The following is a 144,179-nucleotide window of genomic DNA, read 5'->3' on the forward strand; positions in this document are numbered from 1 at the left end:
CAGCTGCCAGCATTGCCCTCTCAGGCTCGGGTGGTTCTCCTAGTAACATGGCATTAACCCCTCCGGTCCCTGGGAGGCGCCAGTGCTGTGGGCAGTCCCGCTGACCCATCCGGGCAGAGCTCAGTGAGTGACGGGGAGACCGTGTTTACAGGACTCCGGCGGCTGCAGCGCTATAGTATCGGACACGGAGACGTCACGCAGATTGGCACCGAGAATCTGGAGCCTGCCATTGGTTATGGTGGATAAAGGTGCACGCCGATTGGCTGGAGGGAAAGCCTGGCTAGTAGATGATTTAGGAGCTGTATGGCGGGATAACTTAATTGACAGACACGTTGTTCTGTGCGCTGATTGGCTGGCTAAGGTAGGCTGCGCGCATCCATTGGCTGGCTGTGTTGCTCCCTGACAAGTAATTGGCTAGTGGACCAGCGGGGCGGGGAGAGTTGAAGAGGCCCCCGGGAGGTGTCTGCAGCTGTAGGGAGAGGAGAGCAGAGTGAGAGGTGCGGCGGGGGCCGGGGCGAGGTGATGGCTCCGTGCTGGTGAAGAGCTGGAGGGCGGCCGGGATGGCGCGGAGCCCCGGGGAGGGCAGCGTGTCGCCGTCTGCTAGTCTACGTGGAACCAGGGAGACCCTCAGTGACCCGGAACTGGAGTCTTTAGGATCGGACTCCGAAGTGAACGGCTTTACCGCGGAGAGGAAGACTGACAAGTACGGCTTCCTAATCAGCACCGAGGAGAACGGCGGCCGGTGAGTGTGGGGTACTTGCGCTGGAGTTCGTGCTGCTCCGGGACGTGTCGCTGCTGATCGCTCCAATCTGGCTGCAGAGTGCGATAATCGGCGATCGTTCTGCAGTGGTGATGCCGGCTCAGCCTCTGGGCAGATGGCAGACTTTCTCCTGGACAGGCCGAGCATAGACTGCTATGGTTTGTATGGCGGAGCCCATACAAGTCTATGAGCGATGTGCAGGCTGTGGGGTAGATGCTCAGCTGTTACTCAGACTCGCTGACGGCTGGGATTCATGGACGTTTTTAAGAAAAGTAGGTTTGTTTTTTTTTTTTTGTTTTTTTTTTCTTCCCTGAAAGTCTTGGAAATCTCTTCGGCGTCGTTGATCTTCTGAGACCGCCACGGTTTCCTCCTCGCACTGCCTGGAGGTGGCCGGACAGGACGCCCCCGCGGCCTCATACCAGTCATGTGTTGCCAAGTCATTCTCATTTTGTATACACTAATGCCAAGCCCCTTGTGCCCTTTCCAATATCTGGCAGATCAGAGGCGCTCCGTTTCTAGCTTCTTCCGTCCACGAGTGATTGACAGGCCTAATAATCTGACCTATGAAGTAACAGGCAGGTGGTTTAGCTGGAATTTAAAGGGACGGGCAGATTGTCGCTGACGCTCGGTTATAGCTGTGTTCAAACATGAGTAGATACAGATCGCTGGTCACATGAGTCCAATCTCCCACCTTGTGTTATGCCAAGAATATATCACGGTATACTCCTTTTCTGTGTCTGGCACAGAGCCCCCATCCTACATCCTGGCTCCATAGGGTGCTCAGAGGGCTTCTCCCCTAGGGCCAATGTTATACTGATCCTACATCCCGGCTCCATAGGGTGCTCAGCGGGCAGAGGGCTTCTCCCTAGGGCCAATGTTATACTGATCCTACATCCCGGCTCCATAGGGTGCTCAGGAGGCAGAGGCCTTCTCCCCTAGGGCCAATGTTATACTGATCCTACATCCCGGCTCCATAGGGTGCTCAGGAGGCAGAGGCCTTCTCCCCTAGGGCCAATGTTATACTGATCCTACATCCCGGCTCCATAGGGTGCTCAGGAGGCAGAGGCCTTCTCCCCTAGGGCCAATGTTATACTGATCCTACATCCCAGCTCCATAGGGTGCTCAGCGGGCAGAGGGCTTCTCCCTAGGGCAGATGTTATACTGATCCTACATCCTGGCTCCATAGGGTGCTCAGGAGGCAGAGGCCTTCTCCCCTAGGGCCAATGTTATACTGATCCTACATCCCGGCTCCATAGGGTGCTCAGGAGGCAGAGGCCTTCTCCCCTAGGGCCAATGTTATACTGATCCTACATCCCGGCTCCATAGGGTGCTCAGGAGGCAGAGGCCTTCTCCCCTAGGGCCAATGTTATACTGATCCTACATCCCAGCTCCATAGGGTGCTCAGCGGGCAGAGGGCTTCTCCCTAGGGCAGATGTTATACTGATCCTACATCCTGGCTCCATAGGGTGCTCAGGAGGCAGAGGCCTTCTCCCCTAGGGCCAATGTTATACTGATCCTACATCCCGGCTCCATAGGGTGCTCAGCGGGCAGAGGGCTTCTCCCCTAGGGCCGATGTTATACTGATCCTACATCCTGGCTCCATAAGGTGCTCAGCGGGCAGAGGGCTTCTCCCCTAGGGCCGATGTTATACTGATCCTACATCCTGGCTCCATAAGGTGCTCAGCGGGCAGAGGGCTTCTCCCCTAGGGCCAATGCTGTACTGATCCTACAGAATAGGTCTGATGGGAAGTGTAGAGCGCTAATTTCCCTCTATGGAAGGCCCATTATGCTTCTGTGCACAAAGCCCTAAACCTGGAGCAAGCTACTCTCTGGCGGTATATGGCCATGACAGGCGGCGGCCGTATACTGATCATATGACAGGCACACCTGGGATATCTTACCATGTATATGTACAACGTCTGATTTTCTGCACTTTGACTTGTGAGAATCAGCACTCCGATAGTTTTCCCCTGTACCACTTAATGAGGGGTTTATGCAGCTTTTTACCTCTCGGCAGTCAATGGGCGAGAAGCCATGAAAGGGTCTAGGCTGGTGGGTGCTGTCTCCGATCAGAGGCCGTTTTTCCATGGTATGAACGGGGTGTCCATTGGCCATGGATCAGATCCTGCTGATGAGTCTCTGTGCCATGTTGGCTTGCCGGCAGCGTTCCAGTAGAGCTTGTGCCCGAGCGCATTCATGAGCTCTGGTGAAGCTGAGTAAAGGGAAGGGTAACACCCAGATGTCCAATAGGTGTCTACCTAACCAGTCTGATACTGGACAGTAGGGACACCCTGAGCGGGGAACTGCCCAGTTGTCGATTTATTTATACATTTCTATGATTAATAACAGAGGAACGGCACATTACAGAAGATGATGCAGGCTTATTATGTATGGCGAGCGCAAACCTTTCTAACACGGACCTGTCTGGAGACCTGACTGGTCCTCTAAGTAGGCTGTGCGACTCACATACTTTACTAGGCGCATCATGCCATTTCGGGGTCATGTGACTGAGTGCAATACCAAACGTGTTATTTGCTACTGGCCTCAAGCCATTAACCCTGTTGGTGCTGTAAGGTCTGCTCTCGTCAGCCGGTCTCTTCATGTCTTCCTACAATACCAGTGACGCATGTGATACATGAAGTGACCGGTAACAAATAGATGGTGTTACATTTCATCCCCAGCTTCTTTGGTTTTAGTAAATAGGACAAAGTCTTAGTTGTCAGTAGTGAACATTAATGGACGATGGCCATACCTAAACAGATCTGAGCCAATTGATTGATTTCCTTACAAGTAATGTTGTGGAATGAGAGAGAAGTCAAACTCGAAGTCATAAATCCAAAGCACAAATTAGGTTACTTAAAATGAATCAAATCCTTCTTCTGAAAAATATATTTGAAAGTGACAAATTCAGTGATTCATCCTTGCGCGTGAATATTTAGTCATCCTGCTTTTTAGATGATGTGTGACAGAGCTTGGCATAAAAATGTCTGTCTATGACCTACAGCAATCTGAACACGGATGTGATACATTCACTTCTTCCCTTAGGTTTGAGTGGTATGAGTACAGGTAACCGGTCTGTCACCATGCAGACCAGGAGGTCAGGAACTCGCAGGCATCCTACCTCTCATCTGGGAACTGGACAGTTCTGTGTTCTGCAGATCACTGCTGGCCCCAGTGATCAGACCTTCGCCAGCAGACTGAAATGTCATGTCCGATTATCTCCGATAAATAATTTGGCTGGAATGGTCTGTACAAACTAATTCTAGAAAAGACTACACTACTATATTGCAGCTAATGATTGTGACGGCCTAGCCACCCGCACGCGGTAGAAATCAGACCATGCTGGGTTTGTGCACGCTCTTGACCTTTATGGCACTGATGTCGCTCATCCGCTGTACCGTTCCTTACAAACTTTAAAGAGAACCCGTCAGCTCAGTTTTTCCTGTTAAAGTAAAGGCATGGTCATAATGGTGCTGTTATGCAGCTTACATAGAGATCTTTAGTGAAGAAATCCGCATGGTGGTTCTTTATTTAGCATTTGAAATTTGGGTATAATAAGATTTCGGGGTATAGGTGTGAGACTGTGGGTAAGGTGTCTGATTCTGCTGCCTATTTTAAAGTATTTGCCTTTCCGCGAGCAGCCTTTCACAGACTAATCTACTGGCTGTCTTCAGTAACATTGGGGTGGCGCACTGGGCTGTGGAGTTGGTAAGACAAACCTCCGACGACTCAATTTTTCTGACTCCCCAGCACTGGTCATAAAGTGCAGCACAGATTCATCTCACCTAAACCTCCGACCCCACAGCACAGGTCACTACTGAGCATGTACATAAAGTGCAGCACAGATTCATCTCACCTAAACCTCCGACCCCACAGCACTGGTCACTACTGAGCATGTACATAAAGTGCAGCACAGATTCATCTCACCTAAACCTCCGACCCCACAGCACAGGTCACTACTGAGCATGTACATAAAGGGCAGCACAGATTCATCTCGCCTAAACCTCCGACCCCACAGCACTGGTCACTACTGAGCATGTACATAAAGTGCAGCACAGACTCATCTCATCTAAACCTCAGACCCCACAGCACTGGTCACTACTGAGCATGTACATAAAGTGCAGCACAGATTCATATGTCACCTAAACCTCCGACCCCACAGCACTGCCTCACTACTGAGCATGTACATAAAGGGCAGCGCAGATTCATCTCACCTAAACCTCCGATTCCACAGCACTGGTCACTACTGAGCATGTACATAAAGTGCAGCACAGATTCATCTCACCTAAACCTCCGACCCCACAGCACTGGTCACTACTGAGCATGTACATATAGTGCAGCACAGATTCATCTCACCTAAACCTCCAACCCCACAGCACTGGTCACTACTGAGCATGTACATAAAGTGCAGCACAGATTCATATGTCACCTAAACCTCCGACCCCACAGCACTGCCTCACTACTGAGCATGTACATAAAGGGCAGCGCAGATTCATCTCACCTAAACCTCCAACCCCACAGCACTGGTCACTACTGAGCATGTACATAAAGTGCAGCACAGATTCATCTCACCTAAACCTCCAACCCCACAGCACTGGTCACTACTGAGCATGTACATATAGTGCAGCACAGATTCATCTCACCTAAACCTCCAACCCCACAGCACTGGTCACTACTGAGCATGTACATAAAGTGCAGCACAGATTCATATGTCACCTAAACCTCCGACCCCACAGCACTGCCTCACTACTGAGCATGTACATAAAGGGCAGCGCAGATTCATCTCACCTAAACCTCCGATTCCACAGCACTGGTCACTACTGAGCATGTACATAAAGTGCAGCACAGATTCATCTCACCTAAACCTCCGACCCCACAGCACTGGTCACTACTGAGCATGTACATATAGTGCAGCACAGATTCATCTCACCTAAACCTCCAACCCCACAGCACTGGTCACTACTGAGCATGTACATATAGTGCAGCACAGATTCATCTCACCTAAACCTCCGAACCCACAGCACTGGTCACTACTGAGCATGTACATAAAGTGCAGCACAGATTCATCTCACCTAAACCTCCGACCCCACAGCACTGGTCACTACTGAGCATGTACATAAAGTGCAGCACAGACTCATCTCACCTAAACCTCCGACCTCACAGCACTGGTCACTACTGAGCATGTACATATAGTGCAGCACAGATTCATCTCACCTAAACCTCCAACCCCACAGCACTGGTCACTACTGAGCATGTACATATAGTGCAGCACAGACTCATCTCACCTAAACCTCCGACCCCACAGCACTGGTCACTACTGAGCATGTACATAAAGTGCAGCACAGACTCATCTCACCTAAACCTCCCGACCCCACAGCACTGGTCACTACTGAGCATGTACATAAAGTGCAGCACAGATTCATCTCACCTAAACCTCCGACTCCACAGCACTGGTCACTACTGAGCATGTACATAAAGTGTCGCACAGATTCATTTCACCTAAAAGCAGAAATCCTTAGGTCAGGAACAGAAGACATTTCATAACTTTCAGAAATTCTTATAAAAATGTAAAAAGAAAGGAAGCTTATTGGATATATAGATTAAATACACTCCAACCGATGGGTTTAAATTAAATTAGTGACCTTTTTTAGACCTATTCTGGTGAAATAATAAAATGAGTGGGGTATTTGTTAATTATATATGAGGATCTGAGGAGGTATGTGGATTTGGTGTGGTCTAGTGGGCTAAGACAGGTGAACTACATTTTTGAGTTGTTCTGAAGTGGTGGGTTCGAGTTTATATTTTTTTGCAGTTTTTTATAATATATATTTTTTGGTGTATAATATTTCCATGATATTGATAGAAATGTTATTGGATTTAATCACAATATTTAAGCATTTTATTTTTATACATGGTTTTATATGATATATGGGCGTGATGTCAAAGAAAAGTGTATTGAAACAGTTTGTGATTGTTTTTTATGCCCTGATGAAGTGGCTAGTTTTGCCATGAAACGCTTAGGCTATTAAAGAAGTTTTTTTTATTACATGGACTGCTGAAGGTGCGTTTTTTTTTTTTTTTTTCTGGTCAGCGCGGTTTATTCAGCCCGGCTCTTTTTTTCCATTTTGGATTTGTTTCATTCATTACCAGCGACGACCGGACTTTTGAGTGATTCCCAGTTTGTTGTGACTCACACAACTTCAGCAGGTGAGTCTAACTGATTGGGCTTGCTTGCTATTGTGGTTCGTCTAGACGATACACCCTATGTGCGCTTTCTATCTTTGTTTTTTCTATAAAAATGGAAAGCACAACCTGTATTGTACTACTGTACCCAGTTTATATATTTTAGGAGTCAGTCTATTTTATACTGACTCCACAGCCCTGGCGGCGCATGCACAGATTTACATCACAGCTCAGTGGTGACTAGAGATCGTCATGACCCGTTCTCTTTAACATAATTGTCTCTATAGAAAAAAACCTTTAATCATTGATGACATGTAACTTACTAGGGATGACCTTTGAGAAAATAGGGCAGGCAATCAACTGCTGAAGTGATTCCCTTCACTACAGAAGCTCTAGGTACGTTTTTTTTTTTTTTGTAGTTCAGGTTATTAGTTGTTCATCTGCTGTTTCCTGTTATGGGTTAATTGATCACTCGTAAGTCATGTACGTGATGTTCACCTCCTTGCTTGCTGTTGTGCATTGTGATATCAAAGGCCCTCATACCCACTAGACAAATATCAGCTAAACCTGCCAATATCAAAGGGTTCGGATGATGGTCTAATATGTATGGAGGTGCCAGCCGACTGAGTTTTCGGAAGAGATGATCGCATTGTTCTCTCTGAGACAATATGGCATGTTGCAAGGACATGCCACCATGTTGGTTGTCTCTGAATATTAAGATCGCCACCCAACCGTAGAGCGTGAGGTCTCTCCGGCAGTTGTCCTGCTCACCACTGCTCCCAAACATTTGACGTAGGGGAACTGTATCATGGCCCGATTGAAGTGAACTAGTTGTACGGTCTCTTCTCTCTTGGGATTAGTTGCCTTTCAGCTGGCGGACTTCAAGTTAGGAAGTGATGGCATATACTAGTAATACGTACACTATCGGGGACTTCTTTTCATGTTTCTTTAAACATATGCCGCTCTATTTTTTTATTTTATTTTTTTACCCTCTTATCTGAACTTTTGTACCATCCAAACACTGTTTGTACATAATAACTTTTCCCTTTAGTTCCTCTTTAGCAAACATCCTGTTTCCACTCTAAAATACAGAACAGCGAGTGGAAGAAAGCCCATCTTCAGCCCTATATGCTGTGGCTTTCTTCTGGAAAGTAACCTACGGAGACTATGTATTTGTGAGCACAATCGGCAAGGTCCCTACGTTATTGCGTACAGACTGGCACCGGCTCGGTGTACATTGGCAGCTTTCACATTCATAACAAGGGAACAGCATTTAGGGATTTTTGTAACTCTAGCTGTCTTCCAATTCTGCAAAATGGTATAAACAAAGGGAGAACTACAGGAAGCGAGACCTCCACAAAGGGTTTTACATATCCCTGCCCTTTGGAAACCACATTTTTAAGGCGTGTATCTGTGCTGGAAAGGGCATCTGCAGGGTTTCAGCCTGTTGGTGAAATGGGAATGTTTCCTTCTCTGACAGATCTGGCTAATAAGGAAGAATTCAAACACAAAGGGCCCATCACTTGATATGTAGACAGGGAGTGGGGCTTTAAGTCCCTTTTCATTTTTACCTTGTCCTGTTCGCTGTCGTTTTTTTGTTTTTTTTTTTTAATGCAGAATTTTTCAAAATGGCCCATGCAGCTTGAATTTTTGCACAACATCAAAAGTGGTCTTTTTATTTTTTTTTCTTACCCTTTTTTGTGATATTTTTAGGGCAAAAAGTCTCACATTTCGGAAACAAAATATGCCAAGCTTTCTGGTGTAAATAAAATAAATGTAGCAATTTTTAAAAAAAAAAGTTGCAAATATTTGGCAACTCTAATCTCCACACATAGTGACTAACTAAAAAACAAGAGACCGGACTAACACATTAAAAATTCATTTCTAAAAAAAAGTGCAAATGATAATATATGGCACAAATAAAGTAATGAGCCAGACCCAAAGTGTATAAGAAAGTAGCCTAATCTTGTTATATAATGGTAGAGCACCCATTTATATCACAGTACCATCTTTTCTTTGTGGTTGGATTCTTCCTGTTAGGGCCTGTGCACACACCAGTATTTTGCATCAGTGTTTCTGTGCCTAAACCAGAAATGGATCTGAGAGAGAAACTATAATTTAAGGAAGCACTCCCATCAAAGTGTTTGTCTTAAAATATTGCAGTCATCATATTATATAGCACTGTGTACTTATAATTTCTCATTTTCCCTTTCTACCCAGCTAATTCTTCTTATCTCTGCTCTATGTAGAAACGGGAAGTATGTCCCTGGAGAAATAATTCCCCTCCTGCCAGGGACTTTAGCAGTGATCTATGAGTCATACAGGGAAAAATGACCTCCTGATTCCACATAGAGCTTAGAAGAATTCAGCTAGTCACCTGGCATCATACACCTAATGGAAAAGAGAAGAATTAACTGGGTAGAAAGGAAAAATGAGCAATAGTAAGTACACAGTGCTATATAATATGATTGCAATACAGTATATTAAGAGGATAAACATTTTGATGGGAGTGCTTATTTAAATACTGACCTGTTTAATGTTCTGGAGACACTCCTGGTTTTGGTATAAAATTCTGATGTGTGAATAAATCCTAACTGGGATGTTGGGAGCAGCTTTTGTGGTGGTCTTGATCTCCTGCATCATACTAACAGCAGATGACGGATATCGTTGTTCATGGATTATTCCCTGAATTGAGGGAAGTTTTGCCATTTTAGTTCAGTCCTCGCGTGGCTCCTGTCTGACTATGAATTCTTTATGTAACCTTGATGTGTTGATTGTCGTTCTGAGGGTTGACCAGTGGCTGAGCACCCAATACCTGGTTATATATATATATATATATATATATATATATTACCCATCTCTAGCTCCTGTCCTTCCTACACGCACTGAGGACTCTTCTAAAGGGCCTGTCACACTAAGCGATATCGCTATCAATATCGCTATAACGTCACTGGTTTTGTGACGTTATAGCGATATTGCTAGCGATATCTGTGTCTGATACTTGCCTACGACCCGCTCCCCCACTGGTTATCGCTGATCGCACGAGAACATCCTTGGCCGTTTCTCTTTGTCAGCTTCCTGCTGTGGAGCGACGAGCATGGAGCCGGGCCGGAGGACGTTAGGATCGCCTCGTCTGACAAGTAGTGTCCCCCGACCGCTGCGATGTCGCTGGTGAGATCTGCCTGTGTGGCAGCTCACTAGCGACCACTTAGCGATGTACCAGCGATCCTGACCGCGTCATATCGCTGGTCGGGATCGCTGGTACATCACTAAGTGTGACAGTACCTTTAGAGTACTGTATGCAATGGCTGTGCTACGCCAAGTCCATCATCACTTTTTTACATCATGGTGAAAGATTTTCATTCTACGTAGTATTTTCCATTCTTGTCATTAGGGACGTCCAGACTGCGAACAAACATTTGGGTGGGTTCCTGGTATTTTCCAACTTATCTGCCTCAGTGATTTCTCCTTGCGCCAATCTATCAGTGTGTTTAGACTTTTCATCCTCTGCTTAGGTTTATTTTTCCAGAAATGTTGTAGTTCCTGGTGCCGTTGCCAATGTAGAGATAAAAATGCAAGTGAAGGTGTAAGATTGTCATGTTTAGGACGTGGCTTCTTAAAATTACAGTATTCTGTCTGAAATGTTGTCGCAGGTCTGGAAGATATTTGGCATGCAAGAGGTAGAAAGGCTTCTACAAAGTACTAAAACCTACAAAAATAACTACTCTTCTTACCAGATTTCTGCTGCTTCCCTTGTTCCTCACAAGTCCCATCTTCTTGCTGGAAGCCAGTAGGTAAAGAGTACATTGCATAAGTCCTCAGTACTATAATTTGATTTTTTACTTCCCTAATTGAAGTTTATGTGGAAAATCCTCAAGAAATCCTTACTTTTTCTGCAAAAAAAATAAAATAAAGACATTGCTGACTTAAAAATCCAGACTGTAAGGCCATGTTCACACATTGAGTATTTTTTTTTTTTTTTTTTTCCCTCACTCCCCAGGGATGGGTGATAAGTACAGAAGTGGTGACGTGTTTCTGTTATACTTTTCCTCTGATTGTTGCTCTCCTGGTTTTGGCTTACAAATACTGAGGTGAAAACTCGCCAAATACTCAGCGTGTGCACGTGACCTAAGTCCCTTTTTTTGTGGGTAAAAATCCCACAGCCTGTGGATGAGTTATTGAAATCTCAGCACTGCCATCCGCTGCATTTCCATCTCAGGTGATCTTTATGCAGTGAGCTCATGGTTCAACCTTTCAATACAAATTGTTTTAATCGGTGCAAAAGTGAAATTCTGAAGAGTAGACCGGTCACTTCTGTTAGCCACTTCATGGCTTTCAAGACTGTAGTGGTTAAGTTACCGTATATACTCGTGTATAAGCCGAAATTTCCAGCCTTTTTTTGGGCTGAAACTCCACCTCTCAGCTTATACACGAGTCATATACTGGGGGGGGGGGGCGGGTCGGCGGGGGAGGGGGATCGGGGGTGTCGGGGATCATGCTCACCCCCTCCTGGCTCTTCTCTGCAGCCCCCCTGCTTGTTCCATGTTCTCAGTGCCCTCTCTTCCTGCTTCTGTGGTCACGTGGTACTGCTCATTAAACTCATGAATATGCGCATATACATGAGTTTAATGAGCGGTACCACGTGACCGCTGAAGCAGGAAGAGCAGCGGCGCCGAGAAAATGGAACAAGCAGGGGCCGCGCTGCAGAGACGAGCGCCAGGAGGGGGTGAGTATGAACGAGGGAGCCATATTCACCTGTCTCCGTTCCAGAGCCAGCAATGCTGACGAGCAGTGGGCAGCAGGAGGTGAGTATACGTGTGTGTGTGTGTGTGTGTGTGTGTGTGTGTGTGTGTGTGTGTGTGTTTTTTTTTTTTTTTGGTCTTGTAACAGAGGCAGCATTCTGGGGCCACTCGCTGTGCACCCTAGGCTTATACGCGAGTCAAGTTTTCAGTTTTTTGTGACAAAATTAGGGGGGTCGGCTTATACACTAGTATATATCGTAGATATAGAAGTGACTGTTTGTGTCGGCGCGGTTTCAGGTGGAAGGAACCTGCTTGAAAAAGTTGCTGTGTGCACATGCCCTTATAAGCGTTAATTTACTGCATCTGTAGTGATGGCTTGATGGCAGAAGGAAATATTCCGACATCTGAATATGCATTGTAAGGGAAAAATAGGCTAATATTGCTTCTACAGCCCATCATACGTTGAAGGGGTTTTCAGAGCTTGCCACCTAAGTATTTGAGTGGAAACGAGTTCCCCAAGTCGCCTGTGTTAATTGAGCGCTAATGTGCATGTGTTACCTCTCTTACATTCACTGCTCGAGGGAGCGGATTGCAGCGCTCAGCAACTTTCATCAGACCTATAAATAATGAGGGCGGCCTGCATGACGTCCTCCATTAAAATGTAGGACACCGGTACTTGTGAACGGTGATAATCCAAGTTGTCAGGCACGTACCACCTATCCTGTGATTAGGATAAAGTTTTGAATATGGAACAATCCCTTTAATGTAATCCATTGCTGTTCTATATTGAGGAAGGTAAATGATTCTCCGCATAGACTTCGGTACGAGGAGTGTTCTACAACGCTGCCATGCTTTGTGATGCAGGTAGTAGTATGCCGTGGTTTGGTGACTACATGTATAGGTCTGAGAGCTGGGTCATCAAGAAGGAAGCACAGAGGAAACGTCTGGATGAAGAGCCTCATCCTTATGTACTGGTGTTGTCCAAATACCTGACATGTTTTGGATGTTTTCATTTTGGCAGAGAATTGCCGTAGTCTTTGTACGGTGAGTGCCAATAGTTCTAGAGTGCTGCTCTCCTAGGTGATAAAACATACTCTTCAAATTATTCATAGGAGGACGAGCATTGGTTAATATGAACGCAAATGTGATATCTGAAGGTATGGGCATGACACTGTAGATGTCTCAGACCTTCTCAGCAGGGCTGTGGAGTCAGTCGGTGTCCATTTTGATGGAGTCGAAGTTGGTGTAAAATGGACAGGCTCCTAAAATATATAATTGGGTTCAGTGCAGAATGTGTGGTGAATGTCCAATAAATGTCTGTTCTGTTCCTCATCGAATGATCTCGGCTTTTAGTGGAGTTAAATATGTGTTTCACTTTATGTACATGCTCAGTAGTGACCAATTCTGTGGGGTTGGAGGTTTAGGTGAGATGAATCTGTGCTGCACTTTATGTACATGCTCAGTAGTGACCAGTGCTGTGGAGTTGGAAGTGAGGGAAATTGTGCAGTCAGGGTCAGTGGTTTGGCTTGCGGACTCCACAGGCTAGATTCCCAGTAGACTTAGTGCTTCATTGACCCCGTAATATGAACATCTAGCGATCAGCAGATTAGATTTGTCCAACAATGTGTAGGAGTTTTGTTTTTTTGTTTTTTTTATTCTAATGCATTGCAATTTAAAAAAGCAACAATTATGCATTTTTTTTTTTTTTATATATATATAAGATCAGTTGTATGATGCGGAGACCTCTCTTGCACAGATGTTTAAGTATAGCACCCATTTATTCCATGGCGCTTTACCGGTGAGGTGGGGTATACATAATAAATACAAGTACAAAAATCTTAAACAATACAAGTCACGACTGGTACAGGTGGAGAGGACACTGCCCGCGAGGGCTCACAATCTACAAGGGATGGGTGAGGATACAGTATATGTGGGTAGAGCTGGTCATGCAGCGGTTTGGTGGATCGGTGGTTACTGCAGATTGTAGGCTCGTCGGAAGAGGTAGGTCTTCAGGTTCTTTTTGAAGGTTTCCATCGTAGGCGAGAGTCTGATATGTTGTGGTAGAGCGTTCCAGAGTAGGGGTGATGCGTGGGAGAAATCTTGTATGCGATTGTGGGAAGAGGAGATAAGAGGGGAGTAGAAAAGGAGATCTTGTGAGGAACGGAGGTTGCGTGCAGGTAAGTGCCGGGACACTAGGTCACAGATGTATGGAGGACACACAGGTTGTGGATGGCTTTTTATGTCATGGTTAGGGTTTGGGTAATGGGGAGCCAGTGCAGTGATTGACAAAGGGGAGAGGCCGGGGAATAGCTGGGGGACAGGTGGATTATTCGGGCAGCAGAGTTTAGTATAGATTGGAGAGATGCAAGAGTGTTAGAGGGGAGGCCACAGAGCAGGAGGTTGCAGTAGTCAAGGCGGGAGATGAGGGCATGGACTAGAGTTTTTGCAGATTTTTGGTTTTGAAGAATGTACGGGTCCGTGAAATATTTGAGTTGAAGTCGGCAGGAAGTGGAAAGGGCTTGTATATGTGGCTTGAAAGAGAGATCCGTGTCGAGGATAATCCTGAGGCAGTGAGCTTGTGGGACTAGGGAGAGTGGGCAGCCGTTTACTTTAATGGATAGGTCTGTTGGGGGGGGGGGGGGTCACGTGAGATGGGGGAAAGATGATGAATTCTGTTTTGTCCATATTAAGTTTTAGAAATCTAGCAGAGAAGAAGGATGAAATAGCGAACAGACATTGAGGGATTCTGGTTAGTAGGGAGGTGATATTTGGTCCAGAGATGTAGATCTGTGTCATCAGCATAGAGGTAATACTGAAAGCCATGAGATTCTATGAGCTGTCCGAGGCCGAAGGTGTAAATGGAGAAGCACAGGGGCCTTAGGAGTGAACCTTGCGGGACTCCGATCGGGGGGCGTGGTGGGGAGGTGGTGTGTGAGTGGGGGACGCTGTATGTCCAGTCTGTTAGGTATGATGCAATCCAAGATAGGGCCAAGTCTGTGATACCAAGAGATGAGGGGGTCTGTAGTAATAGGGAATTGTCCACTGTGTCAAAGGCAGAGGACAGGTCCAGGAGGAGGAGGACAGAGTAGTGTCGCTTGGCCTTGGCAGTTATTAGGTCATTGGTGACCTTATTTAGGGCAGTTTCAGGGGAGTGATGTGGCCGGAAGCCAGATTGTAAGCTGTCGAAGAGGGAGCAAGAAGAGGGGTGGGAGGACAGTTCAAGATGGACGTGGTGTTCCAGTAGTTTTGAGGCATAAGGGGGAAGTGATATAGGGTGATGGCTAGATACAGAGGATGGGTCAAGAGAGGGCTTTTTGAGGATAGGTGTGATTGAGGCATGTTTAAAGCTTGAGGGGAAAACGCCAGGTTTTAGTGATAGGTTGAAGAGATCGGTTGGGATGAAGACACTGGTGAGGTGTGGGATGGGATTGGGTCAAGTGCACAGGTGGTGCGATGTGATCTTGAGAGGAGAGTTGATCTTCTGTAATGGTTCTCTATTATTTCTCTATTTCAGTAGTCATGTACTATGTTGGTGTAAGTATATGGACTCTTGAGTATTAGGATTTTAAGTCCACTGTAAATGGTGCTGTCTTGTTCTTTTGAAAGATTGCTGCTGATTTTGTAGGATTCTCGTGTTTTTATTTTTACGTATATCGTATTTATTTTTTTTAATAATCAGCATCTGATTGTTTTTGTCTGTTTTAGGCGTCATGGTGGACTGCTCTTAGTCCTCCATGAGCTCAGAATCATTTGAGGAGATATGGGCCCCCAGTGAAATCTTGGCAGGTGGGGTTTCAATCGGCCTCTAGTATATGGAGACCTCAGCCCTAGGCCCAATCCGCTAGAATTGGATGAAGCGCAAGGGATACTTAAAGATCTTTTCACAAGTGTGTTGCTGACCTCATCCTCCCATTGTCCATTAGCCTCTCCCTGTTGCAACATACTTATGGGAAAGCTGTAGGGTTTTTTTGTGTTGGAAGAGGTTGAATGACTTTATTACTCCTCTTTGCTGTGTTTCTAGTAGGGCACAATGGTTAAGTCCTGGCTTGTCAGATCATAACCCGCCAAAATGGAAAATATCAGCATGTAATTAACTCCTGTGATCTCCAGAGGATTTCTGTAAGGCTGGGATCACACATGTGAGAAACACGGCAGAGGCTCGCATGTTAATACGCGGCACTGCCGCAGACTCTCGGATCGGAGCGTACGGCCGCATAGCAATACTTGAAGCCGCAGGCTCCACTCCTGAGTGCCAGCGGCAGTGCCAGGAATTAACGTGCGAGACTTGGCTGTGTTTGTCATGTGTGGTCCCGGCCTAAGACTAAGTAACATGCAGAAAATCTTTCAGAATATGGACCTGACTCATCAGTCTTTTACACACGTAAACTGGCGTAGAAAAATCCGAATTGTCTTAAAATATTTGCTCAAAAACGGAGTTTTGCAAAAATTGAGACTTTTGAAGTTTTTATACTAGTTTAGATCAGCTTCACTAAAAAGGCAAAAGTGCCTGAAGTGGTTACACCAGGAATGGTATTCCACTCCCTGACTGAAGTGGCATTTTTGGCGAGGAGGAGCGCAACACTCAAAATTTTCAAAATTCATTAAGTGGCATCCGGCACTTAATAAACTTTGCGCATTTTATTCCTGCATGTCCCTTGGTAAAATTGGTGTACGAAACTCAAGTTTTAATTATCAGGGCCTAAGCTTTTGTTGAATGCATAGTGGGTTTTGTTCTGTTTTTTTCTTTTCGTACCACCTTTTAGGTTGCTGCAGAGCCAGATCTGTACATACATGGTGATAAGTCTGGAAAGCTTCTACATAGCCAAGTGATTCTTTATTTTATTTTTTATTTTTTTTACTGGTAAATTTTAGATTTCACTTGGTGTGATGTGGTGTGGGGGGGCATGTCTTTCCTCCAGAGCTGTTGTGCTACCAGCAGGATGAGTTTAAGTTTTTCTGGGGGGGGGGTTTGTGGTGGTATTTTGGGGCATAGAACAAAACATAGTTTTTTAGATAAAGGCTTTTTTTTAGTATCAAAAGTTTTTCCCCCTTTTTTTTTTTTTTTTTTTCTTGGTTCACAGAGACACAAACTGTTTTATCACGCTTGGGAACTGTACCCCTAGGCCACTATTTAACCTCGTGGTGCCATGTCAATTTTTGACATCTGCAGTTTTGCTTGAGCGGTCCCCACAGGATTACAGGGGGAGACCTATCCCTCTGTTAACCATCAAGATGCTGCAGTCAAAGAAAGGGCGACATCCCCCTAAGGACTTATTGATCTGGTCGTTTACGTTTTCTATTACATCCGCAACTCCTGACCAGACCGTGAGTCTCTGGACCACTAGTTAGCAGTAACTGACAAATATCCCTGTATGCCCACAAACTTAGAAAGCTGCCAATCACTTATGGGAGCGCCCACTGGCCCATATATTCCAGAAAGAGCAGAGATTTGAATGATGAAATCACAAGTGATACTGTACTATATATCAATCTAATTGGCTCCCCTTTCTCTATCTTGATGACTGCAGACTGGACTGCATTTTCATGGTGACAGGTTCCCTTTAACCCCTTCACGGCCAATTACTTATATTTATGTCATCGCCCGTATTTGTGCCTTTGATGCGGACTCCGGCTTTGACCCCGCACATGATGGCTGATTTAATCCGTCATCAAGTGCCTCAAACAGCTGCAGGTGGATCTCTAGTAGGGTAGCGACATTTAAACAAACCACTCCCACCGGTGCCTCTGTCACGTGATCACAGGGTATCGATGGGTTGTTATGAGACCCCAGCACCTGCCATCATGATTCTCCTGTGAACGCAGGCTCCTGGCTGATGTTTATAGGAGATTGTGATTTTTGCTATACATAGCAGGGCTGAAGCACAGGTGATCGGATGATCTTCATGGCTCCTAAGGGAACTGTTAAATGAACCAGGAAAAAAAGTTCAAATCACCCCCCTTTTGCCCCATTGCAGTTAAAACAATAAAAAAAATGCACATTTAATATTGCTGTGTTCAGAAATGTCTGATCTATCAAAGTATAAAATTAATCTGATCTGTAAAAGGCATAAAGAGAAAAAAATTGAAATGCCAGAACTACCGTAAGTGTTTTTTTTTTTTTTGTTTTTTTTTTTTTTTGTCACCGTAAAAGGCAATCAATACCGTACATTGTATACTATCTACCACAAGATGGTATCCATAAAAATGTCAGCTCTGGGCGCAAAAATTAAGCAATCATCCAGGCCCAGATCTCAGAAAATGGGGACACATATACAAACTTTTTTTTTTTTTTTTTCATGCAAATGTAGTTAATTTTTTTTTTTTCACCACATAAATAAAAAATAACCTATACATGTTTGGTATCTGCGTGCTGACCTGGAGAATCATATTGCTAGTTTTACCATATAGTGTACATGCTAGATGAAGAAAAAAAAAAAAAAAAAAAAAAACACTGCAACTTCACTTTTTTTGCAATTTTATCACACGTGGAATTTTTTTTTTTTTCCCCGTTTTCCGATATACTATGTGGAAAAATCAAGTGTTCAAAAGTACAACTGGTCCCATGAAAAAAACAAGCCCTCATACGGCCATATTGACGGAAAAATACAAAAAAAAGTTCTGACTCGTGGAAGAATTAGAGGGAAAGCTGAAAATCTTGCCCCAGGGTGTTTGCGTTAAAGGGGTAATCCAGCCTAAAGGTTAGTGCACACAGTGCGGATTCAGCTGCAGATTTTTCTGCACGGATTTGCAGGTAAAGTGACCTGTGGATTTGCCAGCGGTTTTCCCCTGCGGTTTGACACCTGGATAATGGAACAGGGGTCAAACTGCTGCGGAATCCGCAGAAAGAATTGACATGCTGCGAATTTAAAACGGCAGCAAATCCGCAGCATGCGCTCTGCGGTTTTGAAATCCCATTGCTTTGCATTGTACTGTACAATGCCTGCGGAACTGCTGCGGATCCACAGCAGAATCCGCAACGTGTGCACATACACTAAGAACTTTGTTGCCTATTCATTGGATAGGTGATGGTATGGGTCCCATCGCTGGTGTCAGTACTGATTGCCAGACTTTAGTTCCCTGCCTGATAGGGTATGGCCAAGAGACTTGGTATTGTGCTCCTTTGAAATCTATGGCACTGACTAAGATGGCCAAGTAAGCATTTGGCTTTCATCAAGTATCTTCAGTGTCATGCTAGACCTTCTGCAATAATCAACACCTCCATTCTGGGCTCTTGTGTCCAATGGGCGAACATGGGATGACAGGAACCAAAAAGCCTTTTATTAAAGTACAAGTGCCGCAAAGCTGCTTATCAATGGAATATAATAGCGTCATAGACATGACAATAAGCACTACTTTATTGATTTGCCAACCGATGCAATCCTCTGATTGAGGATTTTATGTTCAGGTTTATTTAGTTTAGCCTTTTTCATTAATAGGGGTTATTTGGGGTTTTGCTGAAGTGTAGTAGCCCAGAAAAGAGCTTACCTGATCTTGTTTAAAGTGCCGGTCATCAGTTTTTGCTACCTTCTGTGAGATGTAGTGGCACAGACTCCCTCTTACTACAGTGTCCTACTCACTGAACTCCTTTCTGTAGTTTGATAATCTGCTGCTGATAACCCTACAACCAATAAACCTTAAGAAATATAATCCTGAACTCTGTGTAACCTTACCCCTCACGGACTAGCAGCTTTCTGCCTATACACTGTATATATCTCTACACCACTGTCCAAACTGTGGTGGGGGTTGGGTTGGAGAGCTCAGCGTTTAGAGAACCGTTAGATCTGCAGCAGATGAAAGTGATTTTTATAAACCTGCAGAACCCAGTAAGTGATACATTAGTAGAATCAGGGTCTCTGCACCTACATCATGCTTCTCCTAGATGGGGCAGCAAAAACCTGGTGACAGATTCTCTTTAAGTGCAACTCAACACATGACTAAATAGAGGCAAGCCTGTTGTGAATTCACTTTCTGGCCTACCTCTGGTTACTAGTGAAGGTAGTGGAGCTGGTTATATTGACAGAGGGGTCACGAGTTCTCTTTCCGGGCTCCCTCTGGTGGTTACAGGAGGTAATGGAGCTGATCTAATTAGCAGATGTCTGCCACCTGATAATGAGGACGATTGGGCATCTGGAGTTTGATTGGATTTAAGACAGCCGACTCCCTCTATCGCTGCTGATGATTTTTTTTTTTTCCTGCCTCCTGAGGTCTTAGTTTCCAGCTCAGTCCCTGCTTGCTCAAGCTAAGTGTTCTTTTGCTATTGTTCACATTTGATTTGGTTTTGTGTGCTCAGCCAGTCTCGGCTGGGGCTGTGCTGAATTTCCATCCTTATGTTACTGTTTGTGCCAGTTTGTTTTTGTCCCTTATTAGATTGGCCTCTCTTTGCTCTGTTTTCAGAATATACCAGAGTGCTGATATAGTGGGCGAAGTCTATTGACTTCAGTGTTTTTTCTATCACACGTGTTGGGTATTTTTTGCAGGGTTTTTTGCGTGATTGCAGACAGTGTCTTTCCTTTCCTGTCCTGTCTAGTTAGTTTGGGCCCCATCGTTTGCACAGCCTATTTTCCTATCTGCGTTTGTGTTTTCATCTTGTCTCACAGACAATATATGTTTAGGGGCTATCTATTCCTTTGGGGTCTGCTCTGGGGCAGTTTAGATTTCCCCTTTCTTGCTTTAGGCTTATTTAGTTCTCCAGCTGTGTCGAGGCATCTAGAATCATCGTAGGTACGCTCCACGGCTACTGCTAGTTGTGTGGATAGGATCAGGGGTCTGCAATCCGCTTAGTTACCAACCTCTCTGGTTTTCTATGGCTTAGCTTGGTCTTGCTTTCCTCCTCGGTGACCCAATCATAACACAAGCCTCTGTGCCGTGGAATTGTTAATAGTCAGCATGGGCTTAATGCAATGTCTGTTTTAGGGTTAAGACATTGTTGCAACATCTCAATCATGTGCTAGGGCGTTCATTTTGTTAGAGTATCACTGCTTCCACTTCCTCTGGATGAGTTTACTTTCCTTCCTAAGGTCAAGGCTGTAACAGAAGGGGCCGTCAGCCCCTATTTCATTCATTGCAAAACCAGAACAGGAAATCATTGATAAATATCCCTTCTCTGAACAATGTGATTATTATCTGATCCATAGTAGAGCTTGAGCTTGTCTGTATATATGCACAGCTTCGTACAGCCTCCTATACTTTATATATTCATAGTGTGTGTGTGTGTATGTATGTGTGTATATTATATTCTCACACACACACACACACACACACACACACACACACACACACACACACACACACACACACACACACGCGCTTCATTCTTCAAATGCATGGCTTTATTATACATGTACAACCTCAGAAATGACACAGGGAAAAAGTACTGAACACGCTTACTGAAAGTTATTTAATACTTCCTACAAAAGCTTTTGGTGATGACAGCTTCAAGATAATATCATCACTGTCCCCGAAGGGGCTCACAATCTAAATTCCCTATCAGTGTGTCTTTGGAATGTGGGAGGAAACCCACGCAAACACGGGGAGAACCTTCAAACGCCTTGCAGATGTTGTCCTTGGTGGGACTCCAGCGCTGCAGTGCTAACCACTGAGCCACCGCGCTGCCCCAGTGACTCAGCTGTATGGAGAAACTAGTCACGTGCATTGCTCAGATCAATTTTGTCCCATTCTTCCACACACTCTTCAAATCCTGAAGATTCTGTGGGCTCCTTCTATGAACTCTGAGCTTTAGTTCCTTCCATAAATTACTGATTCAGGTCAGGTAATTGGTTGGGCTATTCTAGCAGCTTTCTTTCTCTGCAACCAATTGAGTTTCCTTGGCTGTGAGTTTGGGAGCATTATTTTGCTGAAATGTCCACCCTTGTTTCAAGTTCATCATCCTGGTAGATGGCAGCAGATTTTTTATTTTTTTTTTTTCCAAGAATTTTTTGGGGGTGATATGCAGTGCCTTTTGGCATCCAAACATGGTGTCTATTATGGCATCCAAAGAGTTCAATTTTGGCCTCATCTGACCAGATTATATTTTCAAACACCGCAAATGAGATCCTGACAGTCAAATTTCCATTCTTGCTGCTCAATGAACCAGTGCACAATAATAAAATGAAACGTTCTTGTCCTTTAGATGTCCTGGATAAGCCGTCAAAAGTCAGAGAGAAATACTGGAGGGGGTGGGGGTGTTTCTTTTTTATAGAGGTATCCCTGTCATGCCCCGTGCATGTCTCACGTTCTAACAAGGAGAGTACCCAAGTGTGGTCCTGCCCTCACTGTGTTTTCTTGTTCCCTCGAACTTGTGTATATTACACATACTGCTCAAAAAGGGATCACTTAATGCAATGTAACTCCAAGTCAATCACTTCTGTGAAATCAACCTGTCCTGTTATGAAGCAACACTGATTGTGGAATAATTTCTCCTACTGTTATGCAAATTGAGCAGACAACAGGTAGAAATGATGTGTAATTAGCAAGACAACCTCTATGAAGGGGTGGTTCTGCAGGGGGTGACCACAGACCATTTCTCTGTTTTCATTCTTTTTGGCGGTTTTGGTCATGTTTGCATTTTGTCATTGCTCTTGCCTTTAGAGGTATAGTAGCATGAGGATACAACCCACAGACATTGCTCAAGAAGTGCAGCTCTTCCAGGATGGCACATCAATGTGAGCTGTGGCAAAAAAGGTAGCGGTGATACCAGGAGACGTGGAGGGGGCTGTAGGAGGGCAACAACTCAGCAACAGGACCACTACTTCCTCATTTGTGCAATGAGGAGCAATGTCAGGTCTCTGCAAAGTGACCTGCAGCAGGCCACTAACATCCATGTTTCTGCTCAAACTGTCAGAAACACTCCATGAGGCAGTTATGAGGGACCAATGTCCACAAGTGAATGTTGTGCTTACAGCCCAACACCATGCAGGGCGATTGGCATTTGCCAGAGAGCACAAAGATTGGCAGATTTGACATTTGCGCCCTGTGCTCTTCATGGATTCTCATGGGTCAGTAATGTTGTGGTGAGGAATTTCTTTGGAGGGCTGCACAGCCCTCCATCTGCTAGCCAGAGGTACCATGACTGCCACTGGGTACTGTGATGAGATCTTCAGACGCATTGTGAGACCATAATCGGGTGCACTGGGCCCTGTGTTCCTTCTGATGCATGACAATGCTAGGCCTCGTGGCTGAAGTGTCATCATGCAGGAACTGATGAAGGCATTGATGCTATGGACCGGCCTGCCTGTTCCCCAAACCTGAATCTAGTTGAGCACATCTGGGACATCATGTCTTGTTCCATCCACCAATGCTACATTACACCACAGACAGTCCAGGTGTTGACTGATGCTTTAATCCAGGTCTGGGAGAAGATCCCTCAGGAGAACATCCGCCACCTAATTGGGAGCATGCCCAAGCGTTGTAGGGAGGTCATACAGGCACGTGTAGGCCACACTTTACCGAGCATCATTTCCTCGTCTTGAGGCAGTTCCGCTGAAGCTGGATCAGCCTGTAGTTTGATTTTTCCATTTTAACTTTGAGTATCATTTCAAATTCAGACCTACATGGGATATTAGTTTTAATTTACATAGATCAGTTTTACTGTTCTCAATGCACTCCACTATGTAATGAATCAAGATCTGCAACTAAAATATTTCATTCAGTGATACCTAGAATGTGGTATTTTAATGTTCCCTCTAAGTTTTTTTTATTTGAGCAACATGTACATACAATTTTATATATGAAGGAAGAAGCCATGTATTTTAAGAAGTGTAATTTCCTCATCTTTCATATATACATGGCTTCATTCTTCATATACAGTGTGTATGTGCCACCTTGTATACATGCAGGGCTATATTTACCATTTTTATGCATAACTTCACACTCCCAAGACTTTAAATGGCAATGACAAACATCTTGCATGTAATTATGTGCTAAGTAGCCGGCAATAATGCTAAATACGGTAATTGGGATCACTTTAATTTAGCAAAACTTGTAACCTTTCTAGAACAAGGGCAGTCATTTCCTGTTCAGATTTTAGCCTTCTCCTGTGTTAGTTCTCTGTTCACTTACTGTATATAGTCATTGCCAAAAGTTTTCAGACTGCCACAAATGTTGGTTTTTCACAATTTTCTGCTGCATTGTTTTCAGATCTGTCAGATGTTTCTAGGGTTACTAAAGTAGTTATAAGCAAATTTTTACACTTGTGCTGACAAATATATCACGTTTATACAAGGAATCATTATCTTCAGTGTTGACCCTTATTTTTCATGATATCTGCAATTTGGCCTGGCATGCTAGATATCTGCTTCTGGGCCAAATCCTGACTGATGACAACCCATTATTGCCTAATAAGTGCTTTGGAGTCTATCAGGTGTTCATCACCAAATTGCTCCTGGATCATTGGGACAAGTTGCACTTGGAGGATGTTTAGGTACCATTCTTTAATCATGGCAGGGTTCTTGGGTAAAATTGTCAGTGAGTCCACTGTCTTGGCTGAAGATCTACTCCACCCATGAATGGTGTCAGGATGTTTTACTGTTGACATGACACTGGATGCTTTTCATCCAAGAGAGTAGGACCACTTACAACTTTACCTAAGAACACTGCCATGAATAAATAATGGTATCTAAACATCCTCCAAGAGCAGTTTCTCCCAGAGATCCAGGAGCAACTTGGTGATAGACATTGTGCTCAATCATGCTTAAATTTATAAAAAAAAAAAAAAAGTGGCTCGATAAAAAAATATTGAAATTTTGGGTCAATGACCATGAAAATCCCCAAATCTCAGTGCCTTTTAGAACCTGTAGTCAGTCCTCCAGAAAGTAGACAAAGGAAAAATGCATAAATTGTGATAAATTAGAACCACTTATTGGATGATAATGGGTTGCGATCAGTTAGGATTTGGCCCAGAAGTCGATGTCTAGCATGTCCGTGTGAATGAGGGCTGTGGAATCGGAAAGCCAAACCTCAGACTCCGCGATTTCCATGACTCCGGCTCCACCAAAATGGACTCCACCCTCATTTACACCAGGGCTGTGGAGAGTCGGTAAGCCAAACCTCCGACTACTCGATTTCCATGACTCCGACTCCATAAAAATGGACTCCACCCTCATTCACACCAGGGCTGTGGAGAGTCGGTAAGCCAAACCTCCGACTCCTCGATTTCTATGACTCCGGCTCCATCAAAATGGACTCCACCTTCATTCACACCAGGGCTGTGGAGTCAAAGTACAGTTATAAGTAGTTCATTCTACCATATGGCTAAAAATACTAAAGCAGCAAACTTTGTAAAAACCAACATTTGTGTCAATCTCAGTTTGTTTTTGTAGAGAACTGTACTGCTATTCAGAGGAAAAATAAAATTGTATTAAGTGGACCTCCAAGCACTGAAAAATAAAAGCTGCATTGAGAACAGACGCATAGGAATAAACTGGTACGACTGCAATCCGATTTTTAATTGCAAGTGGGAGTGAGCCCTAAGAGGCGCTTTCTCTGGTGGAATCCACATACTCTTAATGCACTTCAAAACCGACACAAAACACATTGCACTGCGTGTTACATATTGTTTATAGACTTTGACCCCTTAGGCTGGTTTCACATTTGCGTTTTTTTGCGCTGGAAAAAAACGCATACGTGCGCATGTGTTTTTTCCCCTATATTTAACATGGGTGCGCATACCTGCGCGCTGGTAAGCGCACGTATGCGATTTTCATGCGCTGCGTTTTTTTGGGGTGTGCGTTTGTATTTTCCAGACGCAGCATGTTGCATTTTTTGGCCCTGCAAAAAAGCGCATGCGCACGTATGCGCACGTTTTGCGCTAAAAATGGCCATTATAGCCTATGGATGCGCATACATGCGCACTGGCATGCTCATGTATGCGTCTTTTTGCACATGCGTTTTTTTTTGTTAACCATGGAATTTAGGGGTTTGGGTTAGAGTTAGGGTTAGTTAAGGGGGTTTAGGGTTAGGGTTAGGGTCAGGGTTAGGGTTGGGGTTAGGCTCAGGGTTAGGGTCAAGTATGGTTTGGTTAAGGGTTAGGGTCAGGGTTAGGGTTAGGGTCAGGGTTAGGGTTAAGTATGGTTTGGTTAAGGGTTAGGGTCAGGGTTAGGGTTAAGTATGGTTTGGTTAAGGGTTAGGGTCAGGGTTAGGGTTAGGGTTAAGGTTAGTTAGGGTTTGGGTTAGGGTTAAGTATGGTTGGTTTGGTTAAGGGTTAGGGTCAGGGTTAGGGTTAGGGTCAGGGTTAGGGTTAAGTATGGTTTGGTTAAGGGTTAGGGTTAGGGTTAAGGTTAGTTTGGGTTTGGGTTAGGGTTAAGTATGGTTTGGTTAAGGGTTAGGGTCAGGGTTAGGGTTAAGGTTAGTTAGGGTTTGGGTTAGGGTTAAGTATGGTTTGGTTAAGGGTTAGGGTTAGGGTTAGGGTTAGGGTCAGGGTTAGGGTTAGGGTTAAGTATGGTTTGGTTAAGGGTTAGGGTTAGGGTTAAGGTTAGTTAGGGTTTGGGTTAGGGTTAAGTATGGTTTGGGTTAGGGTCAGGGTTAGGGTCAGGGTTAGGGTCAGGGTTAGGGTCAGGGTTAGGGTCAGGGTTAGGGTCAGGGTTAGGGTCAGGGTTAGGGTCAGGGTTAGGGTTAAGGTTAGTTAGGGTTTGGGTTAGGGTTAAGTATGGTTTGGTTAAGGGTTAGGGTCAGGGTTAGGGTCAGGGTTAGGGTCAGGGTTAGGGTCAGGGTTAGGGTCAGGGTTAGGGTTAAGGTCAGGGTTAAGGTCAGGGTTAGGGTTTAGGGTTTGGGTTAGGGTTAAGTATGGTTTGGTTAAGGGTTAGGGTCAGGGTTAGGGTCAGGGTTAAGGTCAGGGTTAGGGTTAGTTAGGGTTTAGGGTTTGGGTTAGGGTTAAGTATGGTTTGGTTAAGGGTTAGGGTCAGGGTTAGGGTCAGGGTTAGGGTTAGTAAAGTCATGGTTTGGGTTAGTGTGAGGGGCCACCTAATGTTGGAAAAAACGCAAACGCGGTAAAAACGCATACAAACGCATAAAAACGCTGCGTTTTTTTCATGCATGCTCATAAAAATGCTTGAAAAAAACGCAGCAGTTGTATGCTTTTGTATGCGTTTTTTCAATGCGTTTTTTTGCGGGAAAAACGCGCTGCAAAAAAAAAGCAAGTGTGAAACTAGCCTTAGTGATGTCACTTTGTGATTTTGAGATTTGTTTTTTTGTGACACATTATATTTAAAAATAATTGTAAATTTAGGTCAGTATGTTTTGTGTTTTATTACTACCTGGAAAAATAGGTTTCAGGTGTAAAAAGAGATGTATGCTTAAGATATAATTAAAATATATACTTTTTATTGTACAGCTGACAGCTTCTGCATTTTCACCTATTAGGGGGATGCGGTTCACGTATATCTCAGGTCAGTTTTAAGTCACATCGGTGGACATTAAGGGCTTAATGTAATGGCGAAAAACCGAAAAAAAAGCTTTTAACCCCCTTTACATCCTACGATATATATATACACACACAGTACGTCATAGGTCGTGTCCCTGCATTCCACGGGAGTTCGTTTTCTAGCACATATCAGCTGATTTCATCAGCTGACATGTGCCCCTAACATCCACTGGTGGAATTGCGGTCTACCCGCAACTGTTAACTCCGACAGTTGCATTTAACATGGCTGCGCCGGAAACGTGTCACTAATCCTGCCCATCGGCGCACATGTCACATGACCGAGTGGCGCCGAAGGGATGGCTTGACAACCCATGGGGTCTGCAGGAGACCTCTGTGGTTGTCATTGCCGATCTGCTGTTAGCACCGCTGTGGCACTGATATGTATACTGCGGGCAGTCAGATGATTGTTGCTTCTATAGACTATAAAGCAAGTGAAAATTAAAAAAAAAAAAAAAATTTAAATATTTAAATTAAAATATAAAAGTTCAAATCACCCCCCTTTAGCCCCATTCAAATTAAAACAATTAAACACATATTTGGCATCACTGCTTTCAGAATCGCCTGATCTATCAAAATATAAAAATAATTCCTTCGTTAAACAGCGTAGCAAGAAAAAAATCAAATCCTCAGCATTAAGTGTTTTTTTTTTTGTGTTTTTTTTTTGTTGCGCTACCATTGCAATAACAGGCAATCAAAACATCGTATGTTCCCCAAAATGGTATTAATAAAAAATGTAATCTCAGCGAGCAATAAATAATCCCTCACCCAGCCCCAGATCCTGAAAAAAATGGAGACGCTACGGGTCTTGGAAAATGGCGCCTTTTTGTTTTTTATTTTACAAATTTAATTTTTTTTTTTTCACTATTTAAATAAAAAAGAACCTGTGCATGTTTGGTATCTTCAAACTCGTAATGACCTGGAGAATCAAAGTGGCAGGTCAGTTTTAGCATTTAGTTAAAAAAAAAAAAAAGAGGAATTGCACTTTTTTTGTTTGAATTTTTCCAGTACACCATAAGGTAAAACCAATGGTGTCTTTCAAAAGTACAACTCTCCTCGCAAAAAGCAAGCCCTCACATGGCCATGTTGACGGAAAAACTTTTTGAAAAAATTGGTTATGGCTCTGGGAAGATGGGGAACAAAAAAACGGAAACCCCAAGGTCGTGAAGGGGTTAGAAACAACTTTTTTTCAGACTAAGCTGTTTAAAACAGGACAGGTAGGTTTCAAGATGGTCACTTTAAAGGGTTATTCTGACTATGCTGCCTTCCATATCGGTTGATGAGCGGGCCATGATCTAATGATTCATGCTAGTACGTGTGCGTGATCAGTAGGTAACATGCCACTATCATTTATGGGAATAGGACAGAGGGTCAATCGCGCTCGTACGATCTCAGCAAGTGTTAATGGATGTGAGTTCAGCAGGCCGCTTACTTCCCTATAGAAAAGTGAGTGGAGCAGGTATGACCCGTTAAGTAAACGCACTGTCATTTAGGTTTATGGTGCCCAATTAGAGGCAGTATGAATCCGAGCGTGAGGCCAAGGTCACACTTGCGAGTGCAATGCGAGAAACTCGCGCATTAATACCTGGCACTGCCGCTGGCACTCTGGACCGGAGTGTGTGGCTGCATGTATTTCTATGCAGCTGAGCATTCCAGTCCGAACCGCCGGCGGAAGTGCCGGGTATTGAAGCGAGTGACTCCCATTGCATGCGAAAGTGTGACCGCGGCCTTTAAGAGAGAACCTAGTTTGACAGGACTCTCCCTATTGCTTTTCAATCACTTGGATTGGGGCGATGAGAGGTTGACCAAAGAGCGCCCCAGACCAGTCAGGTCTCCCTCTATTGTCCCTCATTAGGTTTTCAAACAGTTATCTCTGAAGCGACACAACGTTTCGGCTTACAACATATGTGGCTGATTATTTCTGTTTGGGATTCAGGTAGCGTGAATCTAATGACAGCAATTTTTCAATGTTCTTCCATTACTATAACCTATTATCCAATCTAGTCTTCAGCTGATGGCCATCTATGGTAAAGTCAGCTTTATGCCTGGGCCATACTAGCGCTGCTGGACTGACTTTAACCATTTAGCTGCTATACCTTAAGTTGTGTGCAATTGGGTCCACTGCAGCTGCCACTTTAATAGTTAAAATCAATCAGTAGCGCTACTATAATAGTCCAGTGTAGCCCAGGCTTTACCAGCTGCCGGCTGCTGTATTGTAATGAATTGTCATGGTATCTGGGTTTTCTCACCGCAGGGCCATCAGACATTCATGGCCACACTAGGACAGGCTGTAAATGTCTGGACTAGTAGCCCTGTAAGACTGAAAGGACTGATATGGAGGTACTTGTCATATCAAAGTCCAGCTAAGGCCTCACACTCGTCAACCTAAATAAAATGACTTTAATGATGTTCCTGAAAAGTAGAACAAGTGTTAAGGTACTGTCACACTTAGCGATGTACCAGCGATCCCGACCAGCGATATGACGCAGTCAGGATCGCTGGTACATCGCTAAGTGGTCGCTAGTGAGCTGCCACACAGGCAGATCTCACCAGCAACATAGCAGGGGTCGGTGGTTGCTACTTGCGTGTCAGACGAGGCGATGAAGATGTCCTCCCGCCCGCGTCCACTCGTCGGCGCCACAGGAAGCCCAGCAGGAAGCTGACGACTAGAAACTGCCCAGGACGTTCTCGCCCGATCAGCGATAACCAGTGGGGGAGCGGTCGTAGGTAAGTATCAGACATAACGATATCGCTATAACGTCACAAAAACCAGTGACGTTATAGCGATATTGATAGCGATATCGCTTAGTATGACAGGCCCTTTACTGTACATGTGTTTAGCTTAAATAAATGAAGAAATTTCTCACACTGCGAGTGGTGGTGTCAGTGATTGGAAATCATCGGCGTTTAACTAATCACTGATGATATGGATGAATGTGAACTCTGCCACTGTCGGTTTTATTCCATCTTAAACCTCAGTCTGGCATCATTTGATTCTGACACATTGTGTAATGGATATTAGTTTTTTGACTGTTTATTTAGGGGTAATCTTATGAAATGTGCGTGGGTTTTTTAATTTTTTTTTCCCTGAAATGTTTCAAAATAGTTTTATAGCTAGCACGAGCTACCGGAGACACATGACTTGAAAAATAACAGATACAATCTAATAACAGTTATGTTAACGATACTACAATCTCTCTAACTCAAGAAGTCTACTTCTTTAGTATCTATAATAATAAATGCCCTAAGCAACTTCCGGTTGTAACAACTTCCGTCCAGTTGTAACCGGTGACGTCACCGCACACCTCTTTCCATGTTAACCCTCAACACACACACTGAGGAGTGTGTGTGTTGAGGGTTAACATGGCAAGAGGTGTGATGCTATCGCATCCTCCCGATGCGATAGCATCGGGCCATAATCTAGTTTAATATAAACATGTAAACCAATGACAACCGGAGCACACCTCGAATAATAAAAATTCCCCTTCATGTGTGAATATAATCCATAAGTAGTGCCATCCTAAATAACTATATGGCCCACATCTGCCTCTAAGAACAAATATTATCCAATGAGGGCACGAGGTACCAACTATACAGCCTCTCCTAGGTAAGAGATGGCATACCATGTAGTAAGAGCACTAAACCATACATTTTGCTGTCAATGACCCAAGTAAACCCAATAAAAAGGAGGGAATTATTTACCTATGTAGCGGTGGTGGTAAGCGTGGTGTCCCCTCACCCCGATGCGCGTTTGCTCCTGCTTCTTCCTGGGGCGTGTCAGGGCGAGGGGTGGCTGTGTTCTTATAGGAGTGCTCTAATGATGACGCTGTGTCAGCTGGTATTCACTGGGCATAGCGCGTCACTCCGCCCCCTCTGTGACGTGCTTCCTTCCGATGCTCCATGGCACGCAAGCTCCAGATCCTGCTTGTCAGTGCTGGAGCGTCGTCGGAGTTTGGAGAACATAGGATTTCTTGTGGCTATTGTCTCCAAATCTTTCATTGCTTGTTTATGGTTCTATTCTTGTTTGAGGGGGTTTCAACCAAATATGCCAACTACACATTCCTGTGACTGCCACGTTCCGTTGTCACATTATATATTGTGGCCATGGCACTCGTACTAGTGTATCGCCTTTATAACTGTATACTATGCATGCTTTGCATACAAGTACTAGACTCTTAATCAGCCGGTGTTTGCGTTTTTTTTTTTTTTTTTTTGTTTTTTTTTATTATTATTATACATTGCTGTGGAAGGAAAGTGGGGACAAAAGAAAACAAGCTCATTAAAAGTAGTGACTGTATAATTATATGCATATGTATTAGTTTTTATAATCATAAATTTGTCCCCATGTTCTAAAAGCACCATATAGACTAAGCACCATTATATAGAGGTATTAATTGTTCCAAAAAAGTAGAGCAAATGTCCACCCAAGCAAAAGTAATTAAGCGCATATCACTTTATTTAGAAAAGTGACCAATTAAATTGGGGTCTTTGACATAATGGCTGTCTATGATCAGCTTGAAGATGTATTCCTACAATCAAAATGTACAGTTGGGTCCATATATATTTGGACAGAGACATTTTTCTAATTTTGGTTCTAGACATTACCACAATGAATTTTAAACAAAACAATTCAGATGCAGTTGAAGTTCAGACTTTCAGCTTTCATTTGTGGGTATCCACATTAATATTGGATGAAGGGTTTAGGAGTTTCAGCTCCTTAACATGTGCCACCCTTTTTTTTTAAGGGACCAAAAGTAATTGGACAATTGTCTCCCAAGGCTATTTGATGGACAGGTGTGGGCAATCCCTTTGTTATGTCATTCACAATTAAGCAGATAAAAGGCCTGGAGTTGATTTGAGGTGTGGTGCTTGCATTTGGAAGGTTTTGCTGTGAAGGAAACATGCAGTCAAAGGAGCTCTCCATGCAGGTGAAACAAGCCATCCTTAAGCTGCAAAAACAGAAAAAACCCATCCAAGAAATTGCTACAACATTAGGAGTGGCAAAATCTACAGTTTGGTACATCCTGAGAAAGAAAGAAAGCACTGGTGAACTCATCAATGCAAAAAGACCTGGGCGCCCACGGAAGACAACAGTGGTGGATGATCGCAGAATAATCTCCATGGTGAAGAGAAACCCCTTCACAACAGCCAACCAAGTGAACAACACTCTCCAGGAGGTAGGCGTATCAATATCCAAATCTACCATAAAGAGAAGACTGCATGAAAGTAAATAGAGGGTTCACTGCACGGTGCAAGCCACTCATAAACATCAAGAATAAAAAGGCTTGACTGGACTTTGCTAAAAAAAATCTAAAAAAGCCAGCACAGTTCTGGAAGAACATTCTTTGGACAGATGAAACAAAGATCAACCTCTACCAGAATGATGGAAAGAGAAAAGTATGGCAAAGGCGTGGTACAGCTCATGATCCAAAGCATACCACATCATCTGTAAAACACGGCGGAGGCAGTGTGATGGCTTGGGCATGCATGGCTGCCAGTGACACTGGGTCACTAGTGTTTATTGATGATGTGACACAGGACAGAAGCAGCCAAATGAATTCTGAGGTATTCAGAGCCATACTGTGTGCTCAGATCCAGACAAATGCAGCCAAACTGGTCGTCGTTTCATACTACAGGTGGACAATGACCCAAAACATAAAGCCAAAGCAACCCAGGAGTTTATTAAAGCAAAGAAGTGGAATATTCTTGAATGGCCAAGTCAGTCACCTGATCTCAACCCAATTGAGCATGGATTTCACTTGTTAAAGACTAAACTTCAGACAGGTCCACAAACAGCAACTGAAAACCACCGCAGTGATGGCCTGGCAGAGCATCAAAAAGGAGGAAGCACAGCGTCTGGTGATGTCCATGAGTTCAAGACTTCAGGCAGTCATTGCCAACAAAGGGTTTTCAACCAAGTACTAGAAATGAACATTTTATTTACAATTATTTAATCTGTCCAATTACTTTTGGTCTCTTTAAAAACAGGGTGGCACATGTTAAGGAGCTGAAACTCCTAAACCCTTCATCCAATTTTAATGTGGATACCCTCAAATGAAAGCTGAAAGTCTGAACTTCAACTGCATCTGAATTGTTTTGTTTAAAATTCATTGTGGTAATGTCTAGAACCAAAATTAGAAAAATGTCTGTCCGAATATATATGGACCTAACTGTATGGCCTATCGACAGAACAGATTGGCGTCCCCACACCTTCTGAAATAGGGCTCCAGTGTCTCCTTTCTTTGAAGGCAGTTGAGCATGCGCAACACAAAAAAAAGCACAATACAAAGCCTCTGGAGCTGACTAAGATGGTGATTGCTTTACCTGGTCAGTCCCATAGACTTTGGATGGTATGGCGGTGTGTGTGCTTGTAGTGCTTTATTCGGACTAAGGCTCCCTTTATCTGGATTGGTGTGGGTTCCAGTGGTGCCTCTATGTTTATCACCAATCCTGTGATCGGTGACGGCTGGTGACACAAGTTGTGTGGCCAAAGATCACTCTATGCCGCTGGTAAATAGGATCACATAGTAAAGTTGACAAGCAGGTCACAGTGGTTCAGGCTTTTTGCAACTTGTTTCTCACTGTTGCGATACCACGCAGGTCGTAATGTCGCTCCGTTCACCTGCTTGGTATAGGCAGCATAGAACGATCTTTGCCTGCGGACCAGAACTTGGTGCATTACAGCCTATTGACTCCATGTTTGCCCTGTGGTCATAGCTAATACAGTGAGTCCTAGGATTACCCTCTTGTCAGAGGACTTTTCTAACTTGGCGTTTGTCCCAAATGCACAATCTTCTTAGCCATTGTAAACAGTCATAAAGTTAGCTGCACTCGGGGCATTCACACCACCATATATTACTGTCCGTTTGTAATGGCTAAAATTCCTGGCCCGATCACGGGTCTCCGAACCTAAACTAACCTCCTCAGGGGCATAATTCTCTGTTTTCTGGTAAACTACAGAGCGCATCCCACCATGCCAACCACACGTGGCTTAAATGGCTAATGTGTTGTCATGTTTCCTTCACAGGGAAGCAGAATTGTCCGTTGAAGTGTTACGACAGAGGGAAGCAAAATGGCTGGACATGCTGTCAAATTGGGACAAATGGATGGCAAAGCGCCACAAGAAGGTATTTTGATGAGATGTGATTTGGGAGTAATTTATTTGTGCGTGTGCCCTGCTAATGTCATCATTCAGTAACACCACCACCCTGTCATCTGGGTGCAGCTAGCATGGGTGTGCTCAGAGCACCCTTGGGTGTTTTGGGCCATCGTTTGTTTAGCAGAAGTTTCCTGTCTGCTCCAGTAACCGGCTTCACGTGGACGGGTCTAATCTGAGGCACGTGCACGGTAGAAGGAGTTGTGCATTGTATACTAACTGGTTCAGCTATTTACAAGGCATACACCAACAAAATAAACTAGGTCATCCACTGCAGCTTTACAAAGGCTGTATGTAGCCTAGTAAACGCTGAGGTTTCTCGTGTAGGAGGTCATTAAAGACTATTCTAATAATCTATAGCAATTGCGCTCCACTGCTGAGTCTACATAAGCTAATGGTTCACGGTATGGCCTGCAGTCACGTACTGTGGTGGGCTGTGACACTTCTTGTTGGGGATGGGACGTTCTCTTGTAGACTTTGAACATGTTCATTCTTGCACCTTGTGACTCAGAAATGTACTTGGGATCTGACTTTGTCTAGACAGCACCTTCATGAAGCCATTATTGTGTCTCTGACCAGGTTCATTGGTTTTATAGCTGATATTAGGAAATGGTTTGGGGGGGGGGGGGTCACAATTTGTAGCCGATAAAAGCTTTGGGAATGTTGATCATTACTTGCCTATGGCACTGATTTATTTATTTCCCTCGTTCTTTTGATGACTAAGACAATGTAGAGTAACTATTGCCTTTTTCTGCTTTTGTCCCCAAAATCATGGGTACGTTAGAGCAATGAAGGACAAACTTTTTAAATGTTATATTTATATATTTAATTTACAAGATTTTGTATAATGCTTAAAATTAAACGATTACATAAGGAAACCTTACACAATTGGATTGCAATACCTTTTTTGCGGGGCAGACACCTCAAAAACTGTTGAACGACCACGTGGTTCTCCCGGCTCGAAGTCTGATATTCGGTAGATGAGATGTTATAAAGGGTCTCTCCAGACACCCTCTCTCCTCCCTCACCTGAGGTAGGAGGGGGTAGATGGAATAGATTAGATCCTAATCCAGTTTTAGCCCTCACTTTTGCTGTCATATTATCCCCCAAGGAACTTCCTAGACAAACTACATGGACTTCAACTTGCCAAATATCCACAACCCTTCTATACATACCACACATGAATAGAATATATCCATAATTTAGGTAGAGATTGCATTCCTGTGAGTTGCCCGCTAGCAAAACTTTTTCAGACTACCTGTCTGCTCTTCATCAGATAACCTGCTTCAGTTACCTGTCCACAGCGGGGAAATGTAGTTTAAGCACATAACGAAATATGGCAGTCCTATTCTTATGTGTTATGTGAAGCTGGATGCTCGGAGGGGCAGATAGAGCTCAAAGAAGACACAAAGGTACAAGAAAGAAACCTTATGTTAGGTTTAGTCTGTAAATTAATAAGTATGCATTTACTATGGTTAGTGAAAATAAAGCAATTGTAAGGACAGGCTATTTGTTTTTTACGCCTAGATAACAACTTTAAGGTTAAATGTTTCAATACAAACTTTACTGTGTAGGTTTCTTTTTGGAAACTGGAAAATGGCATAATAGTTCATATTCATTTATAATGAATGAGCTTTGTTCTGTAACTGTGAAACTGCCTGCGTTGCCCAGACCACCCGATTACTGAGCAGGTTTTTACTACTCTGGGAAAATGGAAGCTATGCTGAGATTTCTTGCTCTGGGGAACAAGGCTGGTTACATAGCCACTAGACATTTTACATAATTGCTGTCCTATTGCCCTTTATTTTTTAGATGGTTAATCTAAATAAAGTTTCGCGTTTTATTCATTCACTTTCCATGAGATGGCATACGTGTTTTTGACAAGTGCCTAATGTCAGCTGCACATACTGACACATGTTTGCTTGCAGGTGGCTTCTTGTAAGGCCAGGTTCATACTGCGTTAAGGCAGCCCGTCAACGCATAGCGTTGACGGGCTGCGTTAACGCTATATCATAACTCGATCGCGTTATGCTATACCGCTAGTGCTCATGCTTCATCTGCGCTAGCGGTGACAGAGCCTCAGACGCTGCAGCCCGCGTCCGAGGCTCCATCACTGAATGACGGCACATTGCTAACGCATGCCAGTTATGGCATGTGTTACAGATGCGCCCTATAATGGGGGTTAATGGCAGCGTTAATGTCTAACGGACTGCCGTAGCGCAGTGTGACCCCAGCCTAACAGTTCCCTAGTGCTCACAGCTAAGTAATATGACCAGTCAATAGAAGTATTGAGTAATGTTTCTTACTATGCTTAGAGTTTCCTAAAGGGAACTGGGCAGCATTCATCAAAGACTAGCTGCATAATGGCAATGAGGTATAATATAGTTAGATCTGGCCAGAGACTAGACTAGTCTGTTGCTGCCCCTGGCTCTCCCAGTGCTGTTGTAGGTGGTTGACAAGCCTCTCCTTATGTAGTATATAATAATGTACATATGAGGGAAAGACCTTTAAAATCACCTGCAGCAACCCCTGGACAGATCTTTTAATTGTGTTTTCTCTGAAACTGAGTGTTTCAAAGAGAGCTGTATCTGTCTGCAGTCGTGCAGCCAGGCTCTGTTTTATGTTTCCTATATTTCGAGCAGCATGAATCGGGTGATGCATTCCCTTTGTCAGTTTGGAATTTCTTCTTTTTGGCAGATAAAGCTGAGATGTCAGAAGGGCATACCACCTGCGCTTCGTGGTCGCGCCTGGCAGTACCTTTCAGGAAGCAGGGTAAAGATGGACCAGAACTCCAACAAATTTACTGTAAGTGTGACTGGAAACAATACTAAAGTGTTTCTTCAAGAATGTGATAAGTGTCTGCTGTCACATATTTCAAGCTGCATCCCATCTTTGACACATGTCCGGATCAGTTGCAGCCTGAAGTAACAGCACTTGAGACTTGTCCTGTCAGATCAGATGAAACATCGTGAACCAACATCTGCCCACTCAGAAGCAGAGCAGGGTTGAAGGACAAAAAAAAAAACAACTTCTCCTTTTCTGACTGAGATTTGTACAGTGCTTAGCCAGTCTCATTGCCCTGCTGTAAAGCTGTCACTGACCTGGCAGAGTGGGAATACAAAAATGAGAACGAAAACGTGGTGTTGTACCCCCTCCCCCCAAATTCACTCTGTCAGCCATGGTCCACTGCTGTGTGGTGCGGTCAGGTAAATTTGTTCACGATGCTGCTACTCTGACTATTGAGACATATCTCAAGCAGTGTTTCAGACTGCAACCCGTCATAGCATGTGACTAGGACAGGTTGCCGCTTGAAATAATGTAACTGTCATTTGTATAATATTTTTATAGAGCCATTTAGATTCAACATTAACACTTTAAAGTTCTTTCAGGAGCTGGACTCAATGGCAGGTGATCCTAAATGGCTGGACATCATAGAAAGAGACCTTCACAGGCAGTTTCCATTCCATGAAATGTTTGTTGCTCGAGGAGGTCATGGGTAAGTTATTTTTGGATCCTGTTTCCATTTGAAGGCGGGAAGTTTGCTGCAGATGAATGCCATTTACAGCACCTATCGATTCATTTTCAATGTCTTAAAATGCTGAAGTTTATAACGTGGCTTCCTATATTGTGTTATTGGCGGCTCTCTGTTGTGCATTATTCAGGCTTTTTCCTGGCTATGTAACCACATTTTGCTCAGGTTATTGATTTAGGTCTGAGAGCCTTAGGACATCAAATTTCTGAAATCATGTAATGGCCTGATGCCACACTTATTTTAGAACTGTGCTTTAAGTGCATAATTAAAATGCCTCTTTGCCAACTATGTAGAGTCCGGCACACTTTGAAAATGTAAGCCATTCATTGATGCTCTAGCCAGTTTGTTGATGTGGTTACTGAAATATTCAACTTCTGTTGCGGCTTTTTAGGATTTCCCTTGTGCAGGGGACAAATGTTCATAACTTTTCGTATTATTTCTATGATGCGTCTCCACTTTACTTTCTCCACTTTACTTCTTTGTCCTGTCGGAAGAAGGCAGAATATCATTTGACAGTCCTAAAAAGTGCTATCTCGGATCAGTTTATTAGCGAGATGATCGTGTGTCCCCCTGACTTCTCAGAAGAACATAACTTGTAAATGCCTTCCTATGACTTCATATTTCCGTATATTTTGTTATATTGACTTATTGTTTTAGGTTTTGTTTTTATTTTGTTTATAGCATAAAACATTTTGTTTATGCTGCCCATTGGTTCTAGTTGTATGGCGCAGTCAGTTTTTGTTGCCTTATTATAAAAAATATTTATCACTGGATATGCATGGGCTGGAACGAAGTAGTTTGCTGTAACTTTGTCTTCACAGTCAACAAGATCTTTTTAGGGTACTGAAAGCCTACACTCTGTACCGGCCAGATGAAGGCTACTGTCAAGCCCAGGCCCCTATTGCAGCTGTCCTGCTTATGCACATGCCAGCAGAGGCAAGTAGAGGAACATGGCCTGCAGCAATACTATTCATTACATTGGATTCCAGTCTTACAGATTTCCTTTCCTCCATAGCAAGCATTCTGGTGTTTGGTGCAAATCTGCGAGAAGTACCTGCCCGGTTACTACAGTGAGAAGCTGGTAAGAACAGAAGGAGCTTTTGAGCTGGTTTCTTTCACGGACTCAATTTACAGATTATGATTTTAAATAAGTACCATACATATAGTTCAGAGGTCACAAGCTTGATACAACATACAGTATGCTTCTTTGTGTAGCCCTTCGTGCTGAGCTTTTTTTCAGTGTATCAGATATATCTAAGAAGTCTCAAAGCAATTCTATGTTCCCCTTTATATCTAAATGGACTTTATGGAGGCTAATGTAGGACTGTGGTGGCCAACTAGTAGGCCATCTGCAGCACATATGTCCACCCTTGGGTCCTTTCTCCACGAATAGCAAATGCCAATATTTTGTAGGCTGCAGTAATCGTTCTTCAGACACAGAACCATGAATAGACCCATGGTAAGTAAGTGATCAGCTTGGAGAAAGTGAAGTAGTGTAGAAAAGTGCTATGGCTGGCACGAAGTCTCAAGCTTCTGTAGGTGAGGGGAGCATGCAGCTGTTTTTTGATATGGATTTTCTTCTCTTTGTGGCTGCACTATATGTTGCCCTGTTTGATAATACGTAGGCTACTCATGTAAATGGGCACCAGTATACCATACACTTTAGTCTACTATGCTCCTGTCCGTAGGCCAGGAGGGGTGCCGTTATACTTTACGTGGTATCTGAAACAGAAGCTTGTCTCTGGTTTTGTACCTGGAGTAAAGTTCTGCTGGTTAATCAAGACTTCTTCGTACTTTCCTGCCTGCGCACAGTGTAACTACTAATCCAGTGCAGGTCAGGAAGCAGAGCGAACAGCATAGTCATAAGTCATCGGGTTTCGTGAGGGCTCACTGGTCAGTCCTTGCTGAGAGGGATGAGTGGGGTACAGCAGAGACATTCAAATTGGTGGAGAAAAAAAAACAAAGCTTGGGGGGTTTATGGCTCGTCTTTAGTCCTGTATTCTGGTGCTATAGTAGAACAATTGTACTTGTTTAATGCTAGTTTAGCGAGCGTTAAGAATAAGAAGCCTCTGTAAGTAAGTACTCGCGATCTCCCAACAATTCTATAGCCCAGCATTGAGGAATGATTACTGTATTAAAGGGAACCTGTCACCTCTTTATTGGCCTACCAGCTAAAAATATTATTTGAGTGTCAGCTATGCGTTCCACAACTAGTTCTGAAACCTCCTGACTCCCCATGTATCACCCATAAAAACCTTTTTTATTTGTCCTGCGCTGTATGTTAATCAGTTCGGTCCAATGGGCATTGCCTCTGTTCCGTCACTCCACCCCTCCTCGGCTTGCTTGTACGCTTTCTTCGCTGTGAAGATTGCAGATCGGGTACATATTTCATGCTTGCGCATTGAAATGTGACCTCACACGTGCTCAGTTTGCATTGCCCAACTGAGGGCAAAGCCGAAAATCAGTAGTGGGCAGAATGGTGAGTGCACAATTTTTGCCAGCACCACAACTATGCTGCTGGTCCAAGTGGTCTATGAAGTGTCAAGCCAGGTGGCAGGGGAGCGCTGCGCTCCTGAACTGTGAAGATTCAAGGAACCCATTAATAACTAATATAGAACAGATTTTTTTTTATCATAGAATCAGTTTTAATTTATTAAAATATTGTCTATTCATGCAGACAAGCCTCAAGTGTCGTAAATTAAATTTTGATCTTTTTTGGGAAAAGATGGAATATTCTGAGGTTAATTGTTTACTACTGGAATGAATATTTAATATACTTTCATTTTATGTGACATGCTTTAGCATTTATTAACTTATGCAATGATTCTAGAAGACTCTGTCTATTAACTAGGCCCACCTGATAAGCTGAATACAGGCTGCCAAGAACTTCTTGCCTATTATTAAATTGTTTATCACAGAATCCTAAATGGGTATAGTGTAACCTCATACATGATAACAAGCAATATATCCCAAACCAACAAATCAGAGGGATAAAGAGGCATACACTTGAAAGCTTAAAATTTCAAACATTTTATTAAGATAATTTAAAATCACAAATTTAAGCAAAAGGGCATTCATTTTAAAAGTTCCAAAGGGTAAGCTAATAAGCTGGGGACTTAGCAGCACTAGAGTATCTCTAGAAGATAGTTCCTAAAAATGGCATATGTACATAGTCACTAAATCACTGTAAACATAAACTCAAGAAAGTGCAAAGTGCATTATGATGATACAGAAAAATTGTTAGGATCCAATTATAGATGAACCTATCCAATGCTAGTGCATATAATATTGAGGTCAAGTAACCAAGGAAAATTAAAATATAGTGAGAAATCCCTAAAGGAAAAGGTAGACTTGCCATATATGAAAGTGCCAAGAGCTAGAGATACAGGTGCTTCTCACAAATTTAGAATATCAAAGATTAATTTCAGTTCTTCAATACAAAAAGTGAAAATCCTATATTATATAGTCATTACAAACAGAGTGATCTATTTCAAGTGTTTTTCTGTTACTGTTGATGACTATGGCTTACAGCCAATGAAAACCCAAAGGTCATTATCTCGGTAAATTAGAATAATTAACAAACACCTGCAAAGGCTTCCTAAGCATTTAAAAAGGTCCCATAACCTGTTTCAGTAGGCTCCACAATCATGGGGAAGACTGCTTACTTGACAGATGTCCGGAAGGCAGTCATTGACACACTTCACAAGGAGGGTAAGCCACAAAAAGTCACTGCTAAAGAATCTGGCTGTTCAGTGTGCTGTATCCAAGGATATTAATGGAAAGTTTAGTGGAAGGAAAAAGTGTGGTAGAAAGTGAACAAGCAACGGGGATAACTGCAGCCTTGAAAGGAATTAATAAAAGGCCATTCAAAAATTTGAGGGAGATTCACAAGGAGTGGACTGCTGCAGGAGTCATTGCTTTGAGTCACCACACACCCGTACATAGAAATACAATTCATAAAGGACATAACCAAGACTCCATTCTTAAAGGAAAAGTCATTTTTGATTTTTAATGTTTTTATTTTTCACTCTTGATAACATTATTCAATTTTCCATATCCCAATATTAAAAAAAAAAAAAAAAAAAAATGGCATTTTCTGTGACCGCTAAGTATTAAATTGGGCTCTATCACTTCATGTTCTGTGCAGAAGACTACATAACAGGATCTTCCATTCCCAACAGATATCGCCTCTCACCTGCTCCCTCTTCCTTCACAATGACCTTTGCCCATATAGGAGCATGACAAGAAAATAATTATTCACAATGTATTAGAATCTGATCTAGTTTATTGCTGCTTATGTCCCTACAAATGCTGAAAAGAACTGGAATTATGAGGCTAATACTGGGCTTAGTTCCTCGTACATTTTTTTAATATCGTGTAGCAAAGCCAGGTAGACTAGGATTTAATCCTAGCAATGCTAGTCTTGAGTAGGCGCACCTGACTTGCTTTAACAAAGAACCAGGGGTGTCAGTCTTCTGGATGGAGTAGAGTTGAATGTGCTGCTGGTGAGTGACCAGCCAAAATTTGAGCTGTTGCTGGGAGAGAAACGTGATGGGGTGTCGCTCTGAATGGAGACTTCATGGGTCAGCGGGAACCTGCAATCTATTCGGTGTGAACTGTGCCTGGAGTCGAATGCTTCTGTTTGGCGCTGGAGGCTGCTTGACGTCAGGCTGAAGTGTATACAGCGACTGGTGGGATCAGGCCTCTAGTGTGTATGAAGCTTGCTCTGAGAGAATGGAGTGGGATTAGTGATGAGCGAACACGCTCAAATAACGTCTTGTCCCAAGCATGCTTAGGAGTTTTCCGATCATCTGTGCGTGCTCTTATATTATGAGTCCCTGCAGCAGCATGATTTGCGGCGGTTACAGCCTCAACACATGGGGGATTCCCTAACAAACAGGAAATCCCTGCACCTGTTGTGGCTATCTAACCGCCTCAAATCATGCAGCTGCAGGGACTCTAACATAATATACGAGCACGCACAGATGCTCAGAATATATCCGAGCACGTACACTCAGCCCAAACTGTAATCTGTTCAGGTGAGCCCGTACTGACACATGTGCCTGCTTCATGCACAGTTAGGCTGTGTGCACACGCTGCAGATTCCGCTGCGTTTCCGCAGCGGTTTTGGCCGCTGCGGACACGCAGCAGTTTTAGCTGCGGTGTACAGTACCATTCATTTGAATGGGAAAAAAAAACCGCTGTGCCGACGCTGCGGAAAAAACCGCGCGGATTTGCTGCGGTTTTGAATCTGCAGAAAGAATTGCATGTCAATTCTTTCTGCGGAAACCGCTGCGGGTTCCTATCTCCACCATTGTGGAGATAGTGAATCCGCAGGACCAAACCGCAGGCAAAACCGCAGATAATCCGCAGGTCTTTGGACCTGCGGATTATCTGCGGTTTTTGCAAAATCCGTGCGGATTAATCCGCAGCGGATTCCGCAGCGTGTGCACGTACCCTTAGACTTTTGTGTCCAGAACCCAGGAGGAGGATGATTTTTTTTTTTTTTTTTTTTTGGAGATTTATGAAAGCAATAAAACTGCACCTACAGTGGGGAATAGAAGTATTTTATACACTCACATTTTTGCAAGTTTTCCCACCTACAAAGAATGTAGAGGTCTGTAAATTGGCATACACTTCACCTGTGAGGCAGAATCTAAAAAAAACACACAATCTCATTGTATGATTTTTACATAATTACATTGTATTTTATTGCATGGAATAAGTATTTGATCACCTACCAACCAGCAAGAATTCTGGCTCTCACAGACCGGTTAGTTTTTGTTTAGGAAGCCCTCCTACTCTGCACTCTTTACCTGTATATTAATTGCACCTGTTTGATCTCATTACCTGTATAAAGGACACCTGTCCATACACTCACTCACACTCCAAGGAGTTGAAGTGTAACTATGATACAAATTATAGCCCTCTATTCTTTGCAGGTGGGAAAAATTGCAAAATCAGCAGTGTATCAAATGCTACTTTCTAAACTATACGCTACCTAATTCCTACATGAGTGTGTGCCTACAAATAGTGATATGGAAAATTGGAAAACATCAACATTCAAAAAAAAAAAGCACAACATAGAAAAACCTGATTTTTATACATAAATGTTCCCTTTAAAGTGCTTGTATACATACAGTAAAATTGGATGAACTTCAGTCATCTTATGTGTCCGGGAGCTGCTTACTGCCATCTCCTTGTGGGAAAAATGAGCATTTGGCTTATCGCTTGAGGGTGCATAGGTGTCTTCTGGGAGAAGTGATAATTGGATAGAAGTGCCATTGAGTGCAGAGTTCACCCAGATGAATGATCGCTGAAATGTTACTGATGTACTTTTAGGCTGTGTGCACACGATGCGTTGTTTTTGCATGTTTGCGGTGCTTTTCCTCTGTGGAATCACTGCGAAAACACAAAGAAAACGCATCCCATGCAATCCTATGGGATTCCGCAATGCTGTGCTAATGCTGTGGATTTTTCTGCTGCGAAATCGCATAGCGGAAAAGTCCGCAGCATGCTCATTCTTTTTGTGGAATCGTGGCGATTCCGCACCCATAGGATTGCGTTGAAACACTCACTTTACGCATGTGGCTATGCCCACCATATGTAAAGTGAGTGCTCCGTGTTTGGATGGTTCCCAGGGTCTGGAGGAGAGGAGACTCCTCCTCCAGTCCCTGGGTACCATATCCCTGTAAAAAATAGAATTAAAATAAAAAATAGTGATATTCTCACCTGCCGACGGAGCTTTCCCGCCTGTCCACCACGCTCCCGGCATCTTCCGGTCCCAGTAATGCTTTGCGCGAAGGACCGCTGATGACGTTATGGTCTTGCAAGCATGACGTCCTCTCAGGTCCTTCGCGCAAAGTATTACTGGGACCAGAAGATGCCTGGAGCGTGGCGGACAGGCGGGAAGGCTCCGGCGGCCATCAGAAGGTGAGAATATCACTATTTTTTATTTTTTATAATCTTTAACATCCTGTCTTTTACTATTGATGCTTGAAATCGCTTGGAATGCGCGAGCATTCCGCAAGCGAAAGACCCTTGCAAAATGCTGCTTTTTAGCGGGACAAACGCATGCGAATTCGCATGCATTTTACCTGCGGCGGGAGTTGCGGAAATTTCCGCAGCATTTCTGCAACTTGGGTACATAGCCTTAATGTCTTCAAGCCATAGGTGTTTGTCTAGGCTAAGTTCTCTATAGGTCAATTTGAAGAAAGGACCTACTAATCATAAGAGGCACGTCTGCAATGCTCTGGTTTGGTGATCCTGCAAATCTTTTTGCTCAACTCTATTAATACATAGCCAGGTTTAGTTGACATGTTTTGTACCTTGTTAAGTGACAGACTGGTATAATTGTGTATACGGTCCTTCCTGCAAGGGCTTACAATCTGCAGGGATTGGGAAGGAGACGGTACTGTACATGAGAGTGAAAACTGCGGATATGGCAGTATGGTGCCAGCAGGGTTATTGCACTTATAAACCCACCTCTTTAGGAAAACCTATATGTGGCGTTTACAACTCTGCCCTTACCCATCAGACTTTGCCCCACCTTTTGAAACCATCAGAGTATGAAAGAGTTAGCCCTTAACCTAACAATACTGCAGTGTACCAATCTGATGTCTGTTTTCACCTGAAAATAAAATGGTTTGTTGTATAGCATCTTGGATTTATTATTTGCAGGAAGCAATCCAGCTAGATGGACGGATCCTGTTCTCACTGCTCCGGAAGGTGTCCCCTGTGGCCTACAAGCATCTGAGTAAGCAGAAGATTGACCCGATTTTATACATGACAGAATGGTTCATGTGTGCGTTTTCACGGACTCTTCCCTGGAGCTCAGTTCTGCGTGTGTGGGACATGTTCTTTTGTGAAGGTAAATAGGTTTTATTACCCAAGAATTGTTTTCAGTTCTTCACGGGTTGCCCAGTCCATAACAGATTGGAGGGTGATGGTGATAATTTCTATAGTGCCATTGTATTCCACAGCACTTTACAGTTAATTAAGGACATGTACTTACAATAAAGACGTGAGCAACACATACCGTGACTGGCAAAAGGATCCCCCACCCCACTTTTTTTTTTTTTTTTTTTTTTTTTTTTTTTTTTTTAGGGTTTGCATCAGTTCATGTGAACATGCCTACGACTGTGAACATTGGTTTTTCTTTTTATTGTGAAGCAAACAACAAATGGGACAAAATAACTGAACTTCAGTGTGCATAATTAATCACCTACCTAAAGTCAGCACTTTGTAGAGCCTTTTGTGACATTTACAGCTGCAAGTCACTTTGGATAAGTCTTTGAGCTTTCCATATCTTGCCACTGGGATTTTTGCTCATTCCTCAAAGAATGGCTTAGATGGCTTCCTCTAGTGAACAGCAATCTTCAAGTCTAACCACAGATTCTCAATTGAATTAAGGTCTGCGCTTTGACTAGGCCACTCCAAAACATTTTACACGTTTCCCCTTTAAACCACTCGAGTGTTGCTTTAGCAGTATGCTTTGGGTCATTACATGGTTGGAATGTGAACACCTGTCCCAGTGTCAAATCACTGACCGTTTGAAACAGGTTTTGCTTAAGAGTATACCTGTATTTTGCACTATCCATCTTTCCCCTCAACTTGGACCATTTTCCCTGTCCTCGGTGTCGAAATACATCCCCACAGCATGATGCTGCCACCACAATGTTTCACTGTGGGGATGGTGTACTTGGGGTGATGGTGTGTTGGTTTGGCGCAGACATGGCGTTTACCTGGGTGGTCAAAAAAGTTCAATTTTGGACTCATTAGACCACTTCACCTTCCTCCATACATTTGGGAAGTCTCCCATAGGTCTCTTGGCAAACTCAAAACGAGTCTTCCAATTTTTCTGTAAGTAAAGTTGTTGTTTTTTTTTGCCCACTCTTGCATAAAGGACACCACTATGGAGTGTACATCGTCTTGTGGTTAAATGGACAGATACTCCAGTCTTTGCTTTGTGAACCCTGCAATTCCCTCCTAGTTCCCTTTTGGTCTCTGTGATGAATCTCTGGTGTCCTCCTTACCCGGGCTGAGAGTTTTGATGGGCTGCTCTCTTAGCAGGTTTGTTGTACAATGTTCTTTCCATTTGAGAATAGATTTGATTGTGCTCTGGGGATCATCAAAAATTGTTTTTTGTTTGTGGTTTGTTTTTTTTTGTTTTTTCAAATAACCCAACCCTGACTTGTACTTCTCAACAACTTTGTCCTTGACTTGTTTGGAGATCTCCTTGGTCTTCATGGTATTTGGTTAGTTGTGCCTCTTGGTTAATGGTGTTACAGCCTCTGTATACTTTCCGAAAAGGTGTATATACTGACAGACCATGTGACACTTAGATTGCACACAGGTGGACTTCCTTTCACGAAGCATGTGACTAATGAAGGTAATTGCTTACACCAGAAATATTTAAGTATTTATTTAAGGGTTTCATATCAAAGGTGTACAATAGATGCACATGCCAATTTTAGTTGCTTGTTCCCTTAAATTTAACGTTTGCCTATATTTTCTCGCTTCACTTCACCAACTTAGAATTTGTAGTGTTGGTGCATCACACAAACCGGACCACAAAAATATTTAAACACCGGTTATAATGTAACAAAATAAGTAGAAAGCCAGGGGGTGAAAACTTTCACAAGCCACTGTAGTTCCCCACTTACTGGAGTAGTGAGTGCCCTGCTCAAAAGCTTACAATCTATAAGGAAAGAGGGACACAAAAGGTAAAAAGCGCTTGTCATGTATGGTCTAGCCATTGTTATAATAAATGGGGTATATGATTTTAAGCTGTATGATCTGGTCATCAAGCCAGTATCTAAGCACAGTTACTGTTTGCTATTCGGTTCATGGAGGATGTGGACTCAGATTCTGAAGAAAACTTAGAATGAGGGAACAGGGAAGAGTTAGACTAGTTAAGTGGGGGGTGATAAGCCTGTCCAAAGAGATGTCTTTAATCCACACTTAAAAATGTTGGGTCTATTTATTAAATGGATCTTCTTGGGTAGTGATTTCTAGAAAATTGGCGAAGCACGAGAGAAGTCTTTGAAAAGGAAGTGGAAGGTTCGGATCATGGAGGGAGGATGGTGGTCTTGGGTCAGTTGCAGAAGGGAGGGCAATGGGTTGGGTGATGCATAACTGGAGAACTTTGGATTAGAGAGATGAATTTATATTGTACTCTGTAGTGGATGGGTAACCAGTGCAATGACTGGCACAAGGTGGAGGCGACAGATGCACCTACTCTATCCTGTATCTTAAAAAATCTGTTTGTAACATACATATTATGTATGTATATCTCATAGTAAATTACACTTAAGACCTTTTAACCCATCATGGTTGCTTATGTGCATCAGCATGGCAAGGAAGTCAACTTGTAAGACCGTCATGTTCCATCTGTGTGGAGCAAAGCTAATGGTTACTGAGCAGATGTCGTATGGTTTTCCTCAATTGTAATAATCATTCTGTCCTCCAGATTACAGAAAAGAATAAAGATTTGTGCTAATCTGTGGATTATAGTGGCTGGAATTGTTGCTGTGTTATACACGGTGACCTCAATAGGGATGAGTGGTTGAAGCATGCATTGCCGGTGCGTGGCTCCGATGGGAAGGGGACTTGATAGAACATTGGCTGTGTGGGAAATAATTGGTGTGAAAGTTATGGATGATAGCTTCTGTAATAAAGAGGTACAGTGTGTGCCATTACTCACAAGTGAGTAGGGGGATGATGCTATACATTTATGAGCGGTCCTAATAGTAGATGGTGGAGAGGATGGCATCAAAGGTAAGAGATTAATTAGATAGAAGAGTTGACATTTTATGAGCATTGCTGTTCTACAGATCGCTGAGCACGTATTGTAGCGAGGGCTGCGTTTCTGGCCTGTTAATATTTAACACAAACAAGCCTTGGATAATAGATGTGATGGTGGACCATGATGGAAGGTAATTTCACCCTGATGGTGGTCATGTTGTAGTGCTATGGAACACGAGTCTGATAATGGAGACTGGAATGCTATGTTGTGAATGGTGGTATCAATATATATCCATCACGGTGAAAAAAATCTGCAGTATTGCTTGGGGGGGGGCAGGGCAGACACTTAAAATTCTTCATGAAGGAAACAGATCTTTTTGTTTCCTTATAGCTAATGCTTGAATTGCTTTGTGGTGTGCTGATTTATTAGACTCCACCATCTTGTGTTTTTCCTTAATAATGTGCTTTATTTGGTTTGTTGTTTGTACCCCCCCCCCGTTTTCCTACATGCTTTTATATATTGGGTGGTGTCATTATATGATTGACAGGTCAAAAGCTGCAGAAACTTGAATGGATTGAGCTAAAGCAAGTGTAAACAGAGCCCTAGACTTCATACACATGTCATAGATCAGTCGTCAGATCTGTAATACAACAGCGGGGGATAGTTTGGCAGCACATAATCCAAATGCTGCTCTGTATGCCACCATACAGAGTGTGTAGAGATGGCCTTACCCCACGTCCCTAATCATCTGGCTTTAGTTGACTGTTGGTTTTAAAGATGTTGTCCACTACGTTTTTATTGATGACATATCCTTAGGAAAGGTAGTCAATGTCTGGTCGGAGTCCAACACCCGGCACTCCCACCGATCAACTGTTGTGTCTGTGGCAGCTGTCAGCCGTTAGTACTCACTTTCGGCGCTGGCCATCTTCTGATAGTGGCTGCATGGTACGACACATCTGTCTCCTGTTGCTTTGAATACGAGGTTGATTTGCAGCACCAAGCCTCTGCCGCTATCAGTAGATGCCCATCACCGCATCTAGCACTGCCGGATGCCACTGACAGAACAGCTGATCAGCGGGTGTGTCGGGTATCAAACCCTGGCCAATCAGACATTGATGACCTATTCCAAGGACAGGTAATCAACAAAAATGTAGTGGATAACATGTGCCCCTTAGTGACAGAGCCAATTTTTTAAATTCCGACCAATGTCATTTTATGGGGTAATAATTCTGGAACGCTTCCAACAAATCCCAGTGATTTTTGAGATTTTTTTTTTCGTGGCACATTATAATTTAGGATAATGTTAAATTTAAGTCGGTATGTTTTGTTTTATTTATAAAAAATATCAAACTTGACAAAAATGTAAAAAAAAGTGCAATTTTCAAATTTTGAATGATTATCCCTTTAATCCAGATAGTCATACCACACAAAAACATTAAGGCTGTGTTCACACACAGCGTTTTTTTTAGCGGTTTTTACCTCGGTTTTCACTATAAAACCGCTAAAAATAAGCTGCACAGTCATTTCTATGCATTTTGCACTTTTTGTGCACATTGAGTTTTTTTACCGCGAAAAAAACGCATCCTGTTAAAAAATGCAGCATGCACATTAATTTTGCGGATTTTTCCACGACTTAGGCTTCTCCCATGCTTTTAGAAACCGCTGCGGAAAAAAACGCATCAAAACCGCGCAAAAAACGCAGCGGAAAAATAGGTGCCGTTTCTGGGAAGGGATTCAGGTTTTTGAGCAGAAATTTTCTGCAACGTGTGCACTTAGCCTAATAAATAACATTTCCCACATGTCTGCCTTTCCTCAGCACCATTTTTAAAACGCTAATTTATTTTGTTAGCCTTTTAGGAGGTTTAAAAATGTAGCGGTAATTTTTCATTTTTTCAAGGAAAGTTACAAAATTTATTTTTTGAGGGACCTATCCGAATTTGAAGTGACTTTGGGGGTCCTGTATATTGGAAAACCCCCAAACATGGTACCATCTTAACCCCTTAACGACCAAGCCATTTTGTAGGTTAAAGGCCAGGCCTTAATTTTTAAATCGGACCACTGTCACTTTATGTGGTTATAACTCTGGAACGCTTCAACGGATCCCGCTGATTCTGACATTGTTTTTTCGTGACATATTGTACTTCATGTTAGTGAGACACAACAAGAAAACAGATTTGCAAAAATACTCTGAAGTAAAATATATGACAGTAATCGGCAAGTGCTGGATAACAAATACAGGGTATTTAGTCGATAAGTTTTTTTTTTTTTTGCAAAAAAAATGTACACCAAGCTGCTTCACCGCGTCAAGGCAACCCGTATTGAAGCAGTCCCTATCTAATGTATTTAAAACCTGAACATCAGAACAGTGTCTAAAATGAACAGGATTCGGACAGGCGCTTCTTAGTATGGGCTTGTGGTGCAAGACAGCTCTTTTGTGCATGCCACTCGAGAGGGGTGGGGTCTTTCAAACCATGCTAGGCAAGGAAAAAACGGATTAAAACACATGTGACATGCACAAGTGTGAACAAGTCGGTAAGACAACGTTCACACCACCCACTAACTGAGACACAAGAAGAAAACCACTTCATGTTAGTGGTAACATTTCTTTGATATGACTTGCGTTTATTTATGAAAAAAATGGAAATATGGCGAAAATTTTGCAATTTTCAAACTTTTAATTTTTATGCCCTTAAATCAGAGAGATGTCACAAAAAAGTTAATAAATAACATTTCCCACATGTCTACTTTACATCAGCACAATTTTGGAACCAAAATTTTTTTTTTTTTCTTAGGAAGTTATAAGGGTTAGAAGTTGACCAGCGGTCTCTTATTTTTTCCAACAAAATTTACAAAACTTTTTTTTTTTTTTTTTTTTTTTTTTTGGGACCACCTCACATTTAAATTGAGTTTGGGGGGTCAATATAACAGAAAATACCCAAAAGTGACAGCATTCTAAAAATTGCACCCCTCAAGGTGTTCAAAACCACATTCAAGAAGTTTATTAACCGTTTGGGTACTTCACAAGAATTGAAGCAATGTGGAAGGAAAAAATGAACATTTAACTTTTCCAAAAATTTTTATTTGGACACAATTTTTTTTTTTTTTTTTTTTTTTTTTTTTTATTTTGTCAAGGGTATCGGGAGAAAATGAATCACAATATTTGTTGTTCAATTTCTCCGGAGTACACCGATACCCCATGTGTGGAGGAAGACCAATCTTTAGGCGCACAGCAGTGCTCAGAAGGGAAGGCTGAAAAGATGGTAACACATTGCAAGCTTTCGAGACTACTACTTGAAAGCTTGCAATGTGTTACCATCTTTTCAGTTAGCCATTAAAAGGTATCAACCACTGAGGACTCTCAATTCTGAATATTTTTCTATTTACTGGCTAACACGTTACAAAGATATATATCTTTCCTGTATCAGAAGGGAAGGAGCATTATTTGAGATTTTGAATGTCAAATTGGCTGGAATCGAGAGCGGACGCCATGTCGCGTTTGGAGAGCCCCTGATGTACCTAAACAATGGAAACCCGCCATAAGTGACCCCATTTTGGAAACTAGACCCCCCCCCCCCCCCCCCAAGGAACTTATCTAAATGTGTGTTGAGCACTTTGAACCCCCAAGGGCTTCACAGAAGGTTATAACGTAGAGCTGTGAAAATAAAAAATCATATTTTTTCTACAAAAATGATCTTTTCACCCCCAATTTTTATTTTCTCAAGGGTAACAGGACCCCAAAACTTATTGTGCAATTTGTCCTGAGTACGCTGATACCCCATATGTGGGGGTAAATTACTATTTGGGTACATGGCAGAGCTCGGAAGGGAGCGAGTGCCATTTGACTTTTTGGCTGGAATTGAGATCGGACGCCATGTCACATTTGGAGAGCACCTGATGTGCCTAAACAGTGGAAACCCCCCACAAGTGACCCCATTTTGGAAACTAGACCCCCCCCCCCCCCAGGAGCTTATCTAGATGTGTGTTGAGCACTTTGAACCCCCAAGTGCTTCACAGAAGTTTAGAACGTAGAGCCATGAAAATAAAAAAATCTTTTTTTTCCCACAAAAATGATCTTTTTGCCCCCAAATTTTTATTTTCCCAAGGATAACAGGAGAAATAGGACCCCAACAGTTGTGGTGCAATTTGTCCTGAGTACGCTGATACCTCATATGTGGGGTGGATCCACTGTTTGCGAATGGCTAAGCTCAAAAGGGAAGGAGCGCCGTTTTGGAATGCAGACTTTGATGGAATGTTCTACGGGCGTCATGTTGCATTTCCAGAGCCCGTGATGTGCCAAAACAGTAGAAACCCCCCACAAATGACCCCTTTTTGGAAACTAGACCCCCCATGGAGCTTATCTAGTTGTGTGGTGAGCACTTTGAACCCCCAAGTGCTCCACAGAACTTTATAACGCAGAGCTGTGAAAATTAAAAAATAATTTTTTTTTTCCACAAAAATGATCTTTAATGAGCTATCATTTTTCCAGATTTTGGCCTGCAGAGTCATGTGTGGGCTTGATTTTTGCGGGAAGAGCTGACGTTTTTATTGGTACCATTTTCGTGCACATAACGTTTTTTGATCGCTTTCTATTCTGATTTTTCTGTTTAATTTTTTGAATGAACAAAACCCAGCAATTTAGGAATGCTTTTTTTTTTCCCCTCTGTTCCGCATGTGGTAAAATTAGTATGGCAGCTTTATTCTTCGGGTCACTACGATTACAGCGATGCCTCATTTATATCGTTTTATGTTTTAGTGTTTTTTATACAATATCATACCGCTTGGAAAAAGTACAATAACACACGATCAAAAAAAGGGATATAAATAAACATGGTACCGCTGACGTCATCTTGTCCCGCAAAAAACGAGCTGCCATACAGCAGCATCAGCGAAAAAATAAAAAAAGTTTATAGCTCGCAGAATAAGGTGATTCAAAAATATTTTTCTATAAAAGTTTTTGTGTAAAAAAACAACAAAACATAAAAAAAGTATAATTTGCTACTTTTTATTTTTTTTCACGGCGTTCACTGAAGGGGTTAACTAGGGTGACACTTTTATAGATGGGATTTTTATGGGCGTGGCGATACCAAACGTGTGTTTTTTTTGTTTTGTTTTTTTTTGTTTTTTTTTACATAATGTGTAATTTTTAGGGATTTTTTTTTTTTTTTCTCATTTTTTAATTTTTACATTTTTTAAAAAAATGTTGTTTTTTTTACCTTGTCCCTTTATGGGACTTTCACTTTCGCTTTGACTTTAGGTATAATTCATTGCAATGCTCCAGCATTGTAATGCATTATACCAATGCTGAAAGCTGGGGACACCTTGCTGTGAACATGGTCTCACCAGCTTTCCGTAGGTAAATGACCCGGAGGTTGTCATGACACCTCCGGGTCATCATGGCACAGGTCGGGCCCCGCGATTATATCGCGGGGATGCCGACCTGAGGCACAGAGAGCCCCCTACCCTCTGCCTCCCCCTCTGAACAATGCGATCACGCTCGATCGCAGCAGTGAAGGGGTTAACAGCCATGGGCGGTGGGGGCTCCGCTCCTAGCTGTCAGTGCAGGACGCTCAGCCACTGCAGCGCTGAGCTCCTACACTGATATAGGGCAGGAGAGGCTCAAATTTCAGCCTCTCCTGCTCATCACTGCTGTTTGGTCTTTCAGATTGATTGACTGACTAATCACAGCGCTGTGGGTGCAGGGACCGAGTGCAAGGGCCCCTGCCCCTTGCTGTGCCTCTCGGCTGTCAGACAGCTGTCGGCACTGAACTGAAACTGCGTGTTTACGTGCAGTGACGGTTCAAAGGCAGGACGTGCAGAGTCCGTCATGGTGTGGTAAGTTACCTCCTGCCATGACGGACTCTGCACGTCCATAGACATTAAGGGGTTAAAAACAGCACCACCTGACATCGACAACATCTGCCAGATAGTTTATTAACCCTTCAGGTGATTTTCAGGAACTAATGCAATGTTCTAGCAGGAATGAAAGTTTTTACCACCTAAATGTCGCTGACTTCTGAACTGACCACTATATCCGGGAGACTCTAAGGCTAGTTTCACACTAGCGTTTTTGAGCGCAGCGACGGCCTGCGCACGGCCGCCGCTAAGCCCTGCCGCGCCTCCGCCGATAGCTCCGCCTACCGGCGCATGACTCTGCATGCGCCCTGCGTCCCCTATCTTTATCACTGGGGGCGCAGGCCGTGTGCAGTATGCGTTTGGCGGCGCATGCGCCTTTTTGACGGTGCGCCGCCGCAACCAAACTGCAGCAGGTTGCGTTTGGCGCAGGTCGGCGCACCGTCAAAAGGACGCATGCGCCGCCAAACGCATACTGCGCACGGCCTGCGCCCCCAGTGATAAATATAGGGGATGCAGGGCGCATGCAGCGTCATGCACCGGTAGGCGGAGCTACCTGCGGAGGCGCGGCAGGGGGCGGGGCTTAGCGGCGGCCGTGCGCAGGCCGTCTCTGCGCTCAAAAACGCTAGGGTGAAACTAGCCTAAGGCCACTATTTGGCCATGAACTGCTATGGCAAACATCAGGACCACACAATCATGATCTGTGTGTCAATTAGATTAAAGCGGAAGCCCCAACAATCTATTAACCATTTATTTGATGTAGTCACTATTGACAGCAGCACCTAAGGGGTTAAACAGATATGGACGATGCCAACACTGACCGTGGCTGATGCAGCAAGTTGTCAGCTATAGTGTACAGTTTACAGCTGCTGGATTGTCACCTGTATGGGGATGCTATTCTCTTATATCTCAGGTCACTAAAAAGACGTATTGGCGGTCATTATGGGGTTAAAGTGGACATACACCCAAGTTTAAAGGATTACAAACATATAGGGCATAAGACCTTATTGGCAACTCCATAGTATCAGTGGGGATCCGACTGTATTCAAGCAATTGGTGGATTTCACTAAAGTGCTAGAATCAACAAGGAGACTCATACCAGTCTTTGCTTTTCTTTTCCGTAGAGTAGGAGACCTCTGAAGGTCGGGGTGTGTGTGGAGGTGGGAGGACATTCAAATGATCATCAGCATAACATGCGATTGTCTGGAAGAGTTGGTCTTCTACTCTGCTGAAGAATAATTTGATAAGTGATATGCAAACCATTTTTTTGTGTATGACGAGTTTGTTTACGTGTTGCTGGAGTTATGTCCGGAGTATAGTGCACTTCAGTGCTGCAGCCAATCACTGACCTCTGTGGTTCATGCAATCTACATTGGCAGCGCTGCCGAGCCCAGTGATTGGCAGCAGCAGTGATGGGCACTTTACACGTGTGTTTACCTCCGCAGCCTATGAATGAAGACCAAGGCATTGGTGGAGAGGTGTCACTGGAGCAGCAGAGGGCGAACTGCTTTTTTTTTTTTTTTTTTTTTTTTTTTTTTTTTCTTTACCCACCAGAAGCTGGTAGGCTGAAGAAATTTTGTGGGAATGGAAAAACCCTTTAAAGGGAATCTGTCACCCCATTTTAGCACTATAAGCTGCGGCCACTGCCATCAGGCGGTGGATATACAGCATTCTGTAATGCTGTAGATAAGCCCCCGATGTAACCTGAAAGAGAAGAAAAACACGTTAGATTATACTCACCAGGGGGTGGATGCGGTGGGTGTCACGGTCCGGTCCGGTCCGGCGCCTCCCATCTTCATGTGATGACGTCCCCCTTCTTACTTCTGCCGCGGCTCCTGCGCAGGCGTACTTTCTCTGCCCTGTTGAGGGCAGAGTAAAGTACTGCAGCGCGCAGGCAAAGGTCAGAGCGGTTCGGCGCCTGCGTACTGCAGTACTCTGCTCGCAACAGGGCAGAGTAAGTACGCCTGCGCAGGAGCCGAGGGAGACGCAAGGAGGAGGACATCATCGTATGAAGATGGGAGGCGCCGGACGGGACGGCGACACCCATCGGATCGGGGTGAGTATTTTAGTCTAACTTTTTCTTTTTCTTCTCTTTCAGGTTACATCGTGGGCTTATCTACAGCATTACAGAACTGTAGATAAGCCCCTGATGGCTCTGGCCGAAACTGATATTGGAAAAATGGGGTGACAGATTCCCTTTAAATGACACTGGTTTTGGTTAAAGGTGTACAGTTAGGGATTCAGTATTACAAGTCTTGGATGTACTTTAATAGAAAAAGATGGTCCAGCTAACAAAAGGCAAGGATTTATTGATTTAAAAGATTCCATCATGAGTGTACACACAGCTATGTATATATATAATTATATTTTATTCTTATCTTTTTTTTGCCTAATATAGTAAGTAAATATAATTACATCTTCAACTTTCTGGTAATTTTAACCAGGGGTGCCCAAAATTTTACATACCACTTTCTGATAAATGGTGACCTTGCTCTTATGACTCCTCAAGATTGAGGCTTGAACTCCTCTCACCTTAGGAGGGTTTCAGAGGGCATTCCCAGTCAGGTGCCAGCTCAGTGTGAGGTGTGCTGTGCCCTTATTAAATAGGCAGGTTATGCTGCAGGGAGCAGTTACTCATCGCAGGGTGTGAGCGCGGAGCTGCCTGCCTCTACATGTCCTGCGAGGACTTGTGACGAGCTGGCTGTCTGTTTTGGTTAGTCTGTCAGCATGTGTTGTCTCTGTCCACCACTCCCTTTTTGTGCCATTTGAAGTCTTTGATTTCATATACACAGATAACTTATTTTAGCTTTTCTCATTTCTCTTGATTCTCAAATACCTGTATTCGCACTGCCTTTGTTGTAGAGAAATGGTGGTGCTTTGTCTGTAAATGCCTTACTCGCTGAAGAGCAGGCCGCAAATGCCTAATTTGTAGAAAATATTGGGGCGTACCGGTCATCCACTGTGTGCTCGTCTTCTTTATCTCCATGCTGCTATAGCTGCTGTAAATTATTTTCCTTCAAATCCCAGCATGCAGTGCTCCTGCCATTGTCCAATGACTTATCTGCCCTAAATTGAAAGCCTGCACTTCTGTTGTCCCTGTATGCAGTCTCAAGTAGGAGCAGAAAGTTAGACCCTCCCCCACTTCCTGCAATCTGTCAGTCTCTGCGGCTGGTGACTGATTACACTTGACAACTGGCAGTGGACTGTAAGTTAGTCAAATGGTAGGCACTAATGGGCTCTTCTGTTAACTTTAGATTTCTATCTCCCCTGCAACAAAGTGGGTAACAAAGATTTGCCTCTGGGGACAGTTACTTTTTCCCGTGCAAGACACTGACCAATAATAAGCAGTAAATGCCTTGCAAGGGGGAAAAAAATAACCCAGAGATTGTCACTCTTTCATGTGTGAGACTTGTAATGACTCACAGCCCTGCTCTCCTCATTGGTCTTGCTGCTGACACCTACTAGTGGGAGCGGGGAATAGAGCAGAGCTGTTCATTACAAACACTTCTGCGTTTTCAGCTCTCATTGCACTGTCAGCATGCAGCATTTAAAGCAGTCAGTCCTGGTGGCATGGCCTTCCACGTGCCAACTGCTCCCAGTTATGTGATTGCGGGGTGTCGATGGTTTCAAAGCCCGTGTGCATGCCATGACTGTGCTCCTGTGAAAACCAGCCTGGCCTGTAGCTGGTCTACATAGCAGACAATGTTTTTCTCGGTTTACAGTAATACTGCAGTTTATAAAACAAGGAATTGGACAATTGCAGTTTCAAAGCCCTCAAAAGGAAAAAAGATATATAAAAGTTTTGCATAAGACTTTTTGCCCCTTAACCCTTTCATGCCAGAGCCTGTTTTTGCCATCGTGACCGGGTCAATTTTTTCAATTCTGACCACTGTCACTTTGAGGTCATAACTCTAGAACGCTTCAACGGATCCTGGTGATTCTGACAGTTTTCTCGTGACATATTGTACTTCATGATAGGGGTAAAAAAATTTTGATATAACTTGCGTTTATTTGTTAAAAAAAATGGAAATTTGACAAATTTTGAAAATTTCGCAATTTTCAAACTTTTAAATTTTATGCCCTTAAATCAGAGTGATACCGCACAAAATAGTTAATAAATAACATCTCCTACAGGTCTTCATTACATCAGCACAATTTTGGAAACAATTTTTTTTTCCGTTAGGAAGTTATAAGGGTTAAAAGTTGACCAGCGATTTCTCATTTTTACAACAAAATTTACAAAACCATTTTTTTTTTTTTTTTTTTTTTTTTTAGGGACCACCTCACATTTGAAGTGAGTTTGGGGGGTCAATATGATAGAAAATACCCAAAAGTGACACCATTCTAAAAACTGCAACCCTCAAGGTACTCAAAACCACATTTAAGAAGTTTATTAACCCTCCAGGGGCTTCACATGAATTAATGGAATGTGGAAGGAAAAAATAAACATTTACTTTTCTTTCACAAAAATTTTCCTGTAGGCCTATTTTTTTTTTTTTTTTTTTTTTCTTTTTTACCTTCGCAAGGGTAACAGGAGAAAATGGACCATACGTTTTGTTTTGCAATTTCTCCTGAGCACGCTGATACCCCATATGTGGGAGAGTACTACTGTTTGTGCGCACGGCAGGGCTTGAAAGAGAAGGAGCGCCATTTGACTTGGAATGCAAAGTTGGCTGGAATTGATAGAGGATGCCATGATGCGTTTGGAGTGCCCCTGATGTGCCTAAACAGTGGAAACCCCCAACAAGTGACCCCATTTTGGAAACTAGACCCCTTATGGAACTTATCTAGATGTGTATTGAGTACCTTGAACCCACAGGTGCTTCACAGAAGTTTATAATGTAGAGCCGTGGAAATAAAAAAAGCAACATTTTTCACAAATCGTTTTAGCTTCATATATTGCATTTTCATAAGGGTAACAGGAGAAATTGCTCCATACAATTTGTTGAGCAATTTCTCCTGAGCACGCTGATACCCCATATGTGGGACAATACTACTGTTTGGGTGCACGGCAGGGCTTGAAAGGGAAGGAGCGCCATTTGACTTTTGGAATGCAAAATTGGCTGGAATCGACAGCAGACGTCATGTTGCAATTGGAGAGCCCCTGATGTGCCTAATCACAGATTTACACAGAAACCCTGGTGTAAGCACTCAGTACAAGATAAATGTGCGCCAAGCCTTACTGCGATCTTTGGGAGGCAGAATGAAAAAACCAATAGCATTTGTAGAATTAGTCTATTTTTTATGCCGTTCCTTGTGCGGTATTAGTGATTAGGTGACTTTATTCTTCGAGTCGGTGCAATTACAGCGATACTAGACTTCTACCTGGTTTTTGTGTTTGGCAGCTGTCACACACTAAAAAAATGCTTTTTATTGCGAAAACTATTTTTTGCCTCACCACATTTTGAGAGCTCTAATTTTTCCATATTTTGGCCCACAGTCATGTGATGGCTTGTTTTTTGCGGAACGAGCTGACTTTTTTATTGGTACCATTTTCAGGCACATGAAAATTTTTGATCGCTTTCTATTCTGATTTTTGGGAGACAATGATCAAACGCCAGGAATTCTGGATTTATTTCTTTTTAATGACGTTCTTTGGGTAGTAAAATTAATAAGGCAGCTTTATTCTTCAGGTCCGTACGATTGCAGTGATAAAATATATATATATATAATTTTTTACGTTTCGCCGCTTTTTCACAAAAACTATTTTATAGAAAAAATAATTGTTTTTGCATCGCTTTATTCTGAAAGCTATAACTTTATTTTTCAGCTGTTGGAGCTGGATGGCGGCTTGTTTTTTGCGGGACAAGATGAAGTTTTCATTGCTACCATTTTTATTTTGACTTGACTTTTTTGATCGCGTTGTATTCTACTTTTTGCGTGGCGACATGATGAAAAAGCAAAGGCTTTTCCTACTTCTTTTTTTACCATATATGGTATCACTGGGTTCCAGAAAATTGCAACTTTTTTCAACACTACTTTTCAAATCTGATTTTACTGTAATTGTACTGTTCTGTAGAATCAGATTGGTAGGTCATTTTACTTCAGAGCGAACACAAATCCACAAAATAATGGAAAGAATGTGTTTTTTATTCCTAGAATTTTTCTCCTGTTTTCCAGTACATTGTATGAGTTTTGTTTTTATATGTTTTTTTTTTAAGTATCACAAGTTGTAGTATTGAATGACACCAAACCCTCATACGGTTATTTTTACAGTGGGGGTGCAGGGCAGCGTTATGGCTCTTGGATGAAGGGGAGGAAAAATCTAAAGCAACTCAATCAAGTGTTCTGCAAGGGGTTTTAACGATTAGTAATCTTGCAATTTTCACACTGGCAATTGGGGCTTTAAGACTCCTACTTTCTGTCCTTTCAGAGTGCATTTTCAGCAGACTCCTATCATCAGAGGCAGGATTAGTCACCGGTAACGCCTCTATGCGCAGTTGATAACACAGAATCCACCAATCTTAATAGGTGGTGTCACACAACTGACCCGGCTCTCCCCTCTCTTCACATTCACCTTTGTCTATGCCCATTAGATGCTTTAGTACAAAAGTGGGGGTCTGGGTCAGTCTGTTGCTACTGATTTCTATATGTGAATGTGGATTTCTTGAAACGGGAAGTTATTAAATAGCACTAGTAGGGGCTTAATACAAATTATGATGGTGAAATAAAAATGTGGCCAAAAACAAAGAGTAAAGTGTTTACCAATGGACTGTTGATAAGTGAGATAGATAGAGAGAGATATATATATATATATATATATATATATATATATATATATATATATATATATATATATATATATATATATATTTATTTATTTATTTTTTTCTTACAGGTGTCAAAATTGTATTCCGCGTGGCTCTTATTCTACTGAAGTATTCACTTGGCTCCTCTGAAAAGCTCAAGTCTTGTCAAGGTCAATATGAAACCATGGAGAAACTAAGAGCAATAGATCCAAAATATATGCAAGAAGGTTTTCTTATCCCAGAGGTGAGTGTAGAAAACGCAAGACATTGGTATATGTAGATAGAAATTTATACTCTTGTTACTCTGTACTCAAGTCTCCTTCATTTGTTAGGTATCTGACCACATGCAGCGCCATTCCCATTTTTTTCGTATACTGCTAAGGCTAGGTTCAGAATTGTGGATGTCTGAGTTGCGGAGGACTGCGTAGTTCCTCCGTGAAGCTCTTCACACTGCTTCACCTCCTCCGTTCAGCTCCGCCCTCGTCTGCATGCGGCCTGTATACCTATCTTTAACATTGGGTACGCAGAACATGCAGGTGCACCCGCATGCGTCGTTTTGACGATGCAGTGCCCGCAACAAAATGCCACATGTTGCATTTGACGCAGGTCGCCGCATTGTCAAAACGACGCATGCGGACACATCCGCATGGCCTGCGTACCCAATGTTAAAGATAGGTACACAGGCCGCATGCAGATGTAGGTGGAGCTGAACAGGAGGTGCGGCAGTGGGCGGAGCTTCACGGAGGAACTACGCAGCCCTCCTCAGCTCTGACATCTGCAAATGTGAACCCAGCCTTAGTATGACAACGTTGCAGATCTTGAAGGGGCAAGCCCGCTACACTCACTCCTGCATTGGGAAATGCTGGTAGTGTCACATCTACAGATGGCCTGCCACTCACGAACCAACAGATATCGCACACCTGTATTACTATTCATGTGAGCAAAACTTCCTGCTTGGGAGCCAGCAGTTATAGGAGTGAATGGCAAACTTGGGAGAATTTTTCCGTCTTCCAGAAAAATGCTCGAGTATCGAGCAGCGCCGAGCACGCTCACCTGTCACTAGTTTTGACAAGTGTAGGTCGTACAAGTTACCTGTGAATTACAAGGTTTTTGCAGTTTGTTTTGTTTTCTGCTGATACCATGAACCTTTGTAGGAGAAAACCACAACTGTATAAAACATGCAAGTAATCAATTGTAGTAAGGCAATTTAAAATAATTAGAGCTGCTTTTAACAACAGTGTCCCTTTGCTTCTGCGGTCTTTTTATTGTTTCACCTGCAAAACCGCGCTGCCATTATGACGAACCACAAACTTTAATTTTGCCGTTTTGAAAAAGGTTAAAAAAACAAACACTCAAGTAGCATTATTTGTAGCATATTCCAGGCATCTATAAATGTCATCACTATAAATGTAGTTGCTGTCACAATATTGCACATCAGACTATCACTTTCTCACATCCCATCACTCAAGAAAAATTCCCCATCAAATACCACCTCACTTGTCTGTCCTCACACGTCCTCTATATCATTACATGCACTTGTCCCAAAATCTTTGTTGGACGTACCACCCAGGCACTTCATTGTCGGTTAAATTGCCACCGACATAATATTTAAAATTGGCTTTCAGAAGCATGGTCTGTCACGTCACTTTGACCTTATACATGGTCGTGACATCAAGAAACTGACTATTTACCCCATTGAACAGATACCAGACAATACACCAAACCGAATCCAGACACTTAATAGGAAAGAGGTGTACTGGATTTACAAATTAAAATCTCTGGAACCCTTTGGACTAAATATTGTTTCTGATGTCTTTTATTAAAAGTCCATTTTGTTCTTTGGAGATTTTTGTCTCTGCCTACCATGCATACTGAACCCTCCATTGGGATGTTTAGCCTGACCATCTTGTTTTATCCTTCCATTCCACACATTGGTGTCACACAGAAAGCTCTCTCTTTTAACTATAGTATTCTCTTCAAGCTTCTGACACTTCCTTGAAGCTCGTGTTAGCGCCATCTAGTGTATCTTTATAATACTACAACCCCCTTTTTTTTTTACATTGTTACCATGTTTTTATGATTTAATATATTTAATATTAAAACACTACTGCACTTTATTCCATAATTTTTTTTTCTACATATATTTTTTTTTTTTTTTTAAATATATCAGTTGTTCAGGATACATCTCTTTGGATTTACTCTTTATTCTGGAAGAGAATAGATTGATCTTAACATTGATCCAAGAAATCATACCCCATTCCTCACTAGTCACCATGGTCACGTGGATTAAAACACCATACACTCTCTCAACTTTGGAACGGTGTTCTAGACTCCTTGAGGATGGTTTTAACTACTTTTTTATTGGACCCCGTGATCCCCCGTGTCTATTTCAAAAGAAATATATATATTTTTTATTATTCTTGAGTATGTATTCTTATTATATGCAGTTTTAGTATATTCTATTAAAATACAATTATTTTAATGTGTTTTATACCCTTTGCCTTGCTGATGTGGCAGTTACTTGTCCTGCCCCGCACCACTTTGGATAGTATATAAACTCCTGTATTGCATGCCCTGATGAAGTGAGCTGGGACAGCTCAGGAAATGCGTAGGCACCAATAAAGTTCCCTGAATTATACCTACAGCAGCGTAGTGTATCATTGCACCTCAAAGCCATCTTCACATAATAAACTTATGGACTTTCATTTAACATTTGACGGCATTGTTTTTAGGAAACAATTTGCTGTGTATGTATCCATCCACGGACAGCATAAATCGGAGACAGATTTTGTAATTGAACAGGTTTGTGTTTCATAGTCCGTCTGATTTATGCTGCCTGTGGTTTGGGCAGCATGAATCATCTGACAGGTTCCCTTTAAATGGCACTAAAACTGCTCTGCATCCTTGGAAACTTTGGGGTCAATTAAGACTCGCTTTGTACAACATTTTAAAAAAATTATATATCGTGAACAATGGTGTGAAAATGTTTGCCCCCTTCCTGATTTTCGTATTCTTTTGCATGTTTGTCACACTTAAATGTTTCAGATCACCAAACACATTTAAATTACAATATTTTAAAATATAATTATCATGTGACCATTAAGGGTAGAAAACCTATGGCGTGAAACACGACCCAAATTTATAGATTAAATAATAGTATTACAAAACAATTAACAGTAAGATCTCTCAACAGGAAAGGATTGCGGGAGCCAGGAGGTGACCATATAATGCAAAATATTCATGAGAAAAAACCAGCAAAGGAATAAGTAAAATTGCCCAGTATAGATACGAGTGGAATAATATTTCAGTGCATGATAAATATTAAAAAATTAATATTGTAGTTCCATGATTGGAAGAAACATGAATCCAAATTGCACTCTTGACAGCTGAAGACCAGAAAATTATATTATGAAACAAATTAGTAGTATTAGGGTATAGACTCTGTGTCAGTATCCACAGTGGAAAAGCATATTACACAATTAAGGGCAAAACCACAAAACACACCAGGCAACATGGTTAAAGCAACGAGACATATATGTTTTGGGACATACAGGTAGGGCTATTTTCAACATTCTGTAACCTGTATGCCCACTTTTTTTAATTGTAATTTTTATTACATTTTATAAAACTTCACAATCAGAAATGAGACAAAACATCACAATTTGGCTTACAAACTAGAGGGTCAGAAATAATGGAGTACAATTAGAATGAACTCTTGGAAGACGCCCCCCCCCCGTGGCATCAAACATAATGAGCAATAGAACAGAAAAAGACAAAGTCCAACAACAGTTCTAAATGATGCCAAGTTAAGATGACTCCATCCTCATACTGATATTACAATTCTCATAAAACCACAACTCTAAAAAAGTTGAGATATATACACATAGGGAAGGGAAGAAGAAACCTGTTCAAAAACCAACATGCTTCTAACTGTTGTTCTGGGCCCTAAAATAAGACTGTCATATGCTCCCTCCTGCGGATGTTGGCTATACTATCCAAAACTTTCTGATAAGGTTGGGGGGGGGGGGGTATTCTGTCTCCAGTGAAGGGCAATCAAACATCTAACTGCTGTCAACAGATGTAACAGCAGTCTGGTTGAATTATTCCCCATTCCTCTAGGGGAAACATTTAGTAGGTATATAGCAGGGTCCAGCTCAATCTCCAAATATAGAATCTTTTGTATTAAGGTTTTCACCTTTTCCCAAAATCCAGCCATCCCAGGGCAAGACAAGAAAATGTGGAACTCAGTACCTGGTACTGAGCAACAACGCCAGCAGATATTTGTGAGCTGGTTGTTCAGTCTATGATGGAGCTCCAGAGTGTGATACCAAAACATCAAAATTTTATATTAGTTTTTCTTATAAAGGGTGCAGATAAGAGGATTTGGATGCCTTTTCCTATATATTCTGCCAACATTGGGGAGACTATTTCCTTCCCAAAAGAGACTCCCATCTAACCATATGGATGACTCAAGGAAGGTCAGTCCGAAGAGAACCCAAGATCTGTAAATATCTGATATTAACCCTTTCGTTAGCGTACTTTTCTTACAAAGCCTCTCAAATCTCTTTGGTTGAGAAACCTTCAATGAACCGTATAGTGAAGACGCCAGGTGACTAATCTGCATGAACTTGAAGAACTCTCTATTAGTTATAGCAAATTTTAGATTTTATATCATCAAATGAGAGAACTTCCAATGTGCTTCCATCCACCAAATCTGAAAATCTAAATAATCCTACCGGTGGACCATTGTCGGTTCCAAACTGTTTGGTATCAGTGGCTGGTATATAAAATATATCATTGGGCAATTGGGGGACACCAAAACGCCGTGCACATGAGAGCCACAGATCCCTCGTAAACTGCATAAGGCCCAACAAAGTACCGTATATACTCGTGTATATGGGGGGCATAATCTATGGGGGGGCCTAGTCTATGGGGCAGCATTATATGGGGGGCCTAGTAGTCTATGGGGTTCCAGATTTAGAGCCCGAAAATCCTTCGGGACTGGACTAACAATTATTCCCAGATACTTAAACTCCCAAACTACAGGGACCGGTATCTGCAAATCCGAGAAACCTGCCGGGAGAGGGTCTATCGGCATTAAAGCTGATTTGGACCAGTTAATCCGAAGGCCAGACCTCAACCCAAACTCCCGAATGACCCCCATTGCCGGCAAAATCGAGGAATGTACCCTGTCTAAATATAAAAGTAGATCATCCGCGTACAATGATATCCTCAATTCCACAGTTCCACATCTAAATCCCGTTATTTCCCTGGACTTCCGAATTGCAACTGCCAATGGCTCCATCGCAGTAGCAAATAGCAAGGGCGAGAGCGGGCACCCCTGTCTAGTACCCCTCCCAAGAGGAAAAGACTCAGAGACCTTGCCATTAGCCCTAACCCTCGCCACCGGCGAGTCATACAGCAGCCTCACCCAATTTATAAATCTGTGTCCAAAACCCATTTTCCTAAGGACCGCCCACAAAAAACCCCACTCTAGACTATCGAACGCCTTAGCGGCCTCTAAGGACAATATTGCTCTTTCCCCCAGCTCCTCAGAACTATGTTGAATCCCCAAGTATAGTTTTCTAAGGTTCATAGATGTGGCCCTGCCTGGGATAAATCCCGTCTCTGATCATTCTGTATAACAGATGAGATAACTCGGGACATCCTATTGGCGAGCACCTTGGCCAATAATTTAACATCTGTTGGTAGTAGGGAAATCGGGCGATATGAATCCGGAATCTCCGGATCCTTTCCGGGCTTTAATATTAAAGCCATCAAAGCTTGCCTCTATTCAAAAACATTTAACCAACTGATGTCTCAATCAATTTTACTTTTATTGCGATCTATTTTTATTTTTGAAATTTACCAGTAGCTGCTGCATTTTCCACCCTAGGCTTATACACGAGTCAATAAGTTTTCCCAGTTTTTTGTGGCAAAATTAGGGGGGGGGGGGGGGGGGGTCGGCTTATAAACGAGCATATACGGTACATGGTATTTTAATAGGCTTAGATGACCATAAAAGGGAATTCAGGTGGATTGGAGCCAACCATATTTTTTCTATTTCAGTCCAAATATTGGAAGCCCATAATGAAGCCCACAAGGGAATCCTCCTCAGATGTGCTGCCCTGTAGTATTTAACGATATCCAGAACAGACACTGTATGACCATATTTAATAGTTTAGATAGGTCAAATGTGGTGATAGATTCCCTTTAAGCTTAGGACTTTGACTAGGCCACTCCAAAGTCGCAATTTTTTTTTATTAAGCCGTTCAGAGGTAGACTTGCTTGTATGTTTTGGATAATTGTCCTGCTGCATAACCCAAGTGCACTTCAGCATGAGTTCACAAACAGATGGCTGGACATTTCTCTTTCAGCATTTTTTGGTAGACTGCAGAATTCATGGTTCTATTTACCACGGCTAGTCTTCCAGGTCCTGAAGCAGCAAAACAGCCCCAGACCATTACACTACCACCACCATATTTAACTGCTGGTATGATGTTCCTTTTCTAAAATTCTGTTTCTTCTACTTTAAACAACATCCCCAAACATGAATGGGGATATAGAGGCATTGACACTTTATTAATTAAAATAATTTTATTCAAACATGTTGAAATAATGACACCTAAACAAGGAATCCTCATAGGTAAAAAAAAACTGAGGTATAATAAAACCAGGAAAGCTATAATGTCATGAGATATATAGTTACACACATAGCAAAAATGAAATATATATGAACATATATTATGTACCTAACAATGAAAAGTGCACCGTGCAATTGTGCCACATAATCAGTACAAAAAAAAAAAAAAAAAAAATTTTTGTAAAGTTTTTTTTGCAATCAGAATAAGCAATTAGTGCACCGTTCAACTGCGCTATGAGGGCCAGTTTATGAAATGCAGTGTATAATACCATTCCTTGTAATTTCCTGACCAAAATGTATCATACTGCATAAAACAAAAATGGCATGATAAAAATAAAGTGCTTCGTGCACTGCTCCAGTTCAACTTTTGTCTTGTCAGTCCACAGTGTTCTCCCAAAAGTCTTGGGGAATCAAGATGCTTTCTGGCAAAACTGAGACGAGCCTTTATGTTCTTACTAGATGGAGGCCCGACTCTATCGCATCGGGAGGGCGGTAATGTCACGATGGTGGCAGGCTTTGCAGCGTTGAGGATCTCCTCCTCCCCTCCCCCCCCCCCCCCCCCCCCCCCAATGTGCTCACCCACCTATCCACTCTTTCCCCATGTGCTGACTTCTCCAGTCTGTGCTCTTTCTTTGACCTGTCTACCCCATGTGCTATCCCCCTTTAAACAGTCAGTGCACAGCATGTCAGGAGGAATTTCTATTTAAAGGGGTTTTCCCACAAACGAAAGTTCATTTAAAAAATGGTCTGTCTGACTGTGTACAGAACATACCACAACTCCTGGGCAGGGGAAGAAGCAAAAGACAATACTGACATTACATGACATCGCAGAGGATACATTTTTTGAGGTAAAATATTTTACCTCACAAAATGAATACTCTCAGGTAATTCTTTGGACCTTGAAATCTATGTGGAAGGCAGCTAATCATTTCTATACCAGGTGCCACCGCAAGGAGGTGGACTCTAATAGCTTATCGACATAAATAGCTGCCATCTTCCCATTGGCCTTTGGGAATGTGGTTAACCATCATGAGACTAACTGCTTCAGGATTATACCAGTGAAGCAGAATACTTAACCCAACAGTTTCTGGAGAAGGATACTCTAGATCACTATTGAAAGCAGCCAAAGAACAGGTCCAAATGACATCTAGGCGTGCCTTGATAAGACTCAAATAGCCCCAACTGGCTCATCCACTCTAGCTGAACAAATTCGTAATTTATCCATCATTACTCAATATCATCATAGCCATAAACAGTTTGTTAATATTCGCAAACACTGGTTCATCCTCCATGGCTACAAAAACATTGGCGAACTTTTACCCAACAATCCTAAGTTTGTATTCAGTAAGGCCCAAACACTTTGCATCCTGATAGCCCCCACCACGAAAGTATCCAAGCCAGCAGTTTCAGGCGCACGCCCTATGGGCTTTACACCATGTGGGACATGTTCATGTTGTATTCGTATAACTTTAAGAAAAACGAGACAAACCACGTTTCATGATTTTAATAAAAAAATGTTTCTTTATTATAGGAGATTCAATTTCCTGTGCTACAACTGGGGTAATCTATTTAATACAGTGTCCATGTAAAAAAATATACATAGGCCGCACTAAGCGCAAACTCATGGACCGGATTAAGGAACATCTTAACATTGAAAAAGGTTGTAATGGTCACCCACTATCTAGACACTTTACAGAATCCTGGCATCAGCTGAAAGAGTGACCAAACTTTATTTGTAGCGCAGGTGTCTCTTTATATCCTATTTCCTCCAGATAAAATATATATAATGTGTGTGTGTGTGTATATATGTATATGTGTGTGTGTATATGTATGTATGTGTGTATATATATATATATATATATATATATATATATACACTATTTCAGCCAGCAGAAAAAGCAAACTTTACTAAACACAGGGATCATTAAATAGGGATCATTAATTATAGAAAGCATCTAAAATTCATCTGTTCATTTAAACCCATAGGAGACAGGTCTCATCCTATGGATCCACCTAAGCTCCTTTCGAAGAATCTTTTTGTTCAAATCTCAACCAGTAATTGACGGTGTAATGACTTCAATGGCACTAAATGAGAAGCATTTGAGATCACCACCATGTGCTTCATGGACATGCCTAGAGATGGGGGTATCTGACATGTCTGATATCACCAATGTGATCACCAATCCTTCTGAATTCCCTCAGTTTTACCAGCATAATTGAGTGGACATGTAAATAAATAGATCACACCAGTGGTCTTACAACTTGTAAAATGTCTGCTTTTGAATATTTATCCAGTACTGACACTAGTAAATTGTCTTCCAGTCCCTATATAGTCACAAAAGGAGTAACTCCCGCACCTAAAAGTACACATCTGTCTTCTATCTAACCATGTCCCACCTTTCTTTGGTGGAATGAAAGTGCTATAGAACAACTGGTCCTTTTTATAGGCCTTCCCCTCCTAAAGGTAATGGCAGGTGTTCGAGACAAACATTCCTTAATGTCAGTATCAGCCAACAAAATGTCCAAATATTTGTTTCTCTTCCTTGCCGTAAACAGTTATCAAAATTCCTTATCAACCTCAGGAGAGGGTCCGAGCTGTCTTTAGGTTTAGGTTGGAGAAGGCTAGTTGTTAAGGGCCCGTTACACATAGCGATATCGCTGTAACGTCACTGGTTTTGTGACGTAGCAGCGATTATTGCTAGCGATATCGCTACATGTGATACTTGCCTCCGACCGGCTCCCCCGCTGATTATCGCTGAACGCGCGAGAACGTCCTTGACCATTTCTCGTCGGGCGCTTCCTGCTGGGCTTCCTGTGGCGCCGACGAGCGACGCGTGGACGCGGGCGGGAGGACGTCAGGATCACCGTGCCTGACAGGTAAGTAGCAACCCCCGACCGCTGCTATTTTTGTTTTTTGTCAGGGTACTTTTGTCTCTTGTGCATGCTGATAGTTTTAGTACATGAAAAATCTACCATAATTCAACTTCCTCAGGTTTGACACCAAGAGGCAGCAAAACCGGACACCTGCGCTTTTTAGCCTGTGTGAGGGTTTATTTTTTGCCTGTCAAGCTGGGTTTCATTGATATTATGGAGTACATACCTTTTTAGCTGCTGCTGTTTTGGGGGCACATCGGCTCTTGAGCCGGTTTCATGTAACACCACCTAATGTGTGACGTACATACAGTTGTGGCCAAAAGTATTGACACCCCTGTAATTCTGTCAGATAATACTCGGTTTCTTCCTGAAAATGATTGCAAACACAAATTCTTTGTTATTATTCTCCATTTAATTTGTCTTAAATGAAAAAACACAAAAAGAATTGTCCTATAGCCAAATTGGATATAATTCCACACCAAACATAAAAAAGAGGGTGGACCAAAGTATTGGCACTGTTCGAAAAATCATGTGATGCTTCTCTAATTTGTGTAATTAAGAGCACCTGTAACTTACCTGTGGCACCTAACAGGTGTTGGCAATAACTAAATCACACTTGCAGCCAGTTGACATGGATTAAAGTTGACTCAACCTCTGTCCTGTGCCCTTGTGTGTACCGCATGGAGAAAAGAAAAGACCAAAGAACTGTCTGAGAACTTGAGAAACCAAATTGTGAGGAAGCATGAGCAATCTCAAGGCTACAAGTCCATCTCCAAAGACCTGAATGTTCCTGTGTCTACCGTGCGCAGTGTCATCAAGAAGTTTAAAGCCTATGGCACTGTGGCTAACCTCCCTAGATCTGGACAGAAAAGAAAAATTGACAAGAGATTTCAATGCAAGATTGTGCGGATGTTGGATAAAGAACCTCGACTAACATACAAACAAGTTCAAGCTGCCCTGCAGTCCGAGGGTACAACAGCATCAACCCGTACTATCCGTCGGCGTCTGAATGAAAAGGGACTGTATGGTAGGAGACCCAGGAAGAGCCCACTTCTTACCCCGAGACATAAAAAAAGCCAGGCTGGAGTTTACCAAAACTTACCTGAAAAAGCCTAAAACGTTTTGGAAGAATGTTCTCTGGTCAGATGAGACAAAAGTAGAGCTTCTTGGGCAAAGGCATCAACATAGAGTTTACAGGAGAAAAAGAGGCTTTTCAAAGAAAAAAACATGGCCCCTACAGTCAAACATGGCGGAGGTTCCCTGATGTTTTGGGGTTGCTTTGCTGCCTGTGGCACTGGACTGCTTGACCGTGTGCATGGCATTATGAAGTCTGAAGACTACCAACATATTTTGCAGCATAATGTAGGGCCCAGTGTGAGAAAGCTGGGTCTTCCAGCAGGACAATGACCCAAAACACACTTCAAAGAGCACTAGAAAATGGTTTGAGAGAAAGCACTGGAGACTTCTAAGGTGGCCAGCAATGAGTCCAGACCTGAATCCCATAGAACACCTGTGGAGAGATCTAAAAATGGCAGTTTGGAGAAGGCACCCTTCTAATATCAGGGACCTGGAGCAGTTTGCCAAAGAAGAATGGTCTAAAATTTCAGCAGAGCAATGTAAGAAACTCATTGATGGTTACTGGAAGCGGTTGGTCGCAGTTATTTTGGCTAAAGGTTGTGCAACCAAGTATTAGGCTGAGGGTGCTAATACTTTGTCTGGCCCATTTTTGGAGTTTTGTGTGAAATGATCAATGTTTTGCTTTTTGCTTCATTCTCTTTTGTGTTTTTTCATTTAAGACAAATTAAATGAAGATAATGCCAAAGAATTTGTGATTGCAATCATTTTCAGGAAGAAACTGAGTATTATCTGACAGAATTGCAGGGGTGTCAATACTTTTGGCCACAACTGTATACGCCACATGTTGAGAAGGGGCTAAGGCATTCCTTTATGAAATATAAAAAAAAACCACCCAAACATGGAAATAGTGTCAACCATCAGGATTCAGGTTGCTTGGTGAAGTGCAGAGGCTTTGTACACCTGCTTAAGTCCCTGACAGCAATCTCTGCTTGCTCCGTGATGGGCTGTCCCTGTGTGTTTGTTGGGTGAGAAGGGATAAGCTGCTGTTGGGCACCTCTGACAGTGCCCAATCTACCGCGCAGAGGAAAGGGCACTAATTTACCTGTATTACATGAACCTTTCCCAATATGAGAAGTGAATCCCTTCTGTAACACAATCAGTTGCCTTTCCTTCTGCATTGGCAGCATATAGTGAAAGGAGTGGCAATATGGGGGAACGTCAACTTGTGCTTGCGGTCATAATGTCTGATTTCATTTAGTGCAGCAATAAAAATGCTGTTGTATTGAAATGTGAAGACGGCAGTGCCCAGATTCCTGAGCTGTCTCCCCGGTGAAGGCAGTTAACTTTCAGCTTCTAATTAAGTGTTGTAAACCAGCACTGATGTGGCTAGAATTATAATTGTATTTCTTATTTGTTCAAGTATACAATATGATAAAAGAAAACATTGTCCTGCCTTTTTCCTTATAGGATTAAATTTGTTACATCGTCTGCCTGAGACGTGGAACTCCCTTTGTTTCTCTCATTTGTAAGTACAACATGTAATTCGCCCATATTGGATACGCAGGCCAATAGTTTTTCCGTTTATCATCTTGTGTACTTCTTTAACAATTTAGAAATCCTAGTTTTATCTACATCAGTGCTGGTTTACAACGCTCTTGGCTTTCAGCTTCTAATCTACAGTTTATTGAAAATTTTTACTTGCACAAACTGCTTATATAGTTATGGTTGCTAACACTTTATTTCTTTTTCTCTTGAGATTGTGGAATTACCAATTACCGAACGAGATGTGGAACGTGAGCATTTTAGTCAGCTGAAGAAGTGGAAGGAAGAGTACGGAGAACTGCAGTGCAAGTCACCCACTCGTTTGCATGGGGCCAAAGCCATCAGCGACGCTGACCCAGTGGGTCACAAGCCTCTCAGTCACTCTCCGTCCATTATTCTTCCATCCAGTTTAAGCTCTGGGAAGAAAACCAAGGAGCAGAAACAGGAAGAAAAGGAACTTGAAAAGCAAAGGGCTAAGGAGTTGAAAGAAACGGAAAAGATGGATAAGGAGAGAAAGAAGCTAGAAAAGAAAAAGAGTAGAGGCAAAGGTGACCAATCCAATGGAGCTATGAAAGAGGAGAATGGTGGTGATGGGACCAGAGATCACCGGCAGGAACCGGTACAACCATTGTTGGCCAAAGTAACCCAAATGGACTCTTTGAATGTGCACCAGTCCAATGAGAGTTTGTGCTCCAAGGAGAGTGAAGACACCTATTTATAATTGCCACAGTTTCCACTTCTATGAAATGATCACTATAAAATGTCTACCCTTCTTTGTTTCTCGGGAGTTCTCCAGCCCCTGTACCAGAGATCCCTACGTAAAACTCGTGCAGACACAGCATTCTAGCCATTGGAGACAGTAAGGCGGGGACCAAATACTAAAACCAGCATTAAAAGTTGTAAAAAAACAAATTGGGTATTTATGTAATTTGTCTCCCGGTCTTAGTCTTTGTACTTCCAAAAAGTCATCCTTGCCCAGGGAACACATGTATGGTGTTGGGTTATTTATGCTGGTAACAGAGTGGACTAGCTGGGGATACCATCCAGTATTTGCTGCAAGAGGATCACTTCTGTATTTTGACTGATGATGGGGAAAATGGGTGCAGAGTCTGCACCCTGCTGTCTGTTCCATTCCAGATGTTTTCCTACGGAAAGTGGAACGTCTTCTACTATGCACAACGTGTTTATTGTTTCCAAACTACATGGGACCAACCAGAGAAATGAAACGGGGCCCCTTTCTCCATCCCACAGACGCTCTTTGTACCAATAAACAGATTAAAAAAGAATGAATTTTGCTCTATATCGCCGCACAATAGAGTGCCTGTTCAGTCCCGTCATCTTATTAGATCTTGTACAGCAAGAGGAAATGGAAATTTGCATCTTTGGTCTTTGTAAGAGATTCTAGGATTGAAATGTATGCCCTAAATATATGACCAACACTATTCCACCGCCCTCCTGAGGCTACACAGAGGGGCCCGTATCCACAGTGTATTATAGCTACACGAAACACAGCCAAGCAGGAATATTTATTTATCTATGGTAATAGCTCTTGCAAAAAAAAATAAAAATTAAGACGCTTGCCAATATTTTGACTTCAATAAAATCGTGGTATTACTTTTTGCCATGCTCGTATTGCTCATTTTGTAAGGCAACTATCTTTGCATTGTTAAAACTACCATATACAAAATAAGGCTGACCACAAGATGAATATTAGGGGTTATGCAGGGCTCTTATTAATTTTGTGTATGGGGGAAATAACGGACAGGCAGGTAGTTGCCAGTGATTCTGTTTCTTCATTTCACCTCTTGTCAACGGAGCAGACAGGAAGAGCTGCTCCATCGACAGCATCACCTCACCAGACACCTATCAACAGAGTGGAAGAGAAGACCCTGCTCTATCGACGTGACATCTTAAGAAGTTGCGGTTGGTGACTGCTCTGAGTCAACAGAAGTAATCGCTCGGCTGAGAAGGCAGTTAGACACTATTAGCCTGTTAATTTTTGTGCATGGGGACAAAAAATAAGTCCTAGATAACCCCTCTAATATATTAGTATTGGCACAGATCAATCCTCATACAATAATTATGGCAACATTGACATGTATGGGCAAGCTGCTCACCCGCTGAGTTTTTTCTGTACCATACAGGTGTAGTTTTTCTTGGGAGCGTCTTTCTGGACGACTTTGTGGCTTCTCCACTGCCGGCTTCTTTCTATATGTATGTGTGTGCTATATATAGATGGATCATTTATATGCATTCACTCTGTACTGAGTCACTTTAAAATGAAACCATCTGAAAAGGACTTGGTTTGAATCGGGTTTTAATTTTGAATGTTTTTTTTTTCCCCACTATTGGCAATGTTTTATTTTTTCATAGCACAATCTTTAAAGAAACAAAATATAATAATCTTGCTATTTTTCACATTGGCCATTAGGGCTTTTTTTTTTTTTTTTTTTTTTCTTAGACTCTTACCACCTGTCCTTTCAGCTGACTGCTCCCTGACGATGCACAGGCCCCTTAGGCACTTCAGTGCAAAAGATTGTGGCAATTGTGTGAAAGTTTGCAAAACTTTTTTTTTTTCTTTTCAATACAGGTTGTGCTATGTAAAAAAAAAAAAAATGGCAAAATGTTTAAAAATACCTTTAAACACAACTGGATTTAATAAATGGGTCGTTTTTTTTATGATGGCTGCTCATTCTGTCAGTAAATATCTTAGTATTTCCAAACTTTAACGTGATCATAAATCAGTTAAGAAGTGAGATCCATGTTAGATAAAGGTTCCCACATCTACAGCTCACTGATGGATCCATTATACTGCTCTGCATTGATGCGCGCACACACACGAATTGGTTTAACTTTATTAAGAAAACACCAGTGCAATGTTTGTTTTTTTTCACCTGAAGGTGATCATATATTTTAAGGCCAAGTGCCCACAATCTGGAAGTAGCAGCGTTTTAGATGCAGCGTATGTTCGCTGCGTCCAAAGTGCTGCCGTCTATTGAACGCAGGTGAATCCGCATGTGATCATTGAACCGTACTGATTTAATTTACCGCATCAAATACATTTCGATGGTGGACATTTCTTTTTGTGGAGGCTAGAATCTCTGCAATAGAAATTACCATGCTGCGGATCTGAAAGACGTGCCGCATGTCATTATTTCCACGGATGATCCGCAGGTCCACATACAGTGGACATGGGATTTCTTGAAATCTCATCCACTATGCTGTCACAGCTGGCTGCTGTGGTTTGGATGCTGTATAAATATGCAACGTCAAAACCGCAGCAAATCCTGACCGTGGGGACGTACTGTGATGCACACAGAACCAATGTACAGAGTTCATATACATGGTGTTGGCACATATGTTTCACACTCGTACACTGCTGCCCCCCCCCCCATCACGTATGGTGTTAAACCTCAGGCTTTCCATTTGACTACACTATTAGCTATAATTGCATTAAAAGATAATATACTATGATGCCTCTGTTACAATGGACTATGGAATGGCATGCATTTAATGGAAACTAAAAATCCCAGAGTGAAAAGAACCTTGTTTTCACATAGCCTAAACTGCCCCTAACCATAGCTGTCCTTTTAGTGAAAAAACCCTAAAAGCAGTCAGAGCTCACAACCTATATTTGGCAGATAGGTATTACTCCTCTGAACTTCAGGATCAGATTTTCCCTAGGTAAATTCAACTGGAATGGGTAAAAGGCTGGTAGCGGGAATAACATTAATGTAAAAAATCCAAACTTCACAAAAATAAAGTTGCCCCTGTCAAACTTAAAGAGAACCTGTCTGCAGGATTGTGTATAGTAACCTACAGACAGTGTCAGGTTGGTGCCGTTATATGGATACTTGGGTTGATGAAATCCATCTTGTGGTTGTTTAATCTTTATCTTCTGTTTGGAATTAATGATACGCTCATGCTCCGGTGTGGGACTGTGGAGGGGATCTTCATGTGGTGCTCTGCTTAGGTATTCACATGTATGACTTCTGATGGGTCTCTGATCCCTCAGTGACCTGCCCCCTATTTTACATAGTGAATGATATTATGGTTTGTTAAAAAAACCCCACATTCATCAGGCAGGTGGCGCTGTAGCATGATATGGGATAATATGCATATTTCTGTGTGGCAGCATCTACCGGAACGCGGTAAGTGCTACTGCGCAGGCGTGGCCGCCGGATCCATTTAAGAATATTTTTATTTGAGAATAAATGTCTAAATAAAGTGAAAATGGGCATATTATCCACCGTCATGCTATGCCACCTGCCTAATGAATGTGAAATTTTTATTTAAACTAGATCATATTCAGTATGTAAAGTAGGGAGCAGGTCACTGATGGATCAGTGACCTGTATGAATACCTAATCAGCACCACATGAAGACCCCACACACACATACGCCGCCACGAAGCATGAGAATATCAGCTGACAAAGATTAAACAACCACAAGACGGATTTTATCAACCAAGGTATCATTGTCATCAGTATAACGGCTCCGACCTGACACTAGGTTACTGTGCACAATCCTGCAGACAGGTTCCCTTTAATGTTCATGTATTAATATTAAGTTCTACAGGTGCTTCTCACAAAATTAGAATATCATTGAAAAGTTAATTTATTTTCTTCAATACAAACAGTGAAACTCATACATTATATTGAGTCATTACAGAGTGATCTATTTCTGTTACTGTTGATGATTATGGCTTACAGCCAATTAAAACCCAGAAGTCATTATCTCAGTAAACTAGAATAACAAAAACACCTGCAAAGGCTTCCTAAGCGTTTAAAAAGGTCCCTTAGTCTGTTTCAGTAGGCTCCATAATCATGGGGGAGACTGCTTACTTGAAACACTCCACAAGGAGGGTAAGCCACAAAAGGTCATTGCTAAAGAAGCTGGCTGTTCAGAGTGCTGTATCCAAGCATATTATTGGAAAGCTGAGTGGAAGGAAAAAGTGTGGTAGAAAAAGGTGCACAAGCAACCGGGATAACCGCAGCCTCGAAAGAATTAAAAAAAAAAAAAAAAAAAAAGTCAAATTTGGAGAGTCACAAGGAGTGGACTGCTGCTGGAGTCATTGCTTCAAGAGCCACCACACACAGACGTATCCAGGACATGAGCTACAAGTGTCACTTTCCTTGTGTCAAGCCACTCATGACCAATAGACAATGCCAGAAGCGTCTTACCTGGCCCAAGGAGAAAAAGAACTGGACTGTTGCTCAGTGGTCCAAGGTGTTGTTTTCAGATGAAAGTAAATTTTGCATTTCATTTGAAAATCAAGGTCCCAGAGTCTGGAGGAAGAGTGGAGGCACACAATCCAAGCTGCTTGAGGTCTAGTGTGAAGTTTCCACAATCAGTGCTGGTTTGGGAGCTATGTCATCTGCTGGTGTAGGTCCACTATGTTTTATCAAGACAAAAGTCAGCGCAACCGTCTACCATGAAATTTTAGAGCACTTCATGCTTGGAGATGGAAATTTCATTCTGCAGCAGGACTTGGCACCTGTCCACACTGCCAAAAGTACCAATACCTGGTTTAAAATCAATCCTATCGCTGTGCTTGATTGGCCAACAAACTAGCCTGATCTTAACCCCATAGAGATTCTATGGGGTATTGTCAAGAGGAAGGAGAGACACCAGACCCAACAATGCAGACGAGCTGAAGGCTGCTATCTAAGAAACCTGGGCTTCCATAACACCTCAGCAGTGCCACAGACTGATGGCCTCCATGCCATGCTGCATTGATGCAGTAATTCATGCAAAAGGAGCCCCGACCAAGTATTGAGTGCATTTCCTGAACATACATTCAGTAGGCCAACATTGCGGATTAGAAAATCATTTTTCAAGCTCGTGTTATAAAGTATTCTAATTTTCTGAGATAATGACTTTTGGGTTTTCATTGGCTGTAAGCCATAATCCTCAACATTAACAGAATAAACACTTGATCATTCTGTTTGTAATGACTATATAATGCGTTTCACTTTGTGTTCAAGAACTGAAATAAATTAACCCTTTGATATTCTAGTTTTGTGAGAAGCACTTGTATATGAAAGTGGAATTTATCATGTACAGTATTTAAGTCAGTTTTGCTTGATTATTTTTTTTTATGACAAGATTGGTGACTAGAAAGTTTAAAAAAAAAAGCAATTTTTTTTGAGTTGTACTTAATCTTTCTAAATCGTGGCCCAGTACTGAGCCATGGCTAGTTTTAACTCTGGTATTACAGCCTGAGGTGCATCGTACAAATAATTCTAAGGCTGGTTTCAGACTTGCGTTGAGGAGGGCTGCGGATGGCAGCCTACTACCTCCTTTTTTCCTCCATGAAGCTCCACCTACTGTACTGCCGCATGCGTCCAGCGTTTGCCTGCGTACCTATCTTTAACATTGGGTACGCAGGGACATTCGTTGTATGCAGATGCGTCCGCATGTGGCGACTTGATGTGTGCGGCAACCGCACGGAAACGCAAAATTTTGATACGTACGCAGGGAAACGCTTGACGCATGCGGCAATTTCATAACAAACATAATTATATCTGAACCATAATTACTATTTTGGTAGGCACCGTGCCAACCGAAGGGAGCACTTACACTAGCTGACTGCGGCGGTGAAACGGACAATCAGTTGTTTAATAACTGGTTCAGCCAACGTACTTCCATGCACACATATCGATTGTTAAGATGATAGTAATCGTTGCATAGGTATAGAATATCATTGTTCTTGTTAGCACTTCATGTGCAAGCCTAAAGCTGGAGTCACACAAAGCGACTCACCAGTGATCCTGACGAAATCAATGTGTCAGGATCGCTGGTGAATCGCTATGCGATCGCTGGTGAGCTGTCAAACAGCTTCACCAACGGTCAGCACAGCGACGCCGAGCGCCCGGCGTTGCTGTGCACGTTAGTAACCAGCGCGCTGATGCAGGAAGCTGGTAACTAACGTACACATTCGGTATCTAAGGGACGCACGTCCCTTGGATACCTGATGTGTACATTAGTTACCAGCAGATCGCTGGTCTCCCGCCTGTCACACGCAGCAATGCGTGTTGGCCAGCGGGAGACCAGCGACCAAAGAAAAGTCCTGGCCTTTCCTGCAGCGATCAGCGATACCGGCAGGGGGGCTGATTGCTGTTGTGTCACAAAAATTGTGACTCAGCAGTGATCTTGCTAGCGAGATCGCTATGTGTGACGGGGCCTTAAGCGATTTATTAGTTCATCAGGATACTAGGGGCCTGTTTTAAATGGTGGATAATCAGGTATTGAGTAATCCTAGGTGGAAACCACACTCATGCTTTGATAAATAGAGGTAGTACATGTAAGTCTCTCTCGGCAAAGCCGTGCTCCGCGGAGTAGTACTGTCTGTATTATCCGACTGAGCTTTAATGCTGTATTAGCTGCCAACTTAGCCTGTAAATCACCATTGTACTCTTGACCAAGAAGGTAGACAAGAAACAGACATTAAAAACACCACATGTTGACTTCCACTGCCATGTGAGAGACAGTGATTGTTGTCTAGGGCTGAAATTAATTCAGCTCAATGTTATCAAATAATTGTATCACTTTAATATTGATCAGAATTAAGTATGCTAACAGTCCCCCATATACAGTATGTGCTTGCACACAATCCCCTAAATACAATGAGCTCTCATATAGCCCCCTCTATATACAGCATGAGCCCTCAAACAACCTCCTCTATACAGTATGAATCAACACACAGGCTCCTGTGTACAGTTTGAGCTCTCCATGTAGAGTATGAACCCCCCACACAGTCCTGAGGGTGCAGCTTGGACGTCAAGCAGGGGAGGGCAGCTGCACAATGCGACCCATGGGCCAGTGTTTTCTGCCCTTTAGCTGTTCTAGTTCGGCCTGCAGATTGAGATAGCCAAAGAGCCAGATGTGGCTCAGGGGCTAGACTGTGGAGACCTGTTTGTCCTAAGCAGTGCTTTTACCCCCCCTTCCCACCAGTCCCGCAAAGAAAACAGTCAGACCTAGATGGGTTGAACAGGTCGGTCACAGTTTTAGTTACCTCAGCAGAGAAGGGCAATTACATTTCGTAATGGGAGGCTCATAGCTGAGATCCTGTCTGCGATCAACAGACGATTTGGCCAACGAGTGGTCATGAACCTTTGCCCCCCTCTACCTCTTGCTCTGTGACTTATCGTTAACAAAGATTAGTTATATATACTTTTTTTTAATAAATAATACAGTGCCTTGCGAAAGTATTCGGCCCCCTGGAACTTTTCCACCTTTTCCTACATATCATGCTTCAAACATAAAGATACCAAATTTAAATTTTTGGTGAGCATCAACAACAAGTGGGACACAATTGTGAAGTTGAACAAAATTTATTGGTTGTTTTTAAGCTTTTGTGGAAATTCAAAAACTGAAAAGTGGGGTGTGCAGTATTATTCGACCCCTTTAACTTAATACTTTTGTTGCGCCACCATTTGCTGCGATTACAGCTGCAAGTCACTTGGGGTATGTCTGTCAGTTTTGTACATCGAAAGACTGGGCAAGAATTTCATTCTTCCTTGGCAAACAGCTCGAGCTAAGTGAGATTTGATGGAGATTGTTTGTGAACACCTGTTTTCAGCTCTTTCCACAGATTCTCGATTGGATTCAGATCTGGACTTTGACTTGGCCATTCTAACACCTGAATACGTTTATTTGTGAACCATTCCATTGTAGATTTTGCTTTGGGATCATTGTCTTGTTGGAAGACAAATCTCCGTCCCAGTCTCAGGTCTTTTGCAGACTCCAACAGATTTTCTTCAAGGTTGGTCCTGTATTTGGCTCCATCCATCTTCCCATCAATTTTAACCATCTTCCCTATCCCTGCTGATGAAAGGCAGGCCCAAACCATGATGCTGCCACCACCATGTTTGACAGTGGGGATGGTGTGTTCAGGGTGATGAGCTGTGTTGCCTTTACACCAAACATATCATTTGGCATTGTTGCCAAAAAGTTCAATTTTGGTTTCATCTGACCAGAGCACCTTCTTCCACATGTTTGGTGTGTCTCCCAGGTGGCTTGTTGCAAACTTTAAATTGCACATTTTATGGATGTCTTTGAGAAATGGCTTTCTTCTTGCCACTCTTCCATAAAGGCCAGATTTGTGCAGTGTACGACTGATTGTTGTCCTATGGACAGACTGTCCCACCTCAGCTGTAGATCTCTGCAGTTCATCCAGAGTGATCATGGGCCTCTTGGCTGCATCTCTGATCAGTCGTCCTGGTTGAGATGAAAGTTTAGAGGGACAGCTGGGTCTTGGTAGATTTGCAGTGGTATGATACTCCTTCCATTTCAATATGATCGCTTGCACGGTGCTCCTTGGGATGTTTAAAGTTTTAGAAATCATTTTGTATCCAAATCGGCTTTAAACTTCTCCACAAAGGTATCACGGACCTGCCTGTTGTGTTCCTTGCTCTTCATGATGCTCTCTGTGCATCAAACCGAACCCTGAGACTATCACAGAGCAGGTGCATTTATACGGAGACTTGATTACACACAGGTGGATTATATTTATCATCATTAGTCATTTAGGACAGCATTGGATCATTCAGAGATCCACAATGAACTTCTGGAGTGAGCTTGCTGCACTGAAAGTAAAGGGGCCGAATAATATTGCACGCCCCACTTTTCAGTTTTTGAATTTCCACAAAAATGTAAAATAACCAATAAATTTCGTTCAACTTCACAATTGTGTTCCACTTGTTGATTCTTCACCAAAAATTTACATTTGGTATCTTTGTTTGAAGCATGATATATGGGAAAAGGTTGAAAAGTTCCAGGGGGCTGAATACTTTTGCAAGGCACTGTACATAGCACACATATATACATATCGCCGTAGCAGTTAGTATGGCAATTTACTCCCCACTGAAATTTGTAAGGGAAGGAGGGTGGGTCAAAAGCTTCCAAGTGAGTGACTGCCGGAGGTGAAAGGAAGTTGCTGGCCTGGCACCTGGATTTAACCCCTGTAGGTGTGGCCGTAGATACGTTCCCCTCTAAGGACCATTGGACAGCAGGGCATCCCAATTAGTACATCACCGAGGGGAGTGGTGCGAGGTGGGGGGGTGAATTGGGCACTGTCCGTATTAGCTTTTGTCTATGGTGCTCCACAGTCAGAGGCACATTCCTTAAGCAGCACTGTGCCTGCCACACTTTGAGACAGTGGAAGAGCAGGCTTAGACAAACACCTCCTTTTATATTTGCCAGCATTAGTGCAGCTCTCATTACTTACAGTTCTTGACCATTTACTATAGTCATATATTCATTGTATTCTGATATTAGGCACACAGAGTACCAGAAAATATATCTGTTGACCTGCCTTTAGCTATTGAACGACTTTAAGAAAAATGGGAAATAGAATATTTCTAAAGAAATCTTTGTTTATATGGTAGTGATGCTACTGAGTGTACCCATAGGCCAGCTCTTACATTTATTAGTTGGTTTTTTTTAAAAAACATATAAAAGGGCTGGATAGCTAAGGAAAGTCTTAAACCATATTAAAAAAAAAAAAAATGTGCTTAAATATGCATACACATACAGTTGTGTGAAAAAGTGTTTCCTCCCCTCCTGATTTCCTATTCTTTTGCACATTTGTCACACTTAAAAATGTTTCAGATCACTAAACAAATTTAAATATTAGAGAACACAAGTAAACACAAAATGCAGTTTTTAAATGAAGGGCTTTATTAAGGGAAAAAGAAATCCAAACCTACAGGCCCTGTGTGGAAAATGTGATTGCCCCCTCAATCTAATAACTGTTTGGGCCAGCCTTAGCAGCAACAACTGCAGTCAAGTGTTTGCGATAATAGGTAATGAGTCTTTTACAATGCGCTGGAGGAATTTTGGCCCACTCATCTTTGCAGAATTGTTGTAATTCAACCACATTGGAGCATGGACTGCCTTTTTAAGGTCATGCCACAGCATCTCAATCGGATTATGGTCAGGACTTTTATTAGGCCACTCCAACGTGGCCATTAAGCCATTCAGAGGTGGTCTTGTTGGTGTGTTTTGATCATTGTTCTTCAGCATAACCCAAGTGCGCTTCAACTTGAGGTCACAAACAGATGACCTGACATCCTGCTTCAGGATTTCAAGTGTACCTTGTTCTCAATAAATACTCCGGATGAGTTTCTTTCTCTGTTAAAATAAGTCATCCAGGGAGTCTACTTGCTGTGGGGAAACGCACTAGATAAGAGAAGCCTGGATTGCTCCTTTTTGATTTGGCTGCCCTGCCTTGCATTTCCTCCCTGCAAATACCAGGTGGCCATAGCCGGAAGTACAGCGCTCCTAGCAGAGGGGTGGGCCAAGCACGAGTGGTGACAGCCAGGGGCGCGACCAATGATGTCATTCAGAAGCACCCTTGGTGTGACAGGTGTCGCACCCAGAGGGCAGTCGCACCTGGGTCACTGCTGGAGCGTTGGAGATAGTGGGGAGGCGGTTCCTGCGGAGAAGAGGCAATGTGTGCAGTCCCAGTAATGATCACATGTTCAGAGGTCTCATGACCCGTAAGTAACAAGGTACCAGGAGCAGGGACCAGTATATAGAGGGCTGGAACCACTGCTCATATTCTTCCTAGCCCATCTACCTATGGCAGGGGTGGGGAATTTTTTTTTCTGCCAAGGGCCATTTGGATATTTATACCATCCTTTTGGGGGCCATACAAACTCCACCCACAAAGTACCTCCTGACACCAAAGCCAGAGTCAGGATTTAATCTTTCATTGCATGCCCTTCAACTTTCAGTAGTGAACATTGCGTGTGTGTGCTCACAGAGCAAGACATTAATGAGCTGGTGGCAATCAAAATTCAGCTCCCTGCCAAAGCACTGCAGTCCCTGAGATTCTGCTGGGGGCCGGATAAAAGGTCATTGAGGGCCATAAATGGCTAAGGGGCCTGAGAATCCCCACCCCTGCTCTAGGGCATATTGGAGATGGAGTTAGAGCAGCAGCAGCTGCCACAGCAGCCGCTGCATTGGGTAGCCCCCAGGAGCAAATAGTGCATCGTCTTCCTGTCAGCGGAGGCGGACGGACCTCAGAGAGATGTGGATTGACAAGCAGGTCCAGTCAGCAAAGTTCCAGGAAGGTGGACGAATCTGCAGCCTCCAGGGACGATCTGCCAGCTGAGAAGGGTCCTTCCTCCAAACCCGTACCATTCGATTGAGTCAAGGTGGTAAGTGATCTTTGCGAAAGTTCACTTTATAATAGGGCCTCCTCTTCTTTCTTGGCTGTTTTACCAGGGAGAGAAGTGTGTTGCTAAGTCCAAGCACAAGGAGTATACTCTATGCAGAACCCTATTAGCAGATTCCTTTCAAAAGAGGCTATGTTAGTTATGCATAAAACAGAATGTGGCAGACGCCCTTTCTAAGAAATGAAAGCAGAAAAGTGAAATTTATATGGATGTTTTCCCATGTTCTGATGTATCCCTTGTTTCAGACTGAGGATGACTCACCTGATTCCTCATCATCAGCCTTGTCCTCGGATAGTAGAGGGCACCATTTTCTTTTTGAAAAAAATTGATCGACTGATGAAAGTTTACTCCAAGTTGCAAATTTAAATTTAATTAGTTCCAGCAGTGGGTAGACATTAAGCTGTAAGTCAAGTATACTATATTGAGATATGTGGATACCTAGATATTTGAAGTTAGATACTATAGGCAGCGAGGAGAGGGTCCCACGTCGGGGCATGAGAGAGGGGCAATATGGCAGACTTCTCCCAATTTATATATAAGCCCGAATATTTACTACATCTATCTATGGTGGCAATCACTTGTATCAATGTTTCCTCCGCCCTATCCATAAATATCACCATATCATCAGTATATATATAAGCCAATGGTGTCTACACGGCTGCTATATCTATACCCTTAATATCAAGGGAAAACCTTATGCGTATTGCCAATGCCTCGATCGCAAGGGCAAAGAGAACTGGGGAAAGGGGGCACCCCTGACTGTTCCCCCTGTGTAATGAAAATGACTCAGATATGGAATCACTTACAATAATACGAGCTTTGGGTTTCATATATAGTACATTGACCCATTGTAAAAATTTATCACCAAAGCTATATCCCTGCAAACATGCAGAGAGGAAAGGCCACTCGAGAGTCAAAGGCCTTGGCCGCATCCAGCGATGCCAATGCCCTCTTGTTGTCTGGTATCAGGGAGCTATATTGGACCACCGACAGGACTCGTCTGGTATTAATAGAAGCACTCTGGCCGGGCATAAAGCCGTTTTTGTCAGGATGTATAAGGTCCAGTATAATTGAATTCAATCTGGTGGCCAGGATCTTGGTAAAGATTTTATAGTCCACATTTACAACTTTACCTGTCAGAAGTGCAAACTGGTGCAGGGACTGGAAGAAAGAATAGCAACATTGAAGGTAATTAACCCCTTCCTGACATCAGACGTACTATCCCGTCCATGGGACCCGGGCCCCTATGCCCATGGACGGGATAGTACGTCTACCGCGATCAGCTGCGCTCACGGGGGGAGCGCCGCTGATCGCGGCCGGGTGTCAGCTGATTATCACAGCTGACACCCGGCACTATGTGTCAGGGGCGGTCAAGGACCGCCCCCCGACACGTTAACCCCTTGCACACCGCGATCAAGCATGATCGCGTTGTACCGGAGGTTAAAGGGAAGCATCGGCAGGGAGGGGGCTCCCTCCGTGCTTCCCTGAGCCCCACACAGCAGCGCAATGTGCAGCGCTGCTGCGGGGGTCTCTTTCCCTACAGGCCCCCCGAATCCAAGATGGCGACGGGGGCCTGTAGGGAGCTGACTTCCTCAGTGCTTGCAAAGCGCAGGCATGAGGAAGTCTGCAGAACTGCCTGTGACAGATTGCTGATCTGTCACAGTGATCTGTGATGTGAGAGATCAGAGATCTGTCACGGGACAGTGATGTCCCACCTGGGACTATGTAATAAAGTTAAAAAAAAGTGTTAAAATAATTTTAAAAAAATCGCCAAATAAATTAGAAAAAAAAAAAAATATTCCCCCAATAAATCCATTTTTTTAAAATAAAAAACAAAACAATAAAAGTACATATGTTAGGTATCGCCACGTCCGTAACGACCTGCCCTATAAAACTATCCCATTAGTTAACCCCTTTAGCGAACCCCTTAAAAAATAAAAATAAAAAACGAAGCAAAAAATGATTTATCATACTGCCAAACAAAAAGTGCAATAACATGCGATCAAAAAGACGCATATAAATAGCCATGGTACCGCTGAAAAAGTCATCTTGTCCCGCAAAAAACGAGCTGCCATACAGCATCGTCAGCGAAAAAATAAAAAAGTTATAGCTTGCAGAATAAAGCGATACAAAAATAATTATTTTTTATATAAAATAGTTTTCATTGCATAAAACCGACAAAACTTAAAAAAACGACCTAAATGAGGTATCGCTGTAACCGTACTGACCCGAAGAATAAAACCGCTTTATCAATTTTACCGCACGCGGAACGGTGTAAACGCACCCCCCCAAAAGATATTCATGAAACGCTGGTTTTTGTTCATTCTGCGTCCCAAAAATCGGAATAAAAAGTGATCAAAAAATGTCATGTGCCCGAAAATGGTACCAATAAAAACGTCAACTCGTCCCGCAAAAAATAAGACCTCATATGACTCAGTGAGTCAAAATACGGAAAAATTATAGCTCTCAATATGTGGTGATGCAAAAACTATTTTTACAATAAAAAGCGTCTTTTAGCGTGCGACAGCCGCCAAAAATAAAAACCCGCCATAAATAGTAAATCAAACCCCCAGTTATCACCCCCTTAGTAAGGGAAAAATAATAAAATTAAAAGAAAATGTATTTATTTCCATTTTCCGGTTAGGGCTAGGGTTAGGGCTAGGGTTAGGGCTGAGATTAGGGTTAGGGGTGTGTTGGCATTAGGGTTGGAGTTATAATTGGGGGGTTTCCACTGTTTGGGCACATCAGGTGCTCTCCAAATGCAACATGGCGTCTGATCTCAATTCCAGCCAATTCTGAGTTGAAAAAGTCAAATGGTGCTCCTTCCCTTCCAAGCTCTGCCATGCGCCCAGTGTTATACCCCCACATATGGGGTATCAGCCTACTCAGGACAAATTGCAAAACAACTTTTGGGGTCCAATTTCTCCTGTTACCGTTAGGAAAATAAAAAAATTGGGGGCAAAAATATCATTTTTGTGGTAAAAAATGATTTTTTTTATTTTCACGCCCGGGCGTTATAAACTTCTGTGACACACTTGGGGGTTCAAAGTGCTCACCACACATCTAGATAAGTTCCTTAGGGGGTCTAGTTTCCAAAATGGGGTCATTTGTAGGGGGGGTTTCCACTGTTTAGGTACATTAGGGGCTCTCCAAAGGCAACATGACACCCGCAGACCATTCCATCAAAGTCTGCATTCCAAAACGTCACTACTTCCCTTCCGAACCCCGACGTGTGCCCATACAGTAGTATTCTCCCGCAAATGGGGTGTCAGCGTACTCACGACAAATTGGACAACAACTTTTGGGGTTCAATTTCTCCTGTTACCCTTGGGAAAATAAAAAAATTGGGGACTAATTGATCATGTTTGTGGAAAAAATACGATTTTTTTATTTTCATGCCCGGGCGTTATAAACTTCTGTGAAGCACTGGAGGGGTCAAAGTGCTCACCACACATCTAGATAAGTTCCTTGGGGATCTAGTTTCCAAAATAGTGTCATTTGTGGGGGGTTTCCACTGTTTTGGTACATCAGGGGCTTTCCAAACGCGACATGGTGTCAGATCTCAATTCCAGCCAAAAACGTCAAATGGCGCTGCTTCCCTTCCGAGCTCTGCCATGCGCCCAAATAGTGGTTTACCCCCACATGTGGGGTATCAGCGTACTCAGGACAAATTGCACAATACCTTTTAGGGCCCTGTTACCCTTGGAAAAATAAGAATTGAGGGTGAAAAGAATTTTTGTGGAAAAAATATGATTTTTTAATTGTACGGCTGTATGTTATAAACTTCTATGAAGCCCTTGTGGGTTCCAAGTTCTCACCACATATCTAGATAAGTTCCTTGGGGGGTCTAGTTTCCAAAATGGGGTCACTTGTGGGGGGTTTCCACTGTTTAGGTACATCTGGGGCTCTCCAAACGTGACATGGCGTCCGATCTGAATTCCAGCCAATTTTGCATTGAAAAAGTTAAACCGCGCTCCTTCCCTTCTGAGCTCTGCCATGCGCCGAAACAGTGGTTCCCCCCAACATATCAGGTATCAGCGTACTCAGGACAAATTGCACAATAACTTTTACCCTTGGTAAAATAAAAAAAATTGAACCTGAAGTATTTTTTGGTGAAAAAAGGTAGATATTCCTTTTTTTCTTTAAATATTCAAATAATTCCTGTGACGCACCTAAAGGGTTAATAAACTTCTTGAATGTGGTTTTGAGCACCTTAAGGGGTGCAGTTTTTAGAATGGTGTCACTTTTGGGTATTTTCTATCATATAGACCCCTCAAAGTGGCTTCAAATGTGATGTGGTCCGTAAAAATAAAATGGTGTTGCAAAAATGAGAAATTGCTGGTCAATTTTTAACCCTTATAACTTCCTAACAAAAAAAATTTTGGTTCCAAAATTGTGCTGATGTAAAGTAAACATGTGGGAAATGTTACTTATCAAGTTTTTTGTGTGCCGTATCTCTGTGATTTAAGGGCATAAAAATTCAAAGTTGGAAAATTGCGAAATTTTCTAAATTTTCGCCAAATTTCCATTTTTTTCACAAATAAACGCAAGTTATTTGAATGAAATTTTACCACTATCATGAAGTACAATATGTCACGAGAAAACAGTGTCAGAATCACCAGGATCCATAGAAGCGTTCCAGAGTTATGACCTCATAAAGGGACAGTGGTCAGAATTGTAAAAATTGGCCCGGTCATGAACGTGCAAGCCACCCTTGGGGGTGAAGGGGTTAAAGAACATGAGGACGACTTGGATGAAGCAGAAGCAACCATTCAGGATACAGAAAGTGAGAAAAGCTTCAGAGCACACACAGAGTCTGAAAGGTGGAGCCATGTGACGAAAAGAAGCAAACAGATCAAGTGGTCATCACCACCCACACAGCTTAGCAACCAATATGAAGCTCTCATGCTGGAGAACGAAAATGGCACATCTCAGGATTATACCGTATCTACAAGAGAAGACACACTATCAACAAAAGAAGTTACTCTGTCAACAAAAGCGGAAACAAATGACACTCAACAACACTCACGAGCAACAAGCACTGCGTCCGGAAAGAAAAGAAGAGTGGTAGTTATGGGCGACTCACTACTAAGAGGCACGGAGGCAACTATCTGCAGGCCGGACATAACCGCACGAGAAGTATGCTGCCTCCCAGGAGCAAAAATCAAGGATGTGGCCAACAGGATACCAACTATCCTCAAATCCAAGGACGACTACCCTTTCCTACTGATACATGTAGGCACAAACACGACACAGCAAGAAATGACCTACCAACTATCTGCGAAGACTTTGAAATTCTGGGGAAGAAAATAAAGGAACGGAACGTACAGGTTGTTTTCTCATCAATCCTCCCAGTCGATAGTCATGGCATCAGAAGCTGGAATAGGATACTAGAGGTGAACAACTGGCTCCGACGGTGGTGCAGGCAGCAAGGATTTGGATTCTTGGACCATGGCGTGAATTACCTCTACGATGGACTTCTCGCAAGAGATGGGATACACCTCACAAAACCTGGGAAACACACATTCGCCAGAAGACTTGCCACACTCATCAGGAGGGCTTTAAACTAGAAGAGGGGATGGGAAGAAAAACAGCAGACAAGAAAATGCAGCAGAAGAACAAACTAATCAAGGATACTAGATGTGGTAAAGAGGACCCAAGACAGGGTGCTCAGAAGGAAGCTAAGAAAAAGGAAACAAAACTTCTTTCCTGCATGCTGACCAACGCAAGAAGCCTGACCAATAAGATTGAAGATCTGGAGTTGGTAATGTATGAGCAAAAATACGACATAGTAGGAATAACTGAGACATGGTTAGACAACAGCTATGACTGGGCGGCTAACTTGCAAAGATATGATTTGTTTAGGAGGGATCGTAAAAAAAGGAAAGGGGGTGGAGTCTGTCTATATATAAAGTCCACTTTAAAGCCCACACTAGGAGAAGATATACAAGAGGGAAATGAAGAGGTGGAGTCTCTATGGGTGGAGATACAAGGAGGGAAAAGTAATAAAATCCTCATAGGGGTTTGTTATAAGCCACCAAATGTAACCGAAACCACTGAAAATGTATTATTGAAACAAATAGACAAAGCAGCAAATCATAATGAGGTGATTATTATGGGGGACTTCAACTACCCCGATATAGACTTGGAAACTGAAACCTGCGTATCTCAGAAAGGAAACCAATTTCTGTCAGTGACCAAGGATAATTATCTGTCACAACTTGTGCAGGGCCCAACTAGAGGGACAGCCCTTCTGGACTTAATTTTAAGCAACAGGCCAGATAGAATAACAGAAGTACGAGTCGATGGGCACCTAGGGAACAGTGACCACAATATAATACAATTCCACTTGTCCTTCAGTAAGGTGCCCTGGAAGGGGGCTACAAAAACGCTGAATTTCAGGAAAGCAAAGTTTGATCAGCTTAGAGAGGACCTTCGCCGAATTGATTGGGACAATGTCCTCAAAAATAGGAGCACAGAAAATGAATGGGAAATATTTAAATCAGTTTTACACACCCACTGCGAGCTAGCCATACCGTACAGAAATAAAAGGGCTAGGAACAGGAGAACACCAAAGTGACTAAATAAGGATGTAAAAAGGGGCAATAAATAACAAGAACAAGGCATTTAAGAAGCTAAAGCAAGAAGGCAATGAAGAAGCATTAAAAAGTTATAGAGAAAAAAATAAAATGTGTAAAAAAAAACAAATACATTTAGCAAAAGTGGAAACTGAGAGACTCATTGCTAAGGAAAGTAAAACAACCCCAAACTACAGTATTCTTTAAATATATAAACAGTAAAAAGATTAAAATTGATGGTGTCGGCCCTTTAAAGAACAATGAGGGTGAAATCATAGAGAGCGATGTGGGAAAAGCAAATGTTTTAAATACTTTTTTCTCAACAGTGTTCACACAGGAAAAGGATTTGCCAGGGGAAATGCAGAGAGATAATGTAAACTCCCTATTAAGTATTACCTGTCTAACCCAGGAAGAAGTGCAGAACTGCCTTAGTAAGATTAAAATTGACAAATCACCAGGCCCTGATGGCATTCACCCTCGGGTATTAAGGGAGTTAAGTAATGTGATAGACAGGCCTCTATTCCTTATATTTAAAGACTCTATAGAACAGGGTCTGTTCCTTTTGATTGGCGGCAAGCAAATGTGGTACCAATATTCAAAAAGGTGTGTAAAAGGGAACCTGGAAACTATAGGCCGGTAAGCTTAACATCTGTTGTGGGTAAAACTTTTGAAGGGTTTCTAAGGGATACCATTATTGAATATCTCAATGTTAATAAATGTTTAACTCCATATCAACATGGATTTATGAAGGATCGCTCCTGTCAAACTAACCTGATCAGCTTCTATGAGGATGTAAGCTCTCAAATGGACCAAGGAGAATCATTGGATGTCATTTATCTCGACTTCTCTAAAGCATTTGACACTGTCCCACATAAAAGATTGGTAAGTAAGATGAGAAAGCTTGGGCTACGGGAAAATGTGTGTAGATGGGTAGGTAGCTGGCTTAGTGATAGAAAACAAAGAGTGGTTATTAATGGTGCATACTCAGATTGGGCCAGGGTTACTAGTGGGGTACCACAGGGTTCTGTATTGGGCCCCCTACTATTTAATATATTAATGATCTAGTGGATGGCTTACATAGTAAAATATCAGTATTTGCAGATGATACAAAACTATGTAAGGTAGTTAACACAAAGGAGGACAGTTTGCAACTACAGACAGATTTGAGTAAATTGGAGAATTGGGCTGAAAAATGGCAAATGAGGTTTAACACAGATAAGTGTAAGGTTATGCACATGGGAAGGAGAAACAGATGCTACAATTACTTACTAAATGGGAAACTGCTGGGGAAATCAGACATGGAAAAAGACTTAGGCATCTTAGTCAATAAGAAGCTAAATTGGAGTCTCCAGTGTCAGCTGGCACCAAAGTAAATAGGGGCATGGGATGCATTAGAAGAGGTCTGGGGACACGAGATGAAAACATAATTCTCCCTTTGTACAAATCACTCGTCAGACCACATTTGGCGTATTGTGTGCAATTTTGGACGCCGGTGCTCAAGAAAGACATTACTGAACATGAAAGGGTTCAAAGGCGGGCTACTAAAATGATAAATGGAGTTGGTTCACTATAATACCCAGAAAGGTTGTCAAAATTAGGTTTATTTACTCTAGAAAAGAGAAGACTTAGGGGAGACCTAATATATATGTACAAGTATATCAGAGGGCAATAGAGAGATCTCTCCAATGAACTGTTTGTACCAAGGACTGTGACCAGAACAAGGGGGCATTCTCTTCGTTTGGAGGAAAGACAATTTCTGCACCAGCATAGAAGAGGGTTCTTCACGGTAAGAGCAGTGAGGCTCTGGAATTCTCTTCCTGAGGAAGTGGTGATGGCCAACTCACTGAATGAATTTAAGAAAGGAATGGATGCTTTTCTTGTGAGTAACAGTATAGAAGGTTACGAATAACATAATATAGGTAGATGGTTGACCCAGCTTAGGGGAAGGAATTTTTTCCCTATGGAGAAAATTGGCTTCTACTCTGTGGGTTTTTTTTGCCTTCCCCAGGATCAACAATGCAGAACAGCGGCACTAAAAATAGGCTGAACCAGATGGACATAAGGTCTTCCTTCAGCCTTCAAAACTATGTTACTACGTTACTATTCCAAAGGGTCCTTCCTGAGTACAATAATAATTGCCTCGTCGAAGGATTCTGGCATAGATTCTCCCCCCCCAATTCCCCGAAATACCCTTAACAGAAGTGGTGCCAATATATCCCAATATTTCCTGTATAATTAAATGGGAAACCCATCCGGCCCAGGAGCCTTCCCATGTCCGCAAGGGCATTCTCTATCTCCTCCAAAGTAAACTCAGCGTCCATAAAGGCCCGCTGGGCAAGACTCAGTGTAGGAAATGTTATGTCTAATAGGAAGTCTAAACATTCCAAATTATCAGAGCCACTTTTAGATTTATATAATTTACCTGTAGTAATCATGAAAGCAGCCAAATATTTCTTCAGTTGAGGACACCAATGAACCATCCGGTTACGAGTCTGTAGTATTGCGTTAGAGGTATTGTGTTGGCGCACCAGATAAGCCAAAAATGTACTTGCCTGATTTCCCAATTCAAAATAGGACTGATGGGTAAAGAATAATTTGCATTTAGACTTACTGTCTATATATTGGGTGTACAACCTTTAAGTACTTAGCCACTCGACTCTATTGCCGTTAGTCTGATTAGATATGTATGCAGCCTCCGAATCTTTCAATCGTCGCTCCATCTCCTCATCCTCCCTCGAGGTTACCCGTTTGATATAAGAGATCGTAGAGGATAAACAACCCCTTAGATATGCCTTAAGGGTATCCCAAGATAAGTTGATATTCTGAGGTTCTGGGTGGGACGAGATGAAGCAATGCAACTGATCGGTCGTTCTATCTGGAGATCCTATTAATTTCAGCCAGAAAGGGTTCAGCTTCCAGACTATCCCATTATTTAGTTGCCAATATTTAAGTTTAAGAATAACTGGGCTATGATCTGAGACCCCCCTACTGCCATGTTCTATATTATCCACCCACATCGCCAAACCACTGGATCCGAATATATAATCTATGCGTCAGAGCGCCTAGTGGATGAGTGATGCATCCTCCACAAATCCAACCATCCACTACCCTCCATGAACTGTGACAGTTGGGATGGAGCCGGAGAGGGAGTCTCCCAAGGCATCCCATCACCCAATCTCAGTCTATCAAGACGATTATTCATGACTCTAATGAATTCATGACTCTATTCTGCTTCTAATATTCAGTTGGTACGTCACACAGCTTTCCATACAGACTTCTTACCTCTGCTTCCAATAATCACTTGGTACGTCACCCAGATTTCCATACAGACTTCCTACCTCTGCTTCTAATATTCACTTGGTACAGTTGTGGCCAAAATTATTGATACCCCTGCAATTTTGTCAGATAATACTCAGTTTCTTCCTGAAAATGATTGCAAACACAAATTCTTTGGTATTATTATCTTCATTTAATTTGTCTTAAATGAAAAAACACAAAAGAGAATGAAGCAAAAAGCAAAACATTGATCATTTCACACAAAACTCCAAAAATGGGCCAGACAAAAGTATTGGCACCCTCAGCCTAATACTTGGTTGCACAACCTTTAGCCAAAATAACTGCGACCAACCGCTTCCGGTAACCATCAATGAGTTTCTTACAATGCTCTGCTGGAATTTTAGACCATTCTTCTTTGGCAAATTGCTCCAGGTCCCTGATATTAGAAGGGTGCCTTCTCCAAACTGCCATTTTTAGATCTCTCCACAGATGTTCTATGGGATTCTGGTATGGACTCATTGCTGGCCACCTTAGAAGTCTCCAGTGCTTTCTCTCAAACCATTTTCTACTGCTCTTTGAAGTGTGTTTTGGGTTATTGTCCTGCTGGAAGACCCATGACCTCTGAGGGAAACCCAGCTTTCTCACACTGGGCCCTACATTATGCTGCAGAATTTGTTGGTAGTCTTCAGACTTCATAATGCCATGCACACAGTCAAGCAGTCCAGTGCCAGAGGCAGCAAAGCAACCCCAAAACATCAGGGAACCTCTGCCATGTTTGACTGTAGGGACCGTGTTCTTTTCTTTGAATGCCTCTTTTTTTTTTCTCCTGTAAACTCTATGTTGATGCCTTTGCCCAAAAAGCTCTACTTTTGAACATTCTTTCAAAACGTTTTAGGCTTTTTCAGGTAAGTTTTGGCAAACTCCAGCCTGGCTTTTTTATGTCTCGGGGTAAGAAGTGGGGTCTTCCTGGGTCTCCTACCATACAGTCCCTTTTGATTCAGATGCTGACGGATAGTACGGGTTGACACTGTTGTACCCTTGGACTGCAGGGGAGCTTGAACTTGTTTGGATGTTAGTCAAGGTTCTTTATCCAACATCCGCACAATCTTGTGTTGGAATCTCTTGTCAATTTTTCTTTTCTGTCCACATCTAGGGAGGTTAGCCACAGTGCCATGGGCTTTAAACTTCTTGATGACACTGCGCACGGTAGACACAGGAACATTCAGGTCTTTGGAGATGGACTTGTAGCCTTGAGATTGCTCATGCTTCCTCACAATTTGGTTTCTCAAGTCCTCAGACAGTTCTTTTGTCTTCTTTCTTTTCTCCATGCTAAATGTGGTACACACAAGGACACAGGACAGAGGTTGAGTCAACTTTAATCCATGTGAACTGGCTGCAAGTGTGATTTAGTTATTGCCAACACCTGTTAGGTGCCACAGGTAAGTTACAGGTGCTGTTAATTACACAAATTAGAGAAGGAGCACATGATTTTTCAAACAGTGCCAATACTTTTGTCCACCCTCTTTTTTATGTTTGGTGTGGAATTATATCCAATTTGGCTTTAGGACAATTCTTTTCGTGTTTTTTTCATTTAAGACAAATTAAATGAAGATAATACCAAACAATTTGTGTTTGCAATCATTTTCAGTAAGAAACTGAGTATTATCTGACAAAATTGCAGGGGTGTCAATACTTTAGGCCACAACTGTATGTCTTTCAACTAACCCCCTGCTTTACCCCAGTGTTATTTATGACCTTGTTTACTCTGGCTTGATCATATGCATCTGGTCCACTCTTAATTGTCTGACCAAATTTAGCACAGACCACTCCTCTCTGCTTCACACCTGAATGCACTTTGTAGCAAATATATTGCATAGCACAAGTCTGCCAAGACTTTAGTCTGCAGTGTGTATCCTAGAAGTGTGTATCTTAAAAGTGTGAGATGATATGAATATATGAATTAATCCAGAATTGGAACAGAAGGTAACTGGAAAGAGTCACTGTAAACAATGTTTGTTTGTTTCCACTCTGACCTGTTGTGAGTTCATTCTCTGGTCCACCAGTTGTGAGTTCTCCTTCCAGGCTCCCTCTGGTGGTAACAGGAGGTAGTGAGGCTGATTTAATCAGTTGAGATCTGCCACCTGATAATGAGGATGACGATTGGACCGCAGGAATCTGACTGGATTTAAGACAGCCGACGCCCTATTCTGGTGCTGGTGATTCCTTCTGGCTTGTCAAGTCTTGGTTTTCAGCTCTGTTCCAGTCATCTCAAGCTAAGTTTTTCTGCTAATGTTCACACTTGATTTTGTTGGTCTATTCAGTTTTTTGTGTGGTCAGCCAGCCCCGGCTGGGGCTGTGCTGAATTTCCACTCTTATTTATCTGTATTTGCCAATTTGCTTTTTGTCCCTTATTAGATTGGCCTCTTTTTGCTCTGTCTCAGAATATTTCAGAGTGCTGATATAGTGGGAGAAGTCTAGTGACTTCAGGGTTAATTTTGCTATCAGAAGTGTTGGACATTATTTTTGTAGGGTTTTTTGCAGATCGCAGACAGTGTCTTTCCTTTCCTGTCCTTTCTAGTTAGTTTGGGCCCCATCGTTTGCTTAGCCTATTTTCCTGCCTGTGTTTGTGCTTTCATCTTGTTCCACCATCAATACATGTGAGGGGGCTGTCTTTCCTTTGGAGTCTGCTCTGGGGCAGTTAGTTTTCCCCTTTTCTTGCTTTAGGCTTATTTAGTCCTCCGGCTGTGACAAAGCATCTAGGACCATCGTAGGTACGCTCCACGGCTGCTGCTAGTTGTGTGGTTAGGATCAGGGATCTGCAATCTGCATAGTTACCAACCTCTCTGGTTTTCTGTGACTCAGCTTGTTTTGTTTTTTTCTCCTCCGTGACCCATTCATAACAGAATCACCAGCCATACCGCAGATTCTAGGGTACTCAAAAGCAGGAAAAAGTTGTTAAAAAAAAAAAATTGTCAGAATTTTCTTCTTTTTTATATTTTGTCCTCTTTTTTTTCTGGGGCCGTAGGAGGATTTTTTTTTTTCCTAGTGGAGATGAAGCAATTGTCTGATCGTGTGGAGCAACTTGCTGCTGAAGTGCAGGGAATTTCCACCTACCTCAGTCACATGCTGCTGAACCTAAGATCCCTACTCCTGATGTGTTTTCTGGGGATCGGTCTAAATTTCTGAATTTTAAGAATAATTGTAAATTATTTCTGGCCTTGAAGCCTAACTCATAGGGGAGCTCTGTGCAGCAGGTTAAAATTGTCATCTCCTTGCTGCGCGGCGATCCCCAGGATTGGGCTTTTTCTCTGACACCTGAAAATCCTATTCTGACTAATGTGGATGCATTTTTTCAAGCCTTGGGGTTGTTGTATGATGAACCTAATGCTGTTGATCAAGCTGAGAGAACCCTGTTGGCATTAAACCAGGGTCAGGATTCTGCAGTTATACTGTCAAAAATTCCAAAAGTGGGCGGTCCTTACTACATGGAATGATAGTGCATTGGCAGCTCTCTTTCGGAAGGGTTTATCAGAGACCATAAAAGATGTAATGGTGGGATTTCCTGTTCCCTCTGGTCTGGATGGCTCTATGTCATTAGCCATTCAAGTTGATCGGCTTTTACGTGAACGTAAAACTACACGGGAGGCACTGCCACCTTTTGAACAAACGTCAGAACCTATGCAATGTGATGGGGTTTTGTCTAGGGTGCAATGTCAGGAGTTTAAAAGGCGTAATAAGCTGTGTTTTTTTCTGTGGAGACATCTCTCATACTATTTCTGTCTGCCCTAAACGAGAGAAACGTTTTGCACACACATTTGCTGTGGGCAGTGTACAACCTAAGTTTCTTTTGGCAATTACTCTGATCTGCTCCTTATCCACGTTTTCCACGAAGGCTTTTGTGGATTCAGGAGCAGGGTTGAATCTGATGGATTTGGACTTTGTAAAACGTTGTGGTTTTTCCATGACGCCTCTGCGGACGCCTATTCCTTTGAGGGGTATTGATGCTACTCCTTTGGTGGAAAATAAACCTCAGTTTTGGACCCAGGTGACAATGCGAGTTGCCCCAGACCACCAAGAAAATTGTAAATTTTTGGTGCTGCATAATTTGCATTATACTATTGTTCTGGGTTTTCCTTGGTTGCAAACTCATAATCCAGTTTTGGATTGGAAATCTGGGTCTGTGGTGAGTTGGGGTTGTCAGTGTGTTCTTAGGGATGCTCCTGTTTTCACCACCTCTCCTCAGTCTCATGATATTCCTGATTATCTAGCCGATTTTTCTGATCTATGAGGAGGCAAAGACGCAGACTTGCTCTCACTAAATACGAGTTATGACTGTGCAATTGAGTTTATGCCTGGGTGTAAATTTCCCAAGGGTCGGCTTTTCAACTTATCAGTACCCGAACATGATGCTATGCGATCCTATATTAAGGAGTCGTTGGAGAAGGGTCATATTAAACCATCCTCGTCACCTTTAGGTGCTGGGGGTTTTTTTGTGGCCAAGAAATATGGTTCATTAAGACCGTGTATTGATTATCGTTCCATTAACAAGATGACGGTTAAATATCAGTACCCGTTACCTCTGATGTCTGATTTATTCTCCAGAGTTAAGAGTGCCTGCTGGTTTACTAAGCTTGACCTCAGGGGGGCGTATAATCTTATTTGCATCAAGCACGGGGATGAATGGAAGACGGCGTTTAATACTCCGGAGGGACATTTTGAGTACCTGGTGATGCCTTTTGGGCTCACTAATGCCCCTTCTGTCTTCCAGTCCTTTATGAATGATATTTTCCGTGACTTTGTAGAGAAGTTTTTGATCATCTATCTGGATGATATTTTGATCTTTTCTAGTGATTGGGATTCTCATGTGGAACCCGTCCGGACTGTGTTCCGGATTTTGAGGGAGAATTCCCTGTTTGTTAAGGGATCGAAATGCCTCTTTGGTGTACAGAGGATTTCATTTTTGGGATTTATCTTGTCTCCATCGACTATTGAAATGGACCCGGCCAAGGTACAGGCCATTTATGATTGGGTTCAGCCTACTTCTTTGAAGTCCCTCCAGAAGTTTTTGGGTTTTGCTAATTTCTACTGTAAATTTATAGGTAATTTTCTGGTATTGTCAAACCACTGACTGATCTGACCAAGAAGGCTGCTGATGTGCTGAATTGGTCTCCTGAGGCTGTCTCAGCATTTCAGGAGCTTAAGCAGAGATTTACTTCAGCTCCAGTTTTACGGCAACCTGATGTCTCACTTCCATTTCAGGTGGAGGTAGATGCTTCTGAGATTGGTGCAGGAGCTGTTTTGTCCCAAAAAGACCCTGTGACTTCTAAGATAAATCCCTGTGCCTTCTTTTCTCGAAAGTTCTCCCCATCTGAACGCAACTATGACGTGGGGAATCAGGAATTGTTGGCCATGAAATGGGCATTTGAGGAGTGGAGACATTGGTTGGAGGGAGCTAGACATCAAGTTGTGGTCCTCACCAATCACAAGAATTTGACTTATCTGGAGTCGGCCAAACGCTTGAATCCTAGACAGGCTAGATGGGCCTTGTTTTTCAAGCGTTTTAATTTTGTGGTCTCTTTTCTTCCGGGCACTAAGAATGTTAAGGCAGACACCCTTTCTAGGAGTTTCTTTGCCGATTCTCTTAATGTGACCGAGCCTACTACCATCCTAGGTGAGGGGGTAGTTCTTTCTGCCATTTCGCCCGATTTGAGACGCGCCCTGGAGGAATTTCAGGAGGATAAACCTGAGCGTTGCCCTATAGGAAAATTTATGTTCCTGACCAGTGGAGAAAGAGAGTGATCTCTGAAATTCATTGCTCCGCATTGGCTGGTCATCCAGGTATTTTTGGTACCAGAGATTTGGTGAGTCAGTCTTTTTGGTGGCCTGCCTTATCTCGTGACGTCAGGAATTTTGTACAGTCCTGTGGGACTTGTTCTCGGTCTAAACCCTGTTCTCGTTCTAGTGGGTTGCTGATGCCCCTGCCGGTGCCCAAGAGGCCATGGACCCATATCTCAATGGATTTTATTTCTGATCTTCCTGTCTCTCAGAGAATGACTGTTATCTGGGTGATTTGTGAAAGATTTTCGAAGATGGTCCATCTTGTACCACTCCCAAAATTGCCATCTTCCGCTGAGTTGGTGCCCTTGTTTTTACAACAGGTGGTTCGGTTACATGGGATTCCTGAGAACATTGTGTCTGACAGAGGAGTCCAGTTTGTTTCCAGATTCTGGAAAGCCTTTTGTTCTAATCTGGGAATTCAGTTATCCTTCTCCTCCGCGTTTCATCCCCAGACCAATGGACAGACTGAGAGAACAAACCAGACCTTGGAGTCTTATTTGAGATGTTTTATATCTGCTGATCGGGATGATTGGGTCTCATTTTTGCCCTTGGCCGAATTCGCGCTGAACAATAGAGCTAGTTCTGCCACTTTGATGTCGCCCTCTTTCTGTAATTTTGGGTTTCATCCTCGATTCTCTTCAGGGCAAGTGGAATCTTCGTCCTGCCCAGGTGTGGGCACTGTGGTTGAGAGAATGCAGCAGATATGGGACAAAGTGGTGGATAAGTTGTCACTCTCTCAGGAAAAGGCCCAGCAATTTCCAACCGGCATAGGACCATTGGTCCCCGGTTTAAAGTGGGTGATATGGTTTGGTTGTTGTCTAAGAATATTTCTATGAAGGTTGCATCTCCAAAATTTAAGCCAAGATTTATTGGACCTTATAAGATTTTGGAGATTCTTAATCCTGTTTCGTTTCGATTGGCTCTTCCAGTTACGTTCAAGATCCATAACGTATTTCACAAATCTCTGTTGAAGATGTTTGTTGAGACAGTGGTTCCTATGGCAGCACCTCCTGACCCTGTGTTGGTTGAAGGCAATGTGTAATATGAGGTAGAGAAAATATTGGATTCTCATTTGGTTAGACGGAGACTCCAGTATTTGGTCAAATGGAAGGGTTATGGCCAGGAGGATAATTCTTGGGTCTCTGCCTCTGATATTTATGCCAATAAATTGGTTCGTGCTTTTCACTGGGCCCATCCTGATCGGCCTGGTGGCGTGGATGAGGGTTCGGCGACCCCTCCTCAAGGGGGGGTACTATTGTGAGTTCATTCTCTGGTCCACCAGTTGTGAGTTCTCCTTCCAGGCTCCCACTGGTGGTAACAGGAGGTAGTGAGGCTGATTTAATCAGTAGAGATCTGTCACCTGATAATGAGGATGACTATTGGACCTCAGGAATCTCAGACTGGATTTAAGACAGCCGACGCCCTATTCTGGTGCTGGTGATTCCTTCTGGCTTGTCAGGTCTTGGTTTTCAGCTCTGTTCCTGTCATCTCAAGCTAAGTTTTTCTGCTAATGTTCACACTTGATTTTGTTGATCTATTCAGTTTTTTGTGTGGTCAGCCAGCCCCGGCTGGGGCTGTGCTGAATTTCCACTCTTATTTATCTGTATTTGCCAATTTGCTTTTTGTCCCTTATTAGATTGACCTCTTTTTGCTCTGTCTCAGAATATTTCAGAGTGCTGATATACTGGGAGAAGTCTAGTGACTTCAGGGTTAATTTTGCTATCAGAAGTGTTGGACATTATTTTTGTAGGGTTTTTTGCAGATTGCAGACAGTGTCTTTTCTTTCCTGTCCTTTCTAGTTAGTTTGGGCCCCATCGTTTGCTCAGCCTATTTTCCTGCCTGTGTTTGTGCATTCATCTTGTTTCACCGTCAATACATGTGAGGGGGCTGTCTTTCCTTTGGGGTCTGCTCTGGGGCAGTTAGTTTTCCCCTTTTCTTGCTTTAGGCTTATTTAGTCCTCCGGCTGTGACGAAGCATCTAGGACCATCGTAGGTACGCTCCACGGCTGCTGCTAGTTGTGTGGTTAGGATCATGGATCTGCAATCTGCATAGTTACCAACCTCTCTGGTTTTCTGTGACTTAGCTTGTTTTGTTTTTTTCTCCTCGGTGACCCATTCATAACACTGACCCCTATAATCCTTCACTTTCTGATAACCCCACTAATCCCTACACCAAGCAAGGAACTGTTCATCTCTTTTTCAATCCTTCCAATTCATCTCACCTCTTGCTCAGATCTGTTTCTCAACAATCCTGTCTCCAAACACAGACAGTCCCCTCCTGCTCCCACCTGCTAACACTCTCTCTGCTCCTCCTCACTGCCGGCGATATCTCTCCAAATCCTGGTGCTCCTCACCACATTTGCACAGTCATTTCTACCTCTCATCCATGCCCAATCACAACTTCCCGTAACCACGCCAATCTTATACACATTCGCCTGGCCCCAGCTTCCCTAATCCCACTAACAGGAGCTCTGTGGAACGCTCGCTCTGTCTGCAACAAACTGTCATGGTTTGAACAGGGTTCTTGCACTGCACTCACAGGGTTAAGTGTTCGTGGCCTCTTTCTGGATCTGGGAGGGGTATTTATACTCACTCTTTACCAGGGTTCTCTGTCAGCTATACTGTTGTTCTGGTGTGTCTGACCCCTGGTGTGCGTGTATTCTGTGTTGCTTGTTTGATTCCCGTGTATGACCCGGCCTGTTCCCTCACTCTGTACTCCATCTCTCGCTTTCGTACTACTGTCTTCTCCGGTTCTGACCTCCTGGCTTGGCTATCGTTGCTCCGTTACAGTTTGTCCCTATTGTACCGTCTATTGCCCGTTCTGGTTTTCTGACCTATTGCTACGTCCTGACTATCCTTTCTGTCTAAACCCCGTGGTACTGTATTGCTATCTGGTGCTTTGACCCTGGCTTCATCTGGTTTCTGTCTCTGTCTATGCCCCTTGGTAACATTGCCCCGTAGTTACCTTTCTAGGAGTTTCCCTGCAGCTCCTAGATCTGTGGAGCTTAGGCCACGCCCCCAGCAGTCATGTGCTTCAGGTCCTGATACTCTGAAGCACGCATCGTCACCGCTGCTGCCCTGCTCCACAGGTATCTGTGAGTACTGTCTTTGTACTCAGGACACCCGCACTGGCACAGTGAGCAAGTGCAGTGCGGTGTTCCTGACATTATAGCTGAACATTTCAGTTTTTTTTTTCCCCCTCTGAGAAAAAAAAAAAAAGTGTGTTATCCCCATGGATCCCATACAAGCCTTGGCTGATCAGGTCAAGCACCTGACCCAAATGTTCCACAAACTTAATGTGGAACAGCGCATGATGGCCCAGACCCAGCAACAGTTGGTGGATACGGTACAGGGGGCTGCCTCTACAGGGGATTCTTGTGCTGGGGATAGAGATGTGTCATTGGCATTCCCAGAATCTCCGGTCAAATTGCCAGACCTTTTCTCAGGGGATAAAAAGGAGTTCAGGTCTTTCAGAGAAGGATGCAAGCTTTTTTTTTCTCTGAGGCCCCGCTCTTCCGGGGATGAGTTCCAAAGGGTGGGTGTCATCATTTCCCTACTTCGGGGGGCTCCATAGGCATGGGCTTTCTCTCTCTCTTCCTCTGCTCCTGAACGCATGTCTGTGAATTTGTTCTTTGAGGCTCTGGGGCACATTTATGATGAGCCTGATAGAGTGCGTCTGGCAGAGGATATGGTGATGAGTGTGACACAGGGAAGGAACTCTGCTGAATGGTTCTGCTCTGAGTTCAGACGCTGGGCAGCGGAGGTCTCCTGGGATGACGCTGCCCTCCGGGGTTTGTTCTGTAGAGGCCTGTCCGAACGTTTGAAAGATGCCCTAGCCCTTCATCCTCCACCGGATTCTTTGGAGGACGCTATGATCCAGGCTGTCCGCATGGACCGTAGGCTGCGGGCAAGAGGGGTCATGCTGCAGGAGACCCCTTTATTCTCCAATCTGAGAGACTCTGCATCTAGTCCTGAGCCCATGGAGGTTGGTGCCATGTCATTGGAGGAAAAAGAGAGGCGACACCGAAGAAACAACCAATTGTGCTTTTACTGTGGATCCGCTGGACATTGGAGAAGGAACTGTCCTTCTTGCCCTTCTTCAGTGAAGCCGTCAGGAAAACGACTGAGTCTGGGTAACAATCGAGGAGGTTGCCCAGACTCCCAGGTACCCTTTTACTCGCTTACTAAAATTCTGTTTCCGGTGGAACTGGAACTTACAGGCGGTCCGGTTGAGACTACTGCCTTTGTTGACTGTGGTTCTTCTATTAATCTGATCGATGCCAAAGTTGTGACTTTTCATAAGATAGGGACAGTCAGGTTAAAAGATCCTGTTAAAATCGTGGCAATTGATTCTTCTCCTATCACCCAGGAGGGAATTTGTTTCATGACTGATACCTTTTCTCTGAAAGTGGGTTCCACTCATGTGGAAAAATTAAGATGTTTTGTCATAAATAATCTGCCGGCTGGACTGATACTGGGTATGCCTTAGCTTCAACGTCACAATCCTACTATTGACTGGGTCACAGGGGAGATCATTCAGTGGGGTTGTATGGCTAATGGTCTATGTTGTAACTTGACAACCCTTGTCACCCCAGTAAAATCTGTCAGTGTCGTCTGTCGATCTGGAAGGTATTCCGGAGTGCCTGAAAGATTTTCAAGACGTATTTTCTGAAAGTGAGGCTGAGGCGCTACCACCACATAGACCCTCTGATTGTGCCATTAATCTAGTCCCTGGAGCCAAGTTACCCAAGGCTCGCCTGTTCAATTTGTCCGGGCCCGAACGTCTAGCCATGAAGGAGTACATTACTGAGAGTCTCCGCAAAGGGCATATTAGGCCTTCTGTTTCACCTGTGGCAGCGGGCTTCTTTTTTGTTAAGAAAAAAGATGGTGGTTTGCGGCCGTTCCTCGACTTTCGGGAATTAAACAAAATTACTGTGAAAAATACATACCCTCTCCCCCTAATTCCTGATCTATGTAACCAACTCACCGGGACCAAGTGGTTCTCTAAACTGGATTTACGTGGGGCATATAACCTTATAAGAGTCCATGAAGGGGACGAATGGTAAACAGCATTCCTGACGACTGAAGGGCTGTTCGAAAACTTGGTTATGCCCTTTGGTCTCACCAACGCTCCTGCTGTTTTTCAGAATTTTATTAATGTAATTTTCTCTGATTTAATCAGTCGTTTTGTGGTTATCTATTTGGATGACATTCTGGTGTACTCGGTGGACAGTCAATCTCACTTGCACCATTTGCGGATGGTTCTCATGAGACTGAGGGAGAATCATTTGTATGCCAAGCTGGAAAAATGCTCATTTTTCATGCAAGAAGTATCCTTTCTGGGGTTGATTGTGTCAGGAGAGGGGTTCCGCATGGATCCTAAGAAAGTCCAGGCTGTTACGGAATGGGTGCAACCTCATGACTTGAAAGGTTTGCAACGATTTTTGGGCTTTGCCAAGTTTTATAGGAAATTTATTAAGGGCTTTTCGCAGGTGGTAAAGCCTCTAACGGACCTCACTCTCAAGGGAGCTGATGTAAAAAATTGGTCTGTAGCTGCAAAAAACTCTTTCATGACATTAAAAAAGTGCTTTTCTTCAGCCCCTGTATTGGTACAACCCGACCCGTCAAGACCTTTTGTCGTGGAGGTTGACGCCTCGGAAGTGGGGGTGGGGGCAGTTTTGTCTCAGGGTCCTCCTACCCTTACTAACCTGAGGCCTTGCGCCTTCTTCTCTAAAAAATTTTCCTCTGCTGAGAGAAATTACGATGTCGGCAATAGAGAGTTGTTGGCGGTAAAGTTGGCTTTTGAAGAATGGAGGCATTTCCTGGAGGGGTCTGTTCATCCCATTACAGTCATCACTGATCACAAAAATTTGGCCTATATCGAGTCTGCCAAGAGATTGACCCCCAGACAGGCTCGGTGGGCACTTTTTTTTTCTCGCTTTCAGTTTACCATCACATTCTGCCCGGGATCTAAAAACATCAAGGCTGATGCCTTATCCCGAAGCTTTGATTCGGTGTCCCCTCCAAAACCTCCCTCCTCCATTCTTCAGCCAGGAGTAGTGGTGGCCGAAATCTCATCTGAGTTACAGAGAGGGATTTTGGAGGCCCAGGCTCGGGCTCCTGGTGGTAAACCCCCGGGTAAATTGTTTGTACCGGAACGTTTCCGTCTCGGACTTATGCAAGAATTTCATGATTCTGTGTTGAGTGCTCATCCTGGGATTGCAGCTACCCGGGGGGCAATTGCGAGGGATTTCTGGTGGCCCTCTATGGTAACAGATATTAAAAAGTTTGTGACTGCATGTGGGGTGTGCGCTCGTTCTAAAAGTTCTCAGGTCCGGCCGGCCGGGGAATTGGTGCCTTTGCCAATTCCGGATAGACCATGGACACATTTGTCCATGGATTTTATCACAAATCTTCCTCCTTCCAGGGGCAACTCGGTGATATGGGTGGTGGTGGATAGGTTTTCAAAACAAGCTCACTTTGTACCTCTCCCCGCGTTACCATCTGCTGAAACCCTGGCCCACCTATTTATGCAGCATATAATTAGGTTACATGGAGTGCCTATGAATGTGGTGTCAGACAGAGGGGTACAGTTTGTAGCCAGGTTCTGGAGGGCTTTTTGCAAAAAGCTGGGGATTTCTTTGTCCTTCTCCTCTGCCTACCACCCAGAGTCTAATGGACAGACGGAGCGCACGAACCAATCGTTGGAGCAGATTCTGAGATGCTTGGCCTCTTCCAGGCAGGAGGACTGGTGTGAGGTATTGCCCATGGCAGAGTTTGCATTCAACGGTCGTGTGAGTCAGTCTACTGGGAAGTCTCCTTTTCAGGTCAACTATGGCTTTAACCCACATTTTGGAGAGTTTTCCCGTATGGATTCAGGTTGTCCTGGTGCTGAGGATGTGACACAACGTCTTAGAATTCTTTGGAGGGAGGTTCAGAGGAATATTTCCAAGGCCCAGGAAAACTATAAGCGGTTTGCTGACAGGAGGAGGGGGCCAGGTCCAGCATTTGCAGTAGGGGAGAAGGTGTGGCTATCCACCCGCAATATCAAGCTTAAGATACCTTCTATAAAGCTGGGCCCCAAGTTTATTGGCCCATACAAAGTTGTGGAGGTTGTTAACCCAGTAGCCTACCGACTGCAGCTGCCCACCTCCTTTAAAATTTCTAATGTCTTCCACAGGTCCCTGTTAAAGCCTGTGGGGACGGTGAGAGAGGATCCCTCATCAAATGCTCCGCCAGTGCTGGTAGAGGGGCAGCTGGAGTATGAAGTAGGGCGCATTGTGGACTCCCGGTGGGTGCGCCGGAGACTCCAGTATCTGATACACTGGAAGGGGTACTCTCTGGAGGATCGGTCATGGGTTCCGGCCAGTTCGGTGCATGCCGATCGTCTGGTGCGGGCTTTCCACACCAGATACCCAGACAAGCCTGGGGGTCCAGTGGCCCCCCATTAAGAGGGGGGTACTGTCATGGTTTGAACAGGGTTCTTGCCCTGCACTCACAGGGTTAAGTGTTCGTTGCCTCTTTCTGGATCTGGGAGGGGTATTTATACTCACTCTTTACCAGGGTTCTCTGTCAGCTATACTGTTGTTCTGGTGTGTCTGACCCCTGGTGTGCGTGTATTCTGCGTTGCTTGTTTGATTCCCGTGTATGACCCGGCCTGTTCCCTCACTCTGTACTCCATCTCTCGCTTTCGTACTACTGTCTTCTCCGGTTCTGACCTCCTGGCTTGGCTATCGTTACTCCGTTACAGTTTGTCCCTATTGTACCGTCTATTGCCCGTTCTGGTTTTCTGACCTATTGCTACGTCCTGACTATCCTTTCTGTCTAAACCCCGTGGTACTGTATTGCTATCTGGTGCTTTGACCCTGGCTTCGTCTGGTTTCTGTCTCTGTCTATGCCCCTTGGTAACATTGCCCCGTAGTTACCTTTCTAGGAGTTTCCCTGCAGCTCCTAGATCTGTGGAGCTTAGGCCACGCCCCCAGCAGTAATGTGCTTCAGGTCCTGATACGCTGAAGCACGCATTGTCACCGCTGCTGCCCTGCTCCACAGGTATCTGTGAGTACTGTCTTTGTACTCAGGACACCCGCACTGGCACAGTGAGCAAGTGCAGTGCGGTGTTCCTGACACAAACTTTCCTTCATCCATGTTCTTTTTATTACTAACAAACTTTCCTTCCTCGCCATCACCGAAACCTGGTTCACCCCCTCTTACACAGCCTCTCCTGCTGCACTCTCATATGGTGGATTCCACCTTTCCCACACCCCCCGCCCCAGCAGCAAGTATGGTGGAGGAGTTGGTTTTCCCCTGTCAGATAACTGCTCCTTCACCCCAATCCCACTGCCACCTTCTGTTACCCTCCCTTTCTTTGAGGTGCACTCTGTGTGCATCTACTCCCCCTCCAACTAGCTGTCATATACCGCCCTCCAGGGCCAGCCACCACCTTCTTTGACCACTTCACCACCTGGCTACTTCATTTCCTTTCTACTGATATCCCCACTATCATCTTGGGCGACCAACATCCCCATTGATACTTCTCTCTCAGCTGCCACTAAACTTCTATCTCTCATTTCTTCCTTCGGCATCACTCAATGGTCTTCTGCAGCCACTCACAAAGATGGCCACACATCAGACCTCATCTTCCCCCGCCTATGCTCCCTATCTAGCTTCTCTAACTCACCTATCTCCGACCACAACCTACTTACATTCTATTCCCTCTCCTCCTCAGGTCCACAATCCCTACCTCAAAAACTTGCACACTCTTGCAGAAATCTTCAACACCTCAATCTACACTCATTGTCTGAATCCCTCCTCCCTCTTAAACATAAGTTCCCTACACAATGCGGATGCCGCTGCCGCTCTATATAACAACACAATAGCTGTAGCTTTGTAATCAGCTGCCCCTCTCAAACATACCAAAGCTCACAAAATCAACAGACAGCCCTGGAACACCAGTCTGACCAAAGAACTGAGGCGGGCTTCCAGGGCTGCTGAGCGGAGATGGAAAAGATACCACTCCAATGAGGACTTTATCGTATTCAAACAGTCCCTCACTACTTTCAAGGGCACACTCTCTGCAGCAAAACAAACCTACTTCTCATCTCTCATATTCTTTCTGTCTCACAACCCTAAAGTTATTCAACACCTTCAATTCTCTCCTCTGCCCCCCAGCACCTCCTCCCTCCCCACTCTTCTCAGCTGAAGACTTTGCCTCATTTTTCAAGAAGATTGATAACATCAGAGAGTCTTGGTCAACAACCCCCAGTGCCCTTCCTCCTAACTGCCCTGCCCTCCTCCTCCAAAACCAACTTCCCCACCATTACAGAAGATCGACTCTCCACTCTCAAGATCACATCTCACTACCTGTGCACTTGACCTGATCCCATCCCACTTCATCCCAAACCTCACCACAATCTTCATCCCAACCCAGCCCACCTCTTCAACCTGTCACTATCAACTGGTGTTTTCCCCTCAAGCTTTAAACATGCATCAATCACACCAATTCTCAAAAAGCCCTCTCTTGACCCATCCTCTGTCTCTAGCTATCGCCCTATATCACTTCCCTCTTATGCCTCAAAACTACTGGAACAACACGTTCATCTTGAACTGTCCTCCCACCTCTCTTCTTGCTCCCTCCTTGACCGATTACAATCTGGTTTCCGGCCACACCACTCCACTGAAACTGCCCTAACTAAGGTCACCAATGACCTACTAGCCGCCAAGGCCAAGCGACACTACTCTGTTCTCCTCCTCCTGGACCTGTCCTCTGCCTTTGACACAGTGGACCATTCCCTATTACTACAGACCCTCTCATCTCTTGGTATCACAGACTTGGCCCTATCTTGGATTGCATCATACCTAACAGACTGGACATTCAGCGTCTCCCACTCGCACACCACCTCCTCACCGCCCCCCATGCGTCGGAGTCCCGCAAGGTTCAGTCCTAGGACCCCTGATTTTCTCCATTTACACCTTCGGCCTCATATAACTGAAAGAATCTCATGGCTTTCAGTATCACCTCTATGCTGATGACACACAGATCTACATCTCTGGACCAGATATCACCTCCCTACTAAATAGAATCCCTCAATGTCTGTCTGCTATTTCATTCTTCTCCGCTAGATTTCTAAAACTTAATATGGACAAAACAGAATTAATCATCTTTCCCCCATCTCACGTGACCCCCCTAACGGACCTATCCATTAAAGTAAACGGCTGTCCACTCTCTTCAGTCCCACAAGCTCGCTGCCTTGGGGTTATCCTTGACACTGATCTCTCTTTCAAACCACATATCCAAGCCCTTTCCACTTCCTGCCGACTTCAACTCAAAAATACTTCATGGATCCGTACATTCCTCAACGAAGAATCTGCAAAAACCCTATTCCATGCCCTCATCATCTCCCACCTTGACTACTGCAACCTCCTGCTCTGTGGCCTCCCCTCTAACACTCTTGCACCCCTCCAATCTATTTTAACTCTGCTGCCCGACTAATCCACCTGTCCCCCCACTATTCCCCGGCCTCTCCCCTCTGTCAATCCCTGCACCGGCTCCCCATTGCCCAAAGACTCCAGTTCAAAACCCTAACCATGACATACAAAGCTATCCACAACCTGAGTCCTCCATACATCTGTCACCTCGTCTCCCAGTACTTACCTGCACGAAACCTCTGATCCTCACAAGATCTCCTTCTGTACTCCCCTCTTATCTCCTCTTCCAACAATCACATACAAGACTTCTCCCTCGCATCCACCCTACTCTGGAACTCTCTACCACAACATATCAGGCTCTCGCCTACCATGGAAATCTTCAAAAAGAACCTAAAGACCTACCTCTTCCAACAAGCCTACAACCTGTAGTAACCACCGATCCACCAACCTGCTGCACAACCAGCTCTACCCTCGCCTACTGTATCCTCACCCATTCCTTGTAGATTGTGACCCCTCACAGGCAGGGTCCTCTCTCATCCTGTACCAGTCGTGACTTGTATTGTTTAAGATTACTATACTTGTATGTATTATGTATACCCCTCCTCACATGTAAAGCGCCATGGAATAAATGGTGCTATAATAATAAATAATAACAATGACCAAATTAAAGTCTCCCATGCAGATGACATCCGGATAATTTAGGGCGAAAGTCATCGCCATCTTAAGAAATGATGTATTAGCCTGGGGGGGTATAAACACACAATATGATATTTCATAGAATTAATCAGTACGTATACAAAAACAAAACAACCCTCAGGATCCTGTATCAACAATGAAACCCCTCTCGAGTAGCCAGTATGGAATGTGTGGATAAACCATTGTACCCATGGTTTCTGGATGCACCGAGCGGTATCCCTGGTGAGGTGCGTCTCCACCAAGGCCACAATGTGAGGGTGATTGTTATGGATCTGCAACACAGGACAAGGGTAGAAGGGGGAAAACTGACCCTGCACTATGACTAGGCTGATACCCTATGATGGAGTGGGCAACCCATTCCTTGTGAATAGACCCACCAACAATCCTTGGTTAATCTCAAGCGAAGACCTTATAGATGGGGGTCCCTGAAAGATCTAAGGACTGGGCTCAAAAACGGGTCACCTCCTAATAGAAAACACAGAGAAAGCTGCAGAAACCAACGGAATACAAAAACAAAGACTAGCAGAACCAGAGGTCCCAGCACTGCACAAATTACACACACAGAAGGCAAAGCAAAGCACCAAGCCAGAACCCAAGCCAATTAACACTGTTGTCCAGCAAGGACTGGGAGGCAGATGCTGAGTAATAAAGAGTGATACTATCACCTGACCCAAGACAAACCAAGCACCAGAGGAAAAAGACCAACAGCCAGAACACCACAAGAAAATGGCGGCTAGCCACAAACTAAACAGATTCTAACAGTACCTCCCCTTTAACGAGGATCCCCCGGGTCCTCTAGGCCGGGCCTTATTCGGAAATCTCCTGTGAAAAGCCTTAACCTTGAGGCTAAGACGTCCACAGCTTTCACCCAGGAATTGTCCTCGGGACCGAAACCCTTCCAGGACATGAGATACTGCAACCCTCCTCTGTGCCACCTAGAATTAAGAATGCGTGAAATCTCAAACTTGCAGTCCTCATCAATTGGAGGAGCAGACAGCATAACCACCTTATCTGGCGTGTCAACTTTCTTCAGCAAAGATAAATGAAAAACTGAATTAATTTTCCAGGAGGAGGGAATGTCTAATCTCACCGCTGCTGAGTTCACAATCTGAACCACTCTGAAGGGTCCGACAAACTTAGGCCCCACCTTTTTAGAAGGGATCATCAAACACAGATTCCTAGAGGACAACTAAACCATGTCCCCAACAACAAACCTCGCCTCCCTTCTTCTCTTGTCAAAATATTTCTTAGACCTCCTATTAGCCTGTTTCAGATTATGGTGCACACTGGTCCAAACCCTTTCCAAATTTCCAGAAAAACTCTCCTCCTCAGGCACCGCCGCCCCAATACTAGAAAAAGGACCAAAAGATGGATACTTATACAACAACAAAAAAAGGAGAACACCGAGCCGAAGAAGACGTATGATTATTGAGAGCAAACTCAGCTAATGGTAGATCTTCTGGCCACATCTCCTGATTGCTACAAAACATCTCAAAAAATGCTCAACGTCTTGGTTCTTCCTCTCGGTCTGTCCACTGCACTCCGGATGATAACCCAACGAAAATGACAAATGAACCTTAAGTCTGTCACAAAAGGCACGCCAAAAGCGAACCACAAACTGTGGTCCCCTATCGGAGACAATGTCCGTGGGAACACCATGGAGCCTGACAATCTCTTTCACAAATTCCCTGGCAAGTGTCTTGTTGCAGGGTAATTTATTGAACGGGACCAGATGACACATCTTACTAAACCGGTCCACAACAGCCCAGATGACAGAAAAACCCTCAGAGACCGGCAGATCGGTGATAAAATCCATCGCAAATTGCGTACATGGAGAGCTAGGAACCTCTAAAGGGCAAAGCAACCCTGCAGCCAGACCATGAGAAACCTTAGACCTAGCGCACACGGTACACTGACGCACTCACTTGACAATTTCTCTTAGCCACCCCGGCCACCAGAAACTCCGACCGATCGACTTTCTAGTTTAGGTAATCCCTGGACGACCCGCCAAACGAGACTCCTGACATTCCGTAAACAAAGCTCTCCTCAAGGCTTTAGGCACAAATAATTTTCCATACGGAATGTTAGTTGGTGCCGCATCCTGGGCTTTAAGAATGCTATTTTCCACCTCAGAACCTAATGCTGCCACCACCCCTTTCTGCAGAATAGATTCCTTCTTTTCAGTATTAACCGCTGGGGAGAAACTTCGAGACAAATCATCAGCTTTAACATTCTTTATCCCAGGGATATAATCAAGGAAGCTGGGAGGGTACCACACAATATAAATAAAGATACACCTGCAGTCAGTAAAAAGAGGATAAGACTACACTGTGTTCCAAATTATTATGCAAAAAATATTTCCTCATATTTTCTCTAAATTACCTATATGAATTGCAGTCATTGTTATTTTCCAGTCATCTAATATTCTAGTATAATTGCAATGTTTTTGAACAAACTGCCTATGAAAACAATATATTTTTAAAAATAAGAAACACTCAAAATGCATATTCCAAATTATTATGCACAGCAGAGTTTTCAACCTTTTTATTTTTATTTTGAACAAAAAAATGGTCAATTGTGAAATTATAAGCATCAGCTTATTACAAAATGAAATCAAACAGTTTTCAAGTCAAAACTTTATTCTAGGTGATGTTACATTTGCACATAGGACCCCTTGTTGGAAAGAAGCTTCTGAACTCTCTCATCCATTGAATTTGTCAGTTTTTGGATGGTTTGTGCTTCAATTGTTTTGCATGTGGACAGAATACCCTCCCAGAGCTGTTGCTTAGATGTGAACTGCCTCCCGCCATCATAGACACTCCTTTTGATGATGCTCCAGAGGTTCTCAATGGGGTTGAGGTGAGGGGAAGATGGTGGCCACACCATAAGTTTGTCCTCTTTTATGCCCATAGCAGCCAGAGCTGCAGATGTGTTATTTGCAGCATGAGAGGGTGCATTATCATGCATGAAAATGATCTTGCTGCGGAAAGCACGGTTCTTCCTCTTGAACCATGGCAGGAAGTGCTGTTTTAGAAACTCCACATAGATTATGGAGTTTATCTTTACCCCTTCAGGGATCCTAAAGGGGCCGACAATCTCTCTCCCCATGATTCCAGCCCAAAACATTACTCCACCTCCTCCTTGTTGGTGCCTTAGCCGTGTTTTCATGGGGTGTCCATCAACCAGCCATCCTCCACTCCATCCATCTGGACCATTGAGCGTTGCACAGCACTCATCGGTGAACAAAACAGTTTGGAAGTCAGTCTTCATGTATCGTTTGGCCCACTGGAGCAGTTTCTGCTTGTGTGCAGTGGATAGAGGTGGTCGACAGGATGGCTTACGCACAGCTGCAAACCTCTGAAGGACCCTGCATCTTGTTGGAGGCACCAGCAGCTTCAAAAACTTGTCTGCTGCTATGACAAGGCATTTTTGCAGCTGCTCTTTTAACCTGACGCAATTGCCTGTTGGAAAGAGTCCTCAATTTTTCCTTATCAGCACGCACACGTGTGTGCTGGGAATCAGCTACATACTTCTTGATTGTGCGATGATCATGATGAAGTGTCTTGGCAATGTTGATTGTAGTCATGCCTTGACCTAAATACTCCACAATTTGTTGCTTCTCAGCAGCCGACACATCCTTTTTCTTTCCCATTTTGGCAAAAAATGTAGGCTGCTTAATAATGTGGAACAGCCTTCTTAAGTAGTCTTGCCTTTATTTGGACACACCTGCCAAACTAATTTGCACAGGTATCTGCAATTGCTTTCAGTGATATAAAGAGCCCTGACACACATCACCATCAATGAGTGTAAATGACAAACAAAAAAATTCTAAACTTATCACTCCTAAACTCTTTTTGCATAATAATTTGGAACACAGTTTGATACAGAGAAAAAGCTACAGACCATAGCAGGGATCACCACAAAATAAAAAATATTTTATTAGATACATACAAACAGAACCAGTTAAAAACCATTAAAAGTCATAAACATGATATATACAAAACCCTATTGGCTCATAATGAAGCCATTAAGCTACCCCACAAAAAGCAGAAATAAATAGAGTGGCTATTTAGTAGATACATACATGATGATAAATAAGTACATGTACACCATACAGTATATATTACAATCTCTGGTGAAACACTCCGTGTTCAGTAATAAATACAGCCCATCCATGAAACGTATACAAATGCATACAACAGTAAAGTACTTGGTTTAATCCACTTAAATATTACCAACACCCGTGCATTTAAATAAGCCATGAAAAAAAGGTAACAAAAACATGTATGGGTCTATCATAAGTCTGGCATATAAAATGGTCCACAATGAAAATTACACCTGGGCAGACACATGAAGGATAACCCAGAAGAGGGTGAATTACCCACGGGATACAAGATGTTAGTACATGAAACACAGACCCGATATTATACCAACAATAGAACCACTAACTGGGGGAGCTTGTGGAGATGCCCGACGCGTGTCGCCACCGCGAGATGGCTTCGTCAGGGGCTGAAGGTTAAGACTGACAAGTATCATTTAATTATACATTGCAATTTAGTCAATACAGTGCAGCTGCGGCGATTACCTGTTACGCCACATGTGTTTTGGAGGCGGGAACACAGGCTTGGAGAGAGCTGTCATATGCAGTTCAAATGCCAATTTTGTCAAAATTACTTCTGGGGTAATCGGAGCTGAGGAGGAAGCTGACCTTTCCTCTAGAGTCAACTGCGCATGATTACAGCAACCATATACAGGGTACGCATGCGCAGTAATGGCGGAGGTCGCTATAGCAACATCTGACGCTGTGCGCCTACTGGAGGTGGAAATACGCATACCAGAGGATTCAATAGCAACGGGCATAATACAAACAACACTATAGGATGTCGTATGCAGTTCACTTGCCAATTCTGGTGAAATAACTTCCAGGGTAATCGGAGCTAAGGAGGAAGATGACCTTTCCTATAGAATCAACTGCGCATGATTACAGCAACCATACAGGGTACGCATGCGCAGTAAGGGCGGAAGTCGCTATAGCAACATCCGACGCTGTGCACCTACCGGAGGCGGAAATACGCATACCAGAGAATTCCATAGCAACGGGCATAATACAAACAACGCTATGTAGAGCCCCGGAAATATCAGGAGTTGAAATAATCTCCCAGAACGTCCATTGCACACAAAATGCAAGCGTACATTCCTATAGCACTATGACTAGGTAAGTCAAAGAAAACAAAATGAATAAAATAAGTTGCGCAGGATAAATTCTGGTACAGCACAAATGTAATACACATTAAAAATACAGGGAAAAAGCAAAAGTACCACATATGTGTGCCATCATGCATATACTGTAGAAGACGCAGCATACAGAAGGATTCAAGAGCAAAGAATAAAACGTATCATAGAAGCGCTACGAAATTATGATATAAACAAATCATGAGCCAAAAGTAAAGCATGCTACGCGCGCGTGCTGTCACATAAATGTAATAAAAAATGCAGCACAACAGTTGTTCATGATGTATAGGAGCTAAATACATACAATATCGTAATTCTCATGGACTTGGCTCAATCCAAAATTGGAGAGCACACATTCCATGAAATAATCACATAATACCAGGAAAATATAAGGAGATTATTTGCGGAGATAAAGTGCTTATAGATCTCAGAGTACTAGGTAATAAAAAGAACCAAAACTATAGATAAATATTTGTCATGGAAGATACTTTTATTAAATTGTGGAAACATGACTCATTCCGTGCCAGAGATAAGACCCGTTGCAAATTTCACCAGCAACCCGTCATTAAAATATAGTATGTACACAATTGCCAAGAGACAAAATAAAGAAAGATGTTTTTAGTAGGCGCAAACGTGATTATGCTATAGCAATTGCTGAACACACGTACAGTCTAATCAACCTAATCAAGATTTGGCTGTGCTGGCGTGCAGTCAGTGAGACACCACAAAAAGATTATACATGAAAGTCCTGACCCATAAAGGAATAGTGTTAATTACGACAATGTCAGCTGTGACACACACTGGGGCACCTGCAGCAGGCTATACACACACAGGTGATGGCAGCAGCCAGCACACACAGCTCTGCGCCATCTCATGTGCACTCTGCTGCACTGTGCAGAGCTCCGTAATTACCTACTGCAGAACGCCTATACCCAAAGCCTGGCTCCAGCTGCGTTGTTCTGCCGGGCTGATGGCTGCAGTGATCTAACAATCATCAGGGGGTCAGTGTATGATGTATCGGGGGTCCCCTCTCCTCACACCAGCAATATGGGTCCATGAGGAGATGGGGACCTACTGCAGGAGCCGCCGCAGAGGGGCAGTGGTGCCCCCTGATGCCACCAATCCACGTGTACCACTCATTCAGTCTGTCATCAGAACATCAAATAGAGCTTATATCCCCATAAAATTAAATATACGGTAGTACCATGGTAGAAAATTCACTAATCTCAATTATGCAAAAAAAAGTGCAAATAACTCTTGTATAAACAGGGCAAGAAAAGTGCATATAGTAATCACCATGTAAACATTACAGTTAATAAAAACCAGTGGAAAATGATGCAACATATGTGTGGCTTAGGCCTGTTTCACACATCCGTTTGTCACCATCAGTCAAAATCCGCCGTTTTTAAAAAAAAAAACGGATCCGCCGTTTTTTCCCCCATTGACTTGCATTATTAGCGGATTTTGACTGACGGTCGTCCGTTGCATCCGTATTTCTGTGGATCCCCAAAATTTTGGCGTCCACTGACATCACTGGACGGACAATGCAACCTTTTTTGTGTGGCCGGATCCGCATTTTTGCCATTTGCTGGAGATTTAACCCTAAATCCTGTTCCGACTGCTGGAGAAATTCATTCTCTCTCTCTCTTTACTGCGAGATGCCCGCTCTCGGCTCCCAGATCCCGCTAGATGCCCGCTCTCAGCTCCCGGATCCCGCAAGATGTCCGCTCTCGGCTCCCGGATCCCGCGAGATGTCCGCTCTCGGCTCCCGGATCCCGCGAGATGCCCGCTCTCAGCTCCCGGATCCCGCGAGATGCCCGCTCTCTTCTTTCGGCTCCCGCTACATCGGCTGTATTTTTTTTTTCAGCGCGGTTCCTTTAACATTCCCATATCAGCAGATCCCGGCGCACCAATGGTCCGGTGGCTCCCGTTGGTGTTTCGTCGGCCACGGATCCGTTCTCTGCCTTTTTGGCGGCTCTCAACTGACACAATAAATGTAAGTGTAAAACAGGCCTTACACAAACATCATTAATATGTCACCTCAGGGAACCTGGACAAATGTTACAAAAAATGCAAGTAATTACGTAACCTATAGTTCCACTGAGACAGGCAGAAAAGGTTGTCCCCATGGGGTGGTGAGAAAAGGGCATACATATCAGTAAAATATATAAGTAAAATGGACAGGCAGAATGTTGAAGTGAGAGTGTCTCCAATCCAAAGAAAGGAGATACCAAGGGTCACAAAACATAGTATAAAGCATTTCAAAAAGATCTACCCAGTCCGAAATGTCACAAAATCAAGCCAAATCTCCCACGTCATCAGAGAAAACCATAGGTTACGTAATTACATGGATGTTTTGTAACACGTGTCCAGGTTCCCTGAGGTGACATATATTAATGATGTTTGTGTAAGCCACACATATGTTGCATCATTGTCCACTGGTTTTTATTAACGCTGTAATGTTTACATGATTACTATATGCACTTTTCTTGCCCTGTTTATACAATAAAGTTATTTGCACTTGTTGGCATAATTGAGATTAGTGAATTTTTTACCATGGTACTATATTTAATTTTATGGTGATATAAGCTCTCTTTGGTGTTCTGATGACTGAATATAATATATAGAGAGTATCTCATTGTTCTAAATATGTTCTCTGTGTTGGTCCAGAATCCTGGCCATGTTCACACGTGTACCACTCATACCTGCAGTCTGAGAATTCCTGATATTTCAATCAATGGGACGAGATCACCCGCTGGGGGACATTTTGTTGTACGGCAGAAATAAAGGGTTTTTTTTTAGTAAAAATATAATTAGAAACTGTCATTTTTGTCCGCCATGGTTGAAGTATTGATGATACAATATTTTTCTGCCATGATGAATGCAGTTTTGCTTTTTTTCTTCGTACTGACGCCATATTGTTCTACAGCGGAAGAGTGAGCGGGAGACGCCATATTGCCTGTCTTGTAGCACGGGAAGCAGAGAGTCTGAGCGAGGAGCAGCCGCCTGTCACTGACGGACACCGAGAAGCAGCTTCATCCTTGCATGAGGTGAATCATCCCAGAACCGCAATGATTCTGCTGGAGGTGAACAACTGCATCATCGAGGACACCCTCAGCCTCAAGCTCGAGAACTCGGCGGCCTCGGGGTGCGGGGCTGGAGCGGCCCCTGCAGTGTGGGACCGGGTGCTGCTGTAACAAACCCCCATCAGTGACAGGAATCAGCTCCTGGACTGTAGGAATGCGGCAATTCACTGACAGCAAGCAGAGATGTTCAGCTGATCAATACTATGGCTTAAAGTGTTTTTTTTTTCTTCCTAACTGAAGGGTATATTGACTAGATCAATGGATGTTTGAGAGGTTATAGTTTCACTCAGCAACTATTTTTCTGGAATAATCTGTTTCAGGTATATGATGACCCCATCGCATGACCCCGTCACATGACAGGGGGGCCCACAGAGTCTGAACAGCCCGGGGCCCCTACCACCCTTAATCCACCCCTATTTGTGACCCATTTTGTACTGGGAAGTTATAAACATTCCTCAGTCAAATTCATCTCCACAGGCTCCTCCCCAATAAAGGTAAAAAAAAACTTAGAACATACATAGATGGTATAAGACGAAGCAACCATATAGTGAGTGTTAGGGACGGCGGAACGCACTAAATAATAAATAATAAGTGCGTTTGCCGCCCGGGGTCCACCGTGCAGTAGGTGTTACACTGCTGCTATGTAATGGCAGACACACTATATGGCGGTATAACGCACGCGGGTTGAACATCACCCGGAGTGCGCTGGGCGATCTCTGTTCCTTCAGAGGCGCCGAAGTGTTTAAACACAAAGGCTGAGCCTGTTAACGTCACAAGGGCTCAGAGGAAGGCACGCACGGTATATGGTCACAGGACTTGGCCCAAGAGACAGAGTCCACGTCCGTCTAGCCCTACCGTGCGTGCGGCGCCGCAACCGCGGATGCCAAGAGCTGCTGACTGCAGCGCGGTTACAGACACTGCCGCTATACGGCAATGCCCGGTAGCAGGCACACTGTCGGACGCTAGCACTGTGGAGGATGTGCACTGTGGCCTGTGGCTTGCCACTGACTGGCGCTGACTCTAACACTAGTTCCCTATACACACTCGTAGTATCAGAGGGAGGGGAATCTTAATGAGTCATTTACAAGTCCATACATCGATCATTCACACAGTTAGCAACTAGAATCTATACTAGCGCATGGCCGAGCGGCCATGCGACCCTTTTATAGCCAGGACCTTCTGGAAGCTTCCAGATCCCTGAGATGGACCAAGCAGATCTGGAGGACTTGTGCATGTGACTCTGCTCTCCAATGGGAGATCGTCTCGTGACCTTGCTCAGTGGAGCGACAGAAGGACTTAGCCTCTGGAGCGGTTCATTGCTGAGCAGCCTGCATTGCTATTGCTGGCCCAAAGGTGGCAACAGCCAGACCCACAGAGCAGGTCTGGGCAGAGCGTCAGGAACGACGGGGCTGCTGAGCAAGCTCCTCTGCGGTCGATGGAGAATGGGAGACCGCAGAATGTGAGGCTCTGGATTCCTGCTGTGCTGCTGCAGGAACCTGATGCATAACATTACCCACCCCCCTAGGGCTCCCTCCCCCTGAGCCTTCCAATCCACCAAATAAAGTTTTTTGCCACGTACCACCCTGGGTCCCACAATGGCCTTGTCTTCAGACCCGTCCGAAGACAAGTCTGATGTCTTGGCAGATGACTCAGAAAACCGGGACATGTGAACAGGTTTGAGAAGGGACACGTGGAAGGCGTCAGAGATGGCCAAGTGTGGTGGAAGAGCCAGATGATAGACCACCGAGCTGATCCGCTCGAGGATTTTGAAGGGACCAATGTATCGCGGCGCGAACTTGGTGGACTCGACCCGCAGCCTGATATTTCGGGCAGAGAGCCACACTAAGTCGCCAGGGGCAAAAGTTGGAGTGGGGCGCCAATGTGTATCGGCGGGCGCCTTCATTCTCTCCTTAGAGGCTAGAATGGCATGCGGGGTGTGACCCAAACTGTTGCAAACCTCCATTGCACGGTCTGCCACCGGCAAGGGATACCATAACCCAGCCGACCTCTGCTTAGAGGACCTGTTCCAAGCACAAGAGGCGCATGCCTGAATGTATTCTTTAGTGTCCTGAGCCCTGTGCGGCCACCAATGTCGGAGAAGGGATTTCTATGTCTCCTCAGGTATAGCTCAGGAGGAGCTTTTGCCTAGGTACCTAGGATTGGGAGAAATAAAACGAGAGACTCTGGTTGCTTGTCTATCAAGTAAATCTCCTTTATTGGGAGGGTCACGGTAGATCTTTAATAGCTCATCAGAAGAGGAAATGAACAAATATGGGCAATTCCGTAACATTGTGTAACAATTGGCAAAATGAAGGAGAGTTTACACAATAATTGGCACAAAAGATAAGTTATATAACGATATATCAAATATATCCTGGGATATGAGATAATTTTAATTAGATGTGGCGGGAGCATGGAGGGGGTTTTGGCATTTCCTTTAGGTCAATTTAACAATTCGTGGAACCATATCCTGTTAGTGTATTTGGCCAAGAAGATACTTGGCCTTGACATATTTAGACATCATTCAAATATAGAAGAGAGGGAATTTGGAGCTGACCACTGGCAAAAGCATTCAACCATGTAGACAGATGATAACAATTAAAATGGTGTCATGGGTTACAAAACTTGTTTTTCTGATATTTTCCTAGACTTTAGAGAACTAAGATTAACCATTTCTTTGACAACTCCCCTCTTTTTATCATTCTGTCTACCTACCTCTATCTGCCCTAGCCTTTATCCGAGGCCTGCAAAATAACCCTACTTCCCACAAAATACACGGCTTGTCCTATGTATATCATGGGATACCATGATCCTGCTGTGTATCCATTCAGATTATACCTATGAATCAAACCTCCTTTCCCTACTTCTCTTCTACTTATTGCCCTATCTCAGAGGAATACAGATTTTATTGAGGGGAGTTATGTCTGTTTTGTGTGTAATGTGTTAATAAGATATAGTAAATTCATAATTACTGTAATACATTGTAACATATATTTTGATATATTAGTATATATGTATTTTTATATCTTTATTTGTTAGTGTTAATCATTTAAAATCCATAATGCATATAAATCTTCATTGTTGTAGTTCTTTGTAGAGTCTTTATCTTTGTTCAGACCAGCGGATTTCCACAATGCATACAATCAGCCAAGTCTACTGAAGTTTGCTTGTTGCAGAATGTACATTCACACTGAACAGTGGTTATGAAGGTATTCATCACTTGGGTTTGCTTTATATCAGAGTCAGTATTGATTCTAGCTTTATGTTTACCTGGAAAATATTTACAATTAGAACCGAGAACTTTATAACCATAACAAATAACTTTATCATCACTGCAATGATCAATATCACAAAAACTGCTTAAATTAGGAAATGAATTACACCCAATATTCATCCATCTATTTCTTTAAACAAATTCAAAGGATTTAACCATGCGAGTCATTCAGGGAGGGGCTGGTCATCCAGGGAATTAACTTTCCGTATTCCTTCCTTTATCAGCCTAGCTTGTTCTATGTCATGAGTGACTCTCATCAGTCTGGATGGATCTATATAATGACAACAGGCAGGTCCCACTACCTGACAGAATCCCCCTTGAGGTGCTGTGAGATAGTCGAGCACCATAGAGTGTTGGTTATTTATGACAATGAGCTGTCTCATATAAGCAGATTCTATATTAATGGCATCAAATACTCTGTCACATTATCAAACATATCACCCAATTCTTCTATCATCTGAGCATTTCTTAGAGTTCCGAACATAACTCCCAGAGTTCAGTGAGGACCATCCCAGTTTTAAGATACCATGGAGTGTGCTTTAAATGTTTGGGTGGCTATGGAGAGGGTGTACTACGTTTTGCTATCATGTGGCTAGGGAAATTTTTATAAGGAAAGTCATTCTCATTCCATACCCAGGTGGCTGGCTCTAATCTAGCCAGTGTACATGCACCTTCAGCTCCTTTAGGAATCCACCTATATGCATTGCTCCCACATACTATGTTTATAAACTGAAATTCATTAAGGAAAGCTATTGCTATTGAAACTAACCGGGTAGTGGCAGTGTAAAGACACCAAGAGTCTTCCAGGTCTGTAGTGACTGCCCTATAATATCGTAATGGCTGACATTCTGGGTCAGTATTTATACTTATAGACATCTCAGCAGCTCCATCTCCATACTGACCTTCTCTAGTTTCTTCATCTACATGAACTTCTCTTTCTGTGCATTGTGCTGTATTACCATCAATGAAAAAGCAATTCATGGACCAATTAGAATCATGCAGAGTTCGTTTTAAACACATCTGGTCACTGCAGATTTGCTTACCTCCTAGAGAAAAAGGGGTCTACTGCGAAACTAAGCTTTAGCTCTTGATCTGGCACTTTAATTATGGTACTGGACAAATTTATTAACCCACTGTTTTGACACATCACTATCCCATGGTTCAAAGACATAATTATCTTTTTTACACTGAATAGATACAATCACAGTGAGAAGCAAGAATGGATAGCACTTCCCAAATTCCATTCTCCTTTAGTTCTTGTGAAATTTCTTGCAGTGAGATATGTAATCCAGACAGACTTTCCTTCCAGCTTAACAGATGTGGGCGTGATCAGCTGGACTTGATAGGGTCCCTCAAAGTGAGGATCTAGACTTTTCCTCAGGTGCTTTTGCGTCACCACCCAGTCTCCTGGCTTAAGGTCATGCAAGCCTGATAAGGACGGATCTGGAAGGGAACTGAAAACACGCGTATGAATTTGCTGCAACACCTGTTGCAATGCACCCACATAGGCCATCATATTTGAATGCGAGGCCTGAGCTGCTGAGGAAAGTACAATCCTGTCTTGGGAGGGCTCCCAAACAATACCTCATATGGACTCAAACTTGTCTTTTTGTTGAGAGTTACCCTTACAGTGTACAATGCAATGGGAAGACACTCAGTCCATGGTTTACCTGTTTCTGCCATTGCTTTTTGAATTTTCAATTTCAGTGTACCATTTAACCTTTCCACCCTGCCACTGCTCTGAGGATGATAGGGAGTGTGAAATGATTGCTCCATCCCTAAGGTTCGGGTGATTTCTTGGCACACCTGTGAAGTGAAATGACTACCTCGGTCAGTTTCAATTACCTCTGGCACTCCAAATCTGCAAACCACTTCTGAAAGTAGCTTTTTAACCACAGTACGTGCATTTGCATGAGCACAGGGCCATGCCTCTGGCCAATTGGAGAAAAGATCTACGCATACCAGCACATATTCATAGTTGCCTACTCTTGGAAGCTGAATGAAATCAATCTGCAGTTGCTGAAAAGGGTACAATGGCCTGGGGGTGCACTTTGGTGGCCCCTTCATTGATTTTCCGACATTGTGGCATGCGCAGATTACACATCTCTGTACGAATTTTGCAGCAGCATAATGGAACCCTGGTGCAACCCAACTTGCTTTTACCTGGCTTACCATTCCATCCTTGGATTGGCGTGTTAATCCGTGGGAGAGGGAGCATACCATAGGGAACAATGCCCTAGGCAAGCAATACTTACCGTTTGCTCTCCACAATCCATCTTCTTCCTTCACACATGCGTGCCTTTGCCATTCTTCCTTTTCTGGTGCAGAGGCCTGTTCTTGCAGGCTCTGGAGTAATTGAAGATCCATCTCCCCCGACACCTGCAGGAAGAGGGGACAAAGCAGCAGCCTTAGCTGCAATATCAGCTCGGTTATTACCTTCGGCTTCCTTAGTGCACTCTTTGTTGTGAACTTGCACTTTCACTATAGCAACTTTTTTAGGCAGCTCCAATGCTCTGAGAAGCTGAGCCACCAATTCTGCATTTTTAATCTGCTTACCAGAGGAACCAACAAACTTTCTGCTCTTCCATATGGGACCATAATCATGGCAAATGCCAAATGCATATCGGCTATCTGTGAAGATATTTGCTGTCAAATGTTCATCGATTACACACGCCTCAGCGAGTGCTTTCAATTCAGCTTCTCGAGTAGACATCCTAGAAAGCAAAGCTTTACTTTGTACCACCTTATGTTGATCAACTATTGAATAAATAACCTGTATAAGGTACTTCATTTTGGTAAACCTGTGACACATCTACATAAAACTCTGGATCTACATTTGGAATTGGTGTCTCTTGCATATTGGGAAGCGGTTATGTCTCTGCCTCCATGAGCTCAAAGCAATCATGCTGAGCTTCAATTGTTTCAGAGTCATCAGTCTCTGGCAGCAAAGTTGCGTGGTTCAATACTGTACACCTTTTTATAGTCACATTTAGAGGTGTAAGTAAAGCCACTTCGTACTTTGTGCAGAAGCTGTTGCTCCAGGCAAGGACAAAACATTTGTCCATGAACAGGTTGACAGAGTGTGGCACTAGAATTTCCAAGGGAGTGTCTAGCACCAAGTCTGCAACTTTTACTTCAGGATTGCACAAGCAGCAACTGCTCTGATGCATGTTGGTGCTTCTTGTGTCACTGTGTCAAGTTTGGCTGAATAGTATCCTAGAGGGCAATGCTTCCCTCCATGTTGTTGTATAAGCACCCCCGATTCATGACATTACAAACGATAAGGAAGGTCATAGTTTGGAATTCCAAGGGCTGGTGTCGAGACAATGGCTTCCTTTAGATCTCTGAACCCCTCTTTGGCTTCTGGGGTCAGTTGGTATGACCTAAGAAAACAACCTTTTCCTTTGCTATTGGCAGTTATACCTCTTGACACCTTACATACTTCATGGTACAAAAATATTAACAAGGAAGCTGTTTCCATTAGACATACAATACCTGTTTTCTCTCTGCTCAGGGGATATTATCTAATACGCACTGTTACATTTCCTGGCTTCAATCTGATGACTACTGGTACTATCCTAAACCAACATCTGTCTTATCCTTTACCCATACTGCAGGTGGTACCTAATCGAACATTTACCAAATGTCCTCATCTTGGTCAGTTGCAGTTTTTATCGCCATCTAGCTAAATTAGCAACATCATTGTGAGAGGGTTGCTTCAGACAACGGGCCTGTAACAGTAATGCCTTTCTTCCAACCTTAATAAAAAAAAACTGCATTCATAGAACTCAGGATATCAGCACCTATCAAGATTATAGGACATTTATCTGAAACTAGCAATTAGGCACACAAGTCTGTGGTACCTGCTATTCACACATTCATGGATTCTGTTTCATACAAAGGATGAACTATTCCACCTGCTCCTAATCCCTGTACCATCTTCCCTGTCATGAATTGTTGTGGCATATCCTTTTCATATATAATAGAACGGCTCACCCCCGTATCAATCAGGCATTTTAAGTGTTTACCATGAGGAAATTCTAAGTATGTCATAGTGATTGGACCATCCTGTGGGGGAACCGCTATTTTTGTTTCCACTTCTCTGGGTCTGTTATCCCATCTTTCCTTTTCTTCTCCCCCCCTGTTCTCCTGTGATGTATACCTGCCGCCTGCACCACAGTTTTCACAGCATTTTCACCATAACAGGAGTTGCCTTCTGCTGCTTCTTTACTTTCCTATTGTTAATCTGGTCCTCTATCCCCTAAACATGGGAAGGGATTGTATATACATTCTGGCCGTACTCTCATCACTTCTGTTCTCAGATCTTCCTTCAATCCTGTCAGTAACATATTTTTACAAATCTAGCTTCTCTGGGGTTTTTCAAATCATAGTTATGAGGTGTAAGGCCTCTTTCACACTTCAGCTTTTTGTGTCAGTTAAAATCCGCCAAAAAGGTGGAAAAGCGGATCCGTTCCTAACTGATGTGAACGGATGCCGCAGGATCTGTTTTTTGACGGATCTGCAGAATGAAGAATTTTAAAGGAACCGCTGGCCGGGAAGGAGAGAGAGAGAATTTTTTCCGTCCGCCAGAAAGGAGTTCAGGGTTAATTTTCTCCCTGACATCCTTTCTCCGGGCATGCGCACTGGAAAATGCGGATCCTACAACAAAAAAAACGTTGCAGGGTCCGTCCAGGCATGCCGGCGGACGCAAAAAATTTGGCGGATCCGCAAAAAAACGGATCCAACGGATGGCCATTCATCAGGATCCGCCAGTAATGCAACTCAATGGGGAAAAAAACGGATCCGCCAAAAAAATTGGCGGATCCGTTTTTTTCAAAAACTGACGGATTTTGACTGATGGTCAAAAAAGGAAGTGTGAAAGAGGCCTAAGGCTTGTCTTCAAGTGAAATGTAAAAAATTGTTTCCTCATTTTACCCCTCCGTAGGAATTGCTTGGGGCTTTTCCTTACCGGAATGGAGAAACTGTCTGTGAACCCCTGTGGCAACCCAAGGGTAATAAGTGTAGAGGAGAAGCATCATATACAAGTCAGCTAGTTTGCATCTGCGGAGACATGGGGATTAGTCCTCCCCCTGTGTTTGGCACCTATGGGACCCCTGGCTGATGGTATATCACCACGGTCTACCAGAGATGGGGTGGAGATGAGGCTACACGAACCAGGCAAGTATAGAATTATACAGATGTTAAGGCTGCAGACACAGAAGAAATCTCCTGTCAGCACATAACTTCGCTCTTTGGGCTGCTTAAGGGGAGGCCGGTCTTATCCCCTCCGCTACTACAGGGGCGGAGGGAGCTGTGGAAACACAGACTGATCTTGTGAAGGGGGAGCAGCCTGTGTGTGGAGACGCTGCAGATTGCCTGACATACATTCTCTCATTCTAACTTCATCACACTTAGTATTAACTTCATCATTCATCATAACTTCTTAGTAATAACTTCATCATTCTTAGCATTAAAACAGACCATATCATTCAGAGGTTCTGATCCACGCTGCAACTTGCACACCCTAGTCATATTTTCCAATCCATACAGCATGCTCTTTACTTAAACACTCGTATCTCTCAGCATCCAAACATCCATTCCTTGGCATTCCTGCCTTTTCAAGAATTGTCAGCGGTATTGTTAACTGCCCAAGACGCACCAAGACGCACCAGGTCCTTTATCTTATATCTCGGATCCGTAGTTTATCCTGACGTGGTGTGCCTATCACCCATAACAGCTGTCAAGGGTAGCGACCCCTGTCTTCAGCCCTGTTATGTAATAGCGGGATCCCACTGGTCTAACTACAATAGCCAGCAATTCTAATATCAAAGCAATAACCTGAACCGCAGCTCTCTGTTCTGTCCTAATGCTGATACATACTCTCCCAATCAATTAGACAGATTACTGTCAACACAGTTCCAAACACAAGTGCTATATACTCCTCATACATCTGGAACTGAGCCCTTACTAGACTCTGAATATGCAAGGTCTATTCCTGAATCCACTCCAGGTTCAATAAGATAATATTCGTGCGTGATATTATCTTGCCACCTTGGCATATACCATCTAGAGTCCAATACATCTACCCAGCTTTTAAACAATGCATATGACAAGAATATACTCTGCACCTATACTGGTGAACTGAACACAGACCCTTTTCACACAGCATATGGTACACACATGGTAAGCATTTGTCTGACATTTCAATCACATCTATATCCGCAGTAATTCTGTACTCTTTCGCTCCCTGCATCTTATCAAAAATGCTCTAGTGCCAATGGACAAAAACATAAATCATCTATTTGTAGAAACTCTTGCTTGGTTCACTATATCCTCTAATTAGCATCCTATCTGAGTACTGGGTTGCATACAAAAAACATTTACATTTATATTCACAGATTGTCTTCACGTGATTTTCCCTCTTCACTACAAACTCCCACCCAGGACCTTCCTATAAGTTTTTTGTTTCTTTTCCCCAAGTAGCAACTAACCGGAGAGTTTTATCTTACTCACTGCTTTGAGCAATGAAAAGGCTATTTATACACTGAGCACACATCATTTAGTCTCCATACATCAACAGCACTGCTAAGTGCCCCACAACACAGATTCAGCAATATATCAGGACTGCATTATAATCAGATCAGTTCAGCACAGCATTATCAGTACTACTTATCAATTAACATCTGACTAGGCATCAACAAACAAAAGAATAAAAGTTAGAACAAACATAAACCAAGTACAAACATAAACCAAGTATAGCAAAGCAGGATCAAGACAATTTGAGTGCAATAGTTTCAATATTAACAAATTGACTTCATTACAAACAGAAAGACAGGAACCTTTGTTATAGATACAGACAAAACAAATGGAAAATCATCACACTTCATCCTGAAACAAAACAATTGTTAACCGCATTTAAACAGAAAATCATACAATAGATAACAACTAATATACACTCACTGGCCACTTTATTAGGTACACCATGCTAGTAACGGGTTGGACCCCCTTTTGCCTTCAGAACTGCCTCAATTCTTCGTGGCAGAGATTCAACAAGGTGCTGGAAGCATTCCTCAGAGATTTTGGACCATATTGACATGATGGCATCACACAGTTGGCGCAGATTTGTCGGCTGCACATCCCTGATGCGAATCTCCCGTTCCACCACATCCCAAAGATGCTCTATTGGATTGAGATCTGGTGACTGAGGAGGCCATTTGAGTACAGTGAACTCATTGTCATGTTCAAGAAACCAATCTGAGATGATTCGAGCTTTATGACATGGCGCATTATCCTGCTGAAAGTAGCCATCAGATGTTGGGTACATTGTGGTCATAAAGGGATGGACATGGTCAGCAACAATACTCAGGTAGGCTGTGGCATTGCAACGATGCTCAATTGGTACCAAGGAGCCCAAAGAGTGCCTAGAAAAAATTCCCCACACCATGACACCACCACCACCAGCCTGAACCATTGATACAAGGCTGGATGGATCCATGCTTTCATGTTGTTTACGCCAAATTCTGACCCTACCATCCGAATGTCGCAGCAGAAATCGAGACTCATCAGACCAGGCAAGGTTTTTCCAATCTTCTACTGTCCAATTTCGATGAGCTTGTGCAAATTGTAGCCTCAGTTTCCTGTTCTTAGCTGAGAGGAGTGGTACCCAGTGTGGTCTTCTGCTGCTGTAGCCCATCTGCCTCAAAGTTCGACGCACTGTGCGTTCAGAGATGCTCTTCTGCCTACCTTGGTTGTAACGGGTGGCAATTTGAGTCACTGTTGCCTTTCTATCAGCTCGAACCAGTATGCCCATTCTCCTCTGACCTCTGGCATCAACAAGGCATTTCCGGCCACAGAACTGCCGCTCACTGGATTTTTTTTCTTTTTCGGACCATTCTCTGTAAACCCTAGAGATGGTTGTGCGTGAAAATCCCAGTAGATCAGCAGTTTCTGAAATACTCAGACCAGCCCTTCTGGCACCAACAATCATGCCACGTTCAAAGGCACTCAAATCACCTTTCTTCCCCATACTGATGCTCGGTTTGAACTGCAGGAGATTGTCTTGACCATGTCTACATGCCTAAATGCACTGAGTTGCCGCCATGTGATTGGCTGATTAGAAATTAAGTCTTAACACACAGTTGGACAGGTGTACCTAATAAAGTGGCCAGTGAGTGTATATACCTTTTTTACCTGAGGGCTTTTCCCGTTAGAAATCCCCACAGACTGACTCCAGAATGCCTCTTTTCCCGGAGAGAAAACTGTGAGTAACAAATCTACTCTCTTACCCGGGATCTGGTTTTCTGTTCAGGATAGAGGCGGTCAACTGTTCAGTCTGAGATGAAAGTCAAAGGGGAATATTATATCTCGCTGGGGCCTCCAAGTTGTCAGAGAAGGGATTTCTATGTCTCCTCGGGTATAGCTCAGGAGGAGCTTTTGCCTAGGTACCTAGGATTGGGAGAAATAAAACGAGAGACACAGGTTGCTTGTCTATCAAGTAAATCTCCTTTATTGGGAGGGTCAGGGTAGATCTTTTATAGCTCATCAGAAGAGGAAATGAACAAATATGGACAATTCCGTAACATTGTGTAACAATTGGCAAAATGAATGAGTTTACACAATAATGGCACAAAAAATAAGTTATATAACGATATATCAACTATATCCTGGGAGATTAGATAATTTTAATTAGATGAGGCGGGAGCATGGAGGGGGTTTTGGCATTTCCTTTAGGTCAATTTAACAATTCGTGGAACCATATCCTGTTAGTGCATTTGGCCAAGAAGATACTTGGCCTTGACATATTTAGACATCATTTAAATATAGAAGAGGGAATTTGGAGCTGACCAGGTGTGGATGTGGCCCCACGCGAGACAGCCTCTGCGACTGCCCGGGCAGCTGAGGTGGAACTCTCGAGGGCCGCCAACCTGCCCTCCAGCTGCTGAATGTACTGCCGTAGCTGTTGCTGCTGCTGGTCCGCCATTACTAGCCAGACCCTGGTGCTAGTATAATGTTAGGGACGGTGGAACGCACTAAATAATAAATAATAAGTGCGTTCGCCACCTGGGGTCCACCGTGCAGTAGGTGTTACACTGCTGCTATGTAATGGCAGACACACTATATGGCGGTATAACGCACGCGGGTTGAACGTCACCCGGAGTGCGCTGGGCGATCTCTGTTCCTTCACAGAGGCACTGAAGTGTTTAAACACAAAGGCTGAGCCTGTTAATGTCACAGGGCTCAGAGGAATGCACGCACAATATATGGTCACAGGACTTGGCCCAAGAGACAGAGTCCACGTCCGTCTAGACCTTCAGTGCGTGCGGCGCTACAACCGCGGATGCCAAGAAGAGCTGCTGACTGCAGCGTGGCGACAGACACTGCCGCTATACGACAATGCCCGGTAGCAGATGCACTGTCGGACGCTAGCACTGTGGAGGATGTGCACTGTGGCCTGTGGCTTGCCACTGACTCTAACACTAGTTCCCTATACATACTCGTAATATCAGAGGGAGGGGAATCTTAATGAGTCATTTGCAAGTCCATACATCCATCATCATTCACACAGTTAGCAACTAGAGTCTATACTAGTGCATGGACGAGCGGCCATGCGAACCTTTTATAGCCAGGACCTTCCGGAAGCTTCCAGATCCCTGAGATGGACCAATCAGATCTGGAGAAGGAGCTGTGCATGTGACTCCCGATCTCCAATGGGAGATCGTCTCGTGAGCATGCTCAGTGGAACGACAGAAGGACTTAGCCTCTGGAGCGGTTCGCTGCTGAGCAGCCTGCATTGCTATTGCTGGCCCAAAGGTGGCAGCAACAGCCAGACCCACAGAGCAGGTCTGGGCAGAGCGTCAGGAACGACGGGGCTGCTGAACAAGCTCCTCTGCAGTCCATGGAGAATGGGAGACCGCAGAATGTGAGGCTCTGGATTCCTGCTGTGCTGCTGCAGGAACCCGACGCCTAACAGTGAGACGAAGAGCATTTTAGTTGATAGTTTAAATTTTGAACACAGCTCTAGAGCAATGCAAGGAGACCAAAATATATAAATCTCTTCAAGCTACCCCAATGTATGCATAAACAAAACAAAGGTGCCTCAGATAGGAGACAAATAGAGACCCAGAATGGATATTCATACGTACTGAATCCTCAAACCGAAAAATACAGATAGTACGTATTTAATCCAGTCAATGTGAGAGGTGCAAATAAACACTCCAAATATTCAAGTCTTGACAAAGAAGATGAATGGTTCTGATATTACACAAGGAATCTGTCAACAGAAAACAAAAAACAGTTAAGGGTAATGCCCCCATTAGACACAGGACTCCATAGATCACACTTGATTATAAAAACCGGTGAAGAGCAAATCCTCGTTTAGTCCCAGTGGTGAAAGGCTCTGTAGATTAAATATCCACTTGGATTCACACTTAAGTAATTCCAGAGCAATATTACCCCCTCTGATGTTTGTCTGTACAGATTCCAGACCCATCACCCTGATGCCCGTGCTGCAACCATTATGTTCATGCAAAAAATGCATAGCCACTTGGGTCAAAGTTTTACCTTTTTCTTTATCTGTTTTAGCTGTATTGATATTGGAGAGATGCTGTGGGATTCTCCTCCTAAGCTCTTGTGTGGTTTGTCCTACATAGATTTTAGGACACTTGCAGACCGATGCATACACCAAATTTTTAGACCTGCAATTAAAAAATGTTCTTGAAAAAAACAGAGGTCAAGGTAGGAAGAGACACCCCCTCTCTACCAATGGTTAAATGGCAGATGCTGCATCTTCGACACTCAAAGGTACCCCGTAAACGTGTACCCCTATTCAGACTCTGCGTAGGCCTCTTAAAGTGACTGTGGCATAGAGAATCCTTTAAGGACTGGGCCTTCCTAGCGATTAGGGTAGGTTTAGGGGCTATATGGGGTGCCAATTTTCTCTGTATTAGTTTTATCCTCTTTTTACTGACTGCAGGTGTATCCCTATTTATATTGTGTGGTGCCCTCCCAGATTCTTTGATTATTTGGCATGTTACAGGTGGACTTTTTTAGCCACCATTCTTTTGTGGCAGTATAGGCACACACTTTTCTATTTTTCTTATTATGGATTTAGCAGCCAGAGAGGCGGCTTGGAATAATCAGACTCAGGGGATCTTTGAGGATGTTTCTGTGGCCTCGTCTTCTCTTGTTGATTTGGAAAAACATACCGATTTTGAAAGTTTATCTAGAGATTTGGTGAATCTGCACAAATCCCTCACATCCACACATCCCCTGGTGGAATATCAAGAGTCTTGAGGAGTACAAAAGATTTGGTCCCTAGAGGATTGAGGGTCCAGATATTCCCTGCATGGGAAGCTGACTGCTCTTTCCAGAAAACCTGGGAAAATGGACTTTTTCAATGTTCATCAATCATCATGAACTTGCTCATTGAACATGATTGTTCACTATTAACGGGAATTAAAGACAAAATCAAGATTTGGGAACAAAAATTGCATACTTTTGATGCTAAGACATTGGTAGAGCCTTTTCAGATTCAACTAAAATCCACAATTGACCAGTATGAGAAGGATATCATTGAGGGTAAGAGGCGTAAATTTAACTTATAAGCCTTTCCATTTTTGAACTCCAGCTGGTCACGTTTAAATAAACTCTCGATGTACAAAACTGATAGAGACATACCCCAAGTGACTTGCAGCTGTAATCGCAGCAAAAGGTGGCGCAACAAAGTATTAAGTTAAAGGGGCCGAATAATATTGCACGCCCCACTTTTCAGTTTTTGTATTTCCACAAAAATTTAAAATAACCAATAAATTTCGTTTAACTTCACAATTGTGTCCCACTTGTTGTTGATTCTTCACCAAAAATTAACATTTGGTATCTTTATGTTTGAAGCATGATATGTGAGAAAAGGTTGAAAAGTTCCAGTGGGCCGAATACTTTCCAAGGCACTGTATATAGGTGATACTATGTATATACTTATATAGGTGATACTGCTGTATATATACAGTATATACTGTGACTATACACGGCAATCACAGTATAACCTATAGTATATACAGCATTTGCAGTTTGACCTGTCTAATGTATATTGACTCTTGTATATACAATATATAAGTGATACTGCAATTATATACAGCAGTATCACCTATATAATGTATATACAGTAGTCTCAATGTGATATATATATTCAGCAGTTGCGGTGTCTCCTATATGATATATATGTGTGTCTCCTTTGTGATGTATGCATCATAATATAGTATAGTACTGTCTTAATTATAATGTAGAGTTGTGTGTATACAGTGTGGAGCTGTTCATATAGTATATTTCTGTGTATTTAGTATAGAATCCACACTATATACATTAGCCCATCTCTACACTATATAGTATATACACAGCTCCACTCTATATTCCTTACCACAGTATATAGTGTGGAGCTGTGTACATTGTGTATAATCCTCCTATCCTGTATACATGGTGTAAATATAAGTATCTGCTCTAAGTGTGTGAATATATTAAAATAAGAAGCACTCCGATTAATTGTGGAAAGTGGTGGACTCTTTATTAGCCCATGTGGCAATGCTTCAGATCCATAACAGAACATTTCTCTGCTATGGAATTGTAATGCTACCACATGAGCTAATAGAGAGTCTGCCACTTTTCTCTTATTTAATCGGTGTGCTGATTATTTTCTTTTTTATAAATCCCTTTGATTTAAGGGTGTGCGTCCTAAAAGCATTTCAACCACTGGTTAATATTTGGTGGTGCTCTGTTATGACACATATATCAAGGCTGACATCACCACCCGATGCAAGTTGACAAGTGCTGGGTCCACAAGCCGTAGGGGACATGGCATGCTATGGGGCTCGTAAGTCGTGGAGCCTCAGTGCCAGTGCCAACAGTTGAAAACAATGATGAGTGAGGGAGCCATCCGCTGATGCTCCCTCTCCCATAACTCTCCCTCTGCGTTTGAGCTCTGTGATATCTTAGCGCAGAGGGCGCAATTACATCACTACAGTGCATCCTTTGTGCCGAGCAGTGCAAAGGGTCAGAATACGCTGAGGAGAACAGAGCAGCAGAGTACAAGAAGTGAGTATTTGATGATTTTTTATGTATAGAGTATTAAATAGGGCCCATGATACTCTATGAAGTAATATTGGGGGCCCATGATACTGTATGGAGTAAGATATGGGGCCATTATACTGTATTGAGCAATATATGGGGCCCATAATACTGTATGGAGGACTATGTGGTGCCCATAATACTGTATGGATGGTTATATGGTGCCCATAACACTGTATGGAGGACTGCGTGGTGCCCATAATATTGTATGGAAAACTGTGGTGCCCATAATACTGTATGGAGTACTATGTGTTGCCTATAATACTGTATGCAGGGTTATATGGTTCCCATAACACTGTATGGAGGACTACGTGGTGCCCATAACTCTGCATGGAAGACTATGTGGTGCCCATAATACTGTATGGAGGATTATACTCTCCTGTCTAAAATGAAAAGTCTGTACCCACTCTGTGTGTCACTCGGTGTGACTGCAGACTTTTGAATCCCCCAGGACACGCACTATGCGCTGCGAGGATTCGCCAATTTCTGAGCTATTGTAGAAGTTACAATAGATATCACTCATTTAATGTAAGAAGTGGAATCTTTGGCATTGTGCTATACCGATATTTCCCTGTACATCATATATAAGTATCTGTTTTCATCCAGGAGAATGGGAAGATTTTCTTCTCTCTTCTTGTCCGTTTGCAGTTTTTTTTCTGATCAGTTATTAATCATTTACAGGATCATTTATCGTTCCCTATGTTACAGAAATGTAATGTAAGGCCGGGGTCACACTGGCGAGGAATAAGGCCGAGTGAGAGGCACTAAAAGCCCGCATTAGACACGGACAAATGATTCTCTATAGGGTCACTCGCACCAGGCGTATATTTCTCATCCATATCCTATGCTCCGTGCCAATCGCAGCATGCTGCGATTGTCAGCGTACTACGCCCGTAGTACGCCAATGCAAGTCTATGGGTGCGCAAAAAATACGGATTACACACGGACCAGACGTTTGACCTGCGAGCAATACGCAGGTCTTTTGGCTGGTGACAGGAAATGGGCCAATCCATCATCAGGAAGCCTAGACATGCAAATGACCTCAAAAAGCACTCCAGACATCCAGGAAGTACGCCTCCACGGAGTACAGCAGCAGCATGGCGTCCACTTACATAAATGTGGAGATGCTCATTGTCCTGGTGCAGGAGCGTCCCGAAATCTGGGACCAACGCGATGCAAATTATGCAAACCGGGCAAGAAAGGAGGCGTCATGGAGGCGCATCTGTCGCCAGATGTACCATGACTTTGGTGACCGACCACGTGAGGAGCAGCATAAAATTCGTAAGTACAACGCAAAACATGATTAACCTTAGCGCGCAACAAAAAAGGAATATAGAATCAGCACCCCCCCTTCCTGTGCATGTACTTTTTGCCTCATGAGGCCGTTAGATTTGGCTGTGACACGTGGATTCACACAGCCATAATTTGGGGTTAGGCCACAAGCTCCTCAGCCTCCTAGACAAAACAATTATTAAGTGTAGCTAAAGAGACCCTGTGTATCTGCCCAATTACATATGCCACCATGTGTAGAAAGCACACCCCAGAAGGCCCCATGCCTAGACTACTGGTAGCAAATGTGACCTATCAAATATGTGAATTTGATAATATTTCCTGTCACATTGCAGTGGAAGATGTGATGAAACGCTGGCGAAGCATCCGGGACCAGTACCACCGGGAACGCCAGCAGCGGTCCAGGAGTGGGGATGCTGGATATGTAAAAAGAAAATACATCTATTATGACCGGCTCTCCTTCCTCGCCCCAATTCTGGATCTGAGACCGTAAGTAGATACCTCACACCACATTACACAAATACTTTACAGGGCCAAAAATATTGATGTATTTTTGCCTCTGTTCAATTTCATAACAACTCAATCCAACCTTACGGATCGAGGAACGGCCTCAGAGGCAGAGCCCATAATAGATCCTGTAGGGGATGAGGTGGCTGTCCCATCTTCTCCCCCTACAAGAAGGATGGCAGAAGATGGGCAGCCAATGGGTTGTCCTGTGATGCCTCATCACACAACACCACCAGGACGGTCTGCTGCTGCCCCATCACCCATCCTGGAAGAGCCGGGCAACTTGAGCAGCAGCCCAACTGGCCATATCAGGGCATCCCCACAGGCTGCTGAACACGAAGAAGGCGCCAGGTCACTGTTCAAGAGAGCAGGACCAATATGGACACAGGGGTGCTCAATTATTTATCAAGAGTAACTACAGATGATGGGGAGGAGGCCTACTCACGTAGCCTCACCCTTTATCTCCGTGCCCTTACCCGTGAGGTCAGGCTCCGTATTAGAGGATGTTTTCAGATCCTGCTTGATGCAAGCACCCCCCCAATACCCCATATAAGCTATTCGAATATCTGGAGAGGTGGCAGCTCTCCCCCCGAAATCTAATGCGCATGAGACCATCCACACATATGCTTGCTCAAGCAGGGTCCGAACATCCTCTAACACGTGGGCCTACACCTCAACCCCTTCCTCCCACTATCCAACCTTCTATTCAACAGCCACAAATGTCAGCCTCTAGCCAACCCCACCAATATGACCACTTGTACCCACCCAGTGTTGGAGGCTGGTCCCAACCTGGTTGGGGACGATCTGGCTATCTTGGTGGGTATGAGCCATGTGCCTACCACAGCCAACAAGATGCCCCTCACCATCATCATTACTCTGGCCAGTATCCCCAACAGTCCCAGGAGGCGGGACAATTCCAACTTCATGGGCAACAGTATGGCCCCACACAGGGCGATGTTGGCCACAGTGTCCAGCAGCACCCACAGGCTACTCTTCCACGTTCCCCTTCCCCAACCTATGAGGATTTATAAGTCTGATGGCCGTAGATGTCCAGTGCGGTTTAACTGGTGCTCCAAATACAAAGGAAAAAACAGGTGTTCTCCATTACCAAACTTTGTTACCTAATTTAACATTCTAATTTTTTAACAATGTTTTCCAATCATATTAAAGAATACATCATGACAGGCAAGGCTACCTCATGCCTTTCAGACAGATATTACATGTGTGTACAAAAGAGAATATTTAAACGCGCTATACTGTAAAGTCAAAGGATGAAAATACACTACTCACTTGCTAATGCCTAGGAAAGGCGTGCTGGCCTTAGTGAAGTAGTCACCTTTTTTGCTAGCAATTTATAGTAACAAATCAAGGCGACCAGCCTTCAGAATATCACGCTCTCTCTATGTCTTAACAAGTGAGTTTTGTTTTTTCATCCTTTCCAGTATAGCATGTTTAAATATTCTCTGTTCTACAGATAGGTAATATCTGTCTGAAACCGTGAGGTAGCCTTGCCTGTCATGGTGGAATATTTCTATGATTGGAAAACATTCTGAAGAAATGTGAGTGTTATTATCTTTTAGCATTAATTTTGTTGATGGAGCTCACCTATTTTTTTCCTTTCTAGTTAAATATTCTCATGCAGCAATGTTGGTATTGCCTAATTTTTTTGGGGTTATGTTATGTAATTTTACTTTTCAAAAAAGTTTAAGAAGGCACCAAGGGCCATTTTGCCCATTGCCAAAATGTTCATATGGCAATATTATGTTTGCCTTTAAGAAACAAAAAAAAAAGGCAAAACTAAAAATTTGTCTACTATAGTTAATGTCTCTGTGTGATTTTTCAAAAACCCTGTCAACATACTAACATACACTAACCAATGCAATGGAACAGTCATAGAATCATAAGGGGTTGAGTAATATATATTTTGATACACTTAAAAAAACAAATTATAACATAGACACAGCATGCTCTTGCCAAGAAGTTGCCCCCTCAGGTGAGATAAAGTAATTAGTGAAAATATCACGCACTTTGAGGCCAGAGAGCGGTCTACGTTGAGGGTTCATAGGTGGTCTCACCCTGCGCGCATTGTCCGGCCTACGCACAACACCATCAGAGGAGGAACAATCATGTATCCTGGTGAAGTTATGCAGAACAACACAGGCTTTCACAACTTCATTCACATTTTGTTCACTCAACTGAATGGCAGACTGGAGTACCCGCCATTTGGCACAAAGAATCCCAAAGGAACACTCCACCAGTCGCCTAGCACGTGATAGGCGCAAGTTAAAAATTCTGCGCCAGTGGTCAAGGTTGTGCCGGGGATATGGCCTCATGACATTGCGCGATAACTGAAAGGCCTCATCTGCCACAAGGACATAAGGGACTGATTCTTCAGGGGAGCCTGGTAGCTTGCGTGGTGGTGGTAGATCCAACTAGTTGGTGCGTAGCCGCCGAGCCATTATGGAAGTATTGAAGACTCTAGAGTCTCCTGTCCTTTCATAGGCCCCAATGTCAACAATTATAAACTTGTATTGAGGGTCTACCAGAGCCAACAATACAACAGAAAAGTATTGTTTATAATTGAAGAATTGGGAGCCAGAGTTCGGCGGCTTACGCACCCGGATATGTTTGCCATCCAGGGCCCCAATACAATTTGGAAACTGGCAGTCCTCCTCAAGGTCCCTTGATATCCTCAATCAGTCTTCCATCCTGGGCTCGGGCATGACCACTTGATGGAGTCTTGTCCAGATTTCTGTACATGTAGACCTCACTATGCCTGAAATGGTTGATCTTCCAATGAGAAACTCATGGTGGAGGGCGGCATAAGAAAGGCCAGTGGACAGGAAGCTGTAGAACAACATAAATTGATAAGTTTAGAATGCATAAAGTCCAAAAACATCAGTTACTTGCCGACCAAACTTGGTAGGAATTGAGATAGAATAACACACACATATTTGGTTGCACAATGACTAAGTGATATGCAGGACATATTAGAGCTAATATTCTGGTGTGTAAGTTGAAACATATTTGGAGTAAGATGAGGGCATTAAACTTTGTCCAAGAAGGCAAAAAACATACTTTAGCACACACATTATGAACATAGAGAATGTGGTTGTGTAGTACATACCGTATTGTGAGTAGAAGTCGCTCCTCTGCAGATATCGCTTTGCGCATCCTTCTGTCCTGAAAGGTTATCCCAGGGTGCACTGTCTCCAAGAGTCGATCAAATGTGGAAATGCTCATGCGACAGTACTGGTAACATTTCTCAGGATGCTCCCGCAGAGAAGAATAGAGGCGGTGAAAATGATCTCTTGTGAGTCGTTGCCTCAAAAGTGGATGGACCCACATGCGTCTCCTCCTCCGCGGATCCACTATCACTGGGTATGGTTGCCCAAAGCGCCGTGACAAAAGTCAGTTGAAGAGAACCTGCTCAGTTGTATTGAATCTCAGACCCTCTGCCATGTTGCACAAAGAACACCAACACACCTCGTGAAAGCAAGCTCACAAATGGACAGAATGGAGGCAGCCACCTGTTTCAGAGTGTATTATTGGGTGCAGGCTAATGATTTAAATTGTTAGCAGGCCTCAAAACCGTTAAATGTCCATTTTGCAAGGCTGCGAGAAAATCTCGCCATACGGATTGCATACGGATGCCATACGGATGCAGACATGCGCAAAATACGCAACCGCACCTGGCTTACGGATGACCTACGGAGCACTATTTAGGGGTCATTCATCCGTATTACGCATGTAAACTACGGACAGTATTTTGCGCTGGTTAGTGTGACTCCAGCCTAACCGTAAATATGGGATGTTATACTGAGGTATCCAATTTTTTTCCTCCCACCCATAGACTTGAATGGGTGCATCTCATTCAATTGAAGAGCCAAATCGCAGCATGATATTATTTTTTCCCACACTGAATCAGTTTGAGGAAAAAAAATGTTTCTCTGCGCGGCCTCATTGTATAACATCGGTCAGTGTGCTATCTGATAAAAAATCACCCGCGCCTGATTTATATGCTTGTTTGCACGAGCATTGGACTACTGGATTGTCATTATTGGTTTATTATTTTCTACATTCCTATAAATGAAAATAAGTCATGAAAAACCTGTTTAACTTCTCTCAAATTTGGAAGTTCTCCCCTATCTTCTGGAGAGGGGATGACTTTCTGTTTGTTGTGGATCTGACCGCTGGGACCCCCTTGATCCTGAAAATCGGAGCTCTGTAGAGCACCATGTAAATGGAGCTGTGGTCAATCATACGCACTGTGGTGCCATTCACATGTGGCTCTTCAAATATCTCCTTAAAGAGAGTGGTGAGGGTATGACACGGTATAGCAAAAATTCACTGATTTGGGGTGAGGAATGTTATAATATGTGGGCTGGAGGGTTTGTGTGGCAAGGCTGCTTTTTAGTCCCAGTCCGGCCCTGCTACAGGACTACAGCTCTGCAGCCATCATTGTGTATGCTTGTGCCAGGCCTGCCATTGCCATTACTGATCCCCTGTTCTGGATTCTTCTGTGTGGTTCTTGCACGTGCGGTGATGGTGCTGACATCCTTGTGTTCAGACATCTTTTTTCTATTTCTCGAAATTAAAATGTCCACTATTAATTTCTACAGATTTTAAAAATTTACTATGTGGGGGGGCGCCGTTTTGCAGTTCGCCTCAGGCAGCATAGAGGCTAGGTTCACCCCTGCTTACATCTGCCCCCAATTCCTCTGTCTTGATCAAAACCCAGTGCAGTACTACAGTCCAATGAGTCCTGACCTGAACCCGCGATTCTTTACCTCCTGGGGCAGCTAGTTTGCCACTATGGCTGTTACTTGGCTTCTCAGGTGATCAGTTGGTAAAGGAGCATGGCCTATGTGAAGTCTTTGTACTTTTTTAGTTTTCCCATTAGCACTGTTAACCCCTTCCACGCTGATCCTCCTTGTGGATGTCTTGCGTCATGTCACATCGCTGGTTTGCCGTCATTTAACAAAAACCTTTCAAAGTAAAGTGCAGGAATGTTGTCAGTCTGTGGACATAAAGTGTGGTCACCATTACTGCGCGTTGCATCATGTAATGATCGTCATGGTGTGCGGGGGAAGATTGCTCATGTGATTTCTTATCTCTACTGCCATATGGATGCCGCCAACAGTGTGAAAATGGGTTAAATGGTAAAAAAAAAAAGCAATACCTCACTCAGGCTACTTTCACATTAGTGTTTTTTAGCACTGCGCTTCGTGCGTAATAGAAACGCATGCAAAAAATGCATCATGCGTTTTGTATGCATTTGCGTATTTTAGGCGCATGCGTTTCAACCAGTTTCTAGCAATGTTAACTCTTAAAACGCATGCGCACGCCTGCGTTTCCATACACTGTAATACGTTATTTTGTCGCATTCCGTGCGCATGCTTTTTTTTACA

At 43.3% G+C, this 144,179-nt stretch overlaps 1 protein-coding gene across 1 annotated transcript; it reads left to right on the forward strand.

Moving 5' to 3' along the window:
- Nucleotides 1–425: 425 nt before the first annotated feature.
- Nucleotides 426–74,889, forward strand: TBC1D10A (TBC1 domain family member 10A). Its single transcript, XM_073554822.1, has 9 exons — nucleotides 426–742; nucleotides 34,125–34,224; nucleotides 36,951–37,058; nucleotides 37,643–37,749; nucleotides 38,607–38,725; nucleotides 38,805–38,866; nucleotides 45,466–45,655; nucleotides 61,221–61,375; nucleotides 73,482–74,889. The coding sequence occupies exons 1-9, from the start codon at nucleotides 561–563 to the stop codon at nucleotides 73,986–73,988; spliced, it is 1,530 nt and encodes a 509-aa protein (XP_073410923.1). The 5' UTR covers nucleotides 426–560; the 3' UTR covers nucleotides 73,989–74,889.
- The last annotated feature ends 69,290 nt before the right edge of the window (nucleotides 74,890–144,179 follow it).

This window comes from Dendrobates tinctorius, unplaced genomic scaffold, assembly GCF_039654945.1.
Source record: "Dendrobates tinctorius isolate UK_male_01 unplaced genomic scaffold, ASM3965494v1 ptg000213l, whole genome shotgun sequence".
Classification (NCBI taxonomy): Eukaryota; Metazoa; Chordata; class Amphibia; order Anura; family Dendrobatidae; genus Dendrobates; species Dendrobates tinctorius.

Excerpts from the sequence above, each read along its gene's own strand:
- TBC1D10A (XM_073554822.1), top strand. The coding sequence starts at position 561 with ATGGCGCGGAGCCCCGGGGAGGGCAGCGTGTCGCCGTCTGCTAGTCTA. Across the intron at positions 34,225-36,950 it reads TGGCAAAGCGCCACAAGAAG|ATAAAGCTGAGATGTCAGAA; the intron begins GTATTTTGATGA and ends TCTTTTTGGCAG. Across the intron at positions 38,726-38,804 it reads GCACATGCCAGCAGAGGCAA|CATTCTGGTGTTTGGTGCAA; the intron begins GTAGAGGAACAT and ends CTCCATAGCAAG.